General features: G+C 36.5%; 2 protein-coding genes and 1 pseudogene across 14 annotated transcripts; 2 read left to right on the top strand and 1 right to left on the bottom strand.

Annotated features, from left to right (window-relative positions):
- The first annotated feature begins 38,541 nt into the window (after positions 1-38,541).
- On the top strand, positions 38,542-58,231 carry LOC132300902 (lysM domain-containing GPI-anchored protein 2). The gene is made up of 4 exons (XM_059798204.1): positions 38,542-39,558; positions 53,179-53,299; positions 53,403-53,593; positions 57,924-58,231. The coding sequence occupies exons 1-4, from the start codon at positions 38,898-38,900 to the stop codon at positions 58,022-58,024; spliced, it is 1,074 nt and encodes a 357-aa protein (XP_059654187.1). The 5' UTR covers positions 38,542-38,897; the 3' UTR covers positions 58,025-58,231.
- Positions 58,232-72,510: 14,279 nt separating this feature from the next.
- LOC132300901 (protein DETOXIFICATION 45, chloroplastic) lies at positions 72,511-94,278 on the top strand. 13 transcript variants are annotated; one of them, XR_009480617.1, is made up of 17 exons: positions 72,513-72,688; positions 73,082-73,501; positions 75,233-75,375; positions 76,445-76,588; positions 76,687-76,856; positions 79,317-79,452; positions 82,320-82,416; positions 82,508-82,608; positions 84,006-84,169; positions 84,427-84,498; positions 84,616-84,732; positions 84,832-84,927; positions 85,024-85,145; positions 87,353-87,413; positions 87,885-88,002; positions 88,606-88,681; positions 94,073-94,278. XR_009480617.1 is itself a non-coding variant. In XM_059798197.1 (16 exons), the coding sequence occupies exons 3-15, from the start codon at positions 73,149-73,151 to the stop codon at positions 87,402-87,404; spliced, it is 1,767 nt and encodes a 588-aa protein (XP_059654180.1). In that variant the 5' UTR covers positions 72,513-72,688; positions 72,798-72,827; positions 73,101-73,148; the 3' UTR covers positions 87,405-87,413; positions 87,885-88,402. The 13 variants fall into 13 exon arrangements, 9 of the variants coding, with proteins under 9 accessions (XP_059654183.1, XP_059654182.1, XP_059654181.1 ...); XR_009480616.1 differs by having other exon boundaries at positions 87,885-88,204; XR_009480615.1 differs by lacking the exon at positions 88,606-88,681.
- Positions 94,279-101,895: 7,617 nt separating this feature from the next.
- LOC132301801 (probable flavin-containing monooxygenase 1) lies at positions 101,896-104,013 on the bottom strand (annotated as a pseudogene).
- Between the last annotated feature and the right edge of the window lie 40,166 nt (positions 104,014-144,179).

The following is a 144,179-nucleotide window of genomic DNA, read 5'->3' as shown; positions in this document are numbered from 1 at the left end:
ATCCCTTCAAAAGTTACCAACTCATTCAGAAGTTCAACGAGTGAGTACTCAAGCTTATTCATAGAATAATTAACCCAAAAAGAGTTGAACAAGCCTGCAATGAAGCAATAATCATGTCAACCTGAAGTTCACCATCCAAGTTGCATCCAAGGATCTCAAGTTCATTTAGAAAACCAATCATTTTTAAAGCATGATCCTGAACTGGAGTACCTTGGACCATCTTAGTGGTCATCAAGTTTGTCATAGCAGTTTGGCGTGCACTCTTACCAACTTGCCTAAACATTTCCTTGAGATTAAGCATGATGTCTGCAAAAGTGAGATAATAAAGATGTTAACTTTGGAGCACATTCGAGAGTAAAGCAAGAATGTAGCACCTAGTAATCTCATCTGCTTTATTCCACTTCTTAAAAACTTCATGCTCTTCAGGAGAATCCTCAGGCAAAGCAAGAGAAGGTCGGGGAGTAGTAAGCACATAATTGAACCCCTCATATGTGAGTACAATATCTAGTTGCCTTTTTCAATCGATATAATTAGGTCCAGTTAATCAATTTTCTTTTAGTCTGTTTGCAAGTGGACTGAATGGACTTGTCATGATAAATCTGAAAATAAAAACATTCATACAATAAATAAGATGAAAAAATAATCATGCAAAATAAAATAATTAATTAATTGTGGGTCCCTTAACCACATTGCATGAAAAAACGGACAATCAATATGCCAATAACTTATCCGGTTGGCGGAGTTCATTATTGTTATTGACAAGAAAAACTTATTATTTCAATATTTCTTTAGACAATGCCTTATCTATATATGAAATAATTCCTGATTTTATTTAGTATTTCTAAAATCACCTAGTATAGACCACTCCGTTGGGGAGTTAATACTATTGATTTTAGATTGAGTATATAACGTTATTAATGCTCCAACGAAAAAACAAATATTAAATATATTGCCATTATCAGCTTCGACTTCTTTAAATCATGTGTGGGACCTTATTTTTAAAGATTTAACTATAATGGACATTTAATAAATATATTTTCGTGAGACTACCATTTGGTGCATGGTCGTCGCAACACCCCAAATTGCATACAAAAGTGTGGCCAAGTTTAAATTTATAAAGTATCACTACTAACTCTAACTACTAATATAGCTAGGGTGAGTAGGGATCGTCCCAAGGGATCTAGATGCGTGTTTGAAATAGAAACAAGGTTGAATTAGTAGGTCGAGTAATTAAAAAATGGTTTGATTGATTAATTAAACAACAATGTAGATGAATTCAATACAAAGCAACTAAAGTAAATAAAGGATAGAGAACAAAAGTAAGGAATCTTGGGATTTAGAGGTCACCATTAAACATCACCATTTTAGATACTCAATGTAATGACCCTGGATTTTTCAACCCAGTATGTCATGTGATGACCCGAACCAGATCCGAGATACGGAAGCAAAAGATTAAACCAAAGTTTTAAAAGATATAAACCATCCCCAAGACACCAATGTGACTTTCCATTAAATCACGGAACTCAAGGAAATAACCGGAAGCGAAAGCCAGAATGAAAAGGTCAAATGGTACCCTATGGCACCAATGACACCCAAGGGAACAAGATCTAGTTCAAACTAGACCACGAACACCATTTAATGGCTTAAACAAGATCAACGAGCTCAAGTGGGAATGAACAAAACGAAGTTAACCAGTCTAGGCAACAAAACAAACAAAACCCACAAGGCAGCTCCATTTTGGTCGTCCGAAATGATGCTTCAGTCGACCGAAGTGAGCCAAGGAGAGAAAGGAGATGAGCCTTCATTTCGGTCGACCGAAATGACAAACCGGTCGACCGGTTTGTGGCTCGAGATGAAAAATGGCTACTGGAATTGGACTTTTTATTGTGCAATTGAAAACCAAAAGCCATCGGTCGATCGAAACAAGCCATCAGTCGACCGAAACAGGTCAAAAATGTGAAGAATGAACTTGCTATGCACCAAAAATAAAGATAAGTTCCTAAGTCTCAAATGGATCCCCTATAGCATGATCAAATTGCATTATGTGCTACTGTGTGATGATGTAAATATGCACGCAAGTGTAATATGACGTTTTAAATATGTTACAATGGCCTACAGCCTCATTACATTTCATTTACAAAATTTGACACGCCAAACCTCCAAAGTTGGAAAAATTACATTTTTAAACAAAATGTGGTGCCAAATGAATATAAGTACAAATATAAACATGCTTGGCCCTTGGCCTCATATCATACATATCAAATAGGTTCCAAATAGTGTATATAAGTGCGCTTTACATATTATAAAGCAAGAAGAGCATATTGAACCTAACTAAGTGTTACAACGTCAAAAGTAAAACTTAAACATGCTAACACTTGCATGTGAACAAGAACACTTTAAAAGAAACTTCAAATCTTCAAACCACCCAAGGCAAGTGCAAATCTTCGAATCTTGAATCCTGTACCTGAACAATACCCCGAGTAACTTCGGGGTGAGTAAACAAGTTTACTCGTAGGGAATGAGCATGTATCGACTCGATTTCTTACAAATTTTTACATTAACTTGAAACAATTCAAAAGGGTTATGCCACCTAACGTCTATGTCAAATGTGAGACTCAGGGAGCATCTTAAGCTACCTTATGACATTTCTAACATAAATTGTATCATTAATGCAATTCAAACAATATAGAAGCATGCTATACAAAGCAACAAGGTATAGATTCTCAAAGTTATCAACTTGAAATCTAAAATATGAAAACAACAAAAGTGGGTCATGCCACCTAGAATCTAAGTCAAGATGTTTATGTAGGATCATTCCTAAGTCATATCAACATGAAGCAACATGAATCACGATGTCTATGAAATTGAACAAAGTTAGATAATCCAAAGAACACGACAAGTTTACAATTTAACATGAATCACATTATCAATGTAATTGAACAAGGTTGGAATAAACCAATTAACACGACAAGAAGGATACTTGAATATGGATTAACAAGAATTACATTATCAATATAATTAACATGATTGGAACACTCCAATTAATAAGACAAGAAAAATACATGAAATCAAGGATAATGCATAGTGCGCACTCTAGATTTTGAAACTCATCCAAATGTTTTCAAATTAAAGTATGTCATTAAACATGTCAAGACTTAATTTAATACCATGACACTAGTGAATTCTATGCAAGCTACAACCATGATAATTAAATCTTCATACAAAAAAAATAATAAATGAAAGGTTTCAAACTTAATCAAATATTCTAGATTTAATATATGTAAAAGTATATGTCATGCACATCAAGAATATCAAGTCAGAAATCCAAAGAAGTGAATAGTACACTTGGAATAAATTAATTAATCTAATTAATTAATTATCTCTAGATTTTAAAACATCACCGATTCCTAGCTCTCAAATTCACATTTGTTGAAGAGCATGCTAGGGCCTAATATAATATGACATCACACATTAATTTCAAGCTAGATAAGGCCACATAAATTAATTTTCATTCTAGAAAATATTAAATAAAAACTCCAATACTTATCCAAATGCTCTCAATTTAATATATGTCAATGAACATATCAAGGGGTAATTTATTATCATTCCACATGTTTAAACTAAGCTATAACCAACCGGGAAAATCAAATCTCAAACAAGAAAAATAAATAATAAAATCTCTAAATTTTATATCAAACCATGTAAATATGTTGTATAAGCATCCATAGCATGCAATACATCAAGAAAATGAAACTATAACACCCTTACCTCCATTTGAGATGAAATCTCAAATCCCCACCGAAAGAAAAGTGCTCTGAATCCGACGATACTCCTAGGTTATGTCGGGGACAATGAGAGGAACATTAAACACCAAGGAGGTACCATGAAAATCCAAACTTGAACCTGAAACCCGAACTCAAAAATGGTCAGAAATGGGTTCTAATAAGGGGGAAAAATGCGCGTCGTCAAGGCAAGCAATAAACGTTAAGGCTCGAAGCTTTTTACAAAGAAAATCAAGTGGAGGAGAAGAAGAAAAAGTGGCAGCCCAATGGGCGGCCATGGCTGCCGGCCAAAGAGGGAGGAAGATGATGGAAAATCTAATTTTTGTCTTTAAGACATTTTATTTATAGTAAAACCCTAAAAGTGCCCCGAAAGGGCCAAGTTCGGAAAAGTGGAATTTGAGCAAACGCGCTCAAACAGCAAAACTCAATGAACAAAAAAGAACCGAAATGAGAAAATATGAACAACGAAAGAAATGGCGTTGAAAACCGAGTATCGAGCAGAGAGATATGCCCTAAACAAGTTCGGCGCAAACTGGGGTCAGAAATCCCTAAAACTGGGGAAAATGACCGAACGGGAATCCTAAGAGTTCACGACTCAACAAAAAGTGAAAATGAATCCTGTACGAGGATCCAGGCTCAAAATAAGGTATTTTGCAATAACTTTCATTAATTGCATAATGGCCCCTACAAAAAGGGTTAACTGCACTAAGTCAACCCAGAATGAAAATATCTTCAAAAAATATTTTCTTAAAAACCCCTGAAATAAAATATCTTCAAAAGATATTTACGAAAAACACCCCAAAAAAAGACAAAGATTCTAAAGAACTGTGCATCCATGCCCCTATGGACACCGGGAACAATCAGAGTACTTTTTCACAAAAGTAAAGATACGTATTTCGTAGAAACCACTTAGGATGAAGGCACGTGAAGTCAAAAACCAACTCCAAGCATGAAAAGTGAGGTTGTGCCAAAAAGTGACAAATGGAGAAAAGACAAAATAGGGAAAAGGACGAAAAGTGAATAGTGTCCAAAAAATAAAAATGTGGAAATGACACGGTCTTCAAAGGAAGTTGTCAATCCAAGGAAAAGAGTCTCGAAAATCATTCCAGAACACTCGAGACAACACTAAGTGACGAGAAACTAAGCTTAGAAAAGGAAAGATCAACAAAAAAAAATATCTGTGAAAATCTAAGACAAATGAAAAGAAGGAAAATGACCGGGTCATTGCACTCAATGTGTTATGAATGAGGAAAAATATGTGTTACAATGCAAGGAGGTGTGAATGATTGAATCAAAAAGCATGGATTGACTAATTAAGCAGACATTGTCTAGACAATCTAGTGAATAGCACAATATATCTAATTAAGCCATTATTCCTTCCTTTAAGCTAACAATCAACACACTAACGAGTTAGAGAATTATACTCCTTGCATTCATAAGTATGGAACATCAAACAATAAGCATGGATTGTCCTCACATCTAGGAAAATAAAACAACTACACTACAACTAAGCTAGAGGCATGAAAATTAAACTAAGGTAAAGGCACAATCCATCAAGAAATGAGTATAAACTATCAAACAAACCACAAAAGTATTCTATTTAAGCATTATGCCTTGACAATCTCTATATTCATAGCATCAATACACATAGACATCCATCAATATCATAAAACCAAGAGATATAAACACATGAACATCTATTCTAGCATACATAGACATATGGATAGAATGAAATGATCAATTGTAAGTATTAAACAACACAAATCATTGTAAAAACAAGATTCATATATAAATCAAGTGTCAAGACAAGATTACAACATAAATCCCCTCAAAATACAAAACATTAAGATCTAGAAGGCATGTTTAGGGCTAACTCTAGCCCCAAGAAGATATTTGGCCACTCATTGATGTAGTCATCCAATCCTCAAGGGCCATCTCCATGGTAGGAAGTATCTTCTCCTTGATGGAAACCCTAAGTGAATGGAAGAACTCCAAAGTAGTGTACGTCTCTCTAATCTCTAGTGTAATGACCCGGTCATTTCCTTCCTTTTCTTTTTCCTCAGAATTTCACGGTTGAATTTTTTTTTTCGTTGAAATTTCTTGTCTGAGTTCAGTTTCTCACCGCTTAGTGTCATCTCGAGTGCCCAGAAATGGTTTCTGAGTCTCTTTCCTTTGGATTGACAACTTCTTTTAAGGATCGAGTTATTTCCACATTTTTTCATTTTTCGACACTATTCACTTTTTGCTTTTTTTCCGTTTGTCACTTTGTTGGCACAACCTCACTTTTCGTGTTTGATTTTGCTTCCATTTTTGTATGCACTCATGATATATGATTTCTTAGAAATGTGTATTTCTATTTCCTTAGAAAAACATGCTAAGTGTTTACTTTTCTTATAAAGGGTATGGATGCAAAAAAAATTTTGTCATAGTCTTAACTTATGGGGTTTTAGTGTAATTATGTAAAATAATTATTTTCGTCTTAGGGACCATTTTTCAATTTAATTTGGAAGATATTTTCAAAAATGACCTTTTTACAATTTTCGAAAAGTGTGACAAGTGTCATATTCTCATTGGTCCACTTGTTGGAATTTGTGTGGGGACACTTTGATGCCTTGGATGATGATATGTGGAAGGTGGAGATTGAACCACTTGTTGACCTAGGATAGGTGCACTTGTTGGCTTGGATAGTTGACAAGTGTAGGCTTAAGATTAAGCCCACAATGGATGCTTGGATGAGTGACAAGTGTATGCTCCAAATTAAGTCTTGCAATTATTTTTGGGCCACTTTAGGATTATGGTTTTAAAGAGAGATTTTTGTGTAATTGACCAAGACTTGTATGTGTTGACCATGGTGTAAGATCACATAGTGAGTGGAGGATTTCTAATTCCTCCACTCACACTTCATCTCATTGTTTCATTTCCTCCCTCACCAAAAACCCTAGCCACCATTAGAGGAGCTTGATGTTTAACCTTTGACCTTGATTTTTGAGGCCCTTCCACTCACCTTGGACCATGAAGCTTGTAACACTTTTTGTTCCCCTCATCCTCCTCTACATAACCCTTGAAGGGTTTTCCATTTTGTGTTAATTTGCCTTAGATTCAAGGGGAACAATCCTCTTGTCAGGTAAAGGGTGTTATAGTTTATTTTCCAAGTCATTTTGATTGCTTATGTAGTGGAATACAAGTGATATACATGTTTTAATGTTAGTTTGAGAAATTAATGATTGTTGTAACTTGCATATATTTCAATTCTGACTTGGTATGTAGCATAGCCTTCACTTGATCCTTGTTATATAATTAATTGGAGCCATTTGAATGAGTTTTCAAATCTAGAGATTTAAATGAATTTAATTTGATTTAAATTCTATTTAATTATACCTTACTTGTTTTCCATTTTTGACTTGATATATGGCATGGCCATGACTTAGTTCTTGTTATATATTTATTTGGGATCAATTGAACAACTTTGAAAAATTAAAGATTTAATTAATTTAAATTAATTAAAATCTACATGATGATGTCTTACTCATTTTGCTCTTTTGATTTGATATTTGCAATGAGCATGCTATGTTGTTTAACATATATTAATTTGAGGTTATTTGGGATAGATTTGAAATCTAGAGACTTTCCATGCTTAGGTTGTGAGCATGCTACTAACTTGATGTATAATTAGTACTTGTGGCCTCTTAAAATGGTAATTGGACTTAACATAATATAGAATATCATTGATTTGTAAAGCTTGCTTAAATGTATCTTCTGCAGGTATATAGCTTGTTAGAATATTACAATCATTTACCTTGGAAGCTAGTTACTAAATTGAAGCTTATTTAGTGCTTGTGGCTTAGGATGGTAATATGGCTCAATTATTGTAAAATATTCTTGCTTTCTATATAAATTGCATATTGAGGACATGACTTATCATATGTTATTTAGACTTGAATTCTAGGACATGAATTGTGTGGATTCAACCTTACTTGTGCATGGAATATGGTAACTTGCATTCGATTTTGTATAAGTTTTGAACTTATTAATTTTGGAAAGCTTGTGGGACATAAATTATGTGATGGCTAGGGTTTGGCTCTAGTACGGAGATAAGAGTCTTCTAAGTTATAAGTGCGTACTAGGTAGTACCTTGTGGGTAGTAATTACCCGAAAATACTTGCTTGGTCTAGCGATCACATGTCCTAGTATTTCCACTATTTGTTTTCGCATTTAATTTTAAGCTGTTAATCATGGATTACTTGTAGCTTGAGAATTGATGTTTACTTTGGGTATTTGAATCCTATTTTGTATACTAGAACTTGTATACTTGCTCCGTGAGTTTAGATTGCATTTAGTATACTTGTGCCATGTATACTTGTCTTGTGCGTACTTGTTTAGCTTAGTATACTTGTGTTTGTATACTTAATTTATGAGTACTCTATATATATATATATATCTTATACTTGTGTATGTATGCTAGATATTGTTTATCTCGTTTAACGTTATTTAGTGTACTTGTGAGCATGTGTACTTGAATGTCGTGTATCATGTTTTAATACAGTTTAGTGTACTTGAGCATGTATACTTGCATGCCGTAATTCATTTCAATTGCATGAGTAGCTTAGGATGATCCCTGAGTATCACCTTGACATAGACGTTAGGTGGCATGATCCTTTTGAACTGTTTTATGTTAGTCCAAAAAATCTGTAAGAAATTGAGTCTATGCATGCTCATTCTCTACGAGTAAACTTGTTTACTCACCCCGAAGTTACTGGGGGATTTGTTCAGGTATAAAGACTTGGTTCGTAATGTTCATAATTGCTTGGATAATTATAGACTTGAAGGTTTTAATTCTTGTAAAAGTTGGCTTGAAATGCCACTTGTAGTCTTTTAGGTCAAAATGTGTATATTTGATTTCATTTATGTAATGTATACATAAGTACACTCTATGCAATGTATTTAACTTGTATGTAATGAGGCCAAGGGCCAAAGACACTTTATGTGATATGTATGCAAATTTTGAACTTCATTGTTGCTTATGGAAGTTAGGAAATTTCATACATTGAAAGGTTATATTTTACATACAATATGCCATGAGGCTGTAGGCCATTGTAGTACATCTACATTATCATATTACATATGCTTGCATGTTCACTTTGGCATACAATACCCTTCTTGATGAAACAAAAACTTAAAGTTGCATTTTTTTGAGTTTTTACCCTATTCTGTTCCAGGGGTATTTCGGGTATTTTGTAATATGTGTTTTTCATTTTTGCACACATGGTCGAGTAGAAAACTTGATTTCGGAGGGGGTTTTTTCTTTGTGTTTTTCCAAAAAAACATCATCTTTGCCCTCAAAAACTCTTTTTTTTCCCGAAAAATCCTTGCTACCAGGTTTTTGCTGAATTTTAATACAAGTGTACTTGGTACTATTCATCGACTTTTTCTTGAAAAGCGTGACGACCGATCCAAAACTTCTGGGGGCCTTGTGGGTGTATTTTAAGATTGCATTTTCAATTTAGGCAATTTAAAAACCTCCCGAAGTCCCATTTCCTCTTCTTGGGCAATAGCTAGGACTGATTTTTACCCTCTTGACCTGCTTTTCTTGGGGGCATTCTGGGCATTTTACAATACATTTTTTTTTTTTGTTTCCATCCCCTAAAACTTGATTTTAGGGAGGGTTTCTTCTTTTAGTTTTTCCAAAAAAGTCCGTTTAGATGCCCGTTTTTACTCTCAGTTGCAGCAGTAGTGGGTCGGCAGCACCGTAGCAGTCGTGACCCTCGTCGGGCCACCGCGACATTGTTTTTGTTTTTTACCTTTCTCCCACATCCGGACTCCAAATCGAGTAAAAAAAATTTTGAACTTGACTAATTTTTTGTTGTCTATTCAACGATGTGCTCGGTCATGCCCGGATATTTCTGAATTATTACCAGTTTACCCTTTTTTGCTTTATATGTCTATTTTTCTTTGTTTTGTTGTTTCTCCTTCGTCCGGACTCCGAATCAAGTGATTCTTGAGTCCATCATGATTAGTTTTTCATTGTCTTTCCAGCGATGTGCTCGGTAGCACCCGAACCCATATTTTTGTAAAATAACTATTTTACCCCTGGGGGCGTATTTGTCATATTTTTTATCTTTCGCTTTCGTGTCAGTTCTCATTGAGTTTCACGACCTCATGGAAGGTCATCAAAGTGTCTTAGAGGCGTGTTATGCCTTGGGAGACTGTTGTTTTATTTTTTGCTTCCGCATCTGGATCCGTTATCTGGTCAATCTTTGGTACATCACAGGACACACTGGCTTGAAAAACCAGGGCCGTACAGGTGGTATCAGAGCTCCTAGGTTCGAAAACCTAGGACAACGGGTTTTGGGTGCATATCATGCTTGTGTTGCCATATTCTATGTTTTTATTTACTTCTTGATAACATGTTGAATGTGATTACATGTTACGTGCTTTTGTGGACATAAGTTTAGAAGTTTACTTTAACTGTCTCAACATGATATATATGGTTGTTGCTTTAGTATATTGTATGTGCTAGTTTTTCTAAGTACATTGTTTATACTTATAGGTCTTAGAATGTTGTACGTGCTTATTTGCCTTAGCATATAGTATATGCTTGTCGGCTTCAGTACATTGTATATGCTTGTCTGCTTTAGCATATTAATTTATGCTAGTCTACTTAGCATGTTGGTTATGCTTGTCTACTTTAGCGTATTGTATATGCTTATTATCCTTAGCATGACTGTATGTTGTGTGTATCGACATACCTTATGTGATCCTTTACTACTTGTGTGGGTATGTAGTCTATTGCTATGTTACGTGTCAACTACTTACTTTTATGTCTTGTTTAGGCATTGTGGGTTGTTCGAGCTTGGTTGGTTGAGATTGATGCTAGGGCATCATCTCTTGGGGTTTCGTGGTGACCTTGATATGGTGACGTCATTGGTATCTTGTTTCTAGCATCATGGGACGATAGGTCAGATTGACTCGAGTCCTTCCTTGGGGATTGGGAGTTTTGTTTTCGTGAGCCTCAATGGTGAGGTCTTCGCGTTTCTTCTTCTTAGAGTGATGGTTGGAGATTTAATAGGTGCGTTGACCTAGGATTCTTCTTGTCTTGCCTTGGACAGCTCTTACGAGCTAAGGTTGGGGTGTGAGTGGTTTCATGTAATTAATTGCATTGGTGTAATTAATTACTCTCCCTCATCCTTGGAGACTTGGGATTTTGTGTTTAGGGCTCCGATAGGATCCTGTAGAGTTCTCATCGAACTCATTGGCATCTTGGGTTGAGTTCTCTTGTAGGTGTCTTGTAATGGTTAGTATTGGGACTATCCATTACATCATTGTTTGTTTTATGTGGCATTAGGACTCCACCTTATGTTTGAGCCAGTCTTGGGAAAGACTTATAGACTCTTTGTTTCAGGGACCTTAGTGTTCATTCTGGGAGATGATTCATTTCCTTACGATGAGAGATCGGACTCATCCGGTTTTTAAGATTCCTTCTTGTGAGTTTGTCCATCTGAGAGGCATTTCATCCCTTCTTGCTCTTGATTTTACGGGATTGTTATTTTGTATAGTCATTCTTACTTGTTTATATGCCTTGTTGTTTTGAGCATGCCTTAGAAACATGTTAGGGGGTGTGACTATTTGGTGGTTATATGATGATATGGATGATGTGTCTTCCATTTACTATATCTTCTTGTCATGCTGGCGTCATAGGTGATGTGTAGCGTGTCTTTGATGCTTGACCCCTATGTGATAGGTAGCATATTTGATTGCCCTTATACACTGTGTGTTTAGTTGTTTGGTGCATGGATTTTCACTTACGTTTAGTACAGTTGTACCTAATGTGCTTGCATGTTGTATACTTCATTTCATTTTGGTTGAGTATACTTGAGCCTGTATACTTGTCTACCATTGATTTAGTACTGCTTAGTATACTTGTGGATGTATACTTGTACATATATATATATATATATATATATATATCTGTGTGTGTGTGTGTGTGTGTATATATATATTACATTTCTGTTTTGAGTTTGCTTAGTATCCTTATGTATACTTGCATATGTATATATGTTTCATTTCTAATTACTTTATTAGTTCATTCTTTTTTATCATTCCATACTATGCTTGGGGTTGTAAGACCTTGGTTGTCAGGATTGTGTGTGTGAGCTTGATCCGATGTCTTGATTCCTAGGCATAGCCTTGTAGTAGGTCAGCTTTAGTATGACGTGGAGGATTTTGGTGCATTGTCTTGTTGGGAGTCATTGCGACTAAGGTGATGATGATGTTGTTTGATTTGTAAAGTCCAATCCATCGGCATGAAGGCATAGACTTGTCAGGCTTTGGATTCGTGACTGGTGTAGTTGACAACAGTGTTTTGAGACTTGTGGTTGTCAGTTTTTCCAGTATTGAGGATTTAAGGCCTTAAGCGTAGCGGTGCCTATTACATTATTGTCAGAGTTTTGGATTGGCCAGAATGGTCCGGCCAGACATTTTGGACCATATCGCAACTCTCACAGAATACCTGGTTTCCGTAGTGCTTTTGGTAATGATTATTTTGACATTGATGTCATTTGTATCGATAGGTTTCATTGGTAAACTTGTTGGGGGCAGGTGATGAATTAGGGCTTTATACTGTCATGCTACCGTACAGGTTGTGTGTGGGTGAGTGCTAGTTGCCGTCGATGCTACCTTGTATTACCTAGCTAGTAATGTGAGTGTGGGTGGGGAACTTGACACTGTGGATGCTACCACACCTTGGGTACGTTGTGGACGGGTTCTAGTCAATATTCATGCTGCCATGTTGCTTCTGGTTGTGTTCCTTGTTTCGATGTGTAGTTGCCTTGATCTCCTTGGGGTGGTTGACATTAGGTTAGTATGTCAATTTGTTGGAGAGGTGTCTCACAGTTCGTGGTTTCGTGTCTTTTCGTTGATCTTGAGATCTTTGGAGTTGTCCTTGGGTACTTTATGATCTATTCCTTGGTGTGACCTTTTGTACGGTTCTTCTTCGGTTCTTCTGGGAATGTTCCTAATTTCGGAGACAAAATCTCTTTAAGGAGGGTAGGTTGTAATGACCCGGTCATTTCCTTCCTTTTCTTTTTCCTCAGAATTTCACGGATGACTTTTTTTCGTTGAAATTTCTTACCTGAATTCAATTTCTCGTCGCTTAGTGTCGTCTCAAGTGCTCAGAAATGGTTTTTGAGTCTCTTTCCTTTGAATTGACAACTTCTTTTAAGGACCGAGTCATTTCCACATTTTTCATTTTTTGACACTATTCACTTTTTGTCTTTTTCCCGTTTGTCACTTTCTTAGCACAACCTCGCTTTTCGTGTTCGGTTTTGCTTCCATTTTTGCATGCACTCATGATATATGATTTCTTAGAAATGTATATTTCTATTTTCTTATAAAAACATGCAAAGTGTTTACTTTTCTTGTAAAGGGTGTGGATGCATAACTTTTTTTGTAATAGTCTTAACTTGGGCGGTTTTAGTGTAATTATGTAAAATAATTATTTTTCGTCTTAGGGACCATTTTGCAATTTAATTTGGAAGATATTTTCAAAAAGGACCTTTTTGCAATTTTTGAAAAGTGTGACAAGTGTCACATTCTCATTGGTCCACTTGTTGGCATTTGTGTGAGGACACTTTGATGCCTTGGATGATGACATGTGGAGGGTGGAGATTGAACCACTTGTTGACCTAGAATAGGTGCACTTGTTGGCTTGGATAGTTGACAAGTGTAGGCTTAGGATTAAGCCCACAATGGATGCATGGATGAGTGACAAGTGTATGCTCCAAATTAAGTCTTACAATTACTTTTGGGCCACTTTGGGATTATGGTTTTAAAGAGGGATTTTTGTGCAATTAACCAAGACTTGTGTGTGTTGACCATGGTGTAAGATCACATAGTGAGTGGAGGATTTCTAATTCCTCTACTCACACTTCATCTCATTGTTTCATTTCCTCCCTCACCAAAAACCCTAGCCACCATTAGAGGAGCTTGATGTTTAAGCTTTGACCTTGATTTTTGAGGCCCTTCCACTCACCTTTGACCATGAAGCTTGTAACACTTTTTGTTACCCTCATCCTCCTCTACATAACCCTTGAAGGGTTTGCCATTTTGTGTTGATTTGCCTTGGATGCAAGGGGAACAATCTTCTTGTCAGGTAAGGAGTGTTATAGTTTATTTTCCAAGTCATTTTGTTAGTCATTTTGAATACAAGTGACATGTATGTTTTAATGTTAGTTTTAGAAATTAATATTTGTTGTAACTTGCATATAATTCAATTTTGACTTGGTATGTGGCATGGCCTTCACTTGATCCTTGTTATATAATTAATTGGAGCCATTTGAATAAGTTTTCAAATATAGAGATTTAAATGAATTTAATTTGATTTAAATTCTATTTAATTGTACCTTGCTTGTTTTCCATTTTTGACTTGATATATGGCATGGCTATGACTTAGTTCTTGTTATATATTTATTTGGGATCAATTGAACAACTTTGAAAAATTAGAGATTTAATTCATTTAAATTAATTAAAATCTACATGATGATGTCTTGCTCATTTTGCTCTTTTGATTTGATATTTGCAATGAGCATGCTATATTGTTTAACATATATTAATTTGAGGTTATTTGGGATAGATTTGAAATCTAGAGACTTTCCATGCTTAGGTTGTGAGCATGCTACTAACTTAATGTATAATTAGTACTTGTGGCCTCTTAAAATGGTAATTGGACTTAACATGATATAGAATATCATTGATTTGCAAAGCTTGTTTAAATGTATCTTGTGTAGGTATATAGCTTGTTAGAATATTATAATCATTTACCTTGGAAGCTAGTTACTGAATTGAAACTTTTTTAATGCTTGTGGCTTAGAATGGTAATGTGGCTCAATTGTTGTAAAATATTCTTACTATGTGTATAAATTGCATATTGAGGACATGACTTATCATATGTTATTTAGACTTGAATTCTAGGACATGAATTGTGTGGATTCAACCTTACTTGTGCGTGGAATATAGTAACTTGCATTTGATTTTGTATAAGTTTCGAACTTATTGATTTTGCCAAGCTTGTGAGGACAGAAATTATTTGATGGCTAAGGTTTGGCTCTAGTACGAAGATAAAAGCCTTCGAAGTCATAAGTGCACACTAGGTAGTACCTTGTGGGTAGTAATTACCCGAAAATACTTGCTTGGTCTAGCGACCACATGTCCTAGTCTTTCCACTATTTGTTTTCGCATTTAATTTCAAGTTATTAATCATGGATTACTTGTAGCTTGAGAATTAATGTTTACTTTGGGTATTTGAATCCTATTTAGTATACTAGAACTTGTATACTTGCTCCGTGAGTTTAGATTGCATTTAGTATACTTGTGCCATGTATACTTGTCTTGTGCGTACTTGTTTAGCTTAGTATACTTGTGTTTGTATACTTGATTTATGAGTACTCTCGCTCTCTCTCTCTCTCTATATATATATATATATATATATATATATATATATCTTATACTTGTGTATGTATGCTAGATATTGTTTATCCCGTTTAACGTTATTTAGTGTACTTGTGAGCATGTGTACTTGAATGTCGTGTATCATATTTTAATACAGTTTAGTGTACTTGAGCATTTATACTTGCATGACGTAGTTCATTTCAATTGCAGAGTAGCTTAGGATAATCCCTGAGTCTCACCTTGACATAGACGTTAGGTGGCATGATCCTTTTGAACTGTTTCATGTTAGTCTAAAAAATCTGTAAGAAATCGAGTCTATGCATGCTCATTCTCTACGAGTAAACTTGTTTACTCACCCCGAAGTTACTGGGGGATTTGTTCTGGTACAAAGACTTGGTTCGTGATGTTCATTATTGCTTGGATGATTGTAGACTTAAAGATTTTAATTATTGTAAAGGTTGGCTTGAAATGCCACTTGTAGTTTTTTAGGTCAAAATGTGTATATTTGATTTCATTTATGTAATGTGTACATAAGTACACTCTATGCAATGTATTTCACTTGTATGTATTGAGGCCAAGGGCCAAAGACACTTTATGTGATATGTATGCAAATTTTTAACTTCATTATTGCTTATGGAAGTTAGGAGATTTCATGCATTGAAGGGTCATATTTTACATACAATATGCCATGAGGCCGTAAGCCATTGTAGTACGTCTACTTTATCATATTACATATGCTTGCATGTTCACTTTGGCACATAATACCCTTATTGATGAAACAAAAACTTAAGGTTGCATTTTTTTGGGTTTTTACCCTATTCTGTTCCAGGGGCATTTCGGGTATTTTGCAATGCATTTTTTTCATTTTCCAACACATAGTCGGGTAGAAAACTTGATTTCGGAGTAGGTTTCTTCTTCGTGTTTTTCTAGAAAACGTCATCTTGGCCCTCAAAAACTCATTTTTTTTCCCGAAAAATCCTTGCTGCAAGGTTTTTGCTGAATTTTAATACAAGTGTACTTGGTACTATTCATCGACTTTTTCTTGAAAAGCGTGACGACCGATCTGAAACTTCCGGGGGTCTTGTGGGTGTATTTTAAGATTGCATTTTAAATTTAGGCAATTTAAAAACCTCCCAAAGCCCCATTTCCCTTTCTTGGGCAGTAGCTAGGACTGATTTTTACCCTCTTGACCTGATTTTCTTGGGGGCATTCTGGGCATTTTACAATGCGTTTTTTTTTTGTTTTTGTCCATATTGCCGGATAGAAAATGTGATTTTAGGAGTAGTTTCTTCTTTGAGTTTTTCCAAAAAAGTCCGTTTAGATGCCCGTTTTTACTCTCAGTTGCAGCAGTAGTGGATCGGCAGCACTGTAGCAGTCGTGACCCTCGTCGGGCCGCCTTGACATTGTTTTTGTTTTTGACCTTTCTCCCACGTCCGGACTCCAAATCGAGTAAAAAAAATTTTGAACTTGACTAATTTTTTGTCGTCTATTCAACGGTGTGCTCGTTCATGCCCGGATATTTCTGAATAATTACCAGTTCGCCCTTTTTGCTTTATATGTCCGTTTTTCTTTGTTTTGCCGTTTCTCCTTCGTCCGGAATCCGAATCATGCGATTCTTGAGTCCATCATGATTAGTTTTTCATTGTATTTTCAACGGTGTACTCGGTAGCACCTGAATCCATATTTTTACAGAATGACTATTTTGCCCCTAGGGGCTTTTTTGTCATATTTTTGATCTTTTGCTTTCATGTCAGTTCTCATTGAGTTTCCTGACCTAATGGAAGGTCATCAAAGTGTCTTAGAGGTGTGTTGTGCCTTGGGAGACCGTTATTTTATTTTTTGCTTCTGCATCTGCATCCATTATCGGGTCAATCTTCGGTTCATCACATGACACACTGGCTTAAAAAACTAGGGCCGTCACAGGTAGTATCAGAGCTCCTAGGTTCGAAAACCTAGGATGACAGGTTTTGGGTGCATATCATGCTTGTGTTGCCATGCTCTATGTTTTTATTTACTTCTTGATAACATGTTAAATGTGATCACATGTTTACATGCTTATGTGGACGTATGTTTAGAAGTTTACTTTAAATGTCTCAACATGATATATATGGTTGTTGCTTTAGAATATTGTATGTGCTAGTTTGTCTGAGTACATTGTTTATACTTGTAGGTCTTAGCATGTTGTACGTGCTTGTCTACCTTAGCATACAGTATATGTTTGTCGGCTTCATACATTGTATATGCTTATCAGCTTTAGCATATTGATTTACGTTTGTCTGCTTAGCATGTTGGTTATGCTTGTCTACTTTAGCGTATTGTATGTGCTTGTTCTCCTTAGCATGACTGTATATTGCGTGTATCGACATGCCTTATGTGATCATTTACTACTTATGTGGGTATGTAGTCTATTGCTATGTTACGTGTCAACTGCTTACTTTTATGTCTTGTTTAGGCATTGTGGGTTGTTCCAGCTTTGTTGGTTGAGATTGATGCTAAGGCATCATCTCTTGGGGTTTCGTAGTGACCTTAATGTGGTGATGTCATTGGTATCTTGTTTCTAGTGTCATGGGACGATAGGTTAGATTGACTTGAGTCCTTCCTTTGGGATTAGGAGTTTTGTTTTCATAAGCCTCAATGGCGAGGTCCTCGCGTTTCTTCTTTAGAGTGATGGTTGGAGATTTGATAGGTGCGTTGACGTAGGATTCTTCTTGTCTTGCCTTGGACATCTCCTACGAGCTAAGGTTGGGGTGTGAGTGGTTTCGTGTAATTAATTGCATTGGTGCAATTAATTACTCTCCCTCATCTTTGGAGACTTGGGATTTTGTGTTTAGGGTTTCAATAGGATCCTGTAGAGTTCTCATCGAACTCATTGGTATCTTGGGTTGAGTTTTCTTATAGGTGTCTTGTAATGGTTAGTATTGGGACTATCCATTACATCGTTGTTTGTTTTGTGTGGTGTTAGGATTCCACCTTATGTTTAAGCCAGTCTTGGGAAAGACTTGTAGACTCTTTGTTTCAGGGACCTTAGTGTTCATTCTGGGAGATGATTTATTTCCTTACAATGAGAGATCGAACTCATCCGGGTTTTTGAGATTCCTTTTTGTGAGTTTGTCCTTCTAAGAGGCATTTCATCCCTTCTTGCTCTTGATTTTACGGGATTGTTATTTTGCATAGTCATTCTTACATGTTTATATGCCTTGTTGTTTTGAGCATGCCTTAGAAACATGTTAGGGGGTGTGACTATTTGGTGGTTATATGATGATATGGATAATGTGTCTTCTATTTACTATATCTTCTTGTCATGCTGGCGTCGTAGGTGATGTGTAGCGTGTCTCTGATGCTTGACCCCTATGTGATAGGTAACATATTTGACTGCCCCTGTACACTAAGTGTTTAGTTGTTTGGTACGTGGATTTTCGCTTACGTTTAGTATAGTTGTACCTAATGTGCTTGCATGTTGTATACTTCATTTCGTTTTGGTTGAGTATACTTGAGCCTGTGTACTTGTCTACCATGGATTTAGTACTGCTTAGTATACTTGTGGATGTATACTTATATATATATATATATATATATATATATATATATATATATATATATTGCATTTCTGTTTCAATTTTGCTTAGTATCCTTGTGTATACTTGCATATGTATATATGTTTCATAATTAATTGTTTTATTAGTTCATTCTTTTTTATCATTCCATACTATGCTTGGGGTTGTAAGATCTTGGTTGTCAGGATTGTGTGTGTGAGCTTGATCCGATGTCTTGATTCCTAGGCATAGCCTTGTAGTAGGTCAGTTTTAGTATGACGTGGAGGATTTTAGGTGCATTGTCTTGTTAGGAGTCATTGTGACTAGGACGATGATTATGTTGTTTGATTTGTAAAGTCCGATCCATTGGCTTGAAGGCATAGACTTGTCAAGCTTTGGATTCGTGACTGGTGTGGTTGACAACAGTGTTTTGAGACTTGTGGTTGTCAGTTTTTCCAGTATTGAGGATTTAAGGCCTTAAGCGTAGCGGTGCCTATGACATTGTTGTCAGAGTTTTGGATTGGCCGGAATGGTTCGGTCGGACATTTTGGACCATATCGCAACTCTCACAGAATGCCTGGTTTTCGTGGTGCTTTTGATAATGATTATTTTGACATTGATGTCATTTGTATCGATAGGTTTCACGGGTAAGCTTGTTGGGGGCAGGTGATAAATTAGGGCTTTATACTATCATGCTACCGTACAGGTTGTGTATGGGCAAGTGCTAGTTGCCGTCGATGCTACCTTGTATTACCTAGCTAGTAATGTGAGTGTGGGCGGGCACTTGACACCATGGATGCTACCACACCTTGGGTACGTTGTGGGCGGGTTCTAGTCAGTATTCGTGCTGCCATGTTGCTTCTAGTTGTGTTCTTTATTTCGATGTGTAGTTGCCTTGATCTCCTTTGGGTGGTTGACATTGGGTTAGTATGTCAATTTGTTGGAGAGGTGTCTCACGGTTCGTGGTTTCGTTTCCTTTCATTGATCTTGAAACCTTTGGAGTTGTCCTTGGGTACTTTATGATCTATTCCTTGGTGTGACCTTGTGTACGGTTCTTCTTCGATTCTTCTGGGAATGTTCCTAATTTCGGGGACGAAATCTCTTTAAGGAGGTTAAGTTGTAATGACCCGGTCATTTCCTTCTTTTTCTTTTTCCTCAGAATTTCACGGATGAATTTTTTTCGTTGAAATTTCTTGTCTGAGTTCAGTTTCCCGTCTCTTAGTGTCGTCTCGAGTACTCAAAAATGGTTTCTGAGTCTCTTTTCTTTGGATTGACAACTTCCTTTAAGGACCGAGTCATTTCTAGATTTTTCATTTTTCGACACTATTCACTTTTTGTCTTTTTCCCGTTTGTCACTTTGTTGGCACAACCTCGCTTTTCATGTTCAATTTTGCTTCCATTTTTGCATGCACTCATTGTCGTGACCCGAGTTTTCTTCAACCCGGTGGGTAAGTGATGAACCGAGGATTGACCTGTTAACGGATCCAGAATGCAGAAGCGAAAGTTAAACTATAGTCATTTGAGATATAAATCATCTCTAAGACACCATTGTGACATTCGATGTGGTCACAGAAGTTAAAGAGAGCAAAAGAAAAAACTAGAGTTAAAACGGGCTAAATCCGTCAAACACGGGCAAAATGGTCAATTCACAATTAAAAGGAGAAAATTGACTCTAAACAAGTCAAACAAGGTGAATACAATCTAATCTAATCATTCCAACATTCCAAGAGGTTTTAAGAACTTTGGATAAGAATTCCCACAAAACGCCCTTTCCCGGTTTAAGTGAAAACTGATACTACTTCACTAAAACATACATATCTCTCACTGTGTTTGGAATCTGAGAATAGGATTGGTACCATTGGAAATTTGACTCAAAATCTTTGAGTTTAGGCTCAAGAATCACCCCATTTGGATTAGAAACGAAGAAGTTATGACCCTTTGAAATTGGAAGACCAATGCTGAAACAAAATCTGGAAGCTGTGCATATGCAGGCTATTTAGGTCAACCAAAATGGAGTTTTGGTCAACCGAAATGACCAAAAAATGTGCTGAAAACCTGTATCTAAGTGATGGTTGTTTCAGTAGACCGAAATAAAGCCTGCTATATGCCAAAGGTGTTAAGGTTCAACCCATGCTTTGAATCCTATGATGATTTGGTTCAAAAATGAGTGTTTAAAACTGATTTTCAATGAAATTTTGAGTATGTGAACATGCCAACAACCTTGAAATGACTAAATGAATGTATTACAACCACTTATAGCCTTATACATGTCCATTACAAGAATTTCATATGCCAACCCTTCAAAATTGGTTTAAAGACATTTTTAAAGCAAATGATGGTACCAAATGACTACAAGTGTTAAGTTAAACATGTTTAGCCCTTAGCCTCATTACACACACATCTAAAGAGTATCAAAAGGTGCACTTAAGTGCACATTACATGTCTTAAACAATAAATACAAGTTTCTAACATAATAACCAAAATAAAGTGTGATATGCTAACAAGTGCATTTTCTAACATAGAAAAAATGCACCAAGTAGTCTAGCAAGTCTAAGATTGTTGTGCATCCCACAATATGGCTTCTTTACCTGAAAAACACCCGGTAACTTCAGGGTGAGTAAACAAGTTTACTCGCAGGGAATGCATTGGTTTATCTTTGTACAAGGTTTACAAATCAATACAATTTAATCCATGCTATTAAAGTGACATTAAAACTTTCAACATAGTACATGAGATGTAAATTCACAAAGTTAACAACTTGGAATTTAAATGCGAAATCAAACCAAAGTGGATACTTGGATATTGCCCGGATTAAAACCGTACTCTTGAGATCACTTTAGGGCTATTAACCCATGGGTACCTTCCCCTAGTGCGCACTATAATGTAGGGAGCTCTCTATCTCCCGTACTAAAACCAAGTCCTAGCCTAGTCAAGTTCTTGATAATATCCCAAGTTTCCAAAATCAACAAGTAGAGCAACAAGTCATGATACGTGATAAAACACAACAAGTTCCATGAATTGAATGACTAAATCATTAAAACAATAACATAGAAATTAATTAAACTAATTAAGTAATTTCTCTAGATTTCAAGAGTTTTGCAAATGATTCCAATTAAATGTATGACAAGTAGTAACTCATAGACATACCATATGTCAAGTCAAAAATGGAATTTAAGCATGGTGCAATTAAGTAGAATTTAAATCAATTTAAATTAATTAATTCTCTAGATTTAAAAGCTTATTTAAATCATGCCAAATTAATAGACAACAAGGATCAAGTCATGGCCATACCATTTATCAAGTCTAAAGTGAATTATATGCAAGTTAACATTAATCATTAGTTTCTCAATTTAATACAATCTTGCATACAACTTATACATCATTATGAAAAACAATAATTGACTTGAATAATAAACTATAACACCCCCTACCTCAATAGAGAATAGAATCTCTATAATCCAAGGCAACCAAGCTTAAAAATGGAAAATGAAACAAGGGTTTTATAGAGGAGAGTGAGAGGAAACTTAAGTATTCCAAGTTTAATGGTTTTAGGTGAGTGGAAGGGCACCAAAATTGAAGTCAAAGCTATTGGTCAAGCTTTTCCTTCAATGGAGGCTAAGTTAGAGTTCTTGAGAGGAAAGAGATGAATGAACAAAAATGCAAACCTTAAGTTAAAATGGTAGGATTCTCCACTCACTAGGTGCTCTTGCACTACCTCTCACACACACTAATGCAAGACCAATTGTGAAGCCTACACTTGTCACCATCCTATGTAAACTTCTAAGGCTTAATATTGAACCTACACTTGTCAACCATCTATGCCAACAAGTGGTCCAATCCTAGGTCAACAAATGGGTGAATCTCCACCCTCCATATGCCAAGAGATTAAGCCTCCAAGTGGTTCCACCACAAAATCAACAAGTGGCACCTTAGGAATGTGACACTTGTCACATTTTTCAGAAATTGCAAATAGGTCTTTTTTGAAAATATCTTCCAAATTAAATTGCTAAATGGTCCCTAAGACAAAAAATAATTACTTTATCTAATTACACAAAAACCCCTCAAGTTTATGATAATTACCAAAAAGTCATGCTTTCATGCACTTTACAAGGAAAGTAAACATTTAATGTGCTTTTCCACAAAAGTAAAAATGTAGATATCATGGAAATGAAATAGCATGGATGCATTCCAAGCCGGAATCAAATCCGAGCACAAAAAGTGAGGTTATGCAAGGAAAAATGCAAAAATGACTAAAGGACGAAATAGGGAAAAGACGAAAAAAAGAATTTCTTAAAAAATAAATAAAGGAAAATGACTAGGTCATTACACTCATGATATATAATTTCTTAGAAATGTATATTTCTATTTTCTTATAAAAACATCCTAAGTGTTTACTTTTCTTGTAAAGGGTATGGATGCATAACTTTTTTTGTAATAGTCTTAACTTGTGCGGTTTTAGTGTAATTATGTAAAATAATTATTTTTCGTCTTAGGGACCATTTTGTAATTTAATTTGGAAGATATTTTCAAAAAGGACCTTTTTGCAATTTTTGAAAAGTGTGATAAGTGTCACATTCTTATTGGTCCACTTGTTGCCATTTGTGCGGGGACACTTTGATGCCTTAGATGATGACATTTGGAGGGTAAAGATTGTCACATTCTCATTGGTCCACTTGTTAACCTAGGATAGGTGCACTTGTTGGGTTGGATAGTTGACAAGTGTAGGCTTAGGATTAAGCCCACAATGGATGCTTGGATGATTGACAAGTGTATGCTCCAAATTAAGTTTTGTAATTATTTTTTGGCCACTTTGAGATTATGGTTTTAAAGAAGGATTTTTGTGCAATTGACCAAGACTTGTGTGTGTTAACCATGGTGTAAGATCACATAGTGAGTGGAGGATTTCTAATTCCTCCACTCACACTTCATCTCATTGTTTCATTTCCTCCCTCACCAAAAACCCTAGCCACCATTAGAGGAGCTTGATGTTTAAGCTTTGACCCTGATTTTTTAGGCCCTTCCACTCACCTTTGACCATGAAACTTCTAACACTTTTTGTTCCCTTCATCCTCCTCTACATAACCCTTGAAGGGTTTGCCATTTTGTGTTGATTTGCCTTGGATTCAAGGGGAACAATCCTCTTGTGAGGTAGGGGGTGTTATAGTTTATTTTCCAAGTCATTTTGATTGCTTTTGTAGTGGAATACAAGTGATATGCATATTTTAATGTTAGTTTGAGAAATTAATGATTGTTGTAACTTGCATATAATTCACTTTTGACTTGGTATGTGGCATGGCCTTCACTTGATCCTTGTTATATAATTAATTGGAGCCATTTGAATGAGTTTTCAAATCTAGAGATGTAAATGAATTTAATTTAATTTAAATTCTATTTAATTGTACCTTGCTTGTTTTCCATTTTTTGACTTGATATATGGCATGGCCATGACTTAGTTCTTGTTATATATTTAGTTGGGATCATAAATTAATTAAAATCTATATGATGATGTCTTACTCATTTTGCTCTTTTGATTTGATATATGCAATGAGCATGCTATATTGTTTAACATATATTAATTTTAGGTTATTTAGGATAGATTTGAAATCTAGAGACTTTCCATGCTTAGGTTGTGAGCATGCTACTAACTTGATGTATAATTAGTACTTGTGGCCTCTTAAAATGGTAATTGGACTTAACATGATATAGAATATCATTGATTTGCAAAGCTTGTTTAAATATATCTTGTGTAGGTATATAACTTGTTAGAATATTACAATCATTTACCTTGGAAGCTAGTTACTAAATTGAAGCTTATTTAGTGCTTGTAGCTTAGGATGGTAATGTGGCTCAATTGTTGTAAAATATTCTTGCTTTGTGTATAAATTGCGTATTGAGGACATGACTTATCATATGTTATTTAGACTTGAATTCTAGGACATGAATTATGTGGATTCAACCTTACTTGTGCATTGAATATGGTAACTTGTATTCGATTTTGTATAAGTTTTGAACTTATTGATTTTGGAAAGCTTGTGAGGATATAAATTATGTGATGGCTTGGGTTTGGCTCTAGTACAAAGACAAGAGTTTTTTAAGTCATAAGTGCGCACTAGGTAGTACCTTGTAGGTCGTAATTACCCGAAAATACTTGCTTGATCTAGCGACCACATGTCCTAGTCTTTCCACTATTTGTTTTCGCATTTTATTTCAAGTTGTTAATCATGGATTACTTGTATCTTGAGAATTAATATTTACTTTGGGTATTTGAATCCTATTTAGTATACTTGAACTTGCATACTTGCTCCGTGAGTTTAGATTGCATTTAGTATACTTGTGCCATGTATACTTGTCTTGTGCGTACTTGTTTAGCTTAGTATACTTATGTTTGTATACTTGATTTATGAGTACTATATATATATATATATATATATATATATATATATCTCTTACTTGTGTATGTATGCTAGATATTGTTTATCCCGTTTACCGTGATTTAGTGTACTTGTGAGCATGTGTACTTGAATGTAGTATATTATGTTTTAATACGGTTTAGTGTACTTGAGCATATATACTTGCATGCCATTGTTCATTTTAATTGCATGAGTAGCTTAGGATGATCCCTGAGTCTCACATTGACATAGACATTAGGTGGCATGATTATTTTGAACTGTTTCATGTTAGTCTAAAAAATCTGTAAGAAATTGAGTCTATGCATGCTCATTCTGTACAAGTAAACTTGTTTACTCACCCCAAAGTTACTGGGGTATTTGTTTAGGTATAAAGACTTAGTTCGTGATGTTCATCATTGCTTGGATGAGTGTAGACTTGAAGGTTTTAATTCTTATAAAGGTTGGCTTGAAATGCCACTTGTAGTCTTTTAGGTCAAAATGTGTATATTTGATTTCATTTATGTAATGTGTACATAATTACACTCTATGCAATGTATTTGACTTGTATGTAATGAGGCCAAGGGTCAAAGACATTTTATGTGATATGTATGCAAATTTTTAACTTCATTGTTGCTTATGGAAGTTAGGAGATTTCATGCATTGAAGGGTCATATTTTACATACAATATGCCATGAGGCCATAGGCCATTGTAGTACATCTAATTTATCATATTACATATGCTTGCATGTTCACTTTGGCACACAATACCCTTCTTGATGAAACAAAAACTTAAGGTTGCATTTTTTTGAGTTTTTACCCTATTCTGTTCTAGGGGCATTTCAGATATTTTGCAATGTATTTTTTTCATTTTCTATCACATGGTCGGGTAGAAAACTCAATTTCGGAGGGGGTTTCTTCTTTGTATTTTTCCAGAAAACGTTATCTTGGCCCTCAAAAACCCATTTTTTTTCCACAAAATCCTTGCTGCCAGGTTTTTGCTGAATTTTAATACAAGTGTACTTGGTACTATTCGTTGACTTTTTCTTGAAAAGCGTGACGATCGATCTGAAACTTTCAGGGGTCTTGTGGGTGTATTTTAAGATTACATTTTCAATTTAGGCAATTTAAAAACCTCCCGAAGCCCCATTTCCTTTTATTGAGCAGTAGCTAGGACTGATTTTTACCCTCTTGACCTGATTTTCTTAGGGGCATTCTGGGCATTTTACAATGCATTTTGTTTTGTTTCTGTCCATATAGCTGGGTAGAAAACTTGATTTTAGGGGGGGTTCCTTCTTTGAGTTTTTCCAAAAAAATTCGTTTAGATGCCCGTTTTTACTCTCAGTTGCTGTAGTAGTGGGTCGGCAGCATTGTAGCAGTCGTGACCCTCGTCGGGCCGCCGCGACATTGTTTTTGTTTTTGACCTTTCTCCCACGTTCGGACTCCAATTTTTTTTTTGAACTTGACTAATTTTTCGTCATCTATTCAATGGTGTGCTCAGTCATGCCTGGATATTTTTGAATAATTACCAATTTACCCTTTTTGCTTTATATGTCTGTTTTTCTTTGTTTTGCCGTTTCTCCTTCGTCCGGACTCCGAATCATGCGATTCTTAAGTCCATCATGATTAGTTTTTCATTATATTTCCAGGGGTGTGATCGATAACACCTGAATCCATATTTTTGCAAAATGACTATTTTGCCCCTGGGGGCTTATTTGTCATATTTTCAATCTTTTGCTTCCGCGTCAGTTCTCATTGAGTTTCACGACCTCATGGAAGGTCATCAAAGTGTCTTAGAGGTGTGTTGTGCCTTGGGAGACCGTTGTTTTATTTTTTGCTTTCGCATCTGGATCCGTTATCGGGTTAATCTTCGGTTCATCACAGGACGCACTGGCTTAAAAAACCAGGGCCGTCACATCTAGGCTCTCTCCTCTTCTCTTATGTATTCTCTATGATCCTCTATGATAGATATGATATAAAATGGCTCAAAATCCTTATATAGGTAGCTCAAGTGTCACACCAAATGGTCAGGTCTAGAGCACTAGGGTCCTCTCAATGATTGCACCACGAGCCATCTTTAAATGAGCTAGACACTGTTTTATTTCGGATTTGAGGAGGTTCGATTGATCGAAATGTGATGAGATTGATCGAAGAATGGACAGATCATTCAGAGTTGGGATGGAGCGATCAAACCTTGGTGGCGCCTTTTTGGAATAGGACAAGTTAAGATATTTTGGGAAAAAGACAAAAGTGAAAGGTTGGGATAAGATCAAAGGAGTTTGATCGATCGAAATGGAAGTTAGATCGATCGAAGATGGACATTCAAGAAGATAAGGACAAGGGGTTTGATCTATCTTGGTGAGGCTGGATCGATCATAGTGAGATCGATCAAATATATTTTTGATCGATCGAACCTCACTGTTTTCCCACCACTTTGCTCCTTTTTGCTCATTTCTTCCATTCAGCTTGAGATAGTTTCTTTTATGCTCTAATTTGGTTGAATTGATTTATTTTGAGGATAAGCACCTGAAAAGGGCAATAACACAAAATTAATCTAAAACAAGAAAATAAGATAGATAAGGTTCCTAGAATACTCAAGCTTAAGGGGTTTAAATGTGCACTTTTCAGTGCTCATCACCATTCTTGTAATCTAAACTCTTTAAATCATGCGTGGGGCCTTATTTTTAAAGATCTAATCACAATGGTTATAATAACGAAGGCCATGGGATAATGAATAAAAATCCCCGCTCCCACTCAATTTTTAATTATTTATAATTAGGGTTTTCAATTTATTTAATGCATGCAAAACGCCTTAATTTTAATCCAATTAAATTTAGAAAATATCTGGACTTTTAAATGATTCACTAATATTTAATTTGAGACACACTTTAAAAATATTTTATAAAAATATTTTTCGTTTCCCAATAAGTGCCCTCTAATTAATTAGTAATCAAATCCAATTAATTTTCATAATTTAATTAATATAAATCAAGTCATTTAGATAAAAATCATGGATTCAATGTATGAACAATAATAATCAGTAATTAATTATTCCATGCATCACGTAAATAATTAAATAGTAGACAAAAGCAAATAAAATGGCCAATGTAATCAGCTTTTAACATTTAAATACTATTCTTATTGTACGGGCGTCCACCAACGGCTTGTTAACACCTGTAGGGAGCTGGTACGTGCCTGGAGAAGCAAAACAGCTCTTGGGATGCACTCGGAGGACCCTACACACGTTGGCATGTGCTTGGGGGGTGTAGCAACGCGTAGCACGCTCCCCCACGCGCTAGCATGCGCCTGAGGGGTGCTGCAGCGCGTGGCACGCGCCTAGAAGGCGTTGGCATGGTCTGGCGCGTGAAGGACACGCGCCAGTAAATTGGCTGTTTCTGGCGCGTGAGGAGCGCTCCTCACACGCCAGATGGCTGGCAGGCACTCCATTCTTTAATGGAGGCGCGCTGCACTGAATTCCTTCCTTGATCCAACGGATATGGATCCGGGCACACAGTATTAAGGTGTACCGTGCCGCACCGGATCCAGTAGCCTTCCTGCGACACTGCTCTCGCCACCAACGATGCTCCAGCCGCCGGAAAATCGCCGAAAATCCAAAAATATTAATAAAAAGCCCTAAAAAATTCTGAAAAAATTCTAGAAAAATCTAAAAAAAATCCAGAAAATTCCGGGGATGTTATTAAATACTCTTGGACCTTCTTGAAGCTTTATAATACCCATTGATGAAGATTACATGGCTTTGAAATTATTTATACATATGAAATACAATGAAAAATTATTAAATTACATCATTGAACTTTCAAATAGCTAAATCAAAGCCTTAATTACATTTATCCAAAGATAAAATTACATGAAACCTATAAGCTTCATCCATGGCCTAAAAATACATCATCATTCATTTACAATTATACATACATCATCATCATGTATCAATATGTATCAACATATTAAATCATACATCAACATACATCAATAAATCTATATATGTGTATATATAAATTGGATCCATGAATGATGATTTTCACAAATAAAAAACATGATATCTAGTAATGAATCAAACTATGCTCTGAGACCACTATTGAGAAACGTGTAAGTTTTAAAATTTTATGAGGGATTTTTATACATGGATCTTGATTCAACACATAGAGACAAGTTTTATGCAAAAATTAAAATATAATATATCATTCAATTAATAGATTGAATACTTACATCAAAGGTTTGAGTAAACCTTTAAATCTTTCTTCTAAAGTGAATGTTCTCACTTATTGTAGATCCCTTAGCAAGATCATTTTTCCTTCTTCTTGATAGTAATCTCCCTTTAGGAACCACCAATATACCTCGATGAATGACCTTGGAGACAAGGCTTGTGGTAGCCTTCTTTAGAAGAGAACACAAAAACCAGAGAGCGAAAATATATTCCTTTTGTCTTTCAGAAGTCTACCTTAAAATATACATGGACCCATGTATATATAGGCAACATAAAGATAAGGAAAGGAAACAATGAATCATTTTCAATCTCTAATTCACTCATCTCAATTCTAATAGGACTCTAATATCAACTTGGGCTATGGGTGAGAATCCTTTGGGCTTACTATTTTCTTGGTTACTATAAATTAATAATTGGTCTGATCCATTAAACCATGGACCCAATTCAATTAATTTATAAATTAGTTTCTACTCTACTAAAAGAAATTAATTACACTCCAATTAAATAGTAAATAACCTCTAAGTCAATGTTGCACTTTGACCCCTCTATGCATAATTATTTATCGGATTATAAAGTCTTCAATCCGACAACATAATTAATATAATTATTTTGTTTCCTTTGATTATTTCCGGCTTGATCACAATAAAATATTTGTTTGACAAAAATAATAATTTACTAAATAAATATATAGAAAATATTTTGTCTGAAACATACGAAGGCCTTCGAATTTAATTTGTGATCAACCATAATCGATAAAAAATAAATACAAGTAGCACTGATGCAAATATTGAGAATATAACCCTCTAAATATTAATTACATAACTACCCAAAGTGTCGATCTAAAGATCCCGAAGTATCCACCGAACAAATCAAAGTAATTATTAATTAATAAAAAAGTCTATACTTCTCTCATACCTGAGAGTCAAAAGCCATGACTGTGATAGAGAGTAATTGCATACGACAACTCTCGCAATATATCTCAACCTATTATGGACTCAGTTCAAGTCTTAGTTAATTAAATATCCATCCATAATTACCGACTTTGAACCATTTATGATTACTAATTTATAACTTAGTATTAATCGCCATTACATACATATGTAAATATAACTTGTAATCAAGTGGATATAATCAATTCCATAATGAATCGACACAATAATACATTCCATTCACCAATTGTATAATACCTTAATAATAATACTCAGTTAAGGAACCATGACTTTTACAATCCAAATAAGAATTTGCTATGCTAGGGCACATATATCCCAACAGCACTATCCGCACCTGAATGTAGGGAAGGGCTATCAACTTTTGGTCAGTGTGTTTATCACGTGCCTCTCTATATCAAGCCAGCCTTTTTTTACTTTTATATTTTATTTGTTTTATTTCATTGTCTTTTACATATAACAATTATATTTAAATTGTGTGTGTGTATATATATATATATATGTATTTGCATGCAATTAATATCATTCAAAAATACTATATTCTTATTGATTTAATTTCTGCAAAACTTATTTTAATTATCAATTATATTTATATAATATTTTAGTGTGATTCGTTTATAATATTTTAGTGTATAAAATTATATTTTTCATAACAATAATCAACCAATAATCACACATGTTCAGTTAAAGACATCTATTGATGACTAATCAAATAATTTTTATTTACAATTTTTAACAATATATACTCAGATAGGCAGTTAAAGAACATGGGACACATAGCAGCAGTGGAAGAAGGACACAGTTTGTGGGTCTGGAAGTTAGAATTCAACAGCTGAACATGGGACAAGTGTCTTGTAAAGAAGAAATGGACAGTTGCTTAATAGGACATGTGTAATGACCCGGTCATTTCCTTCCTTTCCTTTTTCCTCAGAATTTTGCGGATGAATTTTTTTCGTTGAAATTTCTGAGTTCAGTTTCTCGTCACTTAGTGTCATCTCTAGTGCTCAGGAATGGTTTCCAAGTCTCTTTTCCATGGATTGATAACTTCCTTTAAGGACTGAGTCATTTCCGCACTTTCACTTTTTGGACATTATTCACTTTTCGTCCTTTCCCTATTTTGTCTTTTCCCTGTTTGTCACTTTTTGGCACAACCTCACTTTTCATGCTCGGAGTTGGTTTTTGACTTCACATACCTTCATCTTGAGTGGTTTCCACGAAATACGTATCCTTACTTTTATAGAAAAGTACTCTGGTTGCTCCCGGTGTCCATAGAGGCATGGATGCAAAGTTCTTTGGAAATTTTTTCTTTTCTTAAGGTGTTTTTCATAAATATCTTTTGAAAATATTTTATTTTAGGGATTTTTAAGAAAATATTTTTGGAAGATATTTTCATTCTGGGTCATTAGTGCAGTTTTCACTTTTTGGATGGGCCATTGTGCAATTAATGAAAGTTATTACAAAAATGCCTCGATTTGAGCCTGCATTCTCATACGGGATTCATTTTCACTTTTTGTCTAGTCGTGTACTCATAGAATTTTCTTCTGGTCCTTTTTCTCCAGTTTTATGGTTTTTGGCCCCAATTGCCGCTGAACTTGTTCGGGCCATATTTCTCTGCTCGGGACACAGTTTTCAACACCGTTTCTTCCGTTATTCATATTTTCTCATTTTAAATCTTTTTTGTTCACAGAGTTTCGCCATTTGAGCTCGTCTGCTCAAATTTCACTTTTCCAGACCCGGTAGGGCCCTTTCGGGACACTTTTAGGGTTTTACTATAAATAGGGGGTTATAAAATTAAAAAGCTATCTTCCCCTCTCTTCATGCACGACCAGAAGCATCCATGGCAGCCCAAAGGGGGCTGCCACACTTCTTCTCTCAATTAAACCTCCTTCCCTTTGTTATAAAGTCATAGGGCCTTTGCGTTTTGTGTTTGTCTCGACGATGCGCATCTTTCCCCCTTATTAGAACCTATTTTTGGCCAAATTTTGAGTTTGGGTTTGAGGTCAAGTTAGGATTTTGGTAGGTCCTCTTTGGAGTTTAATGTTCACCATGTTGTCCCCGACAAAACCCCGAAGTATCGTCGGATTTGGAGCGGTTTCATTTTGGTGGCTTTTGAGATTTTCATCTCAAATTGAGGTAAGGGATGTCTTAGGTTTATATTAATGTTGTATTGATTGTTATATAAGCATATACAACTTGTAAGCATGCCTTTGTTCAAGTTTTAGAATTTAATTTAATTATTTTCTATGTTTAAGATTTAATTCTCATGAAGGTGTGTACCTTAGAATTAAATTGTGGTATGCTAGTAAATTAGGCCTTGGTATGTATATCATCATATATTAAATTGGGAGCATTTGAATAAGAAATGCAAAATTTATTTAATATTTATCTTTTGTGAAAGATCAATTCACATAGTTGTAACAAGTATGAAATCAACTTGTAATGTGATATTAAAATAGGCCTTGGTATGTTCTACAACCTACGTAAAATTGAGGACATTTGGAGTTATTTGGAAATTTAGAGAAAATAAATTAATGAGTTTAATTAATTTTATTTTAAGTGTTTTAATCCCTTGATTCAATATTTGATGTGATATATGTGAAGACTATGTTATGTCCCTTAACATATATTAATTTGAGATTATTTGGGAATGATTTGAAATCTAGATAATTTAATTATTTTAATTAATTAAATTCTATCTACTTGTTCCATGGATTAACTATGTCTTTGAAATTGTTTCTATGTTTAAATCAAGGAATTGGACTTAGCATGATATAGGATATCATTGTCTTGCATGACTTGTTTAAATATATCTTGTGTTTGTATATAACTTGTTAGAATATTATAATTATTTACCTTGAAAGCTAGTTACTAAATTATAACTTATTTAGTACTTGTGGCTTAGGATGGTAATTTGGTTCAATTGTTGTAAAATATTCTTGCTTTGAGTATAAATTGCATATTGAGGACATAACATGTCATATGTTATATAGACTTGAATTCTAGGACATGGTTTGTGTGGACTCAACTTTACTTGTGTATGGAATGTGGTAACTTGCATTTGATTTTGTATAAGTTTTGAACTTATTGATTTTGGAAAGCTTGTGAGGACATAATTTATGTGATGGCTAGGGTTTGGCTCTAGTACATGAACAAGTGTCCTCTAAGTCATAAGTACGCACTAGGTGGTACCTTGTGGGTCGTAATTACCCGAAAATACTTGCTTGGTCTAGCGACCACATGTCCTAGTTTTTCCACTATTTGATTTCTTATTTAATTTCAAGTTGTTAATCATGGATTACTTGTAACTTGAGAATTGATGCTTACTATGGGTATTTGAATTCTATTTAGTATACTTGAACTTGTATGCTTGCTCCATGAGTTTAAATTTCATTTAGTATACTTGTGCCATGTATACTTGTCTTATGCGTATTTTGTTTAGCTTAGTATACTTGTGTTTGTATACTTGATTTATGAGTACTCTAAATGTATATTGAATACTTATGTATGTATGTTGGATATTGCTTTTCTTATTTAACATGATTTAGGGTACTTGAACATGTATGCTTGTATGTCGTGTATCATGTTTTAATACGATTTAATGTACTTGAGCATGTATACTTATATGTCGTTGTTCATTTCAATTACATGAGTAGCTTAGGATGATCCCTGAGTCTCACTTTGATATAGACGTTAGGTGGCATGAGCCACTTTAACATATTTCACCTTAAGATGATATAATTGTAAAATGATAGGTCGATGCATGCTCATCTTCTACGAATAGCTTTATGTTACTCACCCACATAGTGGGAACATTTTTCAGGTACAGGGACCTTGATTTGGGATGCACACTATGCCATGGAAGTTTTGTAGACTTGAAGTATCGTTTTCATGAAAATGTTGGCATGAAATCCTATTTGTAGCCTTATACGTCAAAACTTGTATTTTTTGATTCCATACATGTAATGTGTACGTGAGTACACTCTTTACAATGTATTTGACATGTACAAAATGAGGCCATAGGCCAATGGTATCTACTTTGTATCCTATGCAACTTTCAACTTTATGAAATATTATAAAAATATTGAAAAATGGCAAGTCATTGACTCACCATGTTTGCATCGGGTGTGGGAATTTCATTTTTATTTTTTCATATAGTCTCATAAATCATGCATGAAGTGTGGCCAAGGGCCAAACGGTAATTTGAAACCATTTTATAATTTTAAGTTTCAAAATTCCCTTTTCATGTGCATTTTCGCCTTTTTTGGCCATCGGGAAGTCGGATTTTGCATTAGCCATTTTTTAGAGCCATGGACCATTCCCGCACACTTAAAAACACTAAATACGTTTGCGTGCATAATCGTTTTAGCCTAGAAATGCATTTAGGGTCAAATGAACACTTGGTGCAAAAGTTGTATTTTCCTTGTTTTTGGCCTAGACTGATTAGGGACATTCTGGGCATTTCACAGTGTGTTTTTTTCGTTTCCTTCTGCGCTGCTGGGTAGAAAACGTGATTTCAGGGGGGGGGTTTCTTCTTCATGTTTTTTCAGAAAATATCGTTTAGTACCTCAAAACGGCGCACAAACTTCAGCATTTTGCTCAGGTTACTATTCATTGCTGTCAAAATACTATTCACGGCCTCGATGACATTAAAACTTTGTTTTGACTTTTCTCTTCCATCCGGACTCCGAATCAAGTGATTCTTGAGTCTAACTTGATTAATTTTTCGCTGTCTTCCTAGTAGTGTGCTCGGTAGAACCCAATTTTATATTTTCAAAAATGACTATTTTGCCCTTGGGGCTATTTTTGTCCGGTTTTCTTGTAATTCGCTTCCGCTACTTTCTTTTGAGTTCCATGACTTCACGGAAAGCCATAGATGTGTTTCGGGAATGATATACATTCTAGGGATATCATTTTCATGTGAAATGACTATTTTGCCCCTGGGGGCTTATTTGTCATATTCTATCTTTTGCTTCCGTATTGGGATCCGTTATCGAGTCAATTTTCGGTTCATCATAGGATGTAGTGGCTTGAAAAATAAGGGCCATCACAACATGGGTCCTTTTTGTAAGGCTTATAGTGACTACATTTCAAACTCTCTCAACGACATCAATCAAATATTCAATACTTGTCATTTCAGTTAATGCAATTTCAATACAAGTCTGTTTCAATTCCTTTACATTTCATGCACTTACTTTCAGTATTGTACTTCAATTTACTGGTTAGCATCGAAGGCAAATCAGAAACTTCATCGAAGGCAAATCAAAAACTTCACAATCGCCTGATCGTTCTAAAAAGATCTTCCTTTTTGTTTAGAGAGGTACTTTTTATTCGATTTCTCTAATCTTTCGAGGTTCTGGCACGTCTGCGCATTCCAGTATCCAAATTTTGTATAAACATTAATACATATACATTTAATTATAGACGTGTATATATATAGATTATGGAATTTACATTTGTGCTCAGAGTGGCGTATGATTTGGGAGGAATAATTGGTTATTTTATAGGATAGATATGAACGAATACTTCCAAGTCAATGATGAAAGACTTGACCTCTTATTCGGACAGTGCAAGGAAATGTTGGGTCCATCTCTTCCATTCACACGCCAATTATAAGGACCCCTAATAAACTTACCGAGTGTCAAAAAAATAAAAAAATAAAAAAGAACAAACAAACTAACTTATTGAGATTGAATTGTCCAAATCATTTTAATTTTCTCAGAAATTAGAAACTCGTGAACTTTTTTTTTTTTTTTTTGGTTGGTAAGTTTTTTAAAATAAAAAACATAAAAATATGTTTAGTATATATATATATATTTTTTGAACGGTGGTTCATTACAAAAGTGAGAACATTAGACACTGGTTAGTGGCAGTATTTTATTTCGTTAAAGTATACCACCATAACACAAAATTCATAATAAAAATGTTGGTCAAACAGTTCCCTGAACTCCGAAATTGGATGGAGTTTTTGGCTAATACTTTCAGAATTCTGTTGCTAGTGGTGGTGGTGTGTGTAAAGTCACCTCTATTGGAGTAAAAAGACTAGTATAAAAGTCAACAGGTATATATGAATTTAGTTTTTATATATATATATATATATATATATATATATATATATATCAAGGAAAAAATAATATAATATATTACATATAATATAATATACATGTAAATATATGTATAATATACATATATATTATATATATTTCAATACTCTTCATTTCCAAATTTAAGTTGGATTCGAGAAACACATCTTAACTTTGCGAGAGAATATAGAAATATATATTATATTCGTTTTCCATTCTTTTCTCCTTATTTACTCTATTATATATATATATATTATATTCGTTTTCCTTTTTCCCTTAATTTATTCTTTTTGTTTGCAACTTTATTCCCTATATGTTGTGTAAACATATCAAGAAATATAAACTTTAGTGATTCTTGATTCATGGATGCATGACTTAGTGTCGAACCATGTATTTACTGTGTTCTTAATATTTTTTTATTTCATCTTCCTATTTTACATCTTATTTTTTCGCATCATAAAATTAACACGCTTGCTCAAAGTTCTCTTCACACTTCTTCCTCTCGGAACTTCTCATCCTCATGTCTTAGCCATGTCTATCGGCATGGTAATGAGGTTGCATATACTCTTGCGAAGCTTTCTAGAAGTCATCTAACTATGGATATTGCTCTTGTCCATCTTCCTGTGAATATCCTTGTTCTAACAGCTACAGATTGTTTGTTTTAATCTGTGCTTTGTTTGTGTTTGCAAGGTTAATATATATATATATATATATATATATTTGGTTGACAACTTCTCAAAACATTTTTCTAAAAATTTAAAACTGTTATTAAAACTAAAACTCTTGATAACTGTTTTTTAAAAATTTGAACCAAACAATTTTTCAGCAATGCTTGCTCTTTTACTAAAACTAAACTTCATATATAAAAGAGCAAGCATTGCTGAAAAATTGTTTGGTTCAAATTTTTAAAAAACAGTTATCAAGAGTTTTAGTTTTAATAACAGTTTTAAATTTTTAGAAAAATGTTTTGAGAAGTTGTCAACCAAATATAAGTTTATACAATTTCTACTGTTTAGTTAGAAACAAAAATTTATTTTCAAAAACTGAACCAAGCGCGTTTATTTTAAAGTATAATATTTTCAGTAAAAAAAATTATTTTTTGGTGTTTGGTTACATATCAATAGCAGGAAAATATTTTACGGGTAAAATCAATTTCACTATGGCCAAAAAAGGGAACCAATTCACCTAGTCATTTTCCAACTTTTCTAATTGGTTTTTAAAAAAATAAAGGAAACAAAAAAAGAGATAATAAGACCATGAAAACGAAAACAAAAGGTAGAATGATTTAAAAATGATTCAGTCGTTAGGTTTAATCAAATAATCAATCTGTAAAATTTAATCAAATAATCAATAGGTAAAAATCAAGAATACCGCAATAATTAAATAGGATAACTTAGCCACAAGTGTTTTAGATTTTAGAGAGTATCCTCTTTGGGAGTTTTTTGCAATACATTAGTGTTTTATCTTGAGAGTTGTCATCGAATTGGGCTAAATATGAATTATAAAACCTTATATATGACAATAATAAAGGGACGATTTTTATACAAACAAACGTAAGTAAGTACCTCTTATTATCAAAGAAACTTAGATATCATTTATTAGAATTAAATTTAACTGTATAAAGTTATATTCCTAATTAAACTACAAAAATTGAAAAATATAACACAATCTATCCACCATAGATAATCGCATTGAAATTCCATTTTAGAAACGATTGGACCACAAAATAATTTTTATTAACTTAAAAAAATTCCAGTTAACTTAAAAAAATTTCAACATCACTCACCCAAGAGGGGAGACAAAAAAATATAAAAAAGAAAAATAATAAAGAAAGGTTTGATTGTTAAAAAAAAAATGAAAGCATTATTTTAGAAAAAATTGCACTTAATGAGATAAGTTCATTGACAGTGACATCATTCTACATTTTCGTTCAGTCTTTAATCTTTCTAACTTTTCCCATAAAGCCAATTAGAAAAGGTATTTTTTTTTCATCCCCTTTTATCTTCTTTAAAATTTTTCTCCCCTTTCCTTATCCTTTATTCCATGTTTTTTAAAAAAAAATTATTATTAATATTTTTTCTTCATCTCTTGCCTTCCTTTCATTCCAAACACACCATAAATCTCTCCATTTCCTTGTTCAAACATCAAAGTCGTGCTTAACCAAGTCAAAGTCTTGCATTTAAGCATGTGAACACTCCCCCAAAAAAGAAATTAAAAAAAGTCCCGCTTCCCCATTTCCTGTTTTCCCACTCTTTTGATTCTCTCGATCGTCTTCCTCCTATCTTTCCACATAGTGTTTGACAGAATCCCTGAACACTAACTTGCACACCCAGTGCACCTTCCCCTAACCTTCACCCCCTAAAGCACTACCCCACCACGTGTTACTAAAACCCCATTTTCCTTATTCTCACGACACACCCACTACCCTCCGCGCATTCTAGTACCCACCACACATAACTCTCCACCCACTTAACTCATCCAAAACCTTAGAACCCCTTAGAAATGGGTTTCGCCGGAATTTCTCTCTCTCTAACCTTAATCTCTCTTCTCGCCGTTACGCCACCGCCGACGACGGCTCAGAATTCTAAGCCATTCATCTGCACTTCCAATCACACCTGCAGCGCACTAATCGACTACGTCTTGCCCAACAGCACCACTCTCGCCGCCGTCAAAACCCTCTTCGGCGTCAAGAATTTCCGCGCCCTCCTCGGCGCCAACAACCTCCCTCCCACCACCCCAACCAACCAGTCCGTGCCCGCGAATCAGACGATCAAAATCCCCTTCCCCTGTCTCTGCAGAAATGGCACCGGAATATCCAACCACCGGCCGGTGTACAAGGTGGTTCCGGAGGACGGCTTGGACCACATCGCGAGGGATGTGTTCTCGGCGCTGGTGACGTTTCAGCAGATCCAGGCCGTCAATGGTATCCCTGATCCCGACAAGATCAACGTCGGGCAGGAGCTGTGGATCCCACTCCCGTGCAGCTGCGATGAGGTGGAGGGACAGAGCGTCGTCCATTACGGACACGTGGTGGTTGCTGGGAGCTCGGTGGATGGGATTGCACAGCAGTTCAATACCACCTCGGACATTCTACTGAAGCTCAATGGACTCACCGATCCCAACCAGCTTCAAGCCGGTACTGTTATTGATGTTCCTCTGAAAGGTAATCTACTTTTCTCATTACTGTTACAATAACTTTTATAGTTTTGAAATTTTCTATTATTGCCTATGTACATTTTTTTTTTTTTCAATATACCAGTTTCGAACCTTGGCCTGTTGGTTCAAGGTCTAAGCCATAAGCCAACAGTCTACAAGGTGAATTGGTTAGTATTGCCTATATACATATACTCCTCCCGTCCCCCATTTAATTGTCATTTTGGCCGTTGCAAAATAATTGCCCCATTCGAAAATTACCAATTCAAACTTGGATAGACAATGCATTAATTGCTTTTGCGCTTAAAAAGTCTCACTCCCAAAAGGGACTATTTTTATGGGACGAGTAGTATAGTATGTACACAAAAATATGTGGTGATAAGGTAGTGACCCTTGGGATAAGATATGTTAATCCATAATGGTGGGGAAGTGGTGTAGATCTCCTAGTACTGTTCAAAATTTGATACGGGGTCTTAAAAAAGTGGATAAATACATTTATTTGTATGTCAAATTATGATTGGTAAAAAAATTTCTAGGTTCACAATTAAAATTATGAATATAGTCTTCCTGGGGGTAAAGAGTATTTTCGTCCTTCTAAGTTACCTCTGGTCATATATACAGTCAGGGGCGGCTCAATACAACATGAGGCCTTAAGCGAAAAAAAAATAAAGCAGCCTTTTAATTAAATCTATTTATATATTTATATCAGCTAATTATTTGTTTAGTGATTTTTAAACCTATCATTAAAATTTTTCCAAACTCTAGTTCTATAGTTAATTAATTGGCTATGTACTTTCTAATAGTCATATTTAACAATATAAATAAAAATTATAAACAAAATGTATAATTTTATGATAACAAAAATTAATAAAACTAGAAACTAATTTAAGTTATAGAATAATAAAAATTGATTTCGAATTAATTTGGTTTAATGCTCCAATAAATTTTGGGGGCCCGCAAAAAAAATAAAGAATAAAAATCTTTTAGGTCCTATACGTTGAAATTTAATAATTAAAGAAAATACTATAATTGTTTTAGGAAAGTTATAATATATACAGAAATAAAAAATTATGGGGCCTTCTTGTTGGCTGAGACCTTAGGCAATCGCCTAACTCGCCTAAGGCTCGAGCCGGCCCTGTATACAGTAATATATGTGTGTTGTTTTTGTGAATGAGGTTCACAATTAATATATGCTGTGGGCATGGTCTAATAATAAAATGAGGCCATTTTGAATGGAAAACAGGGGGCTGGTCCACGAATGAAACAGTGTGTACAACCAGCCTTGACAAATACAATACATTAATCTGATATGGGTCCAAGGGCGGATCTATGTGTATGTTTGGGTGGGCTCAAGCCCACTCCAAAAATTGTTATTATTTTTTTACCATAAAAAAAATATTAGCTCACCCCATTAACACAATATTGGATCCGCCGTTGTTAATGGGTCCTACGCTGCGTCGTCTTGTATTTGGGCTGTCTATATCATCTGAAGAGTGAGGAGGTCGTTTTATAATGGAAATTCTTTATCTTGTGAGAAAGGAAAAAAAAAACTCAGGAGATAGAATCACAAATAATGAATACTTTCGTAAAAGTATCCGCTTTGAAACAACTCGTTGAGTCTCCGGTGTTGCCCAAACAGTAACCCAATAGGTGGTTGACGAGTGTAGATTTATGAAATTCATCGTTGTTCTTCTATACTTCGTGCAAAAATAAAGAAAAACCTGCAAAAGACTAAACTAAAAATTGTATAGAATAAGCAGAGTCGAGCCACACATTCAAGATTAGAACTCTAAATTCAATTTCAAAGCTAAAATTTTAAGGGAAGGTGAAAGAACTTTTAAAACAATTTTGAATTTTTGAATAATAAAATTAAATAAAAATAAGATTAAATAATTTTTGATCAAATAATGAAAAAAGTCTCGAGGGATGAAAATCCACCATCACGGATCCATATAAATAAAATTTATATTTTTCTTATATAAATTTACCTCCTATAAGCAAATCACTTCACCCGTCCAATTACAACTTGGAAAGATGAACGGAAATTTTAGCGTTAAATAACAATTACTTATATATGAGAGAATATGTTTTTACTTAATTTAATGTATCTTTGGTAAATAGAAGTAGGCGTTCTCCGAATTACCATTAATTGGCAAACACGAAGAATCCTCTCTCTAATTTTTTTTATCAATATAAGAATATAGAATAGAAGAATAAAAATAATATTCTTAAGAGGAAAATTTACACAAGAAATAAAAGATAAAACTATTTATCTTTCCCTCGAGATGAGGTGTTTAAACTAGCATATTAATAAGAACATAAAACATAAAAATAAGAAAATTCTTCATTGAATAAAACTAAAGAATTACAAGAAAGAAATTCAAAGACAAAAAATCTCTAACTCTTTATTATTTTCTCTCGCTAACTTTGTACATCCCACCTCCTCTATATATGTTCTTATTTATAGAGTTTAGAATGGAATGATTAGGAGAGAAAAATTCTAATTTCAGGAGTGAAAATAAAATAAAATAAAAAAATATATAAAATCTTCCTAAAATCTTGTTGCTTTCCTAAAATCTTACTGCTTTCCAATTTGACTTGATATGCTTTGCAATTTGGCTTGATATTTGCTGATTTGATGGAAAAAAACCGACTTTGAATTTGAATTTCACTAGCCGTGTAATCATATTTTTGCTATTTTTGCCTCTTTTCTTCTCATTTTGAAATCAGCCCCTATAAAACATGAAAAGTAGGATAAGAACGTTTATTTAATAAAAAATATTAATTAATCATTTATTATTAAGTATAAAATAACAAGTTTTGTGTACTTATTAAATTACCCCCAAACAAGCTTTTGCTAGTCCTCTAGCAAATAAAGACAAAGAGAGATAAGTTCACAAAATTGCTACTCTAACTGACTCCTAACTAAAGATGTGCCATTTTCGCAGGCTACTTTCGATTGCATTTACCATATGCAATAAGGCCTTAAACCCCTAGGTTGCCCTGGTGGACGAGCTATAGCCTTATGAGGGTTTCCAAAGATGATACCTACAATCATCTACAATTGTGCGCACACTTAGCTCAATTACTTTTATGGAATCAGAAACGATTGCATACACATCATCATCAAGTTAGCTATTATGTCAAGTATAAGAAAGATTACTATTCCTAAGAAACGATTGCATACACATCATCATCAAGTTAGCTATCATGTCAAGTATAAGAAAGATTAATATTCCCAAGCAATCCCAAACCTCCAATTACATGAACTAATACTATGATCCCCACACAAAGTTCAATTTAGCTTATAACCAATAGCAATCAATGCCTAGCTTCCTTTTAAAGTGAACTAGTATCCAATTATGTGTTGTACTCTTTTATCCTTATATTACATATCACAATAAATTCAACTCATTAATATTACCTTACGAGTTATACCCAAGGCATAAATTCATGACTACACTTATGCATACGAAATTTTCGTGATTTTTTTTTTTCATCAAAGATGACAAGTTGTGCAATGTTTAAGTCCCTTAAGCTTTCTAGATGACCAATGTAGCAAGATTTAGGCTAATGACTCCAAACCAGACGATTTTAGGGCATTAGGTGTAAAGACACCCCAAAGAGCTTATTAACTCAAGTCAACTAGGCTTTGAACCTAAACTAGCATTACCAACACTTTATTTTTTCCTAACCTTCCACTTTTTTACTCGAACACTCACTGCTTACTGAGGCAAGAGGCTCGGTTACTTCGTGAAAGGCATTAACTAATCATGCATATTTCCCTATCATTATGCCAAGGACATCCACTTTTCAAGGTCTACTAACTCGTATCCAACACATGTAATATATAACACAAGGTTAGACCTATACCCCACAAAAGATACTAGTGTGCATATGTGAGAAGTAAAGTAAATATGGACCACATATGCTAAAACATGGATTAAAGATGGACAATGATGTGGACCACATATGCCAAAACATGGATTAAAGATTCAAAATTACCCAAAAATACCAATTCCCAGTCATACATGAACAATAATTTATCCAAATTTGACATGACATGCAATTCAATTTGTAATTTCCATAAAAGCAAGGTCATTGGTCCACCCCAAAACAAAGGACAACACTGCCCAGTGTTGGCACCAAAGAATAGGGAAACTAAATGAACAAGTATAGGTGGAGACATATAGGGAAACATTGGAACATATTACGGTTATTATCTCAATTGTTTCGATGTGGAAGTACAATCTCTGCAAGGATGTTATGTAAAACAATCGAAAACCATATCAAATACTAAACAGTTATGGAGCTAGCGAGTAGGAGTGAGATACAACGACTGAGACTCGAAAATCAATCCAAGGTAACTGAATAGATACACCAGGCTAGGTTGCCTCCCAGGAGCGCTAAGTTTAACATCTTCAGCTAGGCGCAATGGGGGAAGTACCCCTAAAAGAGATTAATCCGAATAGACCGGATCGATGAGGAACATGTCCTCAATTACGTGAGCCTCAAGCTCAAGGAAAGGCTTCAAACGATGAGCATTGACTTTAAACAGCTTTCTAGTTTTTGGATCTTGTACCTCAATGGCACCATGACTAGCAACACGGTGTACATAATATGGACCAGACCATCGTGACCTCAACTTCCCAGGAAACAATGCAAGACGGGAGTTATATAAAAGAACCTTTTGTCCTTGGAAAAACTCCTTTCTTAAAATTTGTTTATCGTGTTCCAATTTAGACTTAGCTTTATAAATCCTCGAACTCTCATAGGCATCATTTATGATTTTTCCAACTTATTGAGTTGAAGTGTCTTACACTCATCGGCTTTATCATAGTCAAAGTTAATGGTCTTGATGGCCCAATAAGCACGATGTTCAAGTTCGACTGGCAAGTGACAGGTTTTGCCATAGACCAATTGGTATGAAGATATTCTTATAGGGGTCTTATAAGCAGTTAGATATGCCCATAAAGCATCATGGAGGCGGAGACTCCAGTCCTTTCTTGTGGGTTTAACTGTTTTCTCTAAGATATGCTTGATCTCCCTGTTAGATACCCCTGACCATTGGTTTTTGGGTGGTAAGGTAGGCTTACCTTATGGGTGATCCCATATTTTGACATTAGGCTAGCAAAGACTTTGTTGAAAAAATTTGAACCATTATCACTGATTATGGCTCGAGGTGTACCGAAGCGAGACAAAATTAAGTCTTTCAAGAATTTCACCACAACCCTATGGTCTGCTGTCTTGGTGGCTAAGGCTTCTACCCATTTGGATACATAATTAACTGCCAGAAGGATGTAGGTATACCCATATGAAGAGGGAAAGGGTCATATGAAGTCAATACCCCAAACATCAAAGATTTCTACCACTAGTATGGATTGTTGGGGCCACTCATTCCTTTTGGTAATCTTACCTAACAGTTAGCATTTAGGACATGCTAGATAGTAGGTATGGGTGTCCTTAAAAAGGGTGGGCCAATAAAAACCTGATTGTAAGATTTTCGCAGCGGTCCATTTAGAGCTAAAATGGCCACCACAGGCCTGATCATGACAGAATGAAATGATGGAATCTTGGTCTACCTCGGGGGCTACCTTATGGGTGATCCCATATTTTGACATTAGGCTAGCAAAGACTTTGTTGCAGAAATGTGAACCATTATCACTGATTATGGCTCGAAGCGAGACAAAATCAAGTCTTTCAAGAATTTCACAACAACCCTATTGTCTACTGTCTTGGTGGCTAAGGCTTCTATCCATTTGGACACATAATCAACTACCGGAAGGATGTAGGTATATTCATATGAAGAGGGAAAGGGTCCCATGAAGTCAATATCCCAAACATCAAAGATTTCAACCACTAGTATGGATTGTTAGGGCCACTCATTCCTTTTGGTAATCTTACCTGGCAGTTGACATCTAGGACATGCTAGATAGTAGGTATGGGTGTCCTTAAAAAGGGTGGGCCAATAAAAGCATGATTGTAAGATTTTCGCAGCGGTTCGTTTAGAGCTAAAATGGCCACCACAGGCCTGATCATGACAAAATGAAATGATGGACTCTTGATCTACCTTTAGGACACACCTACGGATGATTTGATCTTGACAATACTTAAACAGGTAGGGGTCAACCCAAAAATATTCCTTAAGGTAGGGCTACCTTATGGGTGATCCCATATTTTAACATTAGGCTAGCAAAGACTTTGTTGCAGAAATGTGAACCATTATCACTGATTATGGCTCGAGGTGTACCGAAGTGAGACAAAATTAAGTCTTTCAACAATTTCACCACAACCCTATGGTCTACTATCTTGGTGGCTAAGTCTTCTACCCATTTGGACATATAATCAATTGCTAGAAGGATGTAGGTATACCCATATGAAGAGGGAAAGGGTCCTATGAAGTCAATACCCAAACATCAAAGATTTCAACCACTAGTATGGATTGTTGGGGCCACTCATTTCTTTTGGTAATCTTACCTAACAGTTGGTATCTAGGACATTGTAGACAGTAGGTATGGGTGTCCTTAAAAAGGGTGGGCCAATAAAAGCTTGATTGTAAAATTTTCACAGCGGTCCGTTTAAAGCTAAAATGGCCACCATAGGCCTGATTATAACAGAATGAAATGATGGACTCTTGGACTACCTCGGGGACACACCTACGGATGATTTGATTTTGACAATACTTAAACAGGTAGGGGTCATCCCAAAAATATTCCATAAGGTAGGGCTACCTTATGGGTGATCCCATATTTTGACATTAGGTTACCAAAGACTTTGTTGCAGAAATGTGAACCATTATCACTGATTATGGCTCGAGGTGTAACGAAGCGAGGCAAAATTAAGTCTTTCAAGAATTTCACCACAACCCTATGGTCTGCTGTCTTGGTGGCTAAGGCTTTTACCCATTTGGACACACAATCAATTGCCAGAAGGATGTAGATATACCCATATGAAGAGGGAAAGGGTCCCATGAAGTCAATACCCCAAACATCAAAGATTTCAACCACTAGTATGGATTGTTGGGGCCACTAATTCCTTTTGGTAATCTTACCTAACAGTTGGCATCTAGGACATGCTAGACAATAGGTATGGGTGTCCTTAAAAAGGGTGGGCCAATAAAAGCCTGATTGTAAGATTTTCCTAGCGGTCCATTTAGCGCTAACAATGGCCACCACAGGCCTGATCATGACAGAATGAAATGATGGACTCTTGGTTTACCTCTGGGACACACCTATAGATGATTTGATCTTGACAATACTTAAACAAGTAGGGGTCATCCCAAAAATTCATCATTTCATGCTGTCATGATCAAGCCTGTGGTGGCCATTTTAGCTCTAAACGGACCGCTAGGAATTTGTCTCTCTCTTGCTTGGACCAAGTAGAATGGGTTTGACCTGTCACAATGTAATTGATAATATCGACATATCATAGTGCATGAGATACCACAAAAAGTTGCTCATCGGGGAAATAATCAGAGATGGGATGAGAGTTGCTAATCGAATCAACAACAAGATGGGACAAATGATTAGCGACTACATTCGCAGAGCCTTCTTATCATGGATCTCAAGGTCAGACTCTTTGAAGGAGCAAGATCCAGCGTATCAACCTTGGTTTGGCATCTTTCTCGGAGAGAAGATGCCTCAACGCAGCGTGATCGGTATAAATGATGACCTTAGATCCTATCAAATAAGAGCAAAATTTGTCAAAGGATAACACTACCGCCAACAATTCTTTCTCAGTGGTCGAGTAGTTGAGTTGGGCATCATTCAGGGTCTTACTAGCAAAGTAGATGACATAGGGTGCTTTATCAACTCTTTGCCCTAAAACAGCCCCGACTGCATAATCTGACGCATCACACATGATCTCGACAGGTAGGTTCCAATCAGGTGGTCGGATTATGGGTGCAGTAGTGAGGGCGGACTTTAATTGCTCAAAAGTAAAGTGACAAGCATCTGTAAACTCAAATGGGGAATCCTTAGCTATAAGATGGGTCAAAGGTCGTGCTATCTTACTAAAGTCTTTGATGAAGCGCCTATAGAAACCAGCATGACCTAGGAAAGCTCTAATATTGCGGACAGTTTTGGGAATGGGTAAATTGGAGATAAGATAAACTTTTGCTTTATCTACCTTGATTCCGGCACTAGAGATAGTATGACGTAGGACAATTCATTTTTGGACCATGAAATGACATTTTTCCTAATTAAGAACGAGGTTGGTATCACGATAACGCTGAAGCACAAGAGTAAGATGGTGCATAAATTGCTTAAATGATGAGCCAAAGACAAAGAAGTCATCCATGAAAATTTCTAGAAACTTATCAACCATGTCACTAAAGTTACTTATCATGCACCGCTGGAATGTAACGGGTGCACTGCATAAGCCAAATGGAATACGACGATAAGCAAATGTACCAAATGGGCAGGTGAAGGTGGTCTTGTGTTAGTCATCAGGGTGGATAGGAATTTGATTATAGCCAGAAAAACCATTTAAGAAGCAATAGAATGACTGACCGGCTAATTTCTCTAACATTTGGTCAATAAATGGTGAGGTAAATGATCCTTCCTAGTCACACAATTGAGCTTTTGATAGTCGATGCAAACTCGCCATCCTATTTGGACACGGGTAGGAACTAACTCATTGTGATCACTGGGAACGATAGTAATGCCAAACTTCTTAGGAGATTGGATATATGATACCGGCATCAAGGAGTTTAATGACTTCAGTACGGACAACTTCCTTCAAGTTAGGATTCAGTCTCGTCTGGGGTTGCTTATAGGTTTTAGCATCGTTCACTAAATGAATGCGATGTTGCACCACTAAAGGACTAATGCCTTTGATATCATCAATATACCAACCTATGGTTTCTTTATTCGCCCTAAGAACCTCAAGTAGTTGGGTCTCTTTTGGTGGTTGGTTAAGTCAAATAATATCATCACATGAAAAGTATAGATTCACCTGGGTAGGAATATTTTAAAGTCTCAGGTAGAGGATTTAATTCGACTTTAAGGGGCTCTATCACTTTTTTAGATTTAATGTCATTTGATGAGGACAAGGATTCAAAGTTGGGTCGATACTTGGGTGTGTCAAATATTGGAGTGGAATCTAACAAGGCATTGACCTCACCAATATAATTATTCACATCAAAATCAGCACCAAAATGTGATAGACACTGTTGGAGTGGATCCTCAGGATAGGATTGCTCAAAGGTTTTAGCGGTCAACGACTCAACGAGACAAACCTTTTCAATAGAATCTGAGTCGAGGGGTTGTTTCATCAAACTAGACACATTAACTTCCACTTGCATATTTCCAAAGGTCAAGTTCATGTTTCAATTTCTACAATTGATCAATGCATTGGCGGTAGCTAAGAATGGTCGACCTAAAATGATAGGAATTTGTTTACCTTGAGTAGGTTGGGTGTATAGAACAATGAAGGCGACTGGATAATAAAAATCGGCCACTTTGATAATCACATCCTCAATGATAACCCTTGGAATCTTAACTGATCAATCAGCTAATCGGATTCTAACATCGATTTTCCTCATACTGTATAACCCTAACTCTTAGTAAACGAAATAAGGTAACAAGTTCACACTAGCACCTAAATCCAATAGGACTGGTCAGTAAAATTTTCGCCAATCCTACAAGTGATGGTCGGACTACTAGGGTCTTTATGTTTGACCATAACTTGGTTTTGTAGGAATGAGGAACAATGTTGGGCTATGAAGGCTTCCTTAGGGATATTGGTTTTCCTCTTGACTAAGTCTTTGATAAACTTTGCATAAGAAGGAATTTGCTTAATGGCAGTGAGAAATGGAATATTAATCTGAAGATTTTGAATTTTTTTTTGATATCTCATTGTATTGCGAATGCTTTTTATATTGCAATTATGTTCTTCCTTGATTTTATAAACTCACTTGTTATGTAAAGCCTTCTTGCCCTTTAGTAGTTCAATTGGCTACCATATATTTGATTTGACATGAGTGAGTCCATCTCATTCAGCTGACTCCCACTTGGTTGAATCACTAACTTGCATTGCTTCATCATAACTTTCTGGTTCACCACCATCAGACAACAACAAATAGTGTAAAAAAGGCGAAAAACGTTGTGTAGGTTTAAAGACTTTGGAGGATCGTCTCAATCCGGTAGTAGGTGTGCTTTGTTCCACCCGTGGAATTATATTTTCTGGATTGTTCTGAACTCTCCTCTACACATCTTCCTCAGAGATTTCCTCTAACTCAACATACTCATCCTTTTCAGCATGAGCACCTGCATTAGTAGAATCTGTTCCTAACCTGTCCTTATACATTACTTTCTCATTGAACACGACATCTTTGCTTCTAATTATCTTCCGGGTTTGATCATCCCAAAACCGATAACCAAACTCATCAGTGCTATACCCAATAAAACTTGGTTTTAGCATCAAAACTTATATGTACATATGAAAAACAACCAAACACTTTCAGATGTGAAAGATTTACCTCTTTTCCACTCCAAGCCTCCTCTGGTAAGCCTCTATCCAAAGGAACAGAAGGTCCTCAGTTTATCAAGTATGCTGCAGTGTTAACTACATCAACCTAAAACATCTTAGGCAATCCAACATGTATCCTCATACTCCGAGCATGCTCATTCAAGGTTCTGTTCATGTGTTCTGCAACCCCATTATGTTTCGGGGTTTTATGAACAGTCTTCTCCATTCTGATCCCATTAACAACAGAAAACTCTTTGAAGCCTATGTCTTCATACTCACCACCATTATCAGACCTCAAACACTTCACCTTCAAGCCTGTCTCATTTTCCACCATGGCCTTCCACTTCTTGAAAGTATCATATACTTTAGATTTATTTTTCAAAAAATAAATCCATACCTTTCTTGTAGAATCATCGATAAATGTAACATAATACAATGAGTCGCCAAGAGATGAAACTAAAGAAGGCCCCCACGCATTTGTATGAACCATCTCTAATTTCTTTGTCTTAAGTGTCCTGCCAACCTTTAAAAAACTGACCCTCTTCTGTTTCCCGAAGATACAGTCCTCACACAAACCAATTTCAACTGATTTAATACCCGACAGTTTTCCTTTCGACAGAAGTACCTTTATCCCCTTCTCACTCATATGACCCAGTCTATGATATCACATGTTTGAATTTACGCCAGCATCAGCAACAACAATGGCGTTCTTGGTGTTTGTTGTCATGTATAGAGTACCCGTCTTGCTTCCACGAGTCACGACCAAGGATCCCTTGGTGATTTTCCACAAGCCACCTACAAAATTAACTGCGTACCCATCGTCATCAAGTTGTCCACAGAGATCAAATTTCTCTTCAAGCCAGGAACATGCCTCACATTCTGAATCTTCCATATAGCCCCATCAGGTTGCCTAATCTGAACATCACATTTAACCACAATTTTCAAAGGCTCATCATTAGCTAGATAAACCTTTTTGAAATCACCAATGATATAGTTCTCCATGATTTCACGATGTGGGGTAGAGTGAAAAGATGCACCTGAGTCTAGAACCCAAGACTCAACGGGACTATCTACACTCAGAATTAGAGGGTCAACAATTTCTTCTCTGACGGCGTTTACAGATTCCTGTTTTCCTTTGCTCTTCTTCTTTGTTGCTCGACACTCAAACCTTAAATGCCCCTTCTTTCCACATTTCCAGCAGGTTCTAGTTTTTGACTTGCTTCTGTGTTTGGATTTGGATTTACTACGGTCCGAGTCTGATCTTTCAGAAGTTTTTCCTCTGCCCTCGGTATTAAAAATAAATCCAGATGATTCCCTTGTTTCCCTTTTGCGAATATCTTAACTGAGAATCAAGTCCCAAACATTATCTAACTTCAATCTTCTTTTCCCTGAAGAACTACTCACTACTGTAACAGTACCGTTCCAGCTTTCTAGTAAAGAGGATAAGAGAAGCAACGCCTTAACCTCATCATCAAACTCGATCTTTACAGAGCTTAACTGAGTCGTAACAATGTTAACTCGTTCAGATGGTCAGTTACTGAAGCGTCTTTTGACATTCTTAGGTTGAATAATTGCCATATCAAATATACCTTGTCAGAAGCAGTGGGTTTCTCATACATATTTGAAAGGGCAGTCATTAAACCTGTTGTTGTCATGTCCTTTGCTATGTTAAAGGCAACGTTGCGTGATAGTGTCAATTGAATGACCCCTAGTGCCTGCCAATCAAGAAGGGCCCAATCATCATCCTTCATCTCTTCTGGTTTATCTCCGGAAAGAGGCTGATACAACTTTTTCCGATACAGATAATCCTCAATCTGCATCTTCCAGAACCCAAAATCTGCACCATTGAACTTGTCGATCTTGATCTTTTCTTCTTTTGTACCCATCGCTCCCACTGGACCTAATGGCTTTGATACCAGTTGTTGCAAAATTAAACAGAAAATACAAGAAATAGATCAAACACACACTCATAAGAACACACAAATTTTACTTGGTTCACCCAAAACAGGGCTACGTCCAAGGGTTGCACCGATTTTCACTATAATGATAAAAAAAGCAGCAAATACAAAGAGTTCAGAATAAATAAATACCCTCGCACTAGGACAACATAACAAATGCGGAAATTACCAAAATGCCCTCCAAAAAATTCGCGCAGTTGGGGCTTGGTGTATAGTATCTATTAGGCTCCACACCACCCATCACTATCAAACTTGTCTAATATCCATATATACGTATATAATTATATATTGATCACACTTATTGGCAAAGGAGTTAAATACGGAAAAATGCAATGATTAATAGTATTCCACAAATGCCAAAGGCAATAACAATTTCGATGAGATTGCATATATTTATATCAGAAATTTGCTAGGACTTTACATATACACAATTTGGATTTGATCATACAACTAAAAAATCGTTTTATATTGATGTATGACAAGGATTCTACTATCTTGATATGATTTTCTTACAAGAAAATAGATCTCTCCCTCTCTATGATGGCTGCCTCATCCTCTGTTTCAAAGTAAAATAAATTAATAAAAATAAAAATAAAGAATTGGAGATAGAACCCAAATCCCTACAACAGATTAATCATATATGCCTCTGCTTATAAGGTTATTCCAATTAAACATAATCCATTTTTGGTTCCCTCCATACAAGATTTAGGTCATGTATCCTCTAAAAAAAATAGTTAAATGCAACTGCCAGAATATTGTTAGCATCGGAAGTTTCACATAGGCAATTATATATAGATTTTGGAAAAAAGATTGGGCTATTAAATGTGCTTAGTTTTGTTATATATTGTTTACCTTATGTTTTGTGTACTCTTTGTTATTATTTGTTGTTGGCCCTCAATGTGAATATGCTTCCTGACATGACAGTTTAAAAAGTTATCCTGCTCAGTTGCTGGTAGTGGCATGTAGCTAATGATAGGAAGTAAATCTAATAAATAAGCGGATTTTATTTAAATCACATGGATGTGTAGGGTATTGATTTTAAACCTCAAGCTAATGAAACGAACCTCAAGGCCTTTTTAAGTTGGAAAATTTTATTACTATGCTGATTTCTGTCTCCACTTGGTGCTTACATTTTGTTTTACGAGATTATAGTTTTTTTTTCCCCCTCTATTGAATGCTTGCTGTTTGAATGTTGTCCACAGCTTGTACATCGGTGGTAAGCAGTACCTCACTGGACTACCCTTTACTTGTCTCCAATGGCACTTACGTCTTCACCGCTACCAACTGTGTGATGTGCAAGTGTGATTCTGCAAACAACTGGACGTAAGTTGATAACCCATCTACTTTCTCCTCTTCATTTTTTGCTATTTCTCAGCTCTCAGTAATCTGATATTGTTCTACTGTCATTTTCTCGTGCGTGCCTCAGATTACAATGTGAGCCATCTCAGGTCAACTCCTCCTCCTGGCCTTCATGCCCGGCCTCTCAGTGCCAAGCAACAGAGAGCTTGTACCTTGGTAATACCACAACGACAGGTTGTAATCGTACAACATGTTCCTATGCTGGTTACAATAACCAAACCATCCTCACAGATCTTGCTGTGGAATCCACTTGTCCAGGTAATTGCACATTCTCATCCCTGATGCAGTGTTCCAATTTTGCATGTTCCATTATAAAGGGTGTTAGCCCAATGACTAGGTAATGGCTTATATTGAACTGAACATTTGACCCTAGATATTGCTTGAATAGCAAGATCGGATTGTATACCTATTCTAAAGTTGTTGCATGCGAGGATATTTAGTTCTTCTTGTCATGAAGGGACTATCCAGTAGCCTAAATATGCTGCTCATATTACTTAATTGGAATTTAGTTGTTGCCTTGTAGGAATGCCCTTTTTTGTAAGTTGATGCATTTCTATTGTGAGGAGCAAATTTTGCATTTAGAAAATGAAATCTCTTCCATTTTTTCTTTTCTTCTCTCCCGCACTCGTGATTTTAAAAATAAATATTGTTAGAGTATTTCTCAAGTTCATCATAGTGCTTTATTTGAGGTAGAGAAATCTTCAGTTGAGGTGGAGCTATGAAGAGATCCCTGTTCGAGGTGGAGTCTAAGATACTGGCATGTTTAAACTAGTTTAAGAACTTTGAACCAGAACAATTGGAGTGATGAGTTGGACTTTGACTACTGCCTTAGTTGAACCAGTTCAAGTGAGGCAGTGAGTTGCAACATTTTTGAGGCAACAAAGTTGAACTAGTTCAGGTATTGTTGAACCGGTTCAACTCCCTTTGGGAAACTATGTGATTTGTTTTTCTTATTGGTTTTGGAAGCCAAAAGACTTGGGGAAAAATGCTAAAGATTTAGGGAAGAAGTTGTATTTGCTATTTCAGAGTTGAAGATGGATAGCAAAATGAACATTTCAAACTATTCAAAAACATGGATGTAGGGTAGCTCGAATCTGTTGTCCTCTGAAGTTCAGTGGCAGCTGTCAAGAGCCAAGTCTTTCATTTCCCTTTCTTAAAACACTCCTCTCTGCGGTGAGTCACTTAGTCAAAGTGAACCCCAGTCAGCGGTCCGCTTCTTTCCTCTTTTCAGTCTCCTTGTAAGCAAGGAGTCTTCCTCCCGCCTCTATCCGAGTCTTGATCCTGGGCTTGGCTGGCATTCTTGTTATTCCCTATGTATCTTCCTTCGATTAGCGCACAATCTACGAAGGAGATACGGAAAGAAATCCCTATGAGCCGCAGTCCATTTGTAGCGTTGTAGCTCGAGCCTTGTCCTGAAAGGATTGAAGAGCCGGCTATGAAAAGAGGCTTGCGAAGCTGGCCGAGTTTGATCACCATTTGAAGAAGAATTCCCGCGTGTAGTTCCATACCCTTTTTTACAGCCTTTGACTTAGACACAATCACCACACTGAGGTTCGCTATAGATGGGATATATCGGTTAGGGTTTTTGACCCACACTTCTACAATTAGCTGGTAACTCCTTGTAGGCGAGTTAATCCTTGTCTAACAAGGAATTGGGTTTGAAGACTATAAATAGAGATGCGTATGAGAGGTTTAGAGAGAGAGAAGAGAGAAAAGATGTAAGGGGTTTAAGGGTGAATGTTGTGAGGAGAGGGGAGAGTATATGTAATTCCTGAATGTATACATGTAGCCTCAAAAGAGATGATGAGTAAGTGAGTGAGTGGGGTTTTGACATATGGTTGTATATTCTCTTCCTTGATTCATAATAGGGAAATCTCTTTCTCCCATGGACGTAACCTTAGAGTTGGATGAACCATGTAAAATATTGTGTTGTGCATAGATGTGTATAATTGTTATCTCCATATATGCTTGTGTTGATGTGATGTGATGATGCTTCCGCTGTGTGTGATGAAGGAGGGATTTAACTCTTAACAATAGTCGACCGTTGAGTTGGTTGGAGGGAGTAAATATTTTTCCCCAACAAATGGTATTAGAGCCGATGGTGGGTCAGAGCCTGTGATTGGTCCTGAAGATTAGTGCAGAAAATTGGTGTGAAGTTTGTCAGAGCAGAAGATGATCGTGAGGTGCTATGGAGATTCAATCAAAGTTGATAATGACACAAAGAAGATAGATGGTGTGAAAACATAGGCCAATGAGGAACAAGTATGAGGACAAGCTGGAGGATACTTGCTTTCAAGATGGGGCAAAGGTGATAGAGTTAAAGCCCACGAAGAACAAGTTTTGGGGATAAGCCAAGAGTGAGCGTTAGTTCTCAAGATGGGGCAAGGGGTGTGAAGAATGAAGGGGTTTGCTCTAAGCCCGATAAAGAGCAAAGGGGAATATGAAGAGTGAAAAGGAGAGTTTTTTTGTTGCTTTAAGCTAGAAAAGCAATTGATGAAGATGAGTTGAAGATTGGTGGGTTGCCATGCATGAGCAATTGAACACCAATGGGGTGGATAGAGAAGATAGAAGAAAAATGATGAATGATGAATTTGAGAAAAGGTGGAGATTGTTAGAGTGTTTCTCAAGTTCATCATAGTGTTTTATTTGAGTTGAAGAAACCATCAGTTGAGGTGGAGCTATGAAGAGATCCTTTCTTTGAGGTGGAGTCTAAGATACTGGCCTGTTTGAACTGGTTCAAGAACTTTGAACCAGTTCAACTGGAGTAATGAGTTGGACTTTGACTACTGCCTTAGTTGAATCAGTTCAAGGGCACTTCAACCAGTTCAAGTGAGGCAGTGAGTTGCTACATTTTTGGGGCAACAAAGTTGAAGTAGTTCAAGTATTGCTGAACCGGTTCAACTCCCTTTTGGGAAACTATGTGATTTGTTTTCCTTATTGGTTTTGGAAGCCAGAAGTCTTGGAGAAAAAAGGCTGAAAATTTGGGAAAGAAGTTGTACATGTTATTTTAGAGTTGAAGACGGATATGGTAACTCCTTGTAGGCAAGTTGATCCTTTTCCAACAAGGAATTGGATTTGAAGACTCTATAAATAGAGATGGGTATGAGAGGTTTAGAAGGAGAGAGAGAAAAGAGAGAAAAGAAAGAAAAGATGTAAGGGGTTTAAGGGTGAGTGTTGTGAGGAGGGGGAGAGTATATGTAATTCTTGAATGTATACATGTAGCCTCAAAAGAGATGATGAGTGAGTGAGGGAGGTTTTAACATGTGGTTGTAAATTCTCTTCCTTGAGTCTTACTCCCTCTGTCCCATAATAGTTGGGTGCTTTGAGAACTGTGACCAGGCACGAACCCAACATAGGACCAGTGGGGGCAGATGCCCCCATTGGATTTTTAATATTTTCATTTTATACCTAAAATTTTTTAAAATTTTATGAAGATGCCCCTATTAAAATTACAATTCGCCCCCACTGAATTCTTTTTTTTTTTTTTTTCATTTTATACTTCAATTTTTTTAGAATTTATGAAGATTCCCCCACTAAAATCTAAATTTTTCTTTTTGCATTTTATACTTTAAATTTTTTAAAATTTATGAAGAAAACCCTATTGAAATTACAAAACCCCAACAAATTAAAAGGTCGCCCCCCTCATGAAATTTTCTGGGTCCATCACTGACTGTAACTCACAATTTTTTGAGTCACAATTCCCAAAGCACCCAATTATTACACGACAGAGGGAGTAATAGTGAAATCTCTTTCTCCCATGGACGTAACCTTAGAGTAGGGTGAACTATGTAAAATATTGTGTTGTGCATAGATGTGCATGATTGTTATCTCCATATATGCTTGCGTTGTTATGATGTGATGATGCTTTTGCTGTGTGTGATGAATGAGGGATTTAACTCTAAACAACAGCCGATCGTCGAGTGGGTTGGAGGGAGTTAATATTATCCCCAACAAATATAAGAATAAAAATAGAAAGAAGAAAATGAAAAATCCATTAACATGAAGATGTGGGTTAAGATTTCGTTTCTCTCTAGATCTCCGCCCCATAAATAATGGATAGACATCATTTTACTGCTATATAAAGTTTTGAGCAGTATTGAGCTTGACATTGTGGACTCATATACTAATTATTCTTCAAAATAACCACTGATCTAATATGTTTGCACAGGCTGAAAGGCAGTGAACCTTTTTTCTTGTGGATAAGAAACGATTATATTATATTAAGAAAAATACATAGCAAATATTGCCCCCCTTCTACAAGTCCGGGAAAGAAAAGTCATTTACAACACGAGATGACAATTTTGCTTCTTTTGCCATTCGACCCAGTGGTATGAAATTTATCATATGTCCATCAAGAAAGAACTTGCACTTTGAGAATGAAGACTTTCTTTGACATTGAAGAAACAATAGACTACATTGCGCGTAGGAATAATAGAAGAAAAGAAAGCAATCACCCTCTGCCTGTTTTGCGTAATCAATTGCTAGAAAAATGCATCATAGTTGCAAAATTGGGCATCCTTGCTTGATTGTTATCATGAAAATTTTACACTCCAATTATTAACTGGAAACTTGCTATTGTTGTGTACAGTTTCAGCCAATAGTTCTCCGAAGTTGAGTTTGCAAGGTTGGAATTGGAGGACCCTTATCATCTCCATCCAGTTGGTGTTGCTTTGTCTTCATCTTTTGTAATAAAATTTTATGTATATTTTGTATGGTTTATTACTCTTTTCTTAGTGTAGGATGGGAAAAAAATTGTTGTAATATCATCTGCCTTTTTCATTAGTATTAATTAGTGCATGAGGCAAATTTTCTCATTGACTGCTTATAGAGTTTGTCTCAAAGACTATAAATAATACTCAAAAAATTGAGGGGGTTGCGAAACCAGTTTTCTTATTATTTTCAATTTTTGTTTTTGCTGTTGTTGATAGAATAAGCTCTCTCCGATATCTCTCCGATGCTCCCCCAGACTAAATCCAGTGGACCTTGATTTAGATGCAGCAGCATCAAAAGAGGTCTAACAGCTGTGTCTGTTCCATTTTTGAGGGGACGTACAGTGGTGGGGATGAGCTGCACAAGCCTAAAATGCTTTCAGAAATGTTCTTCATTGCTCATTTACCATGTAGTTGAACTGTAGGAATAATGGGAGGTGGGAATCTAAGGAGGAAGATGACCTTATTTCTGCCTGGAGGCTGAAGCTGTGATCTCATCCTTCAAAATTGGTTGAGGAAACTTCTTTATATTCACCAAAAAATGATAACTTCTCAACGGTAACATGTAGGTTAATTTTTTCAATCTTGATGGTGCAAAAATTATATAATGACACTCATTGTGACCAAATCATAACTAAGTTGAAGTTTGTAAAAACGTATAAAAACATTTCCTATTAGAGTATGTGTCAGAATAACGTTAAAATTGTATGTTAAGTGGGTGTTTTGGTAAATTTTTAAAACATTAAAAAACATTTCCTATTTTTTGTGGTTGTTCTGACGAAAAAATAAAAAAATTTGGGAATTTGCCACTAAAATTAGGGATTAGCCACCAAAAACATTTTCAAAATTGGAGATTAGCCACCAAAATCGATACGTAGTTTAAATCCATCCCCAAATAAATCCACCCCCAAGTACGTCCAAATAGTTTAATGTATTGTATATGGGCCATCACATAAAACTATCGAACCGCAATCCTCATCAATTAATCTTGATTTCATACTTGTTCATATGTAAAGCATATATATATACACACACTGGTTGTGTAGTCACAGGTTAACTCTGGGGGGTAATTGGGTGAGTTCTGGTCTGATCTCGAATGAACGAGTTAGTAATGAGCCAATTGGGCTAATAAATGGGTTGGGTATTAAATGAGTGAGTCAATTCATACACAATCCGATTACTCGAATATTTTTAAACACAAATTGTCAAATTATTTTGGTTGTCAAATACCCAAAAAAAAAAAAGAAAAGAAAAAAGACTTGTTTGTGTAGCAGTTTTTCATTCATTTTTTTTTTTGTCTCACCTGTTACAATTTTTTTTTTTTTCGAATACAATTTACTTTGCCAATAATATATATATATACATATTAAAAAAATGCTTCGACTATTACAATTATGAGTTTTAATTAGTTGGTGAATATTTCTTTTCTTATATTTAATAATTAAGCTTTGCCGGATAAATATTCAGTTAAAAATAAATAAATAAATAAATAAGCAAATTTATATATACAAAAAAAAAAAGGGATACAATAAGAATAAAAGGGTTTTGTTTTGTTTTTTTTTTGTCAAATAACAAACAACAACCAAAAGCCTCTAAAATCAGTGTAAGTCAAGCTGCGGGATATAAGAAAGAACAATGTCCTCATGAATAAGACTTCTACAAAGATTATGATCATATTTGCCATCTCGTTTCACCATGTCTACGCACATGGCTAAGCCGAAACGAGGAATTCTCCCATACTGAATATCATAAATAACAATTGCAATTCTTGCATGACAATCAACTACATGTAATACATTATACAGCCTTGTAAACGATTACAGATTTAGTCTCGAACCAGCAACAAGGAAACGAAAGTTTCCTCTCAGCTCATGAAAGAGTCAGTCTCGAACCAGCAACAAAAGAACTATGATATATAATTTCCTCTAGGCTTATCAATTTTCGTTTGATATATGTGTAAATAAACACCCCTAAACTATGATATTTATGCAAATAAGTCCTACTTACATATGTTGGACTATAACGCCCTTGTTGACATATTTTATAAAATATATAAAAAAAAATTATCATTTTGTAAAATGAACAAAAAGACTTTTTCTCTCTCTTTACCTTCTATTTATTATTATTATTTTTTTTAATTACTTTATATATTCTGCAAAACAGCATCCTTACAACCCCAATACAGAGAACAAGATGATGGTGCGCGTATGGACGACCCAGCAGTAAGAACACAGAGCAAAATGATGCTCCATAAAAGTATTCATGTCATTTTGTAAACTCCTATTAAAATTGAAAACCACACACCGTGAATATTCAAGTGTGCAGACCTCCATTAAAGCTTCTCAACCCATCCTCACAACCACCACCATCACCAAGCTCCGGCCCGACCATTTTTCGATGTCCCATTCACAATCCTATTAAAGCATCTCAACCCACCACCACACTTCGGCCGGCCGTTTCCCGATGGTCTCTTTACAGATCATAACGTTCCGACAAACATACTGAAGGCTTTGAAATAAGGGATATATATATATATATTTTTGGGAAGTTGCATTGAAATAAGAGATTGTAACGGTGTAATCTTTCTTGAAACTTGGCTCTCTACACTCTCTTTCTTTCGCCAGAAAAAAAAAAAAAAAAAAAAAGGCAAATAAATTCAAATGGGAAACAAGACAAAATAAAAAAGTCGAAATTGTGAATGACAACATTAAAAAGTAGTATGAAAATAGGTAAGTTAAAACTAAAATATAAAAGTCATTGTAGGGCAGTAAAGGCTAGTCACAAAAAATACCCAGCGGCACTCCAATCCCAGACCTTGGGGTTACTAAGCTCCAAAGTTCAGCGAGTTAATTGCTCGGCCATATCCGAAGTGGATAAATATAAAATGACTTTCAAAACAAAACTCTCTAAAAATAAATTAACAAAAATAACTCTCTTTATTTACTGAAAAGAAAAAAAAAAAAAAACAAAAATAACCTTTAAAAAAAGTAAGAATTAAAAATTTAATAAAACAATAACAATGATAAAAAAAATAAAAAATAAAAAAAAAAAACCAAACAAATTAATAAAATAAGAATTTAGATTAATCAATCATCGATTTTTGTTGATATTTAAAACTTCAAATAAAATTTTTGTTCTAGTTTTTGTAAAAATTAATTTCTTATAGAATTATTATAAGAGCATTCCAATAAAAATAAATAAATAAATAAAAAGTGATGGAAAGAATCATGTATGAGATATAATTTTAGGACAATAAGGCTATGGAAAGAATCGTACTTGAGTTGGAAGGATTTTAAGATAGTCACGTTATGGAAAGAACAGTGTTTGAGTTGAAATTTTAAGATAGCCAAATTAAATTTTTATATGAGTCAGTTTTTATCGGGATTCTATAGTCGTCAATTAAATCACTTTCTTTTAGATTATATATAAACTATCTTTTGTTAAATGCTAATTAAAGAAATAATTTTTTTTTTTTTCTCAAGGGTACCAAGTATAGATTTTATATCATACATGCTATACTATTTTTATTTTTACCTATAACTAAAAAAAAATTCCAAAAAATTAGGGGGGGCCATGGCCACCCCCAGCCCCCCTTCCCTCCACCCCTGACTAAAGCTAGAGAACTGTATGAAGCCGAAAGGAGAGAATGTCGAAGCTCCGGCGAGAGTGGGACGGTGATGGAGTTCAGGAATTTTCAGTGAAGGTGGAGAAAGAAAGAGATCGAAGGGGTGTGCAAGGGATAGGGTTTCTCATGTGTTAATAGATCGAGAGCTCCATGGATTCCGACGACCGTGGGTGGAGATGAAGAATTTATATATATACTTAACGGACGGCGGCGACCCTGCCGGACCTCCATGCATGAGAGTGTAAGCTCTCTATTTGCAAAACAAATCCTAGCAAAGGTTGGGATCTGATGTGGTGTATGTGGGTGAGCCCGCTTTGATCTGGGTATGACCTAAATTAAAGCGGGCCAACCCAACAAAAAATGATATCTACACAAAACCCCATTGGGCATTTTTGAAAGAGTAAAAGGGCAAAATGGGTATTATAACACCAATTTATGTCCAATTTCTGATTGGAGGTGTTTTCGCACAATATGAAAAGAATATGAGTGTTTTTTGCAAACTTTTTCAAATGGGTAAAAATGATATGCGGAATATATATTAGGGATGTTTTCTACACTTATCCCTATATATATTCATCTTTCATGTCATCTATTTGGAATTCAGTTAGACAAGGTGGATATATAGCATGCAAAGGATTGAATGGTCTTCAACGTACATGTTTATCAATAAAGAATCAAGAAAACAAAATCAAGAAAGTTAAAACGGAGATTAAAAACTCTTATGTTGTGTTTAGTGTGCAGGAATGGAATGGAATGCAAGTGGAAATGGAACGAGAATGGGAATAGAATGGAATGACCATTCTCATTCTAAATATGAAATGTGTAGGAATTGAATGATAATAACCATTCTAATGTTTAGTTGGACCAATTTAAAATTTAGAATAAAATAAATTTCAAATTGAATTTTCAAAAATATCCCTCTTAGTACTAAATAAATTAAATTAACAAAATGACATTCTTTTATAATTTTTAAAAATAAATGGGGGCAGTGGCGGTGGTGGATGGTGGTGACGATGGAAAGCGGTAGTGGTATAGGTTGTGGTGTTAGAAGGCGACAATGGTGGCAATAGTGAAAGGTGGGGGTGGTAGTGTTGGTGAAAGGTGGCAGTGGTGTTGGTGGAAGGTGGTGACAGTAGTGTGGTGGTGGTGGAAGGCAGTGGAGTTGGCACTGGTGGTAGTGGTGGAAGACGGCGGCGGTGGTAGAAGACAGTGGAAGGCGGTAACAGTGGTGGTAGAAGACAGTGGAGGTGGCGGTAGTGGTAAAAGGTGGTGGCAGTGGCGCTGGTGGCGGCTGTAATGTCCCAGATTTTTTTCGAATTTTTTGTCTTAAATTATTTTTTGTGCCTTGTTTTGAGTGACACGCGGGTCTCGAGGGTCATTTAGGTCATTTTCTTGACCAGAGAGTTTTAGAAATGCATTTTATTTATTTATTTTAAGTCAATTAGAAGTAACGGGATTAATTTTAAAATTTTTTGGAAGTCGGGACGATTTTCGAGCTTGGAAACTTCTCCTAGTTTTGCCATTTACATTGAGGGGCATTGTGGTCTTTTCACACACATATACATGTACATGTATCTATATATTATAGGAGATATTTTAGGGACTTGGATGGCATTGTAAAGGATGAAGGAGGGCAAGAGGGTAACTTATCTAGAATTAGTAATCACTCACAAGGTGACACTTAGCATGTTTTGGTCCATGGAATCAAATCTAAGATAAGGCCATCACCCCACTTCTCTTTCATTCTCGGTTAACTCCTCCCACTCTTTTTCTCTTCTCTTTCTCTTTCTATATCATCTATCTATACACATATACATACCTCCATGTTTAAAGCTCCATTTTTAGTAGGTTAGGCTAAGAATTTGATGATGACCAAGAAGGAGAAGTTAGAGAGCTTGGAGAGAGCTTCCATTTGACACCAATCTTGCATGGGCTTGGAGGATTCCGAAATTAGGGCTTGGCTAAGGCCTTGTTTGGTCGCATACAATTGAGGTAGGGGTTGTTTAATGCTTCAAACTTTGCCTTTGTTTGGGTATTGCTATATAATTTCACCTAAATCCGTTCTTTAATGTAAATGTATGAATTATGATGATAATGATGTGATGATGTGGTGAAAGCATGCTAGAAATTGATGTATAGATGAATATTTCCTATACTAATGAAATGCTTGTTGTTGCTTGTTTGCATCTAAATGATAGCATGATTGAGATAAGGTGAATTGTATAATGAGCATGCTTGTATCTACATTATGGTAAATGCCATGGTTGTGTTTAATATTTATGAAATGTTATGTTTATACGTATCGTATAAAGAATGTCATGTTGATGTCATTACTGTTGTATAATTGAGAATTGAAGTTTAATTAATGCAATTGAATTATAAGCATGGCAAGGTATGGAGTTTTAATGAGAAGGCCATTGGACCATTTTAGAATGGTGAGGAAGTTGAATATGATTGACAAGTAAGCCATCTTAGAATGGGTAAGAAGAGGAAATTTAGAAATGGATCGGGTATCATGAGCCTAATGCTAACTTGACCTGGAGGGAGCGCGGTCCGGTGTAAGACGTGTAACGTTTGTACTAGGCCCCAAATAGTCATCAAATTGAGGCCAGAGATAGTATCAATCTCGCCTCGGTAAAGTCGATTAGCTTAGGTGGGGATTCGGGTCGGTTTGAGACCAAGCTTAGGAAGGGTTATGCATTGCATTGCATTTACATTTATAGTTTGTAAGGTTGTATCTATGCCATTGATTGGATTGAAATGTGGTTTAAATTTCATAAAATCCCCAATGTATGATCTTGGTTCTCTTTTAACCCTAATTTGTGTGTGTGGTTCAAGGGAGTTCAAAGTTGGCACCTTAGGCATCTTCGATCTATTGAGCCTTTGTGCTTACCCCTTCCATTAACATTTTTTAGGTTATAGTAAAGAACCTCACAAGTATAGTTAAGATTGACGAAAACATTCTTTGACAATTTTGTAGTTAATGCCTAGTTGATATAATTGATTTGTAAAGCGACCGTAATTCGTTTGTTTTGTAAAAGGCACTATAATCAAGACCTTAAGGGTCATTAAACGAGTAACGTTATTCTTTTGGGCCATTTGGTACGTTTTGGTTATGCGCGCACACACACACACACAAATATATATATAACATGCCTCATTCCCATACAACTATATATATATATATATATATATATATATATATATATATATATTCATTGGCATGCACCATTTTATTGTTATTGTATGGTTGAGTTTTGGGCAAATTTGGAATGGAAAGTGACAGTGTTTGGTTTGTAAAATGAGTAATTTCCAAATGGAGTCAAAATTTCAGTTTTTGGACGTTAGATATTGTTTAACAGAGAGTTCTAGTTTCTACAACCGGCGCAGCTTGTCACGTAGGTGCCAACGTGTGACGACCCTGGTTTTTAGGCCAGCGTGTCCTGTGATGAACCGTAAGGATGATCCGATAACGGATCCGAATGCGGAAGCGAAAACAGAAAATAAGACTCTAAGAAGTCAAAGTGACCTTCCATGAGGTCGTGGAACTCAACAAGAACTGATGCGGAAGCAAAAGATCAAAAATATGACAAAGAAGCCCCCAAGGGCAAAATAGTCATTTCTGAAAACTGTAGATTCGGGTGCCACCGAGTACATCGCTGGGAGGACAACGAAAAACTAATCAAGATGGACTCAAGAATCGCATGATTCGGAGTCCGGACGAAGGAGAAACGGCATGACGAAGAAAAACGAGCACTTAAGGAAAAAAGGGTAAACTGGTAATTATCCAGGAAGAACCTGGTGCAACCGAGCACACTGTTGGAAAGACAGCGAAAAATTAGTCAAGTTCAAAAAAAAATTCACTTGAATTGGAGTCCGGACGAAGGAGAAAAGCCCAAAAGAAGAATTGACGTCGCGGCGGCCCAACGAGGGGCCATGGTGCACACGACGCCCATGCGGCAGCCCACCGGCGTGCATGCCGGCGCCTAAAGACATGGCTGGTGGCAGCCCTTGGCTACTGCTACATTTTTTTTTATCTGCCCAGAACTGAGGCTTGAAACGGAGGTCAAGACGAGTTTTTCTGGAAAAACACGAAGAAGAAACCCCCCCTAAAATCGAGTTTTCTACCCGACAACGTGGACTGAATCGAAAAATACTCACTGTGAAATCCCCAAAATGCCCCTAGATCAGAACTGAACAAGAGGGTCATAAAGTTGCTAAATAAAAACTGGAAGCTGAAACTTCACGAGGGATTTCCGGTACCAAGACGACATTTTCTAGAAAAACACGAAGAATAAACCCCCCCTAAAATCATGTTTTCTATTCAACCATGTCAAAAGAAGAAAATAAAACTGATGTGAAAGGTCCATAATGCCCCTAGATTAGAATATGCAAAAAAAATACGAAATGAATTCATAAGAGGCTCAAAACACAAACGATAAGGTTTTGCCCGGAAACGACCATGCACACAAACGTAACTTACCTATTTGGACGTGCTACAATGGTCCACGATTTAAAAATACCACCGATACAAAATCCGACCCCCCAACGGGCAAAAAGGCAAAAATGGAACTTGGAATGAAAACTCGGAATCCAAAAATACAAAACGGGATCAAATGACCGTTTGGCCCTTGGCCACACTTCAAACATGATTTATGAGACCCTATGAAAGAATGAGAATGGAATTCCCACACCCGATGCAACCATGGTGAAGCAATGACTTGCGATTTTTCAAGATTTTCACAATATTTCATGAAGTTAAAAAGTACATATAATACAATATAATGTTCATTGGCCTTCGGCCTCATCTCATACATATCAAATACATTGAAAGAAGTGTACTTAAGTACACATTACATACATGGAATCAAATATACATATTTTGACATATAAGTCTACAAAATGACATTTCATGCTAACATTTGCATGAAATGGAAACTTGAAAGCTACACGACATCCAAGGAATGCTAGGCATCACGAACCAAGTCTTCGTACCTGAAATATGCCCCAGTATCGTAGGGGTGAGTAACATAAAGCTACTCGTAGGGGATGAGCATGCATCGACCTAGCATTTTACAAATTTATCACCTTAAAGTGAAACATGTTAAAGGGGTTCATGCCACCTAACGTCTATATCGAAATGAGACTCAAGGAGCATCCTAAGCTACCTTAAAGTGTTTCTAGCATAAATGACATCATCCATGCATTTCAACAACATAGAAACATGTTATTTAAAGCAACAAGAATCATGATATAAATACATGAATGAAACAAATCAAAGTTGGAGTAATCCGGTTAATACAACGAGTTTATAGTTATCACAGATCACATTATCAATGTAATTGAACAAAGTCGAGAGGAATCCATACAATATGACAAAAGCATATTTGAATACAAGTTAACAAGAATCACATTATCCATACAATTCAACAACAAAAGAGCATATTATACAATGCAACAAGGTTTAGGTTCTCAAAGCCATCAACTTAGAATCTAAAGCACAAAATAACAGTAGTGGTTCATGCCACCTAACGTCTATGTTATAAATGAATCAATAGGATCAATCCTAAGCTTTATTAGAACGTCAAAACACGATTTTCAATATCGATGCAATTTAACCAACATTGGAACTTCCAATACAACGCATAAAGCACAAGTTCGCAAAGTAAACATCCTGTAACTTAAAATGGAACGACAAATAAGAAACAACAAGTTACAACATCATCTAGTTATCAACTTGAAAATGAAATGCGAAATCAAACAAAGTGGATACTCGGACGTCACGCCGGATCAGACCGACAACATAGTTACTTTAGGGTTACTAGTCCATGGGTAACCTCCCTATGTGTGCACTAGACTATATATAGAGGGACTATCCCCCGTACTAGAACCACGTCTTAGCCATAGTCAAACAACGACATCCCCAAGTTTCTAAAATTAACAAGTTATGCAACAACGCATATATCAACAGGAATATGTAAGATAATCAACTATCTACTAAGCACAACCAAATTTGGAAACCTATACAATACATGCTCTAAATCCACAACTAATATGATATGATGAATGTCGAATCTTCAGTGTGCGATTCGTTACACGCTATGCATGAAAGATGTTAAACACGAAGTGTGCAAATCATTACATAAGGCAACAATATATTCAATAAGGAAAACATATTATCACGAATACAAACATAGCAACTATGTTATCCAATGTTCAAAACATAACCAAATGAATATACAACAAGTCTAAGTCCATGATTTGAATATAGAAACCACTTCTAAAACACAACTAGATCATGGAGCAAATTGAAAAATTTAATAGATAAACACAATTAAATTCTCTAGATTCCGATTCAATTCCAAATAACCTCAATTTAATACATGTTAAAGGACATGGTATGGTCAGCACCTATATCCATTCTAAAACTCAATTAGGTTGTTGGAACAACAAAGTAGAACTTTAATTAAATCATGCTAATTTAATTACTAAGGTTCTAAAACAATTTCTAATAGTCCCAAATTAATATATACTAGGAAACAAGTCATGGCCAATACAAATATCAAGTTAAAACCTTAATTAAGCTAATGGGGCCACAAAATAGATTTTAATTAATTCTTTTAATTAAAATCTCTTGATTTTCAAACTTAACCAAATGCTCTCAATTTAACATATCTTAGAGAATATGCCAAGGACTAATGTAATATCTCATTACAAGTTTATTTCATTCAATTTAAGACCATGTGACTTAACCTTTCACTAAAGTTAAATATAAATTAAAAGTTGTAATTCTCATGCAATTAATCCTAATTTAATACATGTGAGCAACCATACCAAAACTTAATTTTCTTGCCGCAATACAATTCCAAGTTGTATATCACCATGAGGATTAAATCTGAAACATGGAATTTAATTAAATAAAAGGTTTCAAAACCTAACCGAATATTCTAAATCAAATATATGTGAAGCTATATGACATGTAAATTAAGAATATCAAGTCGGAATTCAAATAGAGTGAATAGTGCACTCGTGGCAAATTAAATAATTAAATTAATTAATAATTACTAATTTTCAAAACACCTCCAATTGCTTTCAAATTCAATTATGTTGGAGAGCATGCTAAGGCCTAATTTAATATGCTAACACATATCGATTTCAAACTAGTTAAGGCCATGTGAATTAATCTTTCACCTAAGATAAATATTAAATAAAATCTTTAATACTTATTCAAATATTCCAATTTTAATACATGACAATGAGCATATCAAGGGGCAATATAAAATCATGCTACATGTTTAAACCAAGTCATGAGCAACCGGGAAAATTAGATCCTGTACAAGAAAAATAAATAATAAAATTTCTAGATTTTATATTTAATCATGCAAACAAGTAGTATAAGCATCACAAGCATGCTATATAATAAGAATTTAAGCCTAAAACATCCCCTACCTTAATTTGAGATGAAAATCCCAAAGGCCCACCAAAATAAAAGTGCTCCGAATTCGACGATACTACTAGGTTTTGTCGGGGACAACGCCGTGAACATAACCCCCATGAAAGCCCCATCAAAATCATAACTTGACCTCAAAACCAAACTCAAGAAATGGTCAAAACTGAATTCTAATAAGGGGGAAAGGTAGAGCACGGCGAGGGGAACAACAAACGTTAAGGCCGAAGACTTTCCATCAAGGAAAAGTGAACCAAAAGAGGAGAGAGAAGATGGCAGCACCCCTTGGGCTGCCATGGGAGCTCCAGGTCGTGCATGAAGAGGGGAGAAGATCAAAAATGAAATATCTCACCCCCCTTTTATAGAAATCTCAAAAAGTGCCCTAAACGGGCCCCGCCGGGTCTGAAAAAGTAAAATTTGAGCAGACGCACTCAAATGGCAAAACTTTGTGAATAAAAAAGATTCAAAATGATAAAATATGAACAACGGAAGAAACAACGTCAAAAACCGAGTCTCGAGCAGAAAGTTATGCCCAAAACAAGTTTGGCGAAAACTGGGGCCAGAAACCTTGAAACTGGAAAACATCGACCAGGAGGAAATTCCAAGAGTACACAACTCAACGAAATGTGAAAATGAATCCCGTACGAGGATCCAGGCTCAAAACAAGACATTTTGCAATAACTTTCATTAATTGCGCAATGGCCCCTCTAAAAAGTGAAAACTGCACTTATGGCCCAGAATGAAAATATCTTCCAAAAATATTTTCTTAAAAACCCCTGAAATAAAATATCTTCAAATGATATTTATGAAAAACACCCTAAGAAAAGAAAATAATTTCAAAGAACTTTGCATTTATGCCCCCTATGGACACCGGGAGCAACCAGAGTACTTTCTTGCAAAAGTAAATATACGTATTTCGAGGAAACCACTAAAGATGAAGACACGTGAAGTCAAAAACTAACCCCGAGCACGAAAAGTGAGGTTGTGCCAAAAACTGACAAACGGAGATAAGACGAAATAGGAAAAATGACAGAATAGGGAAAAGACGAAATAGCGCATAGTGTCCGAAAAATGAAAAATGTGAAAATGACTCGGTTCTCAAAGGAAGTTGTCAATCCACGGAAAAGAGTCTCAGGAACTAATTCCGAGCACTCGAGATGACACTAAGTGACACGAAACAGATCCCAGAAAAGAAAATTAAACGAAAAAATTTCATTCGTAAAATTTCAGGAAAAAGGAAAGGAAGGCAAATGACTGGGTCGTTACACAACGTGCAGAGCCTTACACAAGCGTGTTAGGACGTAGGGCATCCTATGGCCAGACGTAGAGGTGCAAATGGGTAATATTTATTATTATTATTTTAATTTAATTTATTTATTTTTTTTTTACGTTGCAAACCGAATCTCAAATAAACATTGCACGTTCGTTTCAAACCCGAACGTAGTCGTTCTTGAGTCTAAATTGCACGTTTTTAAATCATCTTTCCAATGATATGGGTCTCATCCCATAATTCTAACTTGAAATGACCATTTTGCATAAGGAGTTCTTGGGTCGGGTTAGGACCTAATTAGTGATCCGGATCCCTCGGATTTGAGTCTTTACAGTGGCGGTGGTGGAAAGCGGTGGCAATGGTGGTGGAAGGCAATGTCGATGGTGGTGAAAGGCAATGGTCGTAATGAAAGGTAGCGGCGGTGGAAGGCGGTAGTGGTGGTGAAAGGTGGTGGCGGTAATGGTGGTGGTGGAAGGTAGCGGTGGTGGTGGAAGATGGTGGCTGTAGTGAAAGGCGACGGCTGTGATGGAAGGCGGTGGCGGCGGTGGAAAGTGGTGGAGGTGGTGAAAGGCGATGGCGGTGGTGGTTGCGACAAAAGAATGCTGTGTTGGTGGTGAAAGGTGATGGCAGTGGAAAGCGGTGGGCGGTGGTGAAAGTCAGCGACAGTGGTGGTGGTAGTGGTGGAAGGTGGCGGCGGCGGTGAAAGACGGAGGTAGTTGTAGTGGAAGGTAGTGGTGGTTTTTAGACTTGGAACATGAAGAATTTTTGGGAAGTTGATTTATTTAAAAAATTTACATGGGAATGGAATGACTGTTCTCTAAGTTTAGTTGTGAAATGGATTTTCATTTTAATGGAATGACCATTCCCACTTTGAATTGCATACTAAACAAAGGAATGGTTAGAATAGACATTCTATTCTATTCCATTTCTGCACACTAAACGTAGCGTTAATCCTCGTTGAACTCCTTTGGTTTGAGTAATCCGTAAACTTAATCATTATGTTTCTCAATTAAGGGTTTATTTTGGAAAAAAAAAATAGGGTTACAAGAAAGGGAAGAGAGTGAAGTTAGGAATGGGTTTGCTAAAAAAAGGTCAAATTGGAAATTAAGTAGCACAAATCCGCTATCGTTTTGGATTTCATGATACAATCTCAAAAATCATTTCGTTTTGGATTTAATGTTGGGCAAATATCGCCCCAAATGTTTTATTTATTTATTTATTTTTATTTTTTATTGGTTTATAATGCGTTAAGTTTAAAAAAGTGATGGTCACTGTTTGGTTACAAATTTAGTCATGTGCAATTAACAATTCCGAAAATACCATTTTCCCTTCCAATAATGCTCGCATATATAAGAAGAAGAAAAAAAAGAAACAAAAGAGGGACATTTCAGTCATTTCATAATTAATTATTTTTTACCTTTTTTTATTCAGTTATAGAGGGACACTTTAGTCTTTTCAGTATTCAAATCCTTATTTGCTCAAAATTGAATGTTAATTTTTTTTTTTTTTTTCAGAATATATAAAAGATTATACACTCGGTATGCATATCATAAATGTATTTTTCTCTAGTAATCCTAAAATATATATGAAAGCTTTATCAATAATAAAAAAAAAATTCCTTAAATAACATAACTCTCATAGGGAGCTTGTTCTCAGCAACTAAATCAAAAGTGTCACATAAAGCATCTTCAACATAGTTTGTTTTTATTTTTAATTTAATTTAAATTTTTTTTTTCACCAAGTACCAAGTGGTACTTCTTCAACTTACACTTTAATATTAAAATATGAAAAATAAAAAATAATATTGACAAATTTTTATTTTTTTTGACAATTACTAGCAATTCATTTTTATACATTTATACTGCAAAAATTACTTTTTGGGAGACAATATATGCACTCTATTCAAGAGAGATAACCTTATTCCCTCTAATTTTATAATTAGAAGAATCAAATATTAACTAGGTCAGAAACACTTTTGTCATGATGTACACTGAATGAAAAAAACGCAAAACAGAAAGGGGTACCGCTAAAAAAAAAAAAAAAAAAAAAAAAAAAAAGAAAAAAAAAGGAAGAAAAGAAAAAGAAAAAGAAAAATTAAAGAAAAAGAAAATTTAAACACATAGTTGTGCTTTAATAGTACTTTCACACCCCATAAAATGTTCAACACCGGCTTGGAGTGGCGAACTTTAAGCATCAAAATTCAATCTTCGTCATATTCACCGAACGCTCACGCTGGCAACAAGGCCTCATTTGCAATATCCTCAAACAACCCAACTCTACCCTAGCAATTCATTCAGTAAAGGTTAGTATTTTTTTTTCCCTCTCTCTGTGTTCTTCGTATCCAAGAATTGTTGTTTGATCATGTATTTTTTGATTCTCTATTTTCCCGATTATTGCCGCAATTTTTTTAGGTTCAATTCTGGTCTGCGTACAACTGTCTGGTAATTTTATGTGTTTTTATACATATATTGCATATATTTTGGTTCTTGTGCGTGTATTTATGAAGCTATGCGCGCAGAAACACCCATGCAGAATTACTATTTTGTTTGGGTATCATTTGTTGCTTTTTATGCCATTCAATATTGGATTGTTTGTGTATAATGTTTCAATGTTTGGATTTTATAGATATTTAAATCATATTTGAATTTTTATTACAAAAAAGAATGTAGTTTTCAACATTTGATTTATCTGACAGGTTTATTGAATATTTGTAGTCTGTCTCCTGGAATATTTTATTTGGTTTTGAAGAATTAACAACAACAATGGTTGTGCAAGGGACACTCTCTAATGGACTGACAAGTAGATGTAGTGAATGGAACACAATTAGGACTTCCACAAGGTCATTTTGTTCAGGACAGGCGCAGGGAATTACCAATTTTGCTGTATTAGCTGATAGGAAGAAGTTGAGATATGGAGACGTTCTTCAGCATTGCAATCTTTATGCAAACAACAAGTGGTGGCCGTTATCTTTACCGGTTACTCGTTGCAGGAAGCGGGTTTCTTCTGTGGTCCATGGCCAGTTGAGTTCTGATTGTGGAGTGGATGCATTTGATTTGGAGCAGAGTTCTGCCACTGAAGGAGAACATGATCTTGCAAGTTCAAGTGAAGGACTTCTGTAAGACCTCAAACCTGTCATCTTATTGTATACTTTGTGTGCACATGTTATGTTTTATTTCTGTTCTGTTTTGTTTTGTCATTTTAGTGGATCTTCCATTGGTAATATGATTTGTGCATTCAATTTTTATGGGAACAACATTTATCAAAGGTCTGGTGCTTTAATGCGTGTTTTCTATTTTGCACTAAGATTTTGACACATCTATGTGGCAGTGCTGCTTCACTGCATGATGCATCTAGACACAAAAATGACACATTGGTGTAATAGCAAATTGGTTTTTAGTTAATCTGTAATTTTAAAAATTTCAAAACTAAATAGTATTTTTTTCTTTCCTTCTTTTTTATATTTTTTCCTGCTAATAATCATGAATAATTTTCTTTTGATACCCATCGGGATATCCATACACCATCACACGAGTAATTTAAAAGCCGGGTCTAGGAAGCACGGGCATTTGTCTTGTGGATAGTAATGCTTTTTTGGAATGACCTTAAAAGCTTTTGAAAAAGGAATTTCTTCCAGAGCCAATTTGGTCAGCAAGCTGGGCGTGATCCTGGAGCTTTCCTCTACGGAGTGGATTAAGATTGGATAGAAATGGTCATAGTAGGTACTGTGGAACTTCTGGCTATACTGCATTTTTCGTGCTTTAGGGTGAGTTTCTTGACCTCTATGGCTCGAGTTAATGGATATTGGCATTGCATTGCAACACAAATATGGGTGTTTGTCATGACAACTCCTGAAAACTTAGTACTATTGCAAGATGAAGGGCTGTTTGAAAATTGAAAATTAAGCACAGAAAATTTTCAAAGTTGAATTTTAAGTGCTGGAATTGTAAGTGTTCATTGTGAATTGAGATATTTTATGGTAATTGTTTGAATTTTGAGTGTCCGGTGTTCAATAATTAGTGAATTCTTTGTCATCTAAAATTTTACCCCATTTTAAGTGATATCCAAATTGCTTTGTCAGATACACTTAATTGGATAATAACTTAGATTTATTTATAGTTTACTACTGACTTGAGTTATCAAACATCACCTCAGTATTGGGAATATATATACACACACACACACACACACACACACACACACAAATTTACTAGTAATTTACTAAAGAGCACTGATAGAATGGGGTGATTTATAGAAAGGGTGAAAAAACAGTACGGCATGTGTCACTGGATGACAATGTATCACAAGTTGTAAGATATTGAGACCCTCCAAAAATTAATAATTTGAAGGTGGATCACCCAGTTAAATAATGATAATTACAGACTTAAAATGCTACTTCGTGAATAGCCCTCTTTCAGAAATCACGAAACTGATATGTACCCTTTTTTATCCCTTGTGCAATTTAGCATGCCACGTCCCAATATCTTAAAACCAGTGGCATTTTCATATCAAATTTGTGATTTTCTAGATGGGGAACTTCTGTGGTAGGGCTAAAGTTCAACTCTTTGATCTAGTTCAATTGGTAGGTTAGGAAGAAAATCTTTTTTTTGTTTTTGATAAGTAAATTTTTTTTTTTTTTTTTATCTTTTTATTAATGTCTTTTGTGACGAAAAGTTGTTTGCGTAAGAACTTTCTTGTTGATGATAGATCTTGACATAGGCATCCTACATGATACTACCTTAGATCTTTGTTCTGTACTTTGTATGATTTTTTCTTCTGTTTGGATTTATAAACTGGTTCTATTTTTCATTAATTGTTGGTTGTTTTCAATTTCTCATTTTTTAAACAGTGAGTTGTCAGGGAATCCTGCTAGCCAATCACATTCTCAGGGAGTGAAGCATGAGCTTGTAATGCTCACTTTGCCTGCAATTGTTGGACAAGCTATTGAACCATTGACACAACTGATGGAGACAGCATATATTGGTAGATTGGGTAAGACATAATGTTAGATCTCTGTTATGATGTTTATTCCCTTCACCTCTTTTTTTTGTTTGTGATGGCCATGCAGAATTTTATTTTCCTGCAACTACCTTACGTTTCTTTAGTGTGTTTGGTTTCAGTCTCTGGATTGGTTGCAGAGTTATCCTCTTTTTATAATATTTGAATTTCACTTTGTTTTGGGGGTGCTCTGGTTGGGGCTGGGGCATAGGAGTTTTTGCCTTGTTACTAGGAATTGAGAACTTGAGCTGATTCTGTTGTATAAACAGCTGTTTAATGTTTAGACAATTGAGTTGTTTTGTCTCACAGGTAAAATATTCTGACAACTGTCATCCTCAAGTAGATAGTCATATAGTTATTGGTTGGAGATAAAGTAATCTGTTGAATAACTACATTATATTATTTTGGAATTTCATGGTGAAGTCATTGGATTATATTCCATCCTAAGCTGAGACAGGAGTCGTAGATTTCTAAAAGGGTTGCAGCTGTACTAACTGTCTACAGGGCTGTAGGAGTTATCATTCATGGTTGTTATTCTTATATGGAGCTATTTCAGTAGCTTGGATTTTTTTTTAAATGTAGGAGAATGCTGCATGAGCCAGTTGCCAATATATGATGACAATGCATGTGCAGAATTTAGGTTAGCATGGTACTTTGGAAATTTCATACCACCATGGTTGATTGATAGTATCCCTTGCAAGCAAGTATTGTAGAAATATCCAACTGATTCCAATTAGCATTTGGCTTGTTTCATTGCTCTAGATCACGGTTTATTGGACATCTGTAAACTTGATCAAGGTTTCTGTCCTTTGACTAGTGTGAGAATGATGTTTCGAGTTGGAAAGCAGTAACTTTGTGCTACCTAATACCTAATATTAGGCCATTCCAGTCTGCCACTCCCAGCAACCGTACGGTAGGCACACTTCGTAACAGCCTTTTTGGAGTCAAACTTATGTGTGAGATTTTAATTTTTAATTATTATTTATTTATTTATTTTTAAAAAAGCTGTTTTCCCTTGTTCTCATGATTCATTGATATCTAAAACTTTGTATTTTGTTCATAGGTGCTCTGGAGTTAGCTTCTGCTGGTGTTTCCATATCGATCTTCAACATTATATCAAAGCTATTTAATATTCCTCTTCTCAGTGTTGCTACTTCTTTTGTTGCTGAGGACATTTCAAAAAATGCAAGCAGATTTTCCTCTCTTGGTAAAGTTGAAATAATGTTTGAACCTTTAATGCGTATTAAGTTCTTGATCTATTTCATTCTCACTTTCACATCTAATCTTGGGATAGTTGTCGTACAGAGGAGGATCATGAAAGTACCAATGGTAAACCTTTCAATGGGGTAGCTGAAAAACTGGAACTGTCCTCTGTGTCTACAGCATTACTTTTAGCATGTGGCATTGGCATCTTTGAGGCTTTAGCTCTGTTTTTGGGATCTGGTCTGTTACTTAACTTGATGGGCATATCATCGGTAAGCACCAAATCCATTGAGTTTATATAAGAAACTGACCATCCTTGTGCCTGTGTTCTCCCTTGCACTAAAAGGTCTCAATCCAACTACTTGGGGTTTCTACATGAATCGTTTTAACTATTCAAATCATGGTTCATCGACTCAGCTGAGTCGCAACAGACTCGGCACTTGCCAAGTCTGAGTCAGGCCAATATAGTGCTGATACTCAAGAATCACCCTTGACTCAGTCGAGGATCGGAGAGAGTTGCTGAATCAGGCCTAATTCGGCCAAGTTGGCTCACCAACTCAGGGAGTCGGCAGCGAACATATAAAAAGTAGCCCAACAGCTTTTATTATTCACTATGTTTTGCCATTCTCCGGTGGTGCAGTGGCCTCTCAGAAGAAGAGATAAACTTTTAAAGAGAGGTTTAGAGGGACAATATATATATATATATATATTGAGAGAGAGAGAGAGGAGAGGGTTATGAAAACCTAGAATTAACAAGTCACAAAGTGGTTTATCTTAAAATGGACCTGAATGTTTCAGAAGAGATCTCAAAATCTCTAGTTCGCGAAGATGACTTGATTTACTTGCAAGAACATGGAGAAGTCTTCTCTAATACTGAGTTGACTCGTTCTTCTTCTGATCCTTTATTGTGTCAGACTCCTAGGTAAAGGCATGTGTGGAGATTTTCCCTATCTAGGGCTAACATTTTTGACTGAATTTATTTCTCAGACTCTGTATTCATAGCATTTTTTCTTGTGACCACAACATTTTCTTTTTACCTAGTCATGTGACCCCAACTTTTAGTTACCAAATTGTGGTCACTGTTACAAGAGCAGAAGACTGGTTTGAAAGTTTTACCCTTTTATTTGGTTACCTTTACTTTTTCTGGATTAGAGAATGAGGATTGGGACGCTCTCATGTTTTTTTACATTGATTGTTGGTTTATCAGTTTGGAATTTTATCACAATGTGGAATTTTTAACTTAATTTTTTTTTAATTTTTTACAATTTATGAGTTTGGGATAGACCCAAATAATAATGTGGTTAGCCCCACACACCAAAAAAAAAATAAAAACAAAACTTATAAGCTTTATTGTCAATGGCGATTTAATATTTATGCATCGATCATTACTTTGAATAAGAACAAAATCATTAAAGTTCATTAAAACCGATATTTAGTAAGTTCCATAAAAAAAACCTGGTGAAACAATGCGTTTTGGGAAGGGGTGCAACTTGGGCCGGCCAAATATTTAGCCTGATTTTTCACAGGCTTGGACGACCATTTTTACAATTAGGGTTGGGCCTAGGTTGAGGTATCACCAACCCAACTATATACTTATAATTTTAAATATTATATACGTTTTTTGAAACTATTAGATATGTAAATTTTCAAAATCATAAGCAACCTTTCCTTCAAATCTTAATTTATTGTATATTAATCATGGAGAATTATATCCTAATCATTTTTAAAATTTTCAGAAATTTACAATCACTTTTTAGATTTTTATGCATAGGAGTAATCCTCGAAATTGACCCAAGTTCAACATGTTTTTTAACCCGATTTTCCCAATATGGGCTTAACCTGAGCTCTAAAATTTGAACATGGGTTGGATTGGGTGTAAACTTTTTTAACTTTGGTTGGGCTTGGGTTGAAGCTTTTTTGCCCTTGGTTGGGCTTGGGTTAGTCCCTCAACATGCCCAACTGGCCGAGTTGCACCTTTAGTTTTGGGCCCAGAGTGAGATTAAAAAAAATTCACAACCAGGGCGACTGATTTTGTTACGTTATGCCCAATATGGCCCGGGTCCGTGTTTGCGTACAATGATTCAGATTTATCTACTGAAATGACATAGCATGAAATTGCAATTTGTTTGCACTTACACAACAACCTTAATAATGCAAATTATTTTTTTACTATTCAGCTCTAAGGGGATCAATTGTTAGCTATCCATTCTCCTCTTCCGGACTTGGTTCCCTTGGGTTGTGCATTACTGATTTGATAAAGATAATTGTTTGGAAATGCCTTAATTTCCTTTACTTTGACCACAATCAGTTATCGTATTAAACCTAGAGATGACATCTAAAGTAGAAAGGAGGATACATCATTTAGGACTGTTTTATTATCTTTTTGTAAAAGTATCTATTTATTAAGAATAAACTCTGATTTCAAAATCTAAGGCTATATATATTTTTTTGATAAATAAAATCTAAGGCTGTATATTAACCACTTGACATTCCTTTTTGGTATCGAAGTGATTACATTGCATCTCAACTATGCAAGTACTAGTTTATAATTTTGGGGACAATCTCATTGTCTTAAGTATATTTATTTTCACAGTTCTCAATAGTATTCTCTTGTGTGTGCGTGTGTTTTTGTATTTGCATATATGTATTTCTGTATGTGACTGCCTATTCCAAAGGATTTCTATTTTTTTTTCTTTCTTTTCCTCCCTGTTCTAACTCAATTCTCTTAACAGGCTTCCCCCATGCACTCTCTGGCACGGAGATTTCTTTCTCTTCGAGCCCTCGGTGCTCCCGCAGTTGTAGTTTCTTTGGCCCTTCAAGGCATTTTTCGCGGCTTTAAGGATACAAAAACTCCTGTATATTGTCTTGGTAATTGTCTGTAACTTTTAAGGGTATATGTTAAGTATGTATGCCCTCCAACTAATTTCACAATTTTTTTTAACCTATCTGATGCTCAGAAATACGAAGAATTCTATTGTCATATGAATGGAGGACATTGGATTTCTTGCTTCCATGTTCTTTAAAGCCGTCTTTTTTGTTTTTTGTTTTTCCTTTTTGATTGACAAGTGATTAGAGTTAAAATCCTTAATCCCTCCTTTTAGATGACATGTCAGCATTTCTACTACCGTACAACATCGCCTTATATATATATTGTTATGATATAACCTGGTGTGGGCTTGTTAATTTAGGTCCTTGAAGGGACAGGCTGATATCTAATATTTACCATTATTTGCACAAAGTACTATCCTCATACTTGAATCCATATTCTCACGGTTAGCAATTCAAGCTTTTGTCCCTCTACTAGGCAATGCTTGTTCACCATCCTTCTATTTTATTTATTTGTTTTTTACACAACTTGACTCACGAAGCCGTGCCTGAATTATTTGGACTCTACATGAATCATATTCCTCTATTTACCATACTTCCAGCTAAATCACATGTTAACGCCACACTTTAATTTTGGTCTTTCCTTTCCCAACCAAATCACTCTTCCTCTCTGGTATGGTTATTGTTTTATTTTATTTTAAAAATAGGTAGTTTAAAATTTGTATGCTTCTTTTAAGGTTCGTTATGATGTCTTTTATTTGTTTTGGGTTGATGAATAAAGAATAGCTGTTACCATTTTTTTTATGTCTTTCTAAAATAAGAGATCATTATATCTTCACCGTGATTGTTACTCCAGCCTCATACCAGCTTTTCTGTGACAATTCTTTTCTTAGTTGCGGGGCTAAATGTATAATCCTCTGGCTGATTGTCATGTAGTTTTGGATATAGGTATGTCTATAAATGTTGGATTTTTCATGTTGTCTTGGGTTGCTTAGAATATTTCTATTCATTTAGAAATAAGATAGTTTGTGGAAACAGATGAATATACATGGGGTGTGCTGATGAAAGTAAGATATCATTCAACCATAAACCAGTGAATACAAACTACAAAGAGCGCTACAAAATTTAAATCTGTTGGTAATAAAGTAATACAAATATATAGCAGTAGTAGGCTTGTGGTTATTAATGACCCCTTAAAAGTTGGGTGGTTGTATGGAGATCTGTGCATACACCCCATTTACTAGAAATTCTAATGTGATACATTGCACAAACTTCAAATATTGAATGTCTATCCTGTACCTCTCTGTTCATGTCACGTTAGGCACATGTATGGTTGTTAAAGTGATGCTAATATTTAAAAGCAGTGCTCTTGGTGTCAACAATCCACAATGCCATACATTATTTGTGCTAGAACTTTTCTTCTTGTATAGAATTATTAAAAGATCACCTCAACATAATTATCAGTTCCATCCTTGATTATATTTAGTGGTGCAATCAAAACACTTCAAAGCATGCCTTGTCACAGAGAAAATCAAGCTTCGTCTATTCGTATTTAATAGAAGAATTTGTTGGCAGCTGGCAATTAAATTATTGCTTTGTCATTGAACCATGTTTTCTTGTTTTATTTTTGGCCATGTGCAATAAATATCGCTACACTTAGACTTGTCAATGTATTGGATTTTGACCCGGATCTGGTTCAAGTCCGATTAGATAACTCGGATACGGATTGAACATTTAAACCTAAAAAGCATGGATACAGACATGGATGCGACATGATACGGACAAGGCAATACGGCAAATTTAAAAAAATAGGATACGTTAAAATGTTATAATTTAATATATTGTTATAAATAAAAGAAATAGTTTGTGTTCGTTATCCATATAACCATGAATGAAATTACTAATATGGAACTTAGAGTTAGATGTTAGTTATTTTTGTTTGCTTGAATTTTATATTATGTTTCTAATTGACCCATAATATATTTTAAATTATATTTAATCCCATTTTAGAAGAAAAATGATAATTACAAAACCAGTCCGCCTTATCCTGAAAGTGTCCAAAACTTATCCTTGCCGTGTCAATGCCGTATCTCAGCCATGTCCAACCAGAAAATAACATATTTAAATTTCAGGATACTTCTAGCCATATTCCTACACGTGTCCGAGCCTTATCTGCATATTTGACAAGTGTCCAAGTATTCGATACCACTACGGCACCCCAAGTGAAGTATCCGTGTTTCCTAGATTTAAACCAATAATTCATTAACGATCTGAATTCAATAATCCGTTAGCTAAACAAACCGGATTTGGAATATGGCAGATCAGATCCAATAATAATCTGATCCGACATAATATAGTATATAATATGCTTATAGATATATTATCCAATTCTATAATATATACTATTTATATGTTATCAAAAGTTCAAAACATTTTTAGCATTATTTCTTCTTCTTCTTCTTCTTCTTCTTCTTCCCTCTCTCTACTCTTTCTTACTCTTTCTTTTTTCTTTAACAAATAGTCAAATACCTAACTTTTTTTTTTTGGTCATTTTTATCCCGTCTTCTCCAGCTTTTTTTCTAACCATTGCTTAGCGATCTCTTTTGACATTAAATATTTTTAGCAAAAAATTTACATCCTTAACGGATCAGCTTATCCGATTAGTAACAGATCAGGTTATCCGATTAGTAACAAATTGGATATGGATTCATCCATAAATAATCTGTTGGGTTGGATCGGATTATGTAAAAACCTTACCTAAAAACCTTATCGGGAATTTGGATCAAGCCAGATCCTGTCCGAATCCGACTTGTTTACGGGGTCTAGCTGCACTAGTCCAATCTTTTTAATTCCTTTTACTTTTTTTTTTATTTATTTTATTCGATTTGATACAGTTGTCGAATATGCAGGTATTGGTAATTTTTCAGCTATACTTTTGTTTCCCTTACTCATGTATCATTTCCAATTGGGTGTGACTGGAGCTGCAATTTCTTCTGTTTTATCTCAGTATGTACTTTCTACCTTGATTTCTTCCCCTTTCATTTTTTTATTCACTGTGGCACTTAAAATGACCATGCTAGGTTTTTTTATGTTTCAGATATATTATTACCTTTTTGATGACCTGGCATCTTAACAAGAGAGCTGTATTATTGCCTCCAAAGTTTGGATCATTGCAATTTGGTGGTTATATAAAAAATGGTGAGTTCATGTTTTCTCAGCTGGCATGATTTGAATTTCTTGGCAAGCATTTGAACGATGGTATGCAATGAAAATTAATTTTGATTCTGCACTTCCCATATATTTTGAGATCTGCCTTGTGTAGTAGTCGTATCATCTTTGAGATACATGCCATACTAATTTCGATGAAAGCTTCTTCAGTCAGCTTTGTTATATCGTACTAATATATAGAACGACCTTTCACCTCGGCTCGTTGTTCAAGCCTTGCTTCTCCTGTATTTGAGAATTACCGAGCCTTGCTTCTCCTCTTAAAGGAATTTAGAAGAAAATTTGCAGAGAGTTTGTTATGGAACAACTCTAGGTTGGTTGAAGCTGATTGATTCTAGCATCTAATCCATCAAAATGGTATCCGTATAAAACTGGAACGTATTATATTTCTGCCTGCTGTTTTACGGATGCAAGTAACGTAGAAAAGCTGTTTAAGCACTTTCATAGGCTGCAGACTCCCAATTATGTTTCTTCCCTCCCATCATCCTTCCCTGTCGTTCCCTAATGAGATGCTGTACCCTACAACCTCAAGGTCGTTGATATTATTTTTCCCAATCAGTTTTTAATTGAGATTTAGTTGGATACCCTGGGTTTTGTCAATGCTTCTTGGAAAAAAGAAGGGAAGTTAACAAACATCTGAATGTTGGTTTCCTTCATTTTTCATTCCTAGGGTTCTCTGTAATACGAGACAGAAGGCAATTGAAGTTGTGCAAGATTAATTGAATGATAAACATACACTATAATAGCAGTGCTTAGAAAATGCTCCTTGGCAACGATCTTATGGTAGAGCAATTTTTAAAGTTTCTTAAAAGCTTTCAAATCTTTGGATTGGTCTCATGTTGGGTGATGATCCATTACTTAGGCAGTTGTATATTTGAGGGCACCTCAATAAGTTGAACAAATTGAAATTCTCTCTCTACTCAGAAGTAGTATTATCCTCTTCTTAAACCAGCTGAGGGAACTTCTAGGAATGGGGATGATTCTCAAATGGGACTGTGCAGGGAAATTTTTTGTGTTGTGTCATTTTATAGTATGGATTGCTTTGAGTCTGAAGCCATGCCATGTGCCGTCCAATGCTTGTTTCTATATACTTTATTTTACTGGTAGTCTGGTACTGTTTTGGGATATTTTTGTGGCTCAGTTCTAAGATCTTGTCCTGATGCTTTTCTGCATTTTGGATCAAGTTTGATAGAATGACTGCAGTTGATCGTTAATTGCTCTTCATGCAAGCACACAGATGTTTACATGTTGTTTGACTAATTTATGCATCCAAAGTCAGTAGACCATGGTCGGTTTGTGCCTCACTAACCTGGATTATCCATTTAAAATGAAAAATACTAACTTCACATAGAAATTCTGCATTTCTCTAGGTGGTTTTCTTCTTGGGAGAACTCTTGCTGTGCTTATTACCATGACACTTGGGACATCAATGGCTGCTCGGCAAGGTCCAACGGCTATGGCTGCTCATCAAATATGCTTACAAGTTTGGTTGGCTGTATCTCTCCTCACAGATGCACTGGCGGCATCTGGTCAGGTATAAATTTCTCCTTCTAAAGTATGATTTCAGTTATTTCCACTCATTCTGTGTCTGTGGTTTCATATATCTGTTTCCTGATATCTGAGTGAGGTTGGATACTGTTAATTGATGGTGATACCAATCAACATAATAAAAATTGTTAATATAGTCATAATTACTAGCTAAAGGAATGGAATGTCACTGCATTATTAAATTTATGAATAGTTTATAGTTTTGGTACTATCTGCTCTGACTTCAGATTTTGTTTTTTATAGGCCCTGGTAGCAAGTTCTTTCTCAAAAGGTGATTACAGAACTGTGAAAGAAATCACTTACTTTGTATTAAAGGTGCGCCATCCTTCTTGTGTTTGCAATAGAGCCAGATGTATTATTCCGGTTTATCTTCTGGGTTCTTCAAGTTGGTGATGTATTTTGCTTGAGATATTTATTTATTTGCTTTTGCAGATAGGATTACTGACAGGTGTTTTCTTGGCTGCGGTTTTAAGTGCGTCTTTTGGTTCTATAGCGACCTTGTTTACGAAGGATATAGAAGTCTTAGGAGTTGTTAGAAAGGGGTTATTGGTACGTATGCATGGCTTGTTTCATTTCTCACTTTTTGTTACTCTTTACTTAAAGCGCGCTAAGTTTTTCCTATTGGTACTTAATCCAAAATTGCTACAGTTTGTTAGTGCTAGTCAACCTATAAATGCTCTAGCATTTATTTTCGATGGTCTCCATTATGGTGTTTCAGACTTCCCATATGCAGCTCATTCTATGGTAAGCTTATAAAGTTCAACTTCTTTGAGATGTCATTAGTTGGGCTGTCAAGGTTGTATATATGGATTCTTTTAACATCATTGAAGTGCATTATAGATGGTGGTGGGAGCAATTTCCTCTGTGTTTCTTCTGTATGCTTCTTCGAATTTTGGGCTTCGTGGTGTTTGGTTGGGCTTGGCTCTCTTTATGGGATTGCGTATGGTGGCAGGATTTATCAGGTGAACTGAATAATATTCTGACTAGTCTTTTTTCTCTTGGAATTTTTGTCAGAAAATAAATTTGTAAATTTTTTTCCCTATTTGAAATTCACGCACCCATGTACCCTTATGGAGACTCGAACCCTTCACCTTCTACTTTGGAACGTGAGGAAGGATTTGCATATTTTATTATGGGAATTTTCTACTTATATCAAAGTATCAAATACCTTCCTGACCATAAAGTGCTCATATACAGGTTTTGATGACCACTGGTGTAAGCTATAGAGGTACTAGATAAGATGTTTAGAGTTTGGCTTTCAATAGTCTTTTTCAGTGCTTTAAAAGTTTTGAGTTTGCTCTACTCCTTTTTGGCATGGTTTCGTATGTTCACGGGGTTCAAAAGCCTCTCTAGGTTCAATCCAATCATTAGAAACTCAATTGTATTGGATGACATTATTATTGAAGGGCTGTAGACGATGCTAGATAAAGGGTCTTTCTTTGGTGTGATGCTAAAAGCTTGAGTTATACTAGCATGAGGATGCAACTTTGATAATGAGAATAGCCTCTTTCTGCAATAATAATACTTGAAGGTTAGGTCTGTCTGCAGACTCTCCACACTTCCCTTCCCAGCACCCCGAATAGGATAGACCAGGCGGTGGGTAATGGATTAGCTGTATGTTTGTACAACATGGAAGATGTTGGATGAATGTGAACCTCTCCTTGAAAGGGTCATTACCATTTACCAAGTGCGGTCCCTGTCAATCCTGGGAGTTCAGGACATACTGGACAGAGATTTAACGTTTGGTGTTATTTGCACAAAGTAGCTGACAGATTTTGAACCCGCATTCTCACGCTTGACATTGAAAAGCCAAAACAACCAAAAAGTTTAGAGTTTCTAATAAATAAAAAAAGCCAAAAAAAGGAAAAAAAAAAAAAAAAAAGATGTCAAAATTTGACGAACAATTGCAAAGTTATGGCCATTTGAAAATCACGGTTTAAAAATGACAAGCGTGATTTTCACGCTTTAATAAAATCACTTTTTTTAAAATGGCAAGGCTGATTTTTAAAGAAAATCACAGTTTTAAGATGATGAGAGTGATTTTTAAGAAAATCATGGTTTTAAAATGACGAGAGTGATTTTCTTCAAATGGCTTTTATTGATTTGGAGAAAGCCTATGATGGGGTCCTCGAGATCTAATATGGAGAGTTCTAGAAAGGAAAGGAGTCACAGAGGGATATATTGATACAATAAAGGACATTCATGATGGTTGTGTGATGTTAGAACGCCAGTAGGAGAAACAAGTGAATTCTCAATTACTGTAGGCTTACATTAAGGTTCAGCATTAGGCCCATACCTTTTTGCCTTGGTTATGGATGAGCTGACAAGACACACATCCAAGATGAGATTCCATGGTACATATTATTTGCCGATGATATTGTTTTATTCAACGAGACTAGAGAGGGAGTTAATAAAGCAAAATTGGAGATTTGGAGAGAAGCTTTAGAACTAAAAGGGTTTAAGATCATCATCATCTAGTATATTGTGTGATAGGCATATCCTCTTGCATTGAAAGAGAAGTTGTACTGAACGACCTATTAGACCAGCCATACTTTATGGCACAGAATTTTGGGCAGCTAGGAAACGACATACACATAAAAGTGAGTGTGGCGAAAATGCGAATGTTGAGATGGATGTGCAACAAGACTAGAAAGGATAGAATTAGAAATGACCACATTTGGGAGATGGTTGGAGTAGCACAAATTGGAGATAAATTGAGAGAAAATTGGTTAAGATGGTTTACACATGTGCAAAAAAGACCTTTAAATGCGCCAGTTAGAAAAAGTGACATAGTTCACATTGAGGGTAATACTAGAAGAAGAGGAAGACCAACGTTAACTTGGGTAGAGTTAGTAAGGAAGGGTGTGATAGGATGTGGATTGACTAAGGCTATGGCCTTGCATAGAACTGAATAGAAACATAGGATTTATGTAGCCGATCCCAAGTAGTTGGGAAACTGGCTTGGTGGTGGTGGTGGTGGTTGTTCTCATGCTTGACAACCCAAGCATTTTGCTGATGCACCAAACAATTAAAAATTATAAACGGTAAGAAATTTTGGCTGAATCATAATTGATTTTGAAATTGCCTGATCTTATTTGTACCGTACTGCCTTGTCACACTTGTTTTACAATTATCAATCTATTGACAATTTTCTCTCTTGTATTTTCAGATTATCTTTGAGAACTGGTCCATGGTGGTTTCTTCATGATGGGGAATTGTAGAGAACCAAGGTTGGTCGGATATTTTTTTTTCTTCCTTTTGACTGTGATCGAGGGTTTTCTAATTCTTTAATTACTAATGCTTCATGGCCTGCAAATATTCATTTTATTTTGTGTAAGATAATTTGAATCTCGGACTACCCCGATGCCACACCACACCTTAACCACTTGAGCCAAGATCCAATGTCTAGGGCTGAAAATATTCAGCTAGTCAGTCTTCTTTGTTGCCAAGAATATTACAAGTTCTCTTATATTATTATTTGGGAAAACAATCTTCATTTCCTACTAGAAATTTGAGAACATGCATTTTATGCTTCTTATGCAAGTATTTACGTATCTAATCTCTTCAATTAAGTAATTGTTAAGCTTTTAACTAATGACCTTCGTTTTCACTCTGTACTTGCTCCATCAATAATCTGAACTATATCTGTTTACTTTAAAAGAGTTTTCTCAAGATAAGAACTGAAATCTTACTTGAATTAGGAGAATGATGGAGCTAAATCTCTTGGGAATTCTACAAAGGCAATATATGAGCAAGATGCAAGATCTGCAAGGATGTTTCAAAGAAAATGCTGGGCATTAAGTTTCAGCCTTTGTACAGGTCCGTCAATCCAAAGAAAGCATTTTGGTAAAGAGTCCAAAAGCTTGGATGCCGCTTCCTTTATACAAATGGAAATCCTAGTTTTCAATTCTTGAAGAATCTTCAACAATAAGCAAGTGAAAGCAAAGGGGTTTTTCTGTAGTATCCTTACCATAAAAGCTCTTACCCTCAAGAATCCAGAAAGAATTTGCAACATCGTCTGGTGCTATTTTCAATCCTTTTTATTGGTTACTTCAAAATTTTCAACATCTAGAATTAGGTTAATAAGCAATTAAATTGAGCTAATAGTAGTCAACCTTTCTCAAGGAAAGGATATGAAATAAGAATCATTCATTGGAGTGAGTTGGAATGTGTTGCAATGGTAAATCCAGTAAATACAAGCTATATTTATCATTTTAAACTTGGTTATGTTTAATGGCTTGATTTATTTACTTGAATTGTCAAATTAGGTTTGTTTATTTGTGGGGATAAGCTGTTTCTATCACTAGGATCAATATGTTTGTTAATGACTGTCTATCAGTTTCATCATTGTTGCTATTTGTTTCATTGCTGAATTTGTTTTGCAAATACTAAATTTTAATTTAACTACCTACCTGGCTTCAGTTTTCAGTTAAGGTGCAAAATCTGCAACATGAGCCACTATAAGCATGACTTAAAGGCCGTCTGACTTATTTAGATTGTAAGTTAGAGTATCAAAGAATTCAATCTTACAGGATATGCAATTTTTTCAGTTTTGAGTTGTTTGATAAGAGTTTTTGGTTGAGACTTTCAAAATCCTTATTTGGTTTTAGCCTTATTTCTATGATATGATTAGTACTAGACTATAAAATTGGCTTTCAATAGTCTTGTTGATACATCTATCACTCGGAGACAATTTCTTAGATAAATACCAGTAACATAATTAGCTGCTTTTTAGATTCCTTTTTCTTTAGCCTTGCATACTGCATCAACATGCCTTTAAGAAACTATGTCCAAGTCATTGGAATTGTTCAAAGCAAAGTAAGAGCCGATTTGTTTTACGAAAATTTGCAAGGTAAAGCTTCCATTTTATATAATGTTATACTAATATTGAAATAGTTATGTTATAATGGCCGAAAAGGGAAGGATATTTTGTTTGTGTTTTGTTTATATTTATTTATTTATATCTTTGGGCGATTAGGGTTTCCTGGGGATTGCTGCTGGTAACATGGATTAGGGTTTATGGGAGGATCTTTCCTTGAAGTAGCGAATCTACCACGTCTCATTCTCAATGGGGAGGTTGATAGCTTCCCAACTTAAGATGGTAGAACCTTTAGGGTCGATCATCACAGTACGGCATGCCGAGAATCAGTTTTAAAATACTGCCTTGTTGGACACTTCGATAGAGATGTGGGAAGTATCGAGTCGATTGAGACGTGGGCGACGCAGACTTAGAAGATTGCGTGCAGGGTAACGGTTTCAACCTTGCCTGATCGTCTTCTTCTGTTCAGATTACCGTTGGAGAAAGAGGGACAAAGAGTTCTTATTTCTGGCAAGAAGACATGGGATGCTACTACTCTGTCAATTCATGTTTGGTATTTTGCAGTTGGTTGCTTGGCGGTGAGAACAAGGGGAAGGGGAAGATGAGTGGTGATGTACGGATTATCCCTTCATCTTCGCTGTCAGATGTTGTTCGAAGCCATAGGGAATATGTGTGGTGGTTTTAGAGATGTGGAGGTGGATGATATGGTGGTAGGAGAGAGAATTACTTTTTATGTTTCTGATGAAGGTGTGATCCCGGATTTTATCTTTGTTGAAGATCAGAGAGTGGCCTTCAAAGTTGAATTGAGGGAGGAATTATCACCATCCATCCTTTCGAAAGCCTCCATCGACTCTTATGTTAGATCCACACCACATCTAAAGGAGTTGAGATCTGGACACGAGTGTCGTCTTTCCTCTCATTCCCAAGGACAGAGACGAGTGAGGTTCAACGCGCCGCCTGCAATAATCGTTTGTCCATCTCCTTATCATTTACCAAGCCCAGTCTAAATGTTTTGTCAAGGTCCAGTGGAGGAAGCTCAGCCCACGCTCATGTCCATCCTTTATCAAAGTGTAACTCTTTTGACTTTCATCCATCTGTACGAAGAAATTGGTCAATCGCGGAGAAGACGAGATGGTAGCAGATTAGCGTAGGTAAGGGAGGTACATGCACGGAAGACATGAATTTTTGACATGATATATGTTGTTGTAATTCAAACACAATAGGGCCTTTCATCTCTGCCCCTGATTTGTCGAAAAATAGAAGCCTTAATAGTGCATATTGGACCAATTAGGGTAAATCGTACCGCCATGGTAATCGATTGACCCGTTACGAAAAACAGAAGTGGATCGCTCGATCCACCACTCCTATTGACCCAGGTATGTCCTCTGCTATTCATTCTCGGAGCCCTTCTTATGCTACTCCTCCTTCTACTCGTTCTTTTGGGGTGTTGAGGAGTGGCGTTGGGATGGAAAAGGGATGTGAGCTGCTGAATTTGTCAATGGTACCGGAAGTTAAGTCGGGGATGTGCTTGGATGCATCGGGCGATTATAGGTCTTCTCTTTCTGGGTATGATGAACCAGATGTCAGTGCTGCAATGGAACCGTTCGATGGGGTTTCGGTTTGTGTGGGACATGATCTTTAACTTCGGCTGACTGAGGAGTCTGCAGTGGCTTTGCTCAAAGAGCTTCGCCTCCGTGTCGCCCTTAAAGGCCTCAACTGTTTGCCACTTAGAGGGTCAGGGGAGATTACTTCACACAGTTTGGTGACTCATGGCATGGGTGATTTTGTTATGGCTACAGATTCGCAGATGAATTTGCATGTTGGTGGAAAGGAAAGCGTAGAGGAGGAGGACGAAGTCTTGACTCCCATCCAACGGGTATTCTCTAATAAATTAGTCCCATGGTTGGATTCAGACCATTCTAATCTGGGGTTGGTGGAACCATTGGCTGTGGTGCGACCTGATGGATCAGAGATGAATGTTGATATGGGCACGGACTGGGTAGTTGCAAATATCGGTGTTACTAGTGAAGCGCTGGGTGTCTCATTAGAGGGTAAAGGTGATCAGGCCCTGTCCATTCTTCGCACAATTGTGGAAGGGAGAGAGGTTGCAGGGAATATGAAGGCACGAAAGACGTTAAACGTAGGAGACCTTTAACGTCTTGGAAAGGGGAGCAGGAGGTCAAAAATCTCACCTCTTATGTCAACTATGAAGGGAAGGATGGGGTGGCGAGGGAAAGGGAAAGGACCAGAAGTGGGAAAAGGGGAGGAGGGGAGAGATGATTATTTATGGTTTTTAATGAAGCTATGAATTTTCACTTTGAACATTCGTGGTCTCAATGATCCGGACAAAAGGAGGGTGGTCAAGGTAGCTGTGAGGAAGTGGAGTGCCCATGTCGTTTGTTTGCAAGAAACCAAGATGGTCTCTATTTCTGACGGGGTGGTTAGGAGTCTTTGGGGAGGAAGGTTCGTGGAATAGGAAGCACTGAACGCTTCAGGTTCCTCTGGCGGAATCCTAGTTATGTGGGATCGTAGGTGGTTGTCAAGGATGAACATATGGAAGGGGGGTTACTCTTTGTCCTGCGTGTTCAAGATGGAGGAGGACAATTTCAGATGGGTATTTTCTGGGGTCTACGGCCAGTTATCGATAGTGAAAGACCTTCCTTTTGGGAGGAGCTTTGCCACATTAAGGGTCTGTGGTCTCTTCCTTGGTGCCTGGGTGGGGACTTCAATTATGTTAGGTCTCCGTTTGAGAGATCCACAGGGGGTAGGTGGCCCTCATTGATGACCCAGTTTTAAGATTTTATTGATAGTTATTTTCTTTTTGATTTGCCAATGGAAGGGGCAGCCTTTACTTGGTCTAATGGCAGGGTCCCGGTTACTTTATCAAGTCTGGACAAATTCCTGATTTCTGGGGAGTGGGAAGAGAAATTCCCGGATGTTGTTTAGGCGGCACTTGTAAGGGTGACCTCTAATAACGTTCCCTTAGTTCTAGATTGTGGGGGGTATGAGATCTCGGTGCACCCCATTCTGCTTTGAGAATATGTGGTTGAGATCAGAGGATTTCCAAGGGAAAGTCTGGTTTTGGTGGGTGGAGGCGATGGCCACAGGTTCTTTCAGTTTTGTGTTAGCTAGGAAGCTTCAGACCATCAAAACTAAGCTTAAGAGGTGGAACAAGGAGGTGTTCGGGAATCTTGAATTGAGGAAAAATAGAGTTATTGCTGACCTCGCTGAGATTGATCGTCTTGAAGAGTTGGGGTGGGATGTGGAGTCTTTGTGCTTTAGGAGAGCTTCGTGTTAGGCGGTTTTTGCTGAAATTGCTAATATAAAGGAGATTTCGTGGCGTCAGAAATCTCGGGCCTTATCGCTCAAAGAAGGGAACCGTAATACGAAATTCTTTCACAGGCTTGCTAATGCTCATAGAAAGAGTAATCATATTAGGTGCGCAGGGGGATTGTTTCCTTTTACCGGAAGCTTTACAGTGGGACGTTGGGGTAGAGACCTAGGCTTGATGGTCTCCATTTCGATGCTATTTCTGAGTTGGATAGAGATAGGCTTGAGGTCCCATTTTTTGAAGAGGAAGTGTTGAAGGCTTTGTTGAGCTGCAACGGTGATAAAGCTCCAGGGCCAGATGGGTTTACTATGCGGTTTCTGATGGAGAGTTGGGAGGTGGTGCGAAGTAAGGTGATGGATACTTTCCAGGAATTTCATTCTCATGGCGTTTTCGAGAAGTCATTAAACGCTTCTTTTATTGCCCTTATTCCTAAGAAGGGCGACGATACTAATATCAAGGACTTTCGGCGAATCAGCTTAGTGGGATGCATTTACAAACTCATTTCCAAGGTTCTTGTTCTTAGGATGAGTAATGTTTTGGATGGAATTATTTCGGAGTCGCAGAATGCTTTTGTCGGAGGACGATAGATCTTGGATCATGTTCTTATAGCAGACGAATGTGTAACTTCCAGGTTGAGGAGTGGTCCCTTGCGTTTTATACAAGCTTGACACTGAAAAAACTTATGATCACGTCGTGATAACACGGATTTTTTAGATTTTAATTTATAATAATAATAAGAATAATTATTATTTTAGTCTTGAGTTCGTTTCAGTGGAGGTGTAATTATAGGTTTTTTTTTTATTTTTTATTTTTTATTTTTTTTATATAGTTTATATGTGTGTGTGTGTGTGTGTGTGTGTAATCAGATGGAAAAGGGAGAATGTGTCAAAATAAGAGAAGGAAAATTGGAAATGGTGATGATGTTGACGCGGGTCCCACAATAATTATTAATGGTAGTTGTTTTTGTTATATATATATATATTATATATATATATATGTAATGTCTGTTGAGTTATAAAGGAGGTAGTCGAAAGTGGGAAATGATGAAGCTTGTAATGATGTTTTGGCGGGCCCACAGGAGATGGAGTAATGGTTTGGAGTTGTTGACTTTTGTGTGCATGCATTAGGCTGGTGTAGTTTTAATTGTCACACGTGACTGGTGTAGTTTTAATTGTCAAGGAAATAAGGAGATAAGAAATGATGGGGAAGGAAAAAGGTGGTCTGCCGAAATTGAAAGAGAAGAGAAAGAATTGTAATGATGTTAGGACCCACTAGACTTTGCTTAGCTTTTTGCACGTGGGTTTGTTGGTTATTTTTTTTAGTCGGTGGAATTGTCTATATATTTGAGGATTGTGTGGCACTAACTTAGTATGCATAGAAGAGTTTAAACAGAGGAAAAAATTAGAGAGAGTTGAGATGAGAGACAGTGAGCCGAGAGCTCACACAGAGAGAGAGGTCCGAGAGTTACAGAGGCGGTCGGAGGCTTGAAGCCTGAAGCTTTGATGATCCAGTGAGGAAATAATTCTTTTTCAGTGTAGGGTTCTCTATACCTTGAATGGCTTGGAATTGTTTTGCTTCAATGGTTTTTATTAACTGTTTTAATTAAATGCATATGTATTTTGTTTATATACTTACATGAATATGTATATTTTGTGAAGTTGTTTTGTTAAACCTCCATGAAATTCTTGTTATGGTTTTTTTCCTACTGGACTTTTTATCTCACCACCCTCCAATTTCAGGTACCGAAGATGAATGGGGATTGTTAGATTCGCGCTTAGGCTGAAGAGTCGGTGTTGCAGGATTTATTTTATTTATTTTGGAGAATTTTTGTGTATTTTTGAGGAAATTGACTTTGTATAAAAGAGGGTATTTTTTTTTTTTTATTTTTTATTCTGGGTGTATTTTGATGTATTTGGATTTGAATAAATCGAGGATTTTATTTGAATTTTCGAGGCGTGACAAAATGGTATTAGAGCAATTTCTTAGAATTTTTGGGGCGTGACAAGATGGTATCAAAGTATTTTATTAAAAAATTTGGGTCGTGACAAAATGGTATCAGAACATTTTTTTAGAATTTTTGGGGCGTGACACACGTCAATTGGAATTTCCTTCTTTACTTGCTTCAGAGGATGGGGTTCGGAAGTAGGTGGAGGAAATGGATCGAAACATGTATTTCGTCTATTGAGTTCTCTGTTCTCGTGAGCGGTTCTCTTACTGGTTGCTTTGTAAGTTCTTGAGGTTTGAGACAAGGAGACCTCTTGTCGTCTTTTCTCTTCCTCATCGTTATGGAGGGTTTGAGCAGACTAATGAGGAGAGCTGAGGATTTGGGTTTTATCAGGGGCTTCAGAGTGGGCAGAGATGTAGCTCATTAGATGGAGATCTCCCATTTGTTATTTGCGAAGGATACCTTGGTTTTTTGTGATGCCGATGTTTCTCAACTTAGATATTTGAGGTGCATTCTTGTTTGTTTCTAGGCGGTTTCTGGGCTGAAGATCAATGTGTGAAAGAGTGCTTGTCCCGGTCGGGGATGTTCAGGATATTTCCTCTTTAACTGTAGTTCTTGGGTGTGGGGTGGACACTTTTTCTCTTCCTTATTTGGGATTGCCTTTGGGAGTCTCCTCTAGGAGGGTGGGGAGTTGGGATCCTGTAATTAATAGGTTTGAAAAAAGGTTGGCAGGATGGAAGAAGCAATATCTGTCGAAGGGGGGGAAGGTCACTCGTGTTAAGAGCACTTTCTCGTCCTTTCCCACTTACTTTTTATCTCTGTTTCAAATCCCATGCTCTGTTGCCGAAAGGATTGAAAAGATTCAAAAGGACTTTTTTTGGAGTGGAAGGGGAGAGGAGTTCAAGTATCATCTTGTCAAATGGGAGCAAGTTTGCAAGCCCTTGAAGCTAGGCGGTCTAGGTATTCGAAAGTTGGTTCCCTTTAACAAAGCTCTTTTGGGAAAGTGGTTGTGGAGATTCGGTAGGGAACTACATCGCCAGTGGAGAAGGATTGTTTCGTGTCGTTTTGGGGAGGAGAGCGGTGGTCAGTCTTCTTATCCAGTCTTTATCGCGGGAGGCGTTGGCGTGTGGAAATTCATTCGGAAGGGTTGGGATGTCTTTTCTTCCCATATAAGATTCAAGGTTCGCGATGGTAGACGTGTCCGATTTTGGGAGGATTTATGGTGTGGAGATCAGTTGTTGTCTTGCTCCTTTCCTAGACTTTATAGTATTGCCGATGATAGACATGCCTACGTAGCTGACTGTTATCGGCTTGATAGCAGTGGGATTACGTGGGATGTGTGCTTTAGGTGTTCTTTTCAGGATTGAGAGATGGATAAGGTATGTGCCTTTGTGGATATGTTGTATCAATAGGAGGAAGTTGGCAGAGGTAGTGATGACATTTTGTGGATTCTTCCTCCTATGGAAGATTTGGTGTCCGGTTTTTAACAAAAAAAAAAAGAAAAAGATTTGGTGTCCGGTCCATGTTTCTATACCTTTCTAACTTCGTTGGTCCTGTTTTCCCATGGAAGATTATATGGCGCTCCAAGGCTCCACTTAGAGCTGCATTCTTTGTTTGGACTGTCGTCTGGGGTAAGATCTTGACGCTGGACAATTTAAGGAAGAGAGGTAATACTATTGTTAATTGGTGTTGTCTATGCGAACGAGATGGTGAGTCGTGGATCACATTCTTATGCATTGTCCTGTGGCGTACGATTGTTGGAATCTCATCTTCGGCTTATTTGGCATACATTAGGTAATGCCTCGGTTTTCCAAAGGATTGATTAACGCGTGGAGAGGATGCTTAGTGAGAAGCCACGCTCGTAATTATTGGAGGATAGTTCCACACCGTATTTGGTGGTGCATATGGAAAGAGAGGAATATCAGAATTTTTGAAGGAAAGGAATCGCCTTTGGTGACTTTGAAACTTCATATTCTTCGCTCTATTTTTTGTTATGTGAAAGGAAGCACTTGCTCCTCTATTGATGACTTAGTTGATCTTTTGGACTCTATAGGTCCTTAGGTTCAGCTTCCGTTTTTATATAAGGGACGCCTTCCCCTTTTGAACGCTTTTCTAATCGATTATTACTTACCAAAAAAAAAATGTTATATTGGCCGAAAGTAATTGCCAGCTAAACTATCTGAATGTAATTTATTGGTCAAGCATGAGCACAAGTAGGATCCAGTTTTACCTTTAAAATGCCTTGGAAACTCCTTTTAAATTTGCCTAACTCATTTAGCTTACTCAGCTAAATTGTGTAGTTTAGAAATCTTCATATGGAAGATCCCCAATGTTTGAATTGTTGAACCTTCTGACGGATCACAAAGTTGCCTTGGTAAAATTGCAGTATCATGAATCCACGAATACTATATTAAGCCATAGTAAGAATTTGTGTATTTAAACATGCCAGTACTCAAGGTTCTGATATGGGTAAGTTTACACACACACACACACACAAAGGATAGACTTTGGTAATGCATTTATTACTTGAAAAGGTTTAAGCTTCCGGTATCATTACATTACACTTTCTCTAGTCTCACTTGTATCATTTCCATGCTTGCATTGCTTTATATCATGGTATTCTTGCATCTCGTTTGGTAGGGCAACAAATGGCTCTTCAAGTCTCGGAAAAAGTTGGAAACTCGAGAGGGTTGATTTTTGAAGCTTTATTGGATAACCTTCTCTTGTTTGGTAAGGCAACAAATGGCTTAACTAGGGGAAAAAAAATGGCTCTTCAAGTCTAAGAAAAAGTTGGAAACTCGAGAGGGTTGCTTTTTGAAGCTTTAGCGCGAATAACCTTCTCTTGTTTGGTAGGCTAACAAATGGCTCTTCAAGCCTAGGAAAAAGTTCGAAACTCGAGAAGGTTTCTTTTTTGAAGCTTTAGTGGATCACCAAATCGTATCATTTCCACAGTCAAGTAATGAGCTTGGGATTGAAGATCACTGAAGACTAGTGTTGGTTAGGAACTCACTGGTGGTGACCATGGAAAATTTAGAAATTAAAAGCAAACATTGGAAATATGGAGCTTGTAGTCTCCACTAATTTGGTTCATACCCCTCAAATATAATAGTTGAAGTTTGTGTAATTAGTTTTAGGGCTTAGATGAGAAGAAGAGAAGAAGAGAAAAAGAGAGAGGAGTTGTCTGGAAAAATATATTAAAACCAGCAAAGTATAATAATACCCTTGATAAAGAGTTAATATTACAATAATGTCCTTTAACACTCCCCCTCAAGCTGAAGCATACAGATTAAACATGCCTAGCTTGAAACATAACCGCTGAAATGCACCACGAGCTAACAGCTTCGTAAAAATATCACCCAATTGATCCTCAGAGCAAATATAAGGTGTAACAATCTGTTTCCGCATCAGCAAATCATGAATAAAATGACAATCAACCTTTATGTGCTTGGTGCGCCAATGAAAAACAGGATTGCTAGCAATAAAGATAGCGGCTTGATTGTCACAATGCGTAGGCATAGGAGTAGGAACATTAATACCCATCTCCAGAAGAAGAGAATGAACCTTTAACATCTCTGAAGTGGTGTGAGCCATAGCACGATACTTAGCCTCAGCCCTAGAATGAGCAACGACAACTTGCTTTTTATTGCGCCAAGTAACCAGATTACCACCAACAAATGTACAATAACCAGATGCAGAGCACGCGACTGCCAACCCAGTCAGCATCGCTGAAACCTGTCAAACATATGGGGGAAGAAGGTTTATACAACAACCCATTCCTAGGAGCATCTTTCAGATAACGCAAGATACGTCAAACAACCTCAAAGTGAGGCTGGCGAGGAGCATGCATATACTAACTTACCACAGCAACAACATAAGTAATATTAGGACGAGTAACAGTAAGATAAATTAGTTTCCCAACTAATCTACAACATCGGCTAACTACAGCAAATAACTCCCCCTGTAAACCATCAAGTTTGACTGTATAATCCATTGGAGTATCAACAGGTCGAGCACCTAAAAAACCGGTCTCAAATAGAAAGATCGAACACGTATTTCTGTTGAGATAGACAGATGCCCTGACTAGAACGGGCAATTTCAATCCCAAGGAAATATCGTAGGACACCCAAGTCTTTTGTATGGAATTATTGACCTAAATGTCGTTTCAATTATGCAATACCCGCGGAATCACTCCCAAATATGATAATATCATCAACATAGACAATCAAAACAATAGTGCCAGCACAAGAGTAACGAATAAAAACAGAAGTGGAGCATTGAAAACCAAAATCAATTACCACAACACTGAATCTATCAAACGATGCACGAGGGATTGCTTTAGACCATAGAGAGTCTTTCGGAGTTGACAAACTAGGTGCTCACTACCAACAACATAACCAGGCGGCTGGTCCATGTGAATTTCCTCTTGTAGGTCACCATGAAGATGATATAAAGGCCAGGAATAACAAACTGCCACAGAAAGAAGAACTCGTGGAGAAAAAGTCTCTAAGTAATCCACTCCATAAGTTTGTGTACCCTTTGGCAACCAAACGCGCCTTAAGGCGCTCAACAAAACCATCAGGAAGATATTTGATAGTATAATCCCTACTATAGCCTACCAATCGTTTTTCAGAAGGAAGAACAGTAAGCTCCCAGGTCTGATTCTGGTGAAGGGCACTACCTCGGCGCAATGCAATGGGAAAATCATCAACAGTAGAAGTGGATGATTGAGGAACAACAACCTTTGGCGGAGCAGATGTTGTGTCTGGACCATAGCAGACAACGGGTCGAGATTAAGACCGCTAATAAACTTGCAATGGAGGATTAGAAGGTGGAGGATTAGACGATGGAGCTAATGGCATCGGAAGAGTCGGGGAAAGACAAGGAAGGCTCCCCCTCACGAGTAGATATGAGATCCATGGACAAACACTGATGAGAGGACGAAAAGAAGGCGGTGGACTAAAAAAAAGTAACATCGGCCCTCACAAAATATCGACGCGACTTAGGACTATAACACCGTTATTCCTTTTGAGTATGAGAACATCAAAGAAAAACACATTTACGAGCACGCGGAGACAGTTTGTCATGGCCAGGACCCAATATATGAACAAATGCTACACAACCAAAAACAAGAGGAGTGAGCTGAATTGAGGAGAAATCAGGATATAAAAGAGAAAAGGGAGTTTGATTCCTTACAATAGCGGAAGGCATACGATTAATGAGATAACAAGCAGTAAGAACTGCATTAGCCCAAAATTGTTTTGGCATCTTCATGTTGAATAACAAGGTACGAACAACATTCGACAGATGGCGATGCTTCCGTTTAGCAACACCATTCTGTTGAGAAGTATGAACACAACTAGTTTGATGAATAATACCACGATCAACACAAAGGAATTTATGAGTGACTGTATATATTCCAAGGCATTATCAGATCAATTTTTTTTTTAATGTGCTTACCAAATTGAGTAAGAATCTCATTATAAAATTTAGCAGCAACACGAAGTAACTCATCTCTCTCTTTCATTAAAAATAACCATGTCATTGGATAATAATCATCAACAAATATAATAAAATAAAGAAACCCATTCAAACTGGCAGTTCGAGAAGGACCCCAAATGTCCGTATGGACTACATCAAAAGACTCGGTCTGACGACAATGATTATGACTACGACTTGGAAAGGAATTGCGGTGATGCTTGCCTAACTGACAAGCTTCGTATTCTAAAACAAACACAGGACTCAACTGAGGAATAACTAATCGCTACTTTGCCAAAGACGGTTGACCCAATCGAAAATGACACTGAAGAGGAGAGATTATAGCATTCAAAGCGGATGACAATACAAGAGGAGGTTCATCAGGATCCAAATAATATAGCCCGTCCTTTTCGTGCCCCGAACCAATCATCTTCTTTGTCTTGAGGTCCTAAAAAACACATGAAGTAGGAGAAAAGGTTATGGAACAATGTCATGCTTTGGTTAATTAACTTAACGAAAGCAAATTAAAAAGAAAATTGGGGACAGAGAGACTGGATGATAAGGACAATGAGTTGGTAGGGTGAAGAACGCCTTTCCCAAGAACAGGCCTGGAGGATCCATCGGCTAGAACTATGTGATGTTTAATAGGTGTTAAAGCAGAAAAGGGAGATGATGTACCAGACATATGCGAGGTAGCTCGGAGTCAATGACCCGGGATTGAGGAGATTGAGCCACACATGCAATATTACTTGGACTGGCTAAGGTAGCAGTTGAAGTAGATGGAAAAGTAGTTTTCAATGTCTGAAGGAGCTCGCTAAGTTGAGTAGTGAGTGTCTCACAAGAACTAGAATCGGAAACATGTCCAGAAGTAGTCCGAGGCTGCAGTGGCTGTGTGGTACTATCTGTAACCTGTTGTGCATGTTCTGGTTTGCCATATTTCACCCAACAATAAGGTTCAGTGTGATTTGTACCACCACAATGATCACACTTCCTGTCTCCACATCCACTATAATGGCCACCACCACAAAAACCACAGCCACCATGATTACCACGAGAGCCACCACGAGAACTACCACGACCTCCACTGTTAGAAACTTGTGCAGAAAATTCTGGAGGAGGTACATTGGAGCTTTGCCCCAAAGATGATCTCAATAGTCTAGAATAAGCATTATTAGCAATAGGTAACTTCTCGCTAGCAAGAATCTGATATTTGAAGCCATAAAAATCTGTGTCTAAACCGGATAGCAATGAAGCAATCATAAACTCCTCCCAATGTCGCTTTTGATGTTCTAAATCAGTACTAAATGGTCGATGTTGTGGTAACTGATCCCATAAATTCTTTGAAGTACTGTAGTATTCTGATAATGGTTTTTCGGACTGCTTAGTAGCAAAAATCTTCTCGTACAACTCATAAACCCGAGAAACATTACTTTGGTGTGAATATGAATTTACAAGAGATTCCCATATTTTCTTGGAAGAATCACAAAATTCAACTGTACTAGAAATCTCGGGTTCCATACCGTGCCATAGTCATCCCATAACAACACAATCCTCACACTCCCAGTCTTCAAGTTCTTTCTTGTTAGAGTGTGTATCTTCAGTTAAGTATTTCAATTTTCTTTTCTCACGCAAAAAACATCTGAACAACATGAGCCCAAGAGAGATAATGAACTCCATTTAATTTTTTCGAGGTAATCGATTTAGGCATATCATTATCCTTGATGAATTGTGGTTTAGCATCAGCTTGAGCGCTTCCATAAATACATATACGTTGGTGAGTCACATGCCTCAACTGGCAAAATCAATCAAAGCAATCAATACTTGGTGAATAGCATAACATAACTAGAAGAGAACTGGAAAGAAGCTGTGGCCATGGCTCATGGGACAGCAAAAATGTTTATCCAATGTGCATCGTCATTCTAATGCTCATCTTATATTTACCTATATGGATGAAGACAAAATCAATGAAGGTTTGCTTCCCTTGGTCCATTTATATTTTTATACACACACACACACACACACACACAATTATATATATATATATATATATATATATATATATATATGAATAAAAAATGTTACGTATTTCACCTTTTACATTTAACTGCTGAAGGAATGTAACCTTTCAGGCTACAAATTCAGTTAACATCGAGAGAGTCCATAATCCGTAGGTCCATAGGGTTCAAACAATTCTGCAATGGATCCCTTCTTTCTCTTGGGGTTCCAGCCCATGTCCTTGCACAGTTGATCATTGTACCATATCTGTAAGGCACCCATGCAAGACCTCCGTTTGTGCTGCCCGGAATTCTGCTTCGTGTATTCATACCATTTTGCTACATCATCTTCCATCTCTTTGATGCTTGGAAGCTTGAATGTGCCATAAAGCAGCTCGACTAGCCATCGGCAACTCATCTCAAAGGTGTAGAGATTTGAAACACTCTTCGCGAATCCAATTATTGCTAGCTGAGGTATTCGAGGATGAATGCATTCCCTGATGGTAGTCATACAAACTGATATTCATATTAGGCTTGATATAAATAGAGGCCTAAGGGGATTGTATTAATCACCTTAACTGCAAATATGAACCTGATTCAATATTCTAAGAGGTTAACCTGTAGAGAGGAAGTAGTGTTGTATTGGGGGAGCCGGGTATGTAATCTCGGAAGGCAGGGGATGCAAAGATGTCTTTGAGCTTTTCAACACCTCTGAACCCTGTTGCCAATATGACCATATCTGTCTCTATAGGTGTATACTCAGCATCAACCATAATGCCTTCACTGCAGAAGCTAAAATTCTTAGCTTTCTTCAATATAATGCTTCCTTTTTCGACACTCTCGTAGAAGTCTTTTGGCAGTTTTGAGATCAAACAGGAAGTTATTTGGTTGAAGAAACTATGTTGTGGTACCATCCCAAACTTCGCAAGAGGAAGCTTCCATTTTATGTAACTCTCCACGAATTTAGAAACCCCCCATTTCTGTTAAGTAGTTACATGTAATTAGCTTCACGTATTTGTTTAAACGTAAGAGAATATTAGAGAAATAAATGTTACCAAGGGTGAGCGAACTATTGCAAGGAGACTGTGTAGGACTCCTTCGTCAGGCTTATGAATCAAGAGCTCCGAGAAGCGATTAAGGTACATATATGTTAAAGGAACTCCCCATGGAAGGAGGTCGGGCAAATGCCAGTGGACAGTCTTGTACAATACCATACATGGGTGTCGCAACCCTATAAAATCACAAAGTAGAAATTGTTGTGGATAGAAGTAGGACACACAGACACACCGATGAAGGTAAATTGGTGATTTAAGGCCAGCCTTGCTCAGCACCTTAATGCATTAGTACATACTATCAATCTATAATTAGTACACAGTACATACTGTGCTTGTCGTAGGTGGTTTGATGTGTCTTAAGTGGAGGACCTTAGGAAGGATTGGAGAAAGAGAATTCATTTGATTGACCCGATTCATACGGGATTAAGGAAGAATGATGATGACGACTCACCATTTGCTGTTGAACACCCTATTGCAATGTCCAGTGCTGACTTAAGGAACCCAACTACTGTAACCTTTTTCCCTTGATCATTTCAGCTGCACTAGCATTGTCCATGACCATGTACTCCAAGGAATGTATCACCTTACCATCAAATGCTTCTGGTCCTTTATTTGGAGGGAAATCTGGGATGTTTGGAACATCGCCAAAGTGTCCCACGCAGAGAATCACAAAATCCACTTGGTAAACCTGTTTTACAAAGATCAATCCTTAATAAGATGATCAGAATAATGTTCCAAAGTAGGTAAACCATAAGGAGGTTATAATGCATACCTCAGACACTCGACTCTGGATGTGCTCTGCCTTTACATTCCATTTACCTTCTGGGCTGAATGGCTCACCAGTGTCACCCCACAGTGTCCAGGATTGCATCTCGTCTTCAGATGAACCCTCGTAGCTAATGCTGATGACTCGGGAATTGAACCTGATGTGCCAAAGCAAGTCAAAATGATAAGCATACGATTGCAGATATTCAAGAACTTGATGCTGGTCAGGAAAATCGTCTGTAATTGAAGGTGGCCATGGGAAGTCGGAAAATTGATACAGCACTTTGGGAGTCTGGAGCTTCGTAGTTTCTATTGTTTTAGTCTATATGCCACCGACACTTCTCTGGGACTCAAAAAACAATTGGATGGTAACCCTTTGAAAGAGTGCACTTACAAGCCAAGAAGACGCTAATACCGACACCAACTATGGCCACCTGCCTTCCCATGGCTAGATTTTCTCTTGTGAATCTTTATATGTTTCTGTTGGGAAACGTGCAAGTTTTAAAAACTTTTCGAGGGATTTTCTTTCACAGATCTTGATTCATCACATAGAGACAAGTTTTATGCAAAAATAAAATATGATCTATCATTCAATTAAAAGATTGAATACTTACATCAAGGTTTGAGTAAACCTTAGATCTCTCCTCTAAAGTGAATGTTCTCACTTATTGTAGATCCCTTTTGCTAGACACCTTTTCCATGGATCTCCATCTTCTTGGTAATTGTTTTGCCTTTAGGAATCACTCATAAGCCTCCATGAATGACCTTGGAAAACTAGGCTTGTGGGAGCCTCCATTAGATGAGAACATAAACCCTAATTTTCTAGAGAGAGAAAATAAATTCCTTTTTCCTTCTCATTAAAAATCACCCCCTAAAATATACATAGACCATGTATATTTATAGGCAACATAAAAATAAAGAAAAGGAAACAACAAATCCTTCTCCATCTCTAATTCATATGTCTCAAATCTAATATGATTCCAATATCAAGTTGGGCTATGAGTGAGAATCCATTGGGCCTATTATTTTATTGGCTACAATGAATTAATAATTGGCCCGATCTATGGACCCAATTCAATTAATTCATAAATTAATTTCTACTCCACTAAAAGAAATTAATTGAACTCCAATTAAATAATAAATAACCTCTAAGTCAATATTACACTTTGACCCCTCTATGCATAATTAGTTATCGGATAAATAAAGCCATCAATCTGACTACTTAATTAATATATCTATTTTGGTACCTCTGATTATTTCTGGCTCGATCACAATAAAACATTTGTTTGACAAAAATAATAATTTAAATAAATAAATATATAATAAATCATTTTTTCTAAAAACACACGAAGGCCTTCGAATTTACTTTGTGATCAACCATAATTAATACAAAATAAATACAAGTAGCAATGATGCAAATATTGAAAATATAACCCTCTAACTATTAATTACATAACTACCCAAAGTGTCGGTCTAAGGATCCCGAAGAATCCGCCGAACAAATCAAAGTAATTATTAATTAATAAAAGAGTCTATACTTTTCTCATGCTTAAGAGTCAAATGTTATGACGGTGATAGGGAGTAATTGCATATGACGGCTCTCGCAATATATCTCAACCTAACGCGGATCCAGTTCAAGTCTTAATTAATTATGAGTCCATCCATAATTACCGACTATGAACAATTTATAATTACTATTTATATATCATGCATTGATTGCCATCACATACATATATAAAAATATTTCTTGTAATTACATGGACACTATCAATTTCATAGTGAATCGAAACATAATACATTGAATTCACCAATTGTATAAAACATAAATATTTCAGAAACGTCAGGAACATATGCCACTTTAATCCAAATAGGAATTTGCTATGCTAGGGCATATAAATCCCAACAGAGCATTCAAAATAGGATGGATGATATTTTAGTTAATCAACAGCTGATGTTACTTTTAACCACACTTAGGTACCTTTTGTTTGCTTGCTCTCTCGACATTTCTTTCACTGCATGAAGTGTGATGTTGAAATGGTTTCAGCACCTTGTCTTCAATTCACTTCATTTGAAAGAAAACTTAAAAACAAATCACAAGTTTGTTTAGGTCTGTCTTCATTCTTCTTCCTCCTAATACACAAATATGCACTGGACACTGTGAGACAAAGGATGGCGCTCTCCCACGTGCACCATCAAATGCTCTCTCATGTCCTTTCTAGCTCACTCGGTCAAGATTGTGAATTTGTTGGACCACTTGGGGATAGGTGAGGGAGGGCACCTCCATTGTGATTAAGAGGTTATGGATTCGAAACAATCTCTACTAGCGCTGTCTTGCCAACTTAGTAATGACAAAAACCTCTTGCACTGATCTAACTTTTTTGTGACCGACAGTTCATGTGGGAAAAAGGTAACGATGACGACTGAACCTATGACACACACCCAAAAAAAAAACACAAGGTGCATTTTATATTCACTTGATCATGACATTTATTATACATTTTGCTTTCTTTGGGCAATAATCAGAGTAAAAAGTATTATTTTCAAGGCAAAGCCAAGCTAATAAGCTGATTGGACTTCTTGGTACCGCAATCACGAGAAAAAGAAAGCGACTGAATGTCGCCACTCAAAAGAAAACTGTATTTACATCAACCAAAACGAATGCATTTAAGGCATGTATGCATAAGATCAAAAGAAAGTTGTCTTTATTTCAAAGCAAAACGATGGCATGTATGCAAAAGATGATAGAAAGTCGATTTTCAAAAAGCGACTGATTGTTGACACTCAAAAGAAATCAGTATTTACATCAAGCAAAACAAATACATCAAGGCACGTATTAATCTCTCTTTTAAGGCATGTATGCATAAGCCACTCATTAAGCACACAATAACATTGGAAGATTTTCCTAACCAAACCGAGTCAATCTAAAGATAAGAAATTACTGCTAAAAATTATTAAGTAGTCCTGAAATCATCACCTACTATAGGGTCAAATCATAGAGAATCACATTAGCAAATTTACAATTCAGCACTACCAAAAATTACATGTTACCGTCGTACACAAGTGACGGAAACAAACAACTATTAGCTGCGAACACTTGAAAACCACTGTTTCCATCGGGCGAAGCGAACCGGACTCACTCCTCACCGCCCTCTCCAACCGTCCCTGGTCTTGATTGACTACGACCCCTAGATCTTCTCTGTCCTACTTTCTCTCCTCCGATCCAATCACCTCCCTTCCACCGCCTCCGATTCTCCAACCAAGAACTAGTCGACGAAGCCTCATACTAAGGTATCGAGTCACAACTCAAATCGATAATGTTGCCCATTCCACTCATGGGCATCGACGATTGGTTAGTCGCCACCCGCCTTCGATGGAATCGTCTCCACACTCACTCCCAGTGATGAAAACGGATCAGTTTGGGTGGTGCACGGAGGTCAGATCACCGTCTACGATTGGAATCTCACGCCGGTATAATCCGCACACACGTCGAGTATATAACCTTCGCCTTCTGGTGTGAACTCAGAGTCCGTCGGAGAATCCATGGCCTTGGTGATCAATCGCCAGTTTCCAAGAGTTTGCCGCCGACCTTGGATTCGATGCGTCTGACGTGGTGGTTTTTGTTGCTGGTGTGAACGCAGTATGTATACAACGGTGACATGTAATCTTTGGTCAATGATGACTTGTAAATTTGTTGACATGGTTTTCTATGATTCGCCGGTGGCGGAGGTTTCTTTTCTTAGTTTTACTTACTCATATTTGACAAGTTTGGATGCTTTGTACATTATAAATGAAAACATTACAAAAATGCGAAAACGAACACCTCTATTCATTCGTATCCTGATCCTGAACGCATGGTCTGAGGAGGCTACTCTTTTGATGCTTGCACGGTAAGTGTTTGTTGTTATCTGAGTGCTGTGAGAGGGGTTGATAATTTGTTGGTTTGTTTTGGCACCATATATTAGGTGTGGTTTCGGAATTATCTATTTGTAGGTCTATATTTATGAAAGAAAAAAGATATTTTATTTAATTGTCTAACCAGATAGATTTTATTATTGGACAATAATGGTTAGGTGAATATGGTCAGCTACGTACTTTTTTAGAATTTGATAAAATCTACACAATTCTGAATATTCTTTGCACCTAAATTGAAGGAACAAATTTTATTTATTTATTTATTTTTAATTCAGTAAATTTATTTTATACAGAAAACAAATCATAGACAGATCCATAAATTTAATCATGGATTGCACAAACTACATTCCAAGCCAAGCTGGTGGAAGGTGTGTGTGTGTGTGTGTGTGTGTTGGGGGGGGGGGGGGGGGGGGGGGGATGAGGAAGAGAAGGTGTGAGGCGTCAACCAGGACATAATTAGAAATGTGACGTAGGCAGTTATTTAACATTTTCAAGAACTAAAGGCCAATAAAAAAAAAAAAAAAAATGTAAAATCAAATAAAATCAAATCTAAATCACTACTCTAGAGTCATGCACTCATGCATCCCAACACATCCAGTGAGGGCTTAAATCTTCAACATCCCATTTAGGAGAAGGCAATACCAGTAAAGCTAGACACTATGTGATATTTCTTTACATTTTAAGAACCTGAAATGATTGAAATCTCACCTGAAGATCACTGGAGAATAGTGTGTTGGCAAGCTTGTAGTCTCCACCAATTTGGTTCGTACCCCTCAAATATAATTATGACTTGCGATACGTAGAATAGTTATAAAATATAATATAGATAAACAACTTAAATGGGGTAAATAGGTTCAACTTGCTAATTTATTTAATTTTTATTCAATATTAAATTTACTAAATTAAAAATAAATTAAACAACCTACAAAGAAAAAATAAAGTGGAAGTAGTGTTTACAATGACACCAGGTTTTTAGCGAGGAAATCTATTTGGAGAAAATTATCCAACTTCGGAAAAACCTTGGAGATTGTCATGCAGTCTCGAGTGAAAAGATCCACTATAGATTAAGTAAAGTATAGTGGTCTTCGACTTAGTCTCACATCATTTCACTTTACCAAGAACCAATTGTTGAACGTCGTTGGCTTTGCGACTTTCATCGGACAACACTTGACTTTAGATTTACTCCCTTGATCCCCTATAGAAACAAACATGTAACCACCTAAACTCGGAGTCCGAAATACTAACTGGGTCCTAACCCGACCTGGAACCACCCAAGGTTAAATGGTCTATTTAACCAATACCATGCACGAAGTGATGTAAAGAGGCCATAACAATTATTACAATCGATTTAGTTTATTTACAGTTGAAGAAATCAGCTTTAACCTTAAACCAGTCTAATTAGGGTTATATGGGTAATTTGGTTATTTTGGACTAAGCAACGCACCGGGAACCTTATAATTGCCTTCTAAGTCATAATCATTTGGAGTCACTTGAAATTGAAGGAAAACAATTCGTTTCAAGGTTGTTCATTTTAGGGCAAAAACGGAGGAAAAATGATATTTTGGGCTATTCGATGCGAAACCGGACGCGACCATCGGGTCCTAAACATCCTAAGGGTTATGTAGGACCCACATGGTGAAGCTTGGAAGGATCGGAGAAAGTGAAAAAAAAAAAACAGTGTCCTAACTCTAATACTGAGCGCTCGGACAGGTCCTCCAAGCGCTCTAAGGGTGCCCAAGGCTCCTCTCTCTGCACACGCGCTGAGCATGCCTACGTGCACGGGGGTGCCATCCGAGCGCTCCAACCCCTACTTTGAGCATTTAGGCTCCCTCATAAATTGGGTTTTGGCCACCCCCCCCCCCCTTTTTTTGGCTCTCGAGTTCTATCACTGTTCCTTTCCATTGGTCATTTGACTATGAATACCCTATCCCAATTCGCGGCAAGCATAAATGGACATTTCCGTTAACATTAAACATCTATCTAAACATCAAAATTAGTCATTTAACAACTAAATCATCCAAAGGTAACATTATAGTCAAAGATAGCCTTACATGTCATGTCATGGTTTAATTTACATCCCAATAATCCCAAAAGAATCATGTCACAATTTAGGCTCGTAATGCCTAAAAAATACAATGATTTACAAAAGAATATCTAGAACTAAGCATTAACTATAAAAATTTACAAAATGAAACAATTGACCCTAACTAAACTTGAGGGGGGTTCTTCTTCAATTACATCATTACCATGACCTGAAAATGATAAGAAAAGGGTGAGCACAACGGCTCAGCAGCAGGTGCCTAAAACATACCTTTTAATGACCCCATGAATCCAACAGAACATAGAAAATAGGGCATGGGATCATGCTTGGTTAGGGAAGGCAACATCAACATACAGTCTAACAATATCCACAAAATAATATAATGATAATGCGATGCCAATGCGATGCTAATGTCACTCCTTATTTCCAAAACCTTTTCCATCCATAATATTTTTCAACCGTTAATGTAACCCGGCCCATGGCAACTCCATGGCGTCACGAGAGAAAGATTGGCTAACTATCCCTGATCTAAGGCAACTCCTTAGCATCATTTGGGGTTTAGGTAGCTCAACCACGCTAGAGCAGTCTCCCTAGTTCCCTCTAGGTTCTATTAACTCCATGGACACTAGGCAACTCCTAGTCGTCTGGGTTTTCGCAAACCTCCTTTCAAAACTTTTCCCCCAAATCAATTTATTTTCCTTTAAAATCAAATCCCCATTTCTAGCCCAATGTTTATGCATAAATGTCACATGGGTCTCAACATCATACCAACATAGGAGTTCATACATTAGCTATACTCATGTTTGCATGCTTTGGAGGAAAATTAAGATAACAATATCTCATGCAATTAGTCTATCAATCATAGCATTTTAAACATCTAAAGCATGGTATAATATCATTCAAGCACACATCTTCACAAGATTTCAAATAAACATGAAATTTTACACATCTTCACATAAGACACAACAATCATGCTTCACACATATACATATATATCTAAACCTTAATAGCCATGAAAAATTATCACAATTAAGTATGCTAGAATGCAAATACAAGAGGATTAACTCACTAGAATCAAAGATTGAATGGTTTAGGAACTCCTACCTCAAAATTAGAAGAAAGCCCTAAAATTTTGAAATCACCCAAGCTCACCCAAATCCAACTTTGCTGAAAATGAAAATGAAATAAAAATCTTTTTGGAGTTTTTGAAAATATATATATATATATTTAAAAAATAAAAATAAAATAAAATAAAAGAAAAATATTTTTGTATTTTTGAGGATAAAATAAAATGAAAGTTGAAAATATTTTTGTTTTTGTTTTATTATTATTATTTTAAATAAATTCAAAATTCAAAAAGGGTAGTCAAAGTCAAAGTCAACAAAGAGACACAGATCGATCATTCCAAGATCGATCTGGAAGATACTTCGATTGATCGAACAGGTGAAAACCTACAGACAAGTTTGATCGATGCACAGAGAGGTGATTTTCATGGGTTTCAAAATTTTTTCTAAGTATGGAATGAAGATCGATTTGAGGGAAATTTCGATCGATCTTGGAACACTCAGATCGATCTGAACTGAAGTTTGCTCGATACACAGAGAGCTAAAATATGCAAGAAATTCTCGATTAATGGGACTGAGAAATGATTGGATGTAGGGATGAATGTTCGATCGATCGAATCTCTTTTGAGATCGATCGAACAATTGCAAAATGCCTATTTTCAGAATGAAAGTGCATGCATTCTCAATCATAGTTCCTAGCCATGTGTATAAACCCATAATATATCTAGACGACGCAAGAAATGAAAGGTAAAATAGAAATGAGGGAGGACTAGGGTTGTAAACCCTACGAAACATTGCTAGTCTTTAACGTCTCTAGCAAGATGTTGGGCTCTTTTAGCCCGTATTAAATATCTTATTATGCATCCCTTTCTTGAAGGGGTGAATGAATTTTTGAATCCCACTCAACAAATGGTTCTCTAGAGAACTTGTTGGATTTGATTCAAAAGGAATTGACGGTCCTTCATCAATGTAATCTTTGGGCTTCCATGCCCTGGAACACTTGGTTTCAAAACCACTTTCTTGGAAATCAAATTGGAAGGTGAACTTTTAGAAATTCCATTCTCAAGCAAAAACTCATGTTTTTCAAGTTCATTGTCAATGCACTTTTCTACAATACACACCTCTTCATGTTTGTCCATTGAATTCGGGGTTGGATTAAAGATGTTCAACTTCACCTTCATGTGGCCAAATGAGATTTTCATTATCCCTGTCCTACAATTGATGTTGGCATTTATGATTGCCAAGAAGGGACGGCCAAGGAAAATTGGAATTTGGCTCTTGGGATTCGGAACCGGTTCCGTGTCTATGACAACAAAATCAACGGGGAAAAAGAACTTATCAATCTTAATAAAAACATCCTCAATGATACCCCGGGGCTTTTTGATGGATCGGTCGGCAAATTGTAAAACCACCGACGTCGGTTTCAAGTCTCCTAAGCCCAATTTGACATATACTGAATATGGAAGAAGGTTAACACTTGCTCCTAAGTCTAAGAGAGCTCGATTGATGACTTGGTCACCAATGATGCAAGAATTAGTAGGTGAACCGGGGTCCTTAAACTTTGGGAGAGTGTTGTGTTGCAAAATGGAGCTCACTTACTTGGTCAAGACCACTTTTCTTGGTGCTTGGCTCTTGGTCTTCCTCTTTTGGGTGCAAAGATCTTTTAAGAACTTGGCATAGGCTGGAATTTACTTGATTGCATCCAAAAGCGGAAGATTGATCTTCACTTGCCTAAACATTTCAATGATTTTGACGGGTGGCCGTTCCTATATGCCAAACTAATATAGTGAATGTAGGTTCAAAAAAAGACTTTTGGGTCAAGTTTAAATTTATAAAAACCACTACTACCACTACTACTAACATAGCAAGAGTGAGTAGGGATCATCCCAAGGGATTAGAGGGCTACTAGTAATGGAAACAATGCTTAGGATTAGTAGGTCGAGTGATCAAAGGTAGATTGTTTGGTTGATTAAACTACAATTAAGATAAGCAAACTCAATGTAAAACAAGTAATTAAAGGATAGAGAAAACAAGAGAGAGAGGTATTGGGACTTAGAGATCACCACTAACCATCACCTCTCTATACACTCAATTCACAATTAATGAGGGGGAAAACATATGTTGCAACAATAGTGAGTGTGTGTGGTTGTTTTAATAAGCATACATGACCAATTAAGTATATATTGTCTAAACAACACAATGAATAGCACAATATATCAAACTAAATCATTAATCCTTCTTTAAGCTCACAATCCAAACACATTATATAATTAGAGAAATATACTACTTACATTCATAAGTACGGAACATAAAAAAATAAGCATGGATTGTCTTCCTATTTAACAACTAGGGTAACTACACTACATCTAAACTAATGACACGGACATTAAACTAATTAAACTAAGGGAGAGGCACAATCCATCAAGAAATGAGTATGAACCATCAAATAAATCACAAGAGCATTCTATGAAGCATTATGTCTTGAGAATCTCTAAATCTATAGCATCAACACACATAGACATGCATCAATAACACAAGAGATAGAGATAAACACATGAACATCTATTCTAGCATACATAGATATATGGATAGAATGAAATGATCAATTGGAAGAATTAAACCACACAAATCATTGAATAAACAAGATCTATGTAAATAAATATGTCAAAACATGTATTACAACACAAATCTCCTCAAAAATACATAAATCAAGGTAAAGAAAGCATGCTTAGGGCTAACTCTAGCCCCAAGAGGATGTCTAGCCACTCATGAATGGTGTCCTCCAACCCTCAAGGGCTATCTCCATGGTAGAAGTGCTCTTCTTCTTGAGGAAGATGGAAAACCTCTCTAGAATGAGTCTCTAGCCTCCTCTTCTCTTTTCTTCCTCTCTAAGAATTGTATCTATCTACTCTAAAAAGCATATATCAAAACTATGTGTAAAAGTGGCTCATAATCCTTATATAGGTAGCTCAAATGTCACACCCAATGGTCTAGGCTCGTACACAGGGTTCCTCCAATGATTACACAATGAGACAACTTTTAATGAGTTGGAAATATATATTTTTTCGGACTTAAGGAAGTTCGATCGATCGAACTGTGTTGAGATCGATTGAACATGGCTGAGATCTATCAAACTTTGGCTGGATCGATCTTCCAATGGCGTCACCTTTTTGGATAAGGACAGATCTGAGATATTTTGGGGAAAGAGACAAAAGTGGTAGGTAGGGTGGTATAATAGAATAAGATGGAATCTTTTCGATCGATCTGAGTATTGTTGGATCGATCGAACTTTATGGGATCTTTGGATAAGGACAACAGGGCTTGGATCTATCTTGGAGAGTTTAGATCGATGAACTTTTGGTCGATCAAAGTATTCTTGAGATCAATCGAACATTCTGATTTCCACACTTTGCTTCATTCTGCTTCCACTTTGTCCTTTCTTCCATGCAGCTTGATTGGCTTCTTTTAAGTTCTTATTTGGCTGAATTAGCTTATTTTGGGGATAAGCACCTAAAAATGACAATAACATGAAATTAGTCTAAAACGGGAAAGTAAGATAGATAAAGGTTCTAAAATACCTAAGCTTAAGGGGTTTAAATCGCACTTTTCAACGCTCATCACATCCCCAAACTTAAATATTACTAGTCCTTAGCAATGAACTATAAAGTAAAGGAATGAAATCAACTATAAAATTATGAACTAGAAAGTAATAAATGGATAACGCCACTTTCGTTGGGAACACTATTGCATTTAACATATGCAACAAGCCTTTTAAACCCCTAGGTTACCCCTAGTGGATGAGTGAAGTCTCGTGAGGGTTTCCAGAAATGATACCCACAAACATTAAGCTCATTCTCACAAAAGAGGCACCAATATTGCAAACAAGCATTGGGAGAAAACTACCTCAAGTATGCAAATTTTCAACCATTTCTAAGCAATCTCCTAAAATCTTAACATCAAGCAAACAAGTATGGTCCTCCACACATCAAGAAAATGATCATGCAAATTAAAACAACTCTAGAATCATTTTTGAGTGGACCGACATCAAATATGTTGCTATCTAAGCCAATTAAAGAAATGATCACATCCTTACCCTCAAACTAGCATACAGATCTAGTCCCGATCATCAAGACAAAGAGTGGACCTTTTATCAAAGCTTTATTGTTCTAGGTGTGCTTATTTTTTTCACTTGATTTTTTTTTTTTTTTAATCCTAAGGATTAAAGATGGAAGCATAGTGTAATGTGTTGATCTATTAAGCTTTCTAGCGATCCATGAGGTCGAGCGTTAGGTCAATGACTCCCAAACCGGACGGCTTTAGGGCACTAGGTGTTCAAACACTCCTACGGATTTACAAGCTCAAATCAATTAGGCTATAAATCAAAACAACATTCATCTAATCATTTCCCACTTCTCACCTTTTAAGAGAAGTCCTCACTTTTTTTTTTTTTTCAAGTAAGTTCAATTATTAACCTAAAGTTTGGGCCCTCCACCTTTCAGCGTGAGAAATTCAGTGCTTGATGAGGCTAGAATCCCAGCTACTCAATGAAAAGGGTTTGTTATCCACCTTTATCAAGATGAAAGTTTTCAATGCACTACTAGCCCAATTGGGATATAACCAATTCAATAATCAACAAAACATGTACCCCACAAATGAATGCTAGTGTGTGCCTGTGCTAGTGTAAAATCCTAAAGTGAATCTCAAAACAATCACAAAATTAGGATGATGTGGACCACAAATGCAAGCAAGATATCAATTGTTCGAAAAATTTACTCCTAAATGGCATCCACAAGGCATACAAGGAGTATTGGACTCTCAAGTCAAGCAATCTTTAAATTTTAAGCAATATAGTCTTCAAAAGATCAAAATCATAGCAAACATCAATCTCAAATCTCAATCATGCATTTAAAGTCTCAAACTTAAGTAGAATGCAACAAATTCACCTTACCCCCAAACTTAAACCGCACATTATCCTCAATGTGCAATGAGAACAATGGAAAAGATGGAAAGAGTATACCGTGGTGGCAAAGACATGAAGCCTGATAGTGATGTAATTCGAAGGACGTCTCCCCCAAACTTGGAATCAACAACCTATTGAAATAACTTCACTAGCAAACTCACATCAGATATCAAATGGGATAAGATTAACTAAATCAAGCATTCTAAGGCAATATAACACAAAATAAAAGAGAGATATGAGATCAAACCCAATATAAAATATGAAAGTAGCATGACTACACATAAGGGCACAATAGTGAAACAATTTTTTGTATTTTTCATTTTATGATACAAGTATATGCAAAATGCAAGAAAATATGAACAATGATTGCTAAGTTTAACGTATCTAGCTAGACAGAATGCTGCTTTGAAAGATTGAAAATATATATATATATATATATATATATATATATATATATATATATTATTTTTTATTTTTTATTTTTAAATACTTCAGATCGATCGAACTTAGATCGATCTAATTTTTGATCGATCGAAGTGGTGAAATCCTGCAGACAAGTTCGAATGATGCACAGAGAGGTGAAATATGCAGGGATTCAAAAATTTTCTAAGTATGGAACTGAGATCAATCGAAAAGAAAGTTTGATCGATCTTGAATGACTCAAATCGATCTGGTATGAAATTCGATCGACACACAGAGAGGTAAAATATGCAGAGATTTCTTGATCGATGGGACTGAGAGATGATTGGATGTAGGGATGGGTGTTCGATCGATCGAACCTCATTTGAGATCGATCGAACATGTAAGAATATGCAGAAAATTGAGCTTTCTCTTGAGACCAATGAATGCATCACTATATCTCTTCATAGACTGGATCTACCAAAAGGGCAGCTTCCATATGTCTTTAAAAAACTTGTCCTTCAATATAGGGTTTCAACCTTTGCCCATTTACCTTGAAGGTGTTGCCATTCTTTAAACTTTGAATCTCAACCGCCTCATGCGGCGCAACAGAGATGATCTCATATGGACCTTCCCATTTGGTTCGTAACTTTCTCGGAAAGAGTTTTAACCTATAGTTGAAAAGCCAAGCTTTTTGACCTGGCTCAAAAGATTTCTCCTTAATGTGTTTGTCATGAAAAGCTTTGGTCTTTTCTTTATAGAGTTTGGCATTGTCATAAGCATTGTGCCTCAACTCTTCCAATTCATTCAATTGGAGTAAGCAATTCTCTCTGGCTTTGTCAAGGTCAAAATTGAGCTTCTTAACCGCCCATAAACCTTTGTGTTCTAGCTCAACCGGAAGAAGGCTTTCCATAAACAAGCCTATAAGGAGACATGCCAATGAGATTTTTGTATGCCGTTTGGTAAGCCCACAAAGCATCATTCAATTTGCGCGACCAATCTTTTCGGGTCGTGTTAACTGTTTTCTGAAGGATATGCTTAATTTCCCGGTTTTACACTTTTACTTGTCCATTTGTTTGAGGATGATAAGGAGTGGCGACTTTATGTGTAACAGAGTACTTAAGAAAGAGTTTCTTTAAGAATTGATTGCAAAAATACTTTCCTCCATCATTAATTATTGCTCTTGGCATACTGAAACGAGTGAAAATATTGGATTTAACGAATTGAATAACCACGGAGTGGTCATTGGTTTTGGTAGCACAAGCCTCCACCCACTTAGAAACATAATCAACGGCAAGCAAAATGTATTGATATCCATAAGACATAAGAAAAGGACCCATGAAATCAATGCCCCAAATATCAAAAATCTCTACAACAAGAATATTTGTCAAAGCCATCATGTCTCTTCTTGACATTGAGCCCATCTTTTGACATCTTTCACACGATTTGCAAAAATTGTAAGCATCTCTATGGATTATGGTCCAAAAGTGCCCACTTTGAAGAACCTTCAAGGCGATCTTCTTTGCACTAAAATGCCCACCACATGCAAGAGTATGACAAAACACAAGAACGCTTGGAATTTCATTTTCCGAAATGTATCTTCTCACAATTTGATCCGGACAATATCGGTATAAGATAGGGTCTTCCCAACAATAATGCCGGATGTTGGCAAAGAAGCGGTTCTTTTTGTTCTTTGACCAAGTAGTTGGAAGCTTGCCAATTGCCAAATAGTTTACAATGTCGGCAAACCAAGGCATTTGTCCATTAGAAACTTGAAAAAGTTGTTCATCTAGAAATGAATCATGAATTGGTGGGCTAGGGGAAGATTCAACTACCAACCTTGAGAGATGATCGGCAACCACATTTTCGGTACCTTTCTTATCTTTGATTTCAAAGTCAAATTCCTGAAGGAGCAAAATCCATCTTATTAAACGAGGCTTTATTTCCTTCTTAGTCAAGAGGTGCTTCTAAGTAGCATGATCAGAATAGACAATGACTTTTGACCCTAAAAGGTAGGACCGAAATTTGTCAAGAGCATATACTATGGTAAGTAATTCCTTCTCGGTAGTGGAGTAATTCAATTGAGCTCCCGAAAGGGTTCTGCTTGCATAGTATACAGCGCACGGAAGTTTTCCTACCCTTTGCCCCAAAACTGCTCCCATGGCATAATCAGAAGCATCATACATGATTTCAAACGGTAATGACCAATTGAGAGGTTGCATAATAGGAGCAGATGATAACATGTCACACAATTTATGGAAAGCATCAAGGCATGCTTGATTAAAGACAAAAGGAGTTTCCTTAGCAAGAAGATTGCACAAAGGTCTAACAATTTTGCTAAAGTCTTTGATGAAACGACGATAAAAGCCGGCATGACCTAGAAAGGAGCGAACTTCTCTCACCATAGAAGGTGGAGGCAATTCAGAAATGAGCTCAACTTTTGCTTTATCCACCTCAATTCCCCTTTTTGAGATGACGTGACCCAAAACAATACCTTCTTGAACCTTAAAATGGCTTTTTTCCCAACTAAGAACAAGGTTTGTTTCACGACATCTTTTAAGCACTAAATTCAAATTTTTGAGATATGCATCAAATGAAGACCCAAAGACAGAAAAATCATCCATAAACACCTCTAGATACTCTTCCACCATATCCGAAAAAATTGACATCATACACCTTTGAAATGTGGCAGGGGCATTGCACAAACCAAATGGCATCCGTCTATAAGCAATGTGCCGAAATAACAAGTAAATGTGGTTTTCTCTTGGTCTAAGGGGTCAAGAGCTACTTGATTGTAATCAGAATAGCCATCAAGAAAGCAATAGTATTGTTGCCCGGCTAATCTGTAGGATTTGATCAATAAATGGAAAAGGGAAGTGATCTTTCCTAGTGGCGGCATTCAATTTTTGGTAATCAATGCACACTCGCCATGAATTGGCGGTACGTTTAGAAATTGCCTCACCTTTTGCATTTTCAACCACCGTAATCCCCGATTTCTTGGGAACTACTTGAATTGGACTCAGCCATTTGCTATCAGAGATTGGATAAATGATACCGGCATCTAAGAGCTTAACTACTTCTTTCTTAACCACTTATTTTATGTTTGGATTTAATCTTCTTTGGGCATCTCTAAAAGGTTTTGCATCTTTTTCCATAAGAATGCGATGCATACAAATGGAAGGATCAATTCCTTTGAGATCCGCCATACTCCATCCTATGGTTTCCTTATTTTCTTTAAGCATATTCAAAAGAGAATTCTCTTGATCTTTTTCAAGATTTGAAGAGATAATGACTGGAAGAGTCTCTTTCGGGCCTAGGAAGGCATATTTAAGATCGGGAAGGAGAGTTTTAAGCTCAAGAGTGGGTGGAGAGACTAGAGATGGAACCGGTAGAGTGCTAGAGAGTGGAGGAAGAGGTTCTTTTGGATCTTTCCGAGGTGGAAGATCCAAACTTGCAACGGATTCCATTAGATTATTAACTTTATTCATTGACCCTTAACTATCAAACCCACAATTGCCATACATTTCAAGAAGACTAGATTTAAGGGGGTCCTCAGAAAGAAGAGATGAAAGATTATCCTCGATTGGTTGTTTCATGACCATGGTAGGAATAGATTCCTCAACAACCTCATCCAAGACATCTATGAGATAACACTCGTCTTCATCTATGGGATATTGACTTGCATTGAAAACATTAAGCTTAACCATCATATTACCAAAAGAAAGGTCCATGACACCAGATCTACAATTAATGGTAGCATTTGCGGTAGCAAGAAATGGCCTTCCTAAGATGATGAGGATGTAATTGGTGGGATTTGCAGCTAGTTCGGTATCAAGAATTACGAAATCAACCGGGAAGTAAAACTTGTCAACCTTTATGAGTATGTCATGAATCATGCCCCTAGGTGTTTTAACGGATCTATCAGCCAATTGAAGCACCACTGAGGTTGGTTTAAATTCATTCAAACCTAGTTAGACATATACGGAGTAAGGAATCAAATTGACACTTGCCCCTAAGTCAAGAAAAACTCTACGAACTTCATGGGTTCCAATTACATATGAGATGGTCGGAGCACCGGGATCTTTGAACTTAGGTGGAGTGTTATGTTGGATGATGGAGCTCACTTGCTCCATTAGGAACACTTTTTTAGGGCCTTGTCCCTTGCTCTTCCTCTTTTGTGTGCAAAGATCTTTAAATTTTTTTGCATAAGGCGGAATTTGCCTAATTGCATCTAAGAGAGGAAGATTTATATTAACTTGTTTGAAGACTTCCATCATGTCATGGATTTTTTCCTCTTGCCTCCCAAAAGGTGAAGTTTCCTTCAAAGCATAAGGAAATGGAGCTTTTGGCTCCTAAGACTTTGTAACTTGAGGGGATGATGAAGAAGGTTGAGAATTCCCTCTAGGGCCATACTCATCCGAGGAAGTAGGAATGGGATTGAAAACAGGATGGGTGTCAACTTTTGGTTACACCGGTTCACTATCTTCACTTGGTTGTTCAACTCTATTGTCAACTTGTCTACCACTTCTCAAAATAGTAATTGCTTGCACTTACTCTTGGGAAAGACACCCCGATGTGGAGTTTACTTCCACAAAATGTTGTGCTTTTGGGTTCCTTTCAGGTTGGCAAGGCAATTTGCCAATTTCTCTTGCATTCAATGCTTTAGCTATCATCCTAATTTGAGACTCAACCTTTGATATCGATTGAGAATGAGAATGCAACAAATTGGTGTTTATTTCCAAACTACCCAAAGCTACTAAGACTTTATCTTCAAATGTAGGGTTGCTAGAAAGTGTATGAGGGTGGTTAGAATTACTTTGAGAATTATAAGCTTGAGGATGAGAGAAATGGTTCATTCTTTGATGAAAAGAAGAAAAAGAGCCGAATCCTTTGGAGCCTCCATTTCTTTGGTGAGGAGGAACATATCGGTTTTGAAATTTTTTAGCTTGAAAAGGATTTGAATGCTCACTCCACGCTAGAACATAAGCATTCGAAAGAGGGTGAACAAATGTGGCATTGACTTATTCATAAGGTTCATCGAGCACATGTCCATGGGAACAATTGGAAGTAGTATGAAATACACTCGAACAAGTCATGCATGATTCATTAGATGCACGATGATGATTAAGAAGAGGAGATTATTGTTTTGCCGGTTTTTGACTCAATAAAAATAGATCAAGTTTTTGAGTTAGAGTTTTGACCTCGGCAACAATCTCCATTGGACTTCCAATTTGACACACTTTCAAAATTTTCTTTTTGTTATTAGAATCATAACTCAACCGAGAAGTGTGGCATTTATGCAATGAATTTTTATTCATTTTCTCAAAAAGGTGCCAAACATCATCTTCATGCTTTCCAAAATGTGATCCTCCATATGAGGTATCAACTATGTCCTTGTGAGTGTCGGATAGGCTTTCATAGAAATATTGGACAACTTGCCATTTTGGAATTCCATGTTGTGGACACTTTCTTAGCAAGTCATTCAATCTTTCCCAAGCCTTATGTAAAAGTTTTCCTTCCCTTTGAGAAATTCACGAATAGAAGTTCGCATAACATTGGTCAAACTCACGGGGTAAAATTTCTTTAAAAATTCATTTTGCATTTGTAACCAAAAAGTTATTGAATTTGCCCCTAAGTTGTTGAACCAATGCTTAGCCTTATTTTTAAGAGTAAAAGGGAAGAGAAGTAACCTAATAACTTCCTCTGGGACATTCATATACCTCACAGTAGAGCATATTTTAAGAAATTCATCAAAATGTTTATATGGCTCCTCACCATCTAAGCCATAAAACAGTAGACACATTTGAATGGTTTCGGGCTTAATCTCATATTGATTGGCCTCAAAATTAGGAAGCATGATGCAAGTTGGTGCATGATATTTATGAAGATTATAATGATTATGAAGGATCATTGGAGGAATTGGAGCTTGAACTCCGGGAGGAAATTGGTTGAAATGAGGATGCTCTATGAAGTTTGGGTCTAAATAACCAAGATGACCCTCTAGATTTTCCATTGATTATGATGATGGGTTGTTTAAGACCGCACACAATTCAAGAAACATAACAATGAAATCATTTAATCAAGCACTTCACCCCCGCAACAAATCAATTAACAAATCTCCACATACGATGATCCCATGCTCCCATGCTTGAAAAGTATGCAAAGAAAAGTAAACTGCCTCTACGCGGGCTCACGATTTATCTAAGAATTGAAAAACAACAAGCCTCCACGCGGGCTGATGATTTAACTAGAGCTTGAGTTAGAAAGATCTCACAAAGGGTCATTAAGCAACTTCAATTCATTTTCAACTTTCATGCTTTGCTATGCTTTGCATTTTTTTTTAGATTTTAAGTCCTTTTTGTGCTTAGCTTAGCTCCTTGCTTTGAATTCTCTTTTATTCAACTTCCTTCACTCAATTCACCTAGTCAAATAAGAACAAACACAATAAGTAACCAAAAATAAAAATAAAGTAAAGACACGATCAAAAGAGTACTAATCCCTAATAGTTTCCGAAACACGGCGTTACCAATTCACATCCCTGGCAACGGCGCCAAAATTTTGACGGGTAGTCGTTCCTATACGCCAAGCTAATGTAGTGAATGTAGGTTCAAGAAAAGTCTTTTGGGTCAAGTTTAAATTTATAAAAATCACTACTACCACTACTACTAACGTAGCAAGAGCGAGTAGGGATCATCCCAAGGGATTAGAGGGCTACTAGTAATGGAAACAATGCTTAGGGTTAGTAGGTCGAGTGATCAAAGGTAGATTATTTGGTTGATTAAACTACAATTAAGATTAAGTAAACTCAATGTAAAAAAGTAATTAAAGGATAGAGAAAACAAGAGAGAGAGATCTTGGGACTTAGAGATCACCATTAAGCATCACCTCTCTATACACTCAATTCACAATTAATGAGGGGGAAAACATATGTTGCAACAAAAATGAGTGTGTGTGGTTGTTTTAATAAGCATGGATGACCAATTAAGTATATATTGTCTAAACAATACAATAAATAGCACAATACATCAAACTAAGTCATTAATCTTTCTTTAAGCTTATAATCAAAACACATCACATAATTAGAGAAATATACTACTTGCATTCATAAGTATGGAATATCAAACAACAAGCATGGATTGTCTTCCCATTTAACAACTAAGGTAACTACACTACATCTAAGCTAATGACATGGAAATTAAACTAATTAAACTAAGGGAGAGGCACAATCCATCAAGAAATGAGTATGAACCATCAAATAAATCACAAGAGCATTCTATTAAGCACTATGTCTCGACAATCTCTAAATCTATAGCATCAACACACATAGACATGCATCAACAACACAAGAGATAGAGATAAACACATAAACATCTATTATAGCATATATAGACATATGGATAGAATGAAATGATCAATTGGAAGAATTAAACCACACAAATCATTGAATAAATAAGATCTATGTAAATAAATATGTCAAAACATGTATTACAACACAAATCCCCTAAAAAATACATAAATCACAGTAAAGAAAGCATGCTTAGGGTTAACTCTAGCCCCAAGAGGATGTCTAGCCACTCATGAATGGTTTCCTCCAACCCTTAAGGGCTATCTCCATGGTAGAAGTGCTCTTCTTCTTGAGGAAGATGGAAAACCTTTCTAGAATGTGTCTCTAGCCTCCTCCTCTATTTTCTTCCTCTCTAAGAATTGAATCTATCTACTCTAAAAAGCATATATCAAAACTATGTGTGAAAGTGGCTCATAATCCTTATATAGGTAGCTCAAATGTCATACCCAATGGTCTAGGCTTGTACACAAGGGCTCCTCCAATGATTGCACAATGAGACAACTTTTAATGAGCTGGAAATATATATATTTTTCGGACTTGAGGAAGTTCGATCGATCGAATTGTGTTGAGATCAATCGAACATGGCTGAGATCTATCAAACTTTGGCTGGATCAATCCTCCCATGGCGGCGCCTTTTTGGATAACGACAGATCTGAGATATTTTGGGGAAAGAGACAAAAGTGGTAGGTAGGGTGGTATAATAGGATAAGATGAAATCTTTTCGATCGATCTGAGCATTGTTGGATCGATCGAACTTTGTGGGATCTTTGGATAAGGACAACAGGGCTTGGATCCATCTTAGAGAGTTTAGATCGATGAACTTTCGATCGATCGAAGTATTCTTGAGATCGATCGAACATTCTGATTTTCACACTTTGCTTCATTTTGCTTCCACTTTGCTCATTTCTTTCATCTAGCTTGAGTTAACTTCTTTTAAACTCTTATTTGGCTAAATTAGCTTATTTTGGAGATAAGCACCTAAAAAGGACAATAACATGAAATTAGTCTAAAACGGGAAAGTAAGATAGATAAAAGTTTTAAAATACCTAAGTTTAAGGGGTTTAAATGCGCACTTTTTAGCGCTCATAAACTTTCATTGGTCTTGGTCTTTTATTTGTTAAGAGAAATGGATCATTTCAAGGCATTCGAAAATGGAGCTCTAGGCTCAAAAGTTTTTTCAAAATCTTTCTTTAAAGAATCTTCAACATAAGAATTCTTAGAATTATTTTTCAAATCATGCTTCAAATAATCATTTTTCATAACTTTCTCAATAAGATGATCATGCACATGCAATGAAGGAGGAATAAAATGTGAAACGGGATGGGTGTCAACTTTGGGTTGCACCGGTTCACTTTCTTCATTGGGAATACCTACTTGGTTATCAACAATTCTCCTACTTTTTAAGGTTGTCACCATATTGACATGCTCAATTGTGTGACCTTCCGAGTCTCCACAACACATTGTTGCTTTGGTGGTGCATTTAAAGGCATATTTTCTTTCTCTTTAGCATTCAAAGTACTAGCTATTTGCCCGACTTGGGTTTCTAGCTTAGCAATGGATTGGAAATGGGAATGAAGTAATTGAGTGTTCGCCTCTAGAGTGCCTAGAGCAGTTAACACTTTCTCCTCAAAAGCGAGAGTCCATGAGTTTCTTTGGGAATACGATGATTGGTTAGGGAAATGAGAATTTTAGAATTGATTTCCATGTGATGATTGAAAAGAAGATCTAAAACCTTGGGAACCTTGGCTTTGCATTGGAGGTGGAACATACTTGTTTTGAAAACCACCTTGGGGAAGGTTTGAGCCTTCCCCTTGGCTTTTCCAAGAGAAGTTTGGATGGTTCCTCCACCTTGGATTATAGTATAAGCCATAGGGATTATTCACTTGGTTAGCAAAAACAGCATTTGCTTGTTCATGGTTCTCGCTTTGCGCATGTCTATGGAGACAATTGGAAGTAGAATGCAAGACACTTGAATAAGTCATGCAAGATTCATTAGATTCATGATGATGAACATGATTAGGGGAGGAAGATACTTGATTCGCCGAATTTTGGTTGATCAAGAATTGATCAAACCTTTGAGACAAAGATTTCATCTCGGCGGTTATGTCATTGGAGTTGTCAACTTGATATAAGCCAGCATTCTTTCTTCCACCTAAATTTCTACCATTTTTAGAGGACAAAGATCTATGCATTGAATTCTCACTCATGCTTTCATACAATTGCCACACATCATTTTTATGCTTGTCAAGATAAAGACTACCCATAGATGCATCAACCATACCCTTGTGATTATCTGGTAAACTTTCAAAGAAATATTGAACTAGTTGCCACTTAGGTATGTTATGATGTGGGTACTTCCTAAGCAAGTCATTAAACCTTTCCATGCCTTATGAAACATTTCTCCATCCCCTTGAGAAAATTCACGAATGGAAGTTCTCATGGCATTGGTCTTCGAAACCGGACAGTACTTCTTCAAGAACTCTTGTTGCATTTCTGCCCAAGAAGTTATCGAAAAAGGTCTAAGATTGTTGAACCAATATTTTGCCTTGTCCTTAAGGGTAAAAGGAAAAATTTTGAGTCTTAACACTTCTTCTAGCATGTCCGTGTATTTTACGGTGGAACACACTTCAAGAAACTCATCTAAATGCTTATAAGGTTCTTCACTTGGAAGTCCATGATAGTTGGGAAGCATTTGAATGGTTTGTGGTTTAATCTCATAGTGATGTGCTCTAGATAGGGGCAATTAAATGCAAGTAGGTGCATTATATTCATTAGGCACATAATGGTCTCTTAAAGTAATGGGAGGATTCACAATCGGTGGTGCTACTCGAATACTTTGATTAACTTGAACCATGGGAGGTTATGGAGCAAAATTGGCCGAGGTATTCCCAATGGAAATTGGCCTTGTTGTTGTGGTGGGATGAATGGTCTAGGCATGCCTAATGGTATTTGAATATTTTTATGATGCACTTTAGGGTGGAGGATGCCTTGTTGGTCTATGTGACCAAGGTCCTCCACATGGTCGTCATTCAATTCCTCCATTGGTGAAATGAAGTGATGCGAAGTACCTTTTCCCCTAGGATTACGAATAACCGATTCAAGATGCAAATTAGGAGGGACAAGAGTAGAATTTAATGACATACGACCATGCATGCACTAGCAAAACAAATAACAAGCAAATAACAATCACTTCGCCCCCACAACAAATCAATCAACAAACATTCTCCACATACATTGGTCCCATACTCCCATGTTTGAACAATATGCAAAGTAAAAGTAAATTGCCTTCACGTGGGCTTACGATTTATCTAAGAAATGAAAAACTTGCCACCACGCGGGCTAATGATTTAACTAGAGATTGAGTTAGAAAGATCTCACAAAGGGTCCTTAAGCAACTTTAATTCATTTTCAATTTCCAAGCTTTGCTATGCTTTGCAAATTTTTAGATTTTAGCTCTTTTTTGTGCTTTGGCTTAGCTTTACTTGGCTTCCTTACTTCCTTTGCTCTTTAATTCCCTTTTCTTGACTTTCTTAGCTCAATGCACATAACCAATCAAGAACAAACACAATAAGAATCTAAAAAGAAAATAAAGTAAAGACACGATCAAAAGAGTACCAATTCTTATTTGTTTCCAAAACACGGCGTTGCCAATTGAATCCCCGGCAACGGCGCCAAAAACTTGGTGGTTATCGCAGGCACCAACGTTTAAAGATGCATTAAGAGTATGAGTGTGCAATGTGGCCAAGTTTTAAATTTATAAAAGCCACTACTACCTCTAACTAAAAATATAGCTAGGGTGAGTAGGGATCGTCCCAAGGGATTGTGGGCGTGCTTGCAATGGAAACAATGTATAGGGTTAATAGGTCAAATGATCAAAAGATGGTTTGTTTGGTTGATTAAACTACAATGCAATTGAAATTAAAGCAAGTAAAAGGTAACAATTTAGAATGTAGGGAAAAAGATATAGAGGAGAGGACTTGGGGTATTAGAGCACACCACTAAGCTTGACTTCACTAGACACTAGCAATTGTATATCAATAGGGGAAATTAAATAGTAACTTGTGTGTGCGTGTGACATTAATTGAAACTAGGCATGGATGGCAAATAAGTATAGATTGTCTAGCCAATTCAAATGGAAAGCAAAACTTATCAAATGAGACCAAAATCCATTCAATGAAACCACAATTTATGCACACACAACTATCTAGAAGCATACACCATTTGCATTCATAAGTATGGAACACCAAGGAACAAGAATAAAATGTCCACCTATCTAAGAATCTAAAGCAATTACACTACATCTACACTAAAAACATGGAAATTAAACTAAGTAAGCTAAAAGTGTGGCACAATCCATCAAGAAACAAGTATGAACCATCAAATAAATTACAAGAGTGTTCAATTAAGCACTATGTTTTGACCATCTCTAGATTAACTTCATCCATACACATAAACATGCATAAACTCCACTAAATCTAGAGAAAAACACATGAATCATCCATTCTAGCATACATAGACATATGGTTAGAAGTAGATAATCAATTGAAAGCATTAATCCATACACATCAAGTAAAAACTACAAGATATATATATAAATCCAAGATAAAAACATTTATTACAAGCAAATCCCCAAAAATATACAAAACACTAGGTCTAGGAAGCAAACTTAGGGGCTACTCTAGCCTCAGGTAGATGTCTAGCCACTCATTGAAGTAGTCATCCAACCTTCAAGGGCTATCTCCATGGTAGGAATAACCTCGTTCTTGATAGAAACCCTAGAAGAATGGAAGAACTCCCAAAGATGTGTAAAAGCTCTTTAGTCTCTAGCCTCCTCTCCAAAATATGAGATATGATATGTGTATTGAAGATATGTTCAATCTTGCTCTTAAAATGGCTCCAAATCCTTATATAGGAGGCTCAAGTGTCACATCCAATGGTCTGGATTTATGCACTAGGGTCCTTGCAATGATTGCACCATGAGCCAACTTTTAATGAGCTGGAATTTGTTTTAACTCGAACTTGAGGAGTTTCGATCGATCGAACTGTGTTGAGATCGATCGAACTAAGGTGAGATCCATCGAATGCTGCAGAGATCAATCATCCTTGACGGTGCCTTTTTGAATAAAGACAAATCTCTGAGATATTTTAGGATATTTTGGGAAAGAGACAAGAGTGGTAGGTGGGGTGGTAGGTGTGGATAAGATCGAATATTTTCGATTGATCTGAGAAAGGTTGGATCGATCGAAGATGGTGATATCTTTTGGATAAGGACAATTGCTTGGATCCATCTTGATATGTCTAGATCGATGTTGCTCTGATCGATTGAGATCGATCGAACTTACTGCTTTTTCACACTTTGCTTCTACTTTGCTCATTTCTTCTATTCAGCTTGAGATTACTTCTTTTAAGCTCTTATTTGATTGAATTAACTTATTTTTGGGATAAGTACCTAAAATGGGCAATAATATGAAATTAGTCTAAGATGGGAAAATAAGATAGATAAAGGTCCTAGAATACCTAAGCTTAAGGGGTTTAATTGCGCACTTTTCAGCGCTCATCATTTGCTTTAATCAATTGAAGCTCTCGACGCGCTCTTCGACTTTGCCTTCTACGGCTTCAACAAATTCCAAGAGGAGAGGGGTGGATCTAAGGCTTTTGTGTGGAAAAAAGAAAAAGAAAAAGAGAAAAGAGAGAGAGGAGAAGCTCATGGCTGTAGAAGAAGAAGAAATGGACCAAAATTCTGGTCCTTGGTCCTTATATATACCAACTTAACTCAAATGGGGTCCACGTGACCCAAAAATATCTAATTTGCCTCCCTTGTGCATAAACCCACTAAATATGATACAATTAAACATTTAAGCACACAATCACATAAATATGCATCAAATAAAAATAATGGAGTGCAATGATCCCAAAGTAGCCCTGAGTATGAAAAATCTGGGTGCAGGTCCCACCTGGGGCCTCTTGGCCTAAAAATCTGAAAAATGCCTCCTAAATACATTTTTAATAGTCTTAAATTCAAAGAAATGTCTCAAACCACTATTGGAACCTACGTGGCACACTAACCGGTGCGCGACATGTAAAACGAGGTAGTAAAATAAAATAAATAAATAAAATTAGAAAATAGCAGAAATAAAAAATGAGAAACATCACAATCTCGGAGAAGTGCTTGTTTTTGTTGATTTTGTTGTGTTGCTTGAAGTGTTGTGCGGTCCTTTCCCTTCCCTTCATCTTTGGCATTCTAATGAAAAATCTAGTGGGTAATCTCGGTTACTTAGACCCACATTTCATAGAACATCTTCCTCTTGACCAATTTCCTCCTGGAGTTCAAGCTCCAATTCCTCCAATAATCCTTCGTGATCATTACAATTTCCATGAATACCATGCACCAACTTGTATCATGCTTCCTAATTTTGGGGCCGATCAATATGAAATTAAGCCTGCGACTATTCAAATGTGTTCACTTTTCTATGGCTTAGATAATGAGGAACCATATAAACATCTTAATGAATTTCTTGAAAAATGCTCCACCGTGAAGTATATGAATGTCCCGGAAGAAATTCTTAGGTTACTTCTCTTCCCCTTTACTCCTAAAAATAAAGCGAAACATTGGTTCAACAACTTGGGGGCAAATTCAATAACTTTTTGGATACAAATGCAAAATTAATTTTTTGAAATTTTTTTACCCCATATGTAATGACCCAGTCATTTACCTTCCTTTCCTTTTTCCTGAAATTTTACGGATAATTTTTTTCCGTTTAATTTTCTATTCTGAGTTTTGTTTCTCGTCACAAAGTCTCGTCTCGAGTGCTTGGAATTGGTTTTCGAGACTCTTTCGTACGGATTGACAACTTCCTTTGAGGACCGAGTCATTTCCGCATTTTTCGTTTTTCGACACTATTCACTTTTTGTCTTTTCCCTGTTTCGTCCTTTTCCCTATTATGTCTTTTTCCCTATACTGTCTTTTTCCCGTTTGTCAGTTTTTGGCACAACCTCACTTTTCATGCTCGGAGTTAGTTTTTGACTTCACGTATCTTCATTCTAAGTGGTTTCTATAAAATAAGTATCTTTAATTTTGTAAAAAAGTACTCTGGTTACTCCCGGTGTCCATAGGGGCATGGATGCACAGTTCTTCAGAATCTTTTTCATTTCTTGGGGTATTTTTCATAAATATCTTTTGAAGATATTTTATTTCAGGGGTTTTTAAGAAAATATTTTTGGAAGATATTTTCATTCTGGGCCATTAGTGCAGTTTTCACTTTTTGGGGGGCCATTGTGCAGTTAATGAAAGTTATTGCAAAAGTACCTTGTTTTGAGCCTAAATCCTCGTACGGGATTTATTTTCACATTTCGTTAAGTCGTGTACTCTTAGAAATTCCTTCTGGTCATTTTTCTTCTGTTTCAGAGCTTTTGACCCCAATTGCCGCCGAACTTGTTCAAGGTATATCTCTCTGCTCGAGACTCGATTTTTGACACCGTTTCTTCCGTTGTTCATATTTTCTCATTTTGAATATTTTTTGTTCACAGAGTTTTGTCATTTGAGCACGTCTGTTTAAATTCTACTTTTCCAGGCCCGGCGAGGCCCTTTCGGGGCACTTTTAGGGTTTTCCTATAAATAGAAAGTCATAAAGTGAAAAATCACTTTTTGTCTTCTTCTTCCTCTCTTTGGCCGGCAGCCATGGAAGACCATTGGGCTGCCACCTTCTCTCTGTTCTTTTGAGCTCATTCCTCTTGTTAAAACATCATAGTGCCTTCGTGTTTAATACTCGTCTTGACGACGTGCACCTTTACCCCTTATTAGAACCCATTTCTGACCATTTCTTGAGTTCGGGTTTGAGGTCAAGTTGTGATTTTCATGGGGCTTCCTTGGGATTCTTGTTCATCGTGTTATCCCCGACAAAACCCCAAAGTTTCGTCGGATTCAGAGTGGTTTTATTTCGGTGGGGATTTTAGATTTTCATCTCAAATTGAGGTAAGGGGTGTTATAGTTTATATTCTTATTGTCTTGCATGTTATTGATGCTTTTATAACTTGTATGCTTGCTTGTGTTCAAGATCTAGAAATTTAATTTAATTTGATTTAAATTCTAATTAATTGTACCTTACTTGTATTCCATTCTTGACTTGATATATAGCATGGCCATAACTTAATCCTTAATATATATTAATTTTGGATCATTTGAACAACCTTTGTAATCTAGAGATTTAATTAATTTTAAATTAATTAAATTCCACATGTTTATATCTTGCTCACTTTGTGAAATTGATGTGATATTTGCAATCACCATGAAGTGGACATTCACATATGTTATTTGGAGAATTTTTGGACAACTTTGATTTTTAGAGAAAATTAATTAATTAGGTTAATTAATATCTACTTAGTGTTCTAATGTTTTGGACATTTATTTCATGGGACTTTTGCCTTTTTAGCATGTATCATGACTTGTTGCAACTTAGCTCCATTAATGTAGTTAATGAACTTGCATCCTTATATTGGAATGATTTAATTATTTAAGAGTTGTTAAACAAATAATCGAATCATTAGTCTTATACTTGTGGTATATTCACATCAATGGATTCTTTGTTTTTTAAATCCTGGTTCGTGGTCTATATAGTTGTACTCTATGATTTATTAACATTTCAAATGCCATTATAGTTGAAACTTAGGGCATGACTTGTGTATTCCAAAATCTTGGTTGTGCATGAAACGTGGTTAATGCATTTCTTGTATTTTGATACTATCTTGACTCACAACTTGTTGATTTTGGAACTTAGAATATCAATCAAGAATTGACATCGCTAGGACTTGGTTCTAGTACAGGAGATAGAGAGATCCCTACACTATAGTGCGCACTAGGGGAAGGTACCCATGGGTTAGTAGCTTTAAAGTGATCCCAAAAGTACAATTTTAATCCGGGCGATATCCGAGTTTCCACATTGGTTGATTTCACTCTTTAAATTTCAAGTTGCTATTCTTTGAAGATTTAAACTTGTCGTGTTATGTGAAATGCTCTAATCTTGTTTCATTGCATAGATTTTATGCTTCATCCGTGATTTCACTACTTAAATTTCAAGTGTTATGTTCCTTGAAGATTTAAGACCTTTTCGTATTATATGGAATGTTCCATCCTTGTTTATTTGCATAGATATTATGCCTTGTCCTTGATTTCATGTATTATTCCTATCGTGCTAATTGGAATGTCCCAATCTTGTTTACTTCCATAGACATTATGCCTTATTCTTGATTTCATGTATTAAACTTTTCGTGTTATATGAAATGTTCCATTCTTGTTTAATTGCATAGATTTTATGCATTATCCTTGATTTCACGCCTTGACTTATCGTGTTAATTGAATTGTTTCAATCTTGTTCATTTTCTTAGTTATCTCGTTTCATGTTACTCTATGCTATCGTGACTTAGGAATGATCCTATACATGTAACTTGACTTAGATTCTAGGTAGCATGGACCACTTGTAATGATTTATATCAACATGCAAAATCTCTAAACCCTTAGATTTCAAGTGTTATCTCTTGAAGATCTAAGAACTTTGTCGTGTTATATGGAGTATTTCCTACCTTGTTTAATTGCATAGACATTATGCTTACTTTGTGTATTTGGATCTCATTTAGCATACTTGAAACTGTGCACTTGCTTCTTGTATCCAAAATTCTATCTAGTATACTCGTGTCTTGTATACTTGCCTCGTGTGTTTCCAATCTTGTTAGTATACCTGTGTTTTTGTATACTTACCTCGCATGTTTTCATCTCCGTTTAGTACACTTGTAACCGGTATGCATGTATGTCATGTATCTCCTTTCAATTGCATGAGTAGCTTAGGATGCTCCTTGGGTCTAACCTTTGACATAGACATTAGGTGGCATGACCCTTTTGAATTGTTTCAAGTCAATGTAAAAATCTCTAAAGAAATCGAGTCATGCATGCTTATCTTCTACGAGTAAACTTGTTTACTCACCCCGAAGTTACTGGGGGGCTATTGCAGGTACGAAGACTTGGTTCGTGGTGTTTATCATTGCTTGGATGATTGTAGATTTGAAGGTCTAAATTCTTGTAAAGGTTGGCTTGAAATGCCACTTATAGCCTTTTATGTCAAAATGTGTATATTTGATTCGATGTATGTAATGTGTACATAAGTACACTCTTTTTAATGTATTTGACATGTATAAGATGAGGCCGGAGGCCAATGACCATTATCTTGTACCCTATGTACTTTTAAACTTCATGAAACATTATGAAAATATTGAAAAATGCCAAGTCATTATCTCACTATGGTTGCATCGGGTGTGGGAATTCCATTTTTATTCTTTCATAAAGTCTCATTAATCTTGTATGAAGTGTGGCCAAGGGCCAAACGGTCATTTGAAACCATTTCCTAATTTTGGTTTTCATGTTTTTTATTTCAAGTCCGTTTTTGCCTTTTTGGCCGTTGGGGGGTCGGATTTTGCGTCGGTGGTATTTTTAAGCCATGGATCATTGTAGCATGTCCTAATAGGTAATTTACATTTGCGTGCATGGTCATTTCCGGGAAAATCTTCTTCTTTTGTGAAATGAGCCTCCTAGGGACTCATTTTGAAACTTTGTTGCATAATCTGATCTAAGGGAATTCTAGACTTTTTACATCAGTTTTATTTTCTTTTTTCAACATGGTCACTTAGAAAATGTTATTTTAGGGGGGGTTTCTTCTTCGTGTTTTTCCAGAAAATGTCGTCTTGGTGCCAGAAATCCATCGCAAAGTTCAGTTTTCTGTTTTTCATTTAGCAGCTTTTTGGACATTCATGACCTGATTTCATTTTGGGCATTTTATAATGAGTTTTTTTCATTTTCTCTTCCAAGTCATGTAGAAAACTCAATTTTGAGGGGGGTTTCTTCTTTGTGTTTTTTCAGAAAATGTCATTTAAGGCCTCAAAAACCCATTTTTTCCGAAAAAACCCCTGTTGCCAGGTTTTTGTTGAGTTTTAGTACAAGTGTGTGAACGGTAGATCCCTCGTAACCGGTTAGACTTGGGGCAATGTTATGGTCATGATTTTTTGCCTTCTAACCGGTTAAGAAGGCCTTGTAATCGGTTAGATGTTCTAGGGTTGACCATTTTACCCCTTTTTCTTCCGTTGGCCATATCTCCTTCGTCCGGACTCCAAATCAAGTGAACTTTTTTTTGAACTTGATTAATTTTTTGTTGTCTTTCCAATGGCATACTTGGTAGCACCCACTTTTATGTTGGAAATGACTATTTTGCCCCTAGGTTCGTTCTTGTCCCTTTTTGAAATGTTGCTTCCGCATTTGTTTTCTTTGGATTCCGTAACCTCATTGAGGGTCACATTGGTGTCTTAGGGATGTGTTATGTCTCTTGAGACCATTGTTTCATCTTTTGCTTCCGCATTCTGGATCCAGTTTGGGTCATCACAGGACACACTGGGTTAAAAAATCCAGGGTCATTGCATCGTAAGTTTGACCAATTCAATGAGAACCGCTATTAGAGAATTTTCTTACCGGGAAGGAGAACTTTTGCATGAGGCTTGGGAAAGATTGAATGACTTGCTAAGGAAATGTCCACATCATGGCATTCCAAAATGGCAAGTGGCATTCCAAAATGGCAAGTGGTTCAATAGTTCTACGAAAGCTTATCCGACATTCACAAGGACATAGTTGATACATCATGTGAAGGTTCATATTTTGGGAAACATGAAGATGATGTTTGGAACCTTTTTGAAAAAATGAGTGAAAATTCATTGCATAAATCTCACACTTCTCGGTTGAGCCATGATTCTATTGAAAAAATGAAAATTTTGAAAGTGTGTCAAATTGAAAGTCCGATGGAGATTGTTGCCGAGGCCAAAACTTTCACTAAAAGACTTGATCAATTTCTATTGAGTCAAAAACCAACAACTCAATCATCTCCTCTTCATAATCATCATCTTCATCATTCTTGTGAGCCTTGCATGACATGTTCTAGTGTTTTACATTCTATTTCTAATTGTCTCCATGGACATGTGTTTAATAAACACTTTGAACAAGTCAATGCTACATTTGCTCACCTTCATTCAAATGCTTATGTTCTGATGTGGAGTGAATATTCAAGTCCTTTTCAAGCTAAAAATTTTCAAAGTCAGTATGTGCCTCCTCATCAAAGAAATGAAGGTTCTCAAGGATTTGCCTCATCTTCTTCTTATCATCAAAGAATGAATCATTACTCTCATCCTTAAGCTTATAATTCTCAAATTTGGTCTCATTATCCTCATGCACTTTCTAGTAATTCCACATTTGAAGATAAGTTCTTGGTGGCTTTGGGTAGTTTGGAAATGAATACTAAATTTTTGCATTCTCATTCCCATTCCCATTCGATGTCGAAGCTTGAATCCCAAATTGGGATGATAGCTAATTCCTTGAATGAAAGAGAAATTGGTAAACTATCTAGCCAACCCGAAAGAAACCCAAAAGCCCAATACTTTGTGGAAGCGAATCCTACATTGGGGTACCTTTCCCAAGAGCAAGTTCAAGTTATTACCACTTTGAGAAGTCATAAGCAAATTGATAATAGGGTTAAAAAACTAAGTGAAGATAGTGAACCAGTGAACCCAAAGTTAGCACCCATCCCGTTTCCAATCCTACTCCTACTTCATTAAAAGAAACTGTTCCTATTAAGAATTCTCAATCTTCTTCATCGTCTCCTCAAGTTGCAAAGTCTTATGAGCCAAAAGCTCCATTTCCATATGCTTTGAGAGAGACTTCGCCTTTCGGGAGGCAAGAAGGAAAAATCTATGACATGATAGAAGTGTTTAAATAAGTTAACATAAATCTTCCTTTCTTGGATACAATTAGGCAAATTCCGTCGTATGCAAAATTTCTGAAAGATCTTTGCACAAAAAAAAGGAAGAATAAGGGACAAGGCCCTAAAAAAGTGTTTCTCATGGAGCAAGTGAGCTCCATCATTCAATATAACACCCCACTTAAGTTCAAAGATCGTGGTGCTCCAACCATCTCATGTGTGATTAGAAACCATGGAGTTCGTAGAGCTTTTCTTGACTTAGGAGCTAGTATTAATTTGATTTCCTACTCTGTGTATGTCCAACTAGGTTTGAATGATTTGAAGCCAACCTCGATGGTTCTTTAATTGACCGATAGATCCATCAAAACACCTAGGGGCATGGTTGAGGACATACTCATCAAGGTCGACAAGTTCTATTTCCCAGTTGATTTAGTAGTTCTTGATATCGAACCGGTTGCCAATCCTACCAACCACATCCCAATCATCTTGGGAAGGCCATTTCTTGCCACCGCGAATGCCATAATTAATTGTAGATCCGGGGTTATGGACCTTTCTTTTGGGAACATGGTGGTTAAGCTTAATGTTTTCAATGCAAGTCGACATCCTATCGATGAAGACGAGTGTTGTCTTATAGATGTCTTGGATGAAGTTGTTGAGGAATCCATTCCTTCCATGATTATGAAAAAACCAACCAAGGACAATCTTTCCTCTATTCTTTCTGGGGATCTTTTTGCATCTTGTCTTCTTGAAATGTATGGTCATTGTGGGTTTGATAATAAGGGACCAATGAATGAGGTAAGCAATTTAATGGAATCCATTGCAAGCTTGGATTTTTCACCTTGGAAAACTCCAAAAGAACATCTTCCTCCTCTCTCTAGCACTCCATCGATTCCATCTTTAATCTCCCCACCCACTCTTAAGCTTAAAACTCTTCCTTCCAATTTTAAGTATGCCTTCTTAGGCCCAAAAGAGACTCTTCCAGTCATCATTTCTTCAAGTCTTAAAAAAGACCAAGAGAATGATCTTTTGAATGTGCTTAAAGAAAATAAAGAATGTATTGGATGGAGTGTGGCCGATCTAAAAGGAATTGACCCTTTTATTTGTATGCATCGCATTCTTATGGAAGAGGATGAGAAACCTTTTAGAGACGCCCAAAAGAGATTGAACCCAAATATGAAAGAAGTGGTTAAAAAGGAAGTTGTAAAACTTTTAGATGCCGGTATTATTTATCCAATCTCTGATAGTAAATGGGTGAGTCCAACTCAAGTAGTTCCCAAGAAGTCAGGGGTTATGGTAGTTGAAAATTGAAAAGGTAAGGCGATTTCTAAGCGTACCACCAATTCATGGCGTGTATGCATTGATTACCGAAAGTTAAATGCTGCCATTAGAAAAGATCATTTTCCTTTGCCATTCATTGATCAAATTTTAGAGAGATTGGCCGGGCAACAATATAATTGCTTCCTTGATGGCTATTTGTGTAATGACCCGGATTTTCACGGATATTTTTTTCCGTTGACTTTCCTTTCTGAGTTTAGTTCCTCTTCGCTTAGTGTCGTCTCGAGTGCTCTGGAGTGATTTCCGAGACTCTTTTCTGTGGATTGACAACTTCCTTTGAGGACTGAGTCGTTTTCACATTTTTCGTTTTTTGACATCATTCACTTTTCGTCCTTTTCCCCGTTTGACACTTTGTTGGCGTAACCACACTTCTTGTGTTCGGAGTTGGTTTTTGACTTCATGTATCTCCATCTTGAGTGGTTTCCACGAAATACGTATCTTTACTTTTGCAAAAAAGTACTCTGGTTGCTTCCGATGTCCATAGGGGTATGGATGCAAAGTTCTTTGAAATTATTTTCTTTTCTTGAGGTGTTTTTTGTAGATATCTTTTGAAGATATTTTATTTTAGGGGTTTTTAAGAAAATATTTTTGGAAGATATTTTCATTCTGGGCCATTAGTGCAGTTTTCACTTTTTGGAGGGGCCATTGTGCAATTAATGAAAGTTATTGCTAAATGCCTTGTTTTGAGCCTGGATTCTCGTACGAGATTCATTTTCACTTTTTATCGAGTCGTGTACTCTTAGAAATTCCTTTTGGTAATGTTTTCCAGTTTCATGGTTTTTGGCCCCGATTAGCGCCAAACTTGTTTGGGGCATAACTTTCTGATCGGGACTCAGTTTTTGACGCCGTTTCTTCCGTTATTCATATTTTCTCATTTTGAATCTATTTCATTCATAGAGTTTTGTCATTTGAGTGCGTCTACTCAAATTTCACTTTTTTCGGATCCGGCGGGGCCCGTTAGGGGCACTTTTTGAGATTTCTATAAAAGGGGGGTGAGATATTTTATTTTTTCATCTTCCCCACTCTCTTGCACTACCTGAAGCTTCCATGGTAGCCCAAGGGAGGCTGCCACCTTCTCTCTCCTCTTTTGAGCTTCATTCCTTCGTCAGAACATAGAAGGGCCTTTACGTTTAGTGTTCGTGTTGACTACGCGCTTCTTTCACCCTTATTAGAACCCATTTCTGACCATTCTTTGAGTTTGGGTTTGAAGTCAAGTTTTTATTTTGATGGGGCTTCCTTGGGGGTTATGTGCACGGTGTAGTCCCCGACAAAACCTAGAAGTTTCGTCGGATTCGGAGCAGTTTCCATTTGGTGGCTTTTGAGATTTTCATCTCAAATTGAGGTAGGGGATGTTCTAGGCTTTTGTGTGTGTTGTATTGAGTATTTAGCATAATTGTACAACTTAATTGCATGCCTTATATCAATTCTAGAAAATTAGTATTAATTATTTCTTTGTATGAAATTTAATTCACGAGGATGTGTATAATTTAGAATGGAATTGTGGCATGCTAGAAAATCATGTTTTAATATGTTTGTTAACATATATTAAATTGGGATTAATTGAATAAGAATTGTACTTTTTATTTAATATTTATCTTTGGTGAAAGATTAAATCCTATGGTCATACTTTTCATGAAATGAACTTGTAGTATGCTTTTAAATTAAGTCTTAGCATGTTTGTTAACATACTTTAATTTGAGAGTATTTGGACAAGGATGAAAATCTAGAGATTTTAAATTAAATGATTAATTAAAATCTATTTAATGGTTCCCTTGACCCAATTAAGTTTTTTACTTGATAATCATGATGACTAGGACTTGTGTACTAGTATATATTAAATTAGGATCATTTGAAATTGCTTTGAAATTTAGAAGTTTAATTATCATGATATAATTAAATTCTACCTTGTTGTGCCATTGGCCTAATTGAGATTTTAGTGAATGTATGTATATACTATGCTATATTATATAATATGCATTGATTAGGGGTCATTTGATTGAGATTTGAAAGTTAGGGAATTTAATTAGTTTATTTGATTAAATTCCATTTCTATTGCTTTAATGATTAAATTCTGAAATTAGCATTGATAGTATGTTTGAAGCATGATTTTAGACTTGTAATAGATTTATAAATTATGTTTTCAATATTGGATTATATTGTTATAGCGTGTAGCGAATCGCACACTGAAGATTCGACATGTGATGTTATTATAGCGTGTAACGAATCGCGCTCTGAAGATTCGACATTGTCATCCTATAGTTGTTGTAGATTTAGAGCATGTGTTATGTGGTTACAACTTACTTGTGCATGAAGGTAGTTTCGTGTACTGTTTAATACGTATATAAGTTGTTAACTTGTTTATTTTGGAGTTGCTTGGGATATTGTTAAGCTGTGATGGCTAGGGTTTGGCTCCAGTACGGGGATAAAAGTCCTCTAAGTCAAAAGTTCGCGCGTTGGGTAGGCTGCCTGGGGGTTAGTAGCTCCAAATTTGCCTTGTCTAGGCGGAAATCCGAGATGTGATGTCCAAGTCTTCCACTATTTGATTTCGCATTCAATTCCAAGTTGACAACCAATGTTTAATTATGACTTGTGGTTTTGGTAATTGGCGATTTGATGTTGTTAAGTACATCCATACTAAATTAATATATTTAGTTGATTTCAAACTTTTAGATTGCTAGTTGATAACCTAGAGAATCTATGTCTTGATGTGTGGTATTAGATATTCTAATTATGCTAAATTGTTATATTTAGTTGATGCTGCATTTTAGACTTCAAGTTGATAACCTTGAGAACCACTATGTTGTTGCTTTGTGTAAGCATGACCCTATGTTGGTAAAATTGCATGAATGAGGTGATTGATGCTATAAATGATCTTAGGTAGCTAGGATGCTCCCTAAGTCTCACCTTGACACGTACGTTAGGTGGAATGAACCACAATAATTAAATCATGCAACTTGTAAAACTTTAGGTCGATGCATGCTCATTTCCTACGAGTAGCTTTATGTTACTCACCCCTACGATACTGGGGCATATTTCAGGTACATGATACAAGATTGGAGATTGCAATTACTTGGGTGATTTGCTGAGTTGAGCTTCTTTAGAAGCATTCTTGTTCACATGCAAGTGTTAGCATGTTCATGATTTGTCTATGAAATGTAATTTTTTTAACTTGGAGGTTTGACATGTCAAATGTTGTAAATGTATTGTAATAAGGCCATAGGCCATTGTAGCACATCTATTTTATCATATTACATACACTTGCATGCTCACTTTGGCAAACAATACATTCTTTGATGAAACAAAAACTCTAAGTAGCATTCTTAGGGAGTTTTACCCTATTCTGTTCCAGGGGCATTTCAGGTATTTCACAATGCATTTTTTTATTTTATTTTTCCTCCCGAGTCACGTAGAAAACTCAATTTTGAGGGGGGTTTCTTCTTTATGTTTTTCCAGAAAACATCATCTTGGCCCTCAAAAATCAATATTTTTCTGAAAAATCCTTACTGTCAGGTTTTGCAAATTTTTAATACAAATGTAGTTGGTACTATTCATCGACTTTTTTTTGAAAATTGTCACGGCCAATCCGAAACTTCCGGAGGTCTTGTGGGTGCATTTTAAGATTTCATTTTCAATTTAGGCAATTTAAAAACCTCCCGAAGCCTTATTTCCAAAACTTGGGCAGTAGCTCGGATTAGTTTTTTTCCTCTTGACCTGATTTTCTTGGGGGCATTTTGGGCATTTTACTATGCATTTTTTTTGTTTCCGTCCGAGATCGGGGTAGGAAACTTGATTTTAAGAGGGGTTTCTTCTTTGAGTTTTTCTAAAAAAGTTCGTTTAGATGCCCGTTTTTACTTTCAGTTGCAGCAGTGGTGGGTTGTCCTCGTCGGGCCGCCACGACATCATTTTTGTTTTTGACCTTTCTCCCCCGTCCGGACTCCAAATTGAGTAAAATTTTTTTTGAACTTGACTAATTTGTCATTGTCTTTCTAGCGGTGTACTCGATAGCACCTGAATCTACTTTTTGCAAAATAACCATTTTGCCCCTAGGTTCTTTTTATCCGTTTTTGAAACGACACTTCTGCATTTGTTTCCTTTGGGTTCCGTGACCTCATTGAGGGTCACATTGGTGTCTTAGAGATGCATTTTATCTCTAGAGACCGTTGTTTCACCTTTCGCTTTCATATTTCGGATCCATTATTGGGTCATCTGTTGGTCATCATTGACGCACCGGGTTTACAAAACTTGGGCCGTCACAGATAGGCACCGCAACAGTTATATTACGGCAGGGTTTTCATTCCTATGCTGCAGGATATTCAGGCACCTCAGGCTGTTGAGGGTATGTTTCTTATTCATGGTTCAAAAGGTCATGTATTATTTGATACGGGTGCTACACACTCATTTATAGCTAGATCTTTTGTTGTTTTGTCTGGGATGACGACACGGGTATGCAGTAGACCTCAGAGTATTTTTACACCTTTAGCAAAACAGTTATTCTACATGATAGTGATGGACCTATGACACTAGATACTGGTAGACACTAGATACTGGTAGACTTAGATTTTTAGCCAATCTTTTGGTCCTGGACATGCACACTTATGACGTGATACTTAGGATGGATTGGTTATCACACTACCAACCCAAGTTGATTGTTATGATAGGTCTGTTGTTTTCACCATACCTGGTCAGGATATGTACGTCGTTACTATGCCACGTTCTAACGGGGCCACTAGCACTTATTTGTTCCATATGGAGGAGGAAACGAAGGAAGGGATTACTGTATATTTGGATAACATACCAATTGTACAAGATTTTTTGGATGTTTTTCAGGAGATTCCAGGGTTGCCACCTAGTCGCGAGATCGATTTTGTGATTGACTTAGCTCCAGGCACTACGCCTATTGCTAGGGTACCATACAGGATGGCACCAGTGGAGATGCGAGAGCTAAGGGATCAGATTCAGCAATTACTCAGCCAAGGTTTTATTCGCAGGAGCACTTCACCCTGGGGAGCACCAGTCTTGTTTGTGAAGAAGAAGGATTGTTCACTTCGCTTGTATATAGATTACATGGAGTTGAACAAGGTTACTATTCGTAACAAGTACCCTTTGCCCAGGATTGATGATCTTTTTGATCAGTTGAAGGGAGTTACATATTTCTCTAAGATTGATCTGCGGTCTAGATATCATCAACTTTGGGTTAGGGAGCAAGATGTTCCGAGGACAGCGTTTCTCACTAGATACGGATCTTATGAGTTTCGTGTGATGCCGTTCGGGTTGACTAATGCACCTTCGATTTTCATGGACTTAATGAACAGAGTCTTTAGGGCTTATTTAGATCAATTTGTCATTGTCTTCATAAATGACATTTTGATTTATTCTAAGTCGGAGGACGACTATGCTAGACATCTTCAGATTGTCTTACAGACACTTTGTGAGCACCAATTATACGCCAAGTTCGAGAAGTGTGAATTTTGGCAGCGGGAAGTGAAGTTTCCGGGTCACGTGGTGTCAGAAAGGGGAATATCGGTGGATCCAGCCAAGGTTTCAGCGGTGGTTGAGTGGGGACAGCCTATTTCACTTATAAAGATCCGGAGTTTCCTTGGTTTGGCAGGATACTATCGTAGGTTCATCTAGGGGTTCTCGAAGATAGCGGGACCACTTATTTATTTGACTAAGAAGGGTATACGGTTCATGTGGGATGAACATTGTCAGAAAGCTTTTGATTAGCTGAAGACTAAGTTGACTTCTACACCAGTTTTGTCTACCCCACAGAGTGGGATAGAGTATCTTGTCTACACAGATGCTTCTTTACAGGGTCTTGGATGTGTTTTGATGCAGGAGGAACGACCGATTTCGTATGAATCTCGTAAGCTTAAGCCTCACGAGCTTAATTATCCAACACATGATTTGGAGTTAGCAGTTGTGGTCTTTGCCTTACATATTTGGAGGCATTATCTGAGATTATTTAGCGATCATAAAAGTCTGCAGTATTTGTTCACTCAGCGAGAGCTGAATATGAGACAGCGCCGATGGTTAGAGTTTGTGAAAGACTATCATTTCTCTATACAGTACCATCCAGGGAAAGCGAATGTGGTGGCAAATGCACTCAGTCGTAGACCCGTTGCTAGTCTTTCTACTCTATTCACTACAGAGTGGAATGCTTTGAAGACGGTGGATGAGTTGTCAGATGCTTTTATGGCTTGCATGGTAGTTGCATCTTCTATCATTCACAAGGTTTTGAAGGCACAACTCACGGATCAGTAGTGCATTGACAAAGTTGCAGAGATAGCTTCCGGGGAGGTCCCATTTTACTATGTTGGGGCTGATGAAGGTTTGAGGTACAAGGGACGGTTAGTGGTACCTTCTGCTGACCAGTTGAGGAAGGATGTGATGACTGAGACTCATCATTCTGAGTTTTCTGTTTATCCAGGAGGAGACAAGATGTATCAGGATATGAAGCGACAGTTTTGGTGGGCAGGTATGAAAAGGGTCATTGCTATGTTTGTCTCTTGATGTAGTACTTGTCAGATGGTCAAGATTGATCATCAAAGGCCGCCAGGAGCTCTACAGCCATTACTGATACTGGAGTGGAAATAAGAGAGCATTTCTATGGATTTTGTGAAGGGCTTGCCTAGTTCTTTTAAAAATCACAATTTCATTTGGGTCATCGTGGATAGATTGACTAAATCAGCTCATTTCTTGTCTATTCGTACTGACTTCACCTCGAAGCAGTTGGCGAGACTTTACATTACAGAGATTGTGAAGTTACATGGCATT

This window comes from Cornus florida, unplaced genomic scaffold (genome assembly GCF_030987335.1).
Source record: "Cornus florida cultivar Cherokee Brave unplaced genomic scaffold, ASM3098733v1 CherokeeBrave_3.0.0_Hap2_Chr03, whole genome shotgun sequence".
NCBI classification, from domain to species: Eukaryota; Viridiplantae; Streptophyta; class Magnoliopsida; order Cornales; family Cornaceae; genus Cornus; species Cornus florida.
Note: the sequence above shows the minus strand (reverse complement) of the source record. Positions and strands in the feature narration are given on the sequence as shown.

Excerpts from the sequence above, each read along its gene's own strand:
- LOC132300902 (XM_059798204.1), top strand. The coding sequence starts at position 38,898 with ATGGGTTTCGCCGGAATTTCTCTCTCTCTAACCTTAATCTCTCTTCTC. Across the intron at positions 39,559-53,178 it reads TATTGATGTTCCTCTGAAAG|CTTGTACATCGGTGGTAAGC; the intron begins GTAATCTACTTT and ends TGTTGTCCACAG. Across the intron at positions 53,594-57,923 it reads TGTGGAATCCACTTGTCCAG|TTTCAGCCAATAGTTCTCCG; the intron begins GTAATTGCACAT and ends TGTTGTGTACAG.
- LOC132300901 (XM_059798199.1), top strand. The coding sequence starts at position 73,149 with ATGGTTGTGCAAGGGACACTCTCTAATGGACTGACAAGTAGATGTAGT. Across the intron at positions 76,857-79,316 it reads ACTTGATGGGCATATCATCG|GCTTCCCCCATGCACTCTCT; the intron begins GTAAGCACCAAA and ends TTCTCTTAACAG. Across the intron at positions 84,928-85,023 it reads CATATGCAGCTCATTCTATG|ATGGTGGTGGGAGCAATTTC; the intron begins GTAAGCTTATAA and ends AGTGCATTATAG.